This window comes from Acinonyx jubatus, chromosome X (genome assembly GCF_027475565.1).
Source record: "Acinonyx jubatus isolate Ajub_Pintada_27869175 chromosome X, VMU_Ajub_asm_v1.0, whole genome shotgun sequence".
Classification (NCBI taxonomy): Eukaryota; Metazoa; Chordata; class Mammalia; order Carnivora; family Felidae; genus Acinonyx; species Acinonyx jubatus.
Window position 1 is genome coordinate 118024114 of NC_069389.1, and position 144179 is coordinate 118168292.

Below are 144179 nucleotides of genomic sequence, written 5' to 3' on the forward strand. Positions count from 1 at the left end.
CATTGTGGTCAGAAAAAAATGCATGATTTCCATCTTCTTGAATTTGTTGAGGCTTGTTTTATGGACTAATATGTGATGTATTCTGAAGAATGTTCCATGTGCACTTGAATGTGTATTCTGCTGTTTTAAGATGGAATGTTCTGAATATATCTGTTAAATCCATCTGGCCCAGTGTGTCCTTCAAAGCCATGGTTTATTTGTTGATATTTTGTTTAGAGCATCTGTCCATCAATGAATGAGGGGTATTAAAGTCCCCTAGTATCATATTATTATGGATTAGTTCCTTTATGTTTGTTACTAACTGTTTTATGTATCTGGGTGCTTCTCTGTTTCATGCATAAATATTTACAATTGTTATATCTTGTTGTTGGATTGTCCCCTTTATTATAAAACAGCGCCCTTCTGTGTCTCTTAATACACTCTTTGTTTTAAAGTCTAGTTTGCCCAATATAAATATCGCTACTCTGGCTTTCTTTTGACATCCATTTGCATGACAGATGTTTCTCCATCCCCTCACTTTTGATCTGCAGGTGTCTTTAGGTCTAAAATGAGACTCTGACATCTTTCACCTTGGCTGACTCTGGCTGTACCTGTAGGAGGAGCTCACTGTGACCTGGGAAGGTGGGGAATGGGAGTTCTAAGATGTCTTGCTGGATCTCCTCCTACTCTTTTCTTGTGTGCTCAATGCAGAACTATTATTGTACTGTGAATACAACAGATTTCCATTTTGTCTGACAGTGCCCATTTAAATACCCCTGCCATCTTTCAAACCTACACTTCCCCAGCTTTTATTAAAGGGATCATACAAATTCTGTATGTGTCAGCTCTCATACCTCAGGCTCAACCTGATATTGTAAAACATTCTAAGGGGAAGAAAACAAAAGCAAACAAACTAGTCTTTCCCCAAGTCTTGTCACCGAGAAGAGGGACTATTCAATAACAACAGTCTGGATTTATTGATATCTGCTCCCTTGTCCCCAATCTCAGCTCTATCACAGTCCAGCAAGATCATCTTCCCTCATACAGAAAATTATGTCTGAAGTAAAGTAAGGTGCTTAATTTGTTAAAATTACAGTCATTTTAATCCTTTACATAAAGTACTTCAAGGCCATTTCAGTGCAGTACACTTAGAGAGCACAGAACATCATGGAAATGTCAAAACTTAAGGCATCAATTGCTCAGACCCATTAAAAGTTGCAACATTTTCTGATTTACCTGCCCAAAATGCACGCATATACAGTCATCTTTTGAACGAAATGTCAGATAGAACATTGTTTTTTGGGCTATTAACCAATGGACATTTTATGTCATATTTACATATACATTTCTGGGAGGAGGGTCAAATTCCGTGTAGAAAATGATTTCTGAATCCTGGTCCTTTAACCATCACTTAAGAGCAAAAGAATTCACTTTCATAAATCACAGAGGTCAAAGATTCCAGCTGCCTTTTAAGGGGAAGGGTTTGGTACACATTTTACAAGAGTTACTTTTAACAACAACAAGAAGTTTTTTTTACTTGAAGCCCATTTCCTCCTTAGGCAGTTTTCAGGGAAGGTTAATAAAAACAGGGCTTTTTAAACTTCACTGGTATCACAATTATCCATTCCCACATTTATTTAAATCCCCTGGTTTTGTAGTCTCTGAATTTCAGGCCATTTCTACAAGGAGAGCAAAGTCCAGGAAAGTTGAAGTGTTTTCATCACTGCTGTCACCACTTCCCACTTCTGAAAGCCCTGGGTACTATCAAATCCCTGCTGAAAAGTTAGCAACTGCTCATCTGTTGGGGGTCTCAAGCTGGTCTTCAAGACACCCCTAATTTCCTATGTTAACCATCTGTAGTAACAGGACCTGGAGCATCCATTTGATATACTTCACCAGGCCCCTGCTTGAATGTCTAATCCCCCCTCCATTCAGGGTTCCAACTCCCTTGTTATTAAAAAATACAAACAAGAAATAAAATAGGCTAAAACAAAACAAAAAAGACCACATAACCCTTAAGATACTACCAGTTTCCTCGAATGGGAGAGAACTAGAAATTTTTGGTAAACAGCACTAATGGCTCTCATAGTATGGGAGTATATGCAGTATAATTTTCCATGGCTTTTCTTTGGCTTCTAAGTTCAACCTGGGGGTGCAGCTTCCAGTGGCACTTTCCATGCAGGCAGGGTACTCCCAGATCAGAGAAAGCAGCCAAATTACTGCACACTGCTGCCCCTTTATTCTCCAACTCACATCACATTCTGGACAATTTGAATAATCTAGGTGCTTTCCTTTAAGGCAAGGTTTACGAACACTGAGCTCTGCTGATTCTCAAGTGGGACTTGACCTCAGCCAGGGCAGGGAGCAGACTCTGTGCTGTAGTGCTCCTGGGCAGTACTTCATCTCCCCACCCCCACCCCATACTTTCCAGTGTCCTAGAAAGCCCATTTCTCTTCAGCAACTTTTCCCACCACCCCGGTTGGGAACCTGGTGACCTCCTTCAACCCATAGACACCGGTCTTTCTTCTCTCATGTCTTGACAGGTCAAGAATATGGAAGCAGAGAGAGTGCCAGTCCGTGGCAAGAAGGCACTGAAAGTGTCTCCGTTTTGCTTTGACCACCAAGCTTTTCCTGGGATATTTAGCATTCTCCCCCTAAGCCCAGGGCTCCTGAATGCTGGTCACCACGTGTTGCTGTAGCCCATGGAAGAGACAGTACCATAGCGGTTCCCTCCACTGGAGCTCATGCAGAGTCCAAGGCTTCACCTATACTCAATAGCTGCAAGTATCAGGATCCGTCTCAAGAGAGGGAGAGAGGTTGGAGTTGGAATCTACATGCTCAGTGTCTCCCTCTCCACTCACAAGACATTGTAACTCGACTAAAATGAGGAAATCTTTTATTCCAAGCTATAAGTTGAGGTTCAATTTTAAACCTCTACCTGATTTTCCTCTAGGTTTATGCAAGCATTGTCAGAAATTCATTATGGTAAAGAAGTTTCCGATTTAAAAAATTACATTTGTAACATTTTTTTGGTGGTCTTCATACAGTGTTCTTATGAGAAGACTTAACTGCCAGTGATTAGACCGACACCAGCCCCAAACCCTGAATTAAGAATTAATTTCTCCTGAATATTATTATTCATTGAAACTGACCAATTAATTAATCTGTTTGAAATGTAGCTTATTTTCTTTCTTACAAGACAAGATCTTGAGGAAAGTAGCATTTTCAAATACACATCCTTTAAGCCAAACTGATTTTCATTTCCTTTTTTATCATTCTGTATTTTGGTCAGCATCCATGAGTCAGATTTCATGTACTAAAAGAACCCAGCAAGTAGCAATCAGTTCTAAAGTGAGGTCTTGCAAAATGCATTCTCATATAAACTGTGATTCTCAGGTCATATCAACCTCTATGTAAAAGGAAAGTCACAACGGCAGTTACGTGTTAGTATTTCTCTGCCCCTGCTCCTATACAGTGCCGAGGAAATGTTGGCCTCTTCAGTTTCTCAAGCATACTTCTGGTGAGTACCCTGGTCCTCCTAGAACCAGCCTTCTTGGCTCCTGTGGCATTTTATATTTCTCTCTTTCCCAATACTGATATGTCTTATCACTAAAACTATGCTACCACTGCCAACGAGAAGCATCCCTCCTGATACCTCTGCCCGCCCATGAGACCACTGATGCTTGGGTCCATTGCTAAAGGTCCTGCAATGAAAACATTAATGATGCACACTCCCATGACTGCCAAAACAGCTGGTGTCATGTCTATTGCTTGCAGAAAATCATGGGCCTAATGCAGCTGACACCTTACATCCTCTGGAGGCAAGCTTTATGAGCTCTTCCACTGCTTCTCTTACATCTAGAACTCGGACATGATGCCAGGGATTCTAGAACTAGGATACAATCTGAATGACTGATAGCACACTATGCTTAAAATTGGTCATCCTGTCTGATGGTGGTCTCAGTTCTTGAACCACGTTTGCTTGATCTCTCCACTCCAAACGTAAGTTCTGTCATAATAGGCTTTTCATCCCTCATGAAAACCAGACTCACCGTGGGCCTTTGTCTCATCAATTTTCTGGACATGTCCAAATTCCAGCTGTGAAAATACCTTACGCTCATACTAGTACACATGGATCCCATTCACTCTAATTACAGTTGCTGGTAATTAAATGGAAACAGTTTGCCATGTTAACAGTTTTTCCTCCAACACTGACTTAATTTTTTAATAAAATTTTTACGTTGGAATCAGTTTCAGCCCATAGAAAAGTTACAAAGGATAATACAGAGTTCCTATAAGCCCTCACTCAGTTTCCCCTAGTGTTAACGTACACATTACTTTGTTACATTTGTTGCAACCAAGAAACCAACTTCTGTGCGCTACTAACTAAACTATAGATTTTATTTGGATTTCACTAGTTTTTCTGCTTTCTTTCATCTCTTCCAGGATCCAATCTTGGATATCAAACGGCATTTTGTCATCATGTCTTTTTAGTCACCTTTAGTCTATTACTATTCCTCAGTCTGTCCTTGTGCCGTTAATTTAAAAAAAAAAATTTAATGTTTATTTTTTGAGAGAGAGAGAGAGAGAGAGAGACAGAGAGAGAGACAGAGTGTGAGCGGGGGAGGGGCAGAAAAAGAGGGAGACACAGAATCCGAAACAGGCTCCAGGCTCCTAGCTGTCAGCACAGAGCCCGATGCGGGGCTTGAACTCACAAGCTGTGAGATCATGACCTGAGCTGAAGTCAGACGCTTAACCAACTGAGCCATCCAGCCATCCCTCCTTGTCCCGTTAATTTTTAAATGGTTGAAATATTTTTATGTCAGTTCTCCAGGAAGAGTCTGAGCCCTGCTCTGCCTGGATTCTAAAGATTATGGAAAATACTTTTTCCTATTAATTCTGAAAAGGCAGGTTTTCCAATTAAGAGAGAACCAAGAAAGCTCTAGCACGCAGCTTTACAATATAATAATTACATATTTCTGAGGTTGGGCTTTCCTTTACTCCTTCCAAACAGGCAACCTTTTCATAGAGGCCAGGCACAAACATCTCTACATTTCACTGATACCCTCTGCTCTGTCAACTAGTTTGCAATTGTCAGCTCCTCAGCTATTATTGTTCCACAGTTGACACAGTGGATGCAGAGTGTGGCACTCACAGCCAGCTGCATACCCAATACCATTCTCATCTTCTTCCAAAAAAAACCCCTCCAGTTTTGTTTAGGGCCGCAGTGTGTCTGGCTAAAAGACGGCAATCCTCAGGCTTCCTTGCAGCTATGTGTGGCCATGTAACATCAACCTGGCCAGTGAGAGGTAAGCAGACGTCTATTGGAGGAGCTTTGGAAAAGCTAGTATTTGTCTGATTTTTGTTTTTAAAAGGAGCAGCTGGCATGTGCATGAAATGTAAACTCAAGGCCTGGAGAAGAAGCAGCCACCCTGCAAGCATGGGGACATCACAAACAGTAAGTGGAAAGCAGAAGGAGGCCCCATACCAAGTCCACAGTGCCTGCCTCCAGGCTTCTTATTACATGAGAATAATACGTCAAATAATATTGTTAAAACCCTTTCATTAAGTCAATATTTGTCAGGTTTAAGCGATATGTAATCAAATGTAACCGTATTGATAAATGGAGCCACACGTGCGACATGTACCGTGCCAGTACTACTGTAGACGGTGACAGTTGGTAACCTCTTCAAATAACCTCTTAGGAATCACAGGCATGAGAAAAATACCAGGAGATAGAAGATGGACGATATTTCACACTTCAGTAAGGATGTACAGACCTCCAAGCTTAGTCAATTCCTGAAGGAACTCTAAACACGATTCTTACTAAACAATCGTATGCTTCTGAAGGACTTTACTTACTGGTCTCCAGGTTAAAGTTCACTTAATTTTGCCAGCTCAGTGAGCCCAACTAAATGATCAAATCAATGTCTACTGTAATTTAGAAACATTTCCCTGGCATTAACAGCCCTTCTTGGAATACTCCTTGACGTGTGAAGAACAAGCCAGTTATGTGTGTTGCTCTCCAGAGTGAGACAACGTTCTGTGTGAGTTTGTGACTGGTGATGGCAATATAGGCAGAGGACTACGTCCACAGCCTAGTCCTAACATTGTTGATACAATACTTATGGTATGCACACACTAGTTAAGCTTTTCACATAGGTTATCTCATTTAATGCTCACAATGCCCCCAGTGAGGTACACACTATTATTATCCCCATTTTACAGATAAGGAAACTGAAGCACAGAGAGATCAAATAACTTGCCCAAGAAGACTGGCTAAGGAAAGTTCTCTTACCCCTAATTCAAATAGTTTGAGAAATCTATCCTTTGGTTAATTTCATCTGTGCATCACTGGGACACTACCATAGCCCCACCTCCTTGAAAGTTACCCTTTTCTCATGCTACTGGTCACTGGCACTTTGAAGTTACACAGAATCAACATTCCCTCCACATCTCCCACAACATATATGTATAACGAATGGCAATCGATATTTCAACATTAAGACTAATCCTTGCTTGGGATGCCTGGGTGGCTCAGTCAGTTAAGCATCCGACTCTTGATTTTGGCTCAGGTCACGATCTCATGGTTTATGAGTTCAAGCCCTGTGTCAGGCTCTGTGCTGACAGCATGGAGCCTGGTTGAGATTCTCTCTCCTCTCTCTCTGCCCCTCCCCCACTCACGGTCTCCCTCTCTCTCTCAAATAGACATTAAAAAAAAAAAGACTAATCCTTGCTTTAGTTCTTTGAATACATGGGTGTCAGCATTACTCTTTCATTGTAGCCAAACTTACTCATTCTCTTCCTAGTGCTTATCTATTAAATGGCTCATTTCTTAGTTTTGTACCTCAGACTTCATATAGGTTAGGTGCTCCATGAGTTAGAAGTTCATATCTCTATAGGTTATAGAAAAGCCACCTTAAGAAGGCTCAACCAAATAGAGGTTTATTTTCCTAACACAAGAAATCTGGTGGTAGGTGGCTCCTGGCATTGGTTCACTGATGCTATTTGGCCCTCCCCTCATGGTTTCCCTAGCTTTAGGTAGCAAATCCACAATCAAGGCAGATATTATGGAAGAGTCCACACCAGCCAAATGTGTCCCCTTTTCTCAAAAAAGCTAATACTTTCTCAGAAACTTTCCAATAGTCTCATGTTTGCATCTTACTAAAAAAAAACAAATGTCATGTGGCCATTTTAGTCCTGGGGTGGCTGGAAACATGCATATGTAGGTTTTCTGGCCTCTGAGGTAGGGCAGACAAGGGAGAATAAGGCTGGGAATGGAAGTGGAGTTAGCCAACCCGGTGCCCGCCACACATTGCACGCTTATTTGTTCTTAATGGATAAGAAGAAAATAATATAATTATCTCATAATGAAGTAGATACTGAACTGACCTTGAAAACTAATAGTTGTACTTGTGCAGGCTTATTGGTGATGTTTGGGCTATGAATAGCGCTCCTGACATTCAGCCTCAAGGTGTAAGAGAAATCCCAACTCAAATGTCTAATATTGAGCTCTGACATATACAGACCTTATAAGTTGTCACTCCCAGCCTCACAACAAGAAAGATGCTAAGCAAAAAGAGAAGCATTGACTTTTATTAGACCCAGAGAACTCAGGTCACAGGGCAAACCACCAGCCCAAAATGTGGAGAGGCAGGTGAATACGGAGAATCACAGCAGAGATTACCTAAGGCAGAAGCTGCTGGAGCCAATTATTGGTAGGAGCACTGAAAAGGTGGTTTAGATGAATTGCTTGAGGCTGGGTGTAGACTTGGTTGAGAGTTAAAAACTCCTGAGGGACCAATCTTGGGGGGGGGGCGCCTATATTTTCATGGGCTTTGCCTCCAGGAACCCACCAGGTTCTCACAGTGAAGATCAGAGAAAAATTCCCTCCTGTTTCCTGCAGAAGGTGGGGAAAAGCAATCATTCTAAAATACAGTCTGTGTTCTCCACAACAAAAGCCTGCCCTCCGAAGGAAATTACTTACCAGAGCCTGTCCTGACCTGAGAGAGGGGCTATATGCCAGTACAAGTCCCCTCTAGCCTTCCTGTATCACCTAAAGGGAGAAAAAAACTAAGAAGTGCTTCTGAAGAAGACACCCCAGGGACTCAGGCCCTACTAAAATTTTGGGAGGTAATGATAAGATGATATAATGCTTCCCCTCCCTAACACCTTGCCACCATACCAACAGGGCTCCAGTGTAACAGTGCAGAACTGAGAGAGCTGAGAGACAGACTATGTAAGAAGGAGTTCTTAGGGAAACCCAAAGATAACAAAGGTCACACATACAAAAAACAAGGACACTAGAGGAAACTAAAGCATCTGCCACCCACAGCTGGAAGAAATAGTAAGCACAGCTCAGCTCCTACCCAAATTAACATAAAACCTCAACCTAAAATCCTAATTAACTCAGTTCCTATTACCCAATACATCATGCCTGAATTCCAACGAAAAGTTGAGAGGCATGGTAAAAGGCAAGAAAAAGTCACGGTGTGAACAGTTAAAGCAAACACAGGAGTAAGACTTAAATATGACACTGGTTTTACAATTATCAGATAGGGAATTTAAAGTAACTATGATTAGTATGTTAAATATTTAATGGGAAAAAGGAGACAACATGCAAGAACAAATCAGTGGTCAAAATCAGATACCATATGCTCAACTGGTTTCCAGCTTACAATTATTGCAATTGTCTCTAATCCTGTTTTTCCTGCCCTTATACGTTAAAAGTTCCAGCATTACAGTTTTAGTGTAAATTTGAGGAGCAAAAATATTTTCACGAGCATCAACAGTAATGTAACAAGCAGGAACGGAATGCAGTAAGAAAAACACAGCATCAGGGGGGCCTGGGTGGCTCAGTCAATTAAGCATCTGACTCTTGATTTTGGATCAGGCCATGGTCTCACCGTTGAGATTGAGCCCCATATTGGGCTCTGTGCTGGGCATGGAGTCTGCTTAAGATTCTCTCTCTCTCCCTCTCCCTCCCCTTCTCTCTCTCCCTCTGCCCCTGCTCCTGCCCCTGCTCAGTGTGCGCACACTCTTTCTCAAAAAAACATTTTTTAAAGGAAGAAAATATTGCAGTCACTTCAATATTACTACCAAAAATGTATAAAACTAAATCTAATATTGGCAACATATAACATAAACTCAATTTGAGTAACACTGTACAAAACAAGTATCCTATAATCTTGAAATGTGTTAAAGGCATGAAAATCAAGGCAAAACCAAGTAACTATTGTAGATACACAGCAATTGAACGTAAACATATTATTGTAGAACTGGACCCTTTGGCTATAAATAGCTTTACTGAGATAACTGGCCAAACTTGAAAAGAATACCAGGATTAGACAGTAGTATTTTTATTGTAGCATTTTATTCATATTTTATTATCAATGCTAATTCCTGATTTTGATGGTGGTATTCTCTATGTAAGTATTTGGAAGTAATGACCATCAGCTCAGCAGCTTACCTCCTAATAGCTCAGGGAAAAAAGGACTCTGTATTGTACTCAGCGTTTTTCTGTAAGTTTGATACTGCTTGATAATAGAAATAACTAAAAATGTGTATGTATGAAGTATGAAAAAGAATGAATCAGTAGTGCAGAGGGATGAAATCTCTAAGCAAAAGAAAGAACCAAAAAAATGATAGAAATGAATAAAAACATATTGTCACAGAAATGAAGAATGCCTTTGATCGGCTCATTGGTAGACTGGGCGTGGCTGAGGAAACAGTCAGTGAGCTTGAAGATATGTAAACAAAAACTTCCCAAAAAGAAATGCAAAAATAAAAAAAAAACTTCTGGAAGAAGAAAAAAAACGAAAAGAGACTATCCAAGAACGGGGAACAACTGCAAAAGGTGTAACACTAGCATAATGTGAATAACAGGACAAAAAGGAGAAAAAAATATTTGAAGTAATAAAGGCTGAGAATTTTCCAAAATCAATGACAGACCATAAACGACAGCCCTGGAAAGCTCAGAGGACATCAAGCTTAATAAATACCAACAAAATCCACATGTAGGCACATCCTGTTCAAACTGAAGAAAACTAAAGACAATACTTGGAAGAAGTCAGTGGGGGGTTACCTATGGAGGTGTAAGGAGAGTTACCTCAGATTCCTCATCAGAAGCCATGCAAACAAAAATAGAGTGCAGCAAAATACTTAAATTGTTGAAAGGGGAAAAAAAAACTGGAATTCTGCATACAGTGAAATTATCCTTCAAAAGTGAAGAAGAAATAAAAACGTTCTCAGCTAAAGACAGAGAATTTGTAACCAGTAGGTTTACCTTGCAAAAAACATTAAAACTTCTTTGGAGAAAAGGAAAGTGATGCAGGTCAGAAACTCAAATCTACATAAAGACAGGAAGAGCTTTTGAGAAGGAAAAAATGAAAGTAAAAAAAGAAACCCTTGTTTTTCTTAGTCTTAATTGATCTAATACATGTAACTGTTTTTTTCAAACCAATAATAGCAACAGTGCACTACTGATTTTAGTATATGAATAAGTGAAATTAAATGACAAGGGAGAGAGAAGAAAGGAATTGGAAATACTGTATAACAAGGTACCTGAACTACCCATGAAGCTATTTGGTGTCATTCGAAAGTAAACTTAAATTAGCTGTAAATATATATTGCAAATTCTAGGGAAACCACTAAAAAATGTTAAATAAGCATAATTGATATACTAAGAGAGGAGAGAACATAGAATCATATAAAATGCTCAATTAAACTCAGAGAAGGTGGAAAAAGAGGAAGATAAAAAAAAGAAACAAAAAACAAGTACAATGGATAGAAAACAGTTACAAACATGGTAATTAACCAAATTATATCAGGGGTGCCTGGGTGGCTCAGTCAGTTGAGTGTCTGACTTCGGTTCAGGTCATGATCTCACAGCTCATGGGTTCGAGCCTCACGTCGGGCTCTGTGCTGACAGCTCAGAGCCTGGAGCCTGCTTTGGATTCTGTGTCTCCCTCTCTCTCTGCCCCTAACCCACTTGCATTCTGTCTCTGTCTCTCTCAAAAATAAATAAACATTTAAAAAAATTTAACCAAATTATATCAATAATCACCTTAAATGTGAATAATCTACAAAAATGAATTAAAAGATGGAGACTGTCAGGCCACCTGCATGACTCAGTTAAACGTCTGACTCTTAATTGCAGCTCAGGTCATGATCTCATGGTCATGGGATGGAGCCCCGCATAGGATCTCCTGCATGGGATTCTCTCTTCCTCTCTCTCTACCCCTCCCCATCTTGCATATGCACGTGCTCTTCCTCAAAATAAATAAACATTTTTTAAATAACTAAAGAATGGAGACCATCAAAGATATAACCTCATGTTTTCTACACAATAGCCACTTTAAATATAAATACAAATCAATTAAAAGTAAAGGGATGGAGAGAGATATACTAGACTAACACTAATCAAAAGAAACGTGGAGTAGCTATATTAATTTCAGATAAAGCAGACTTCAGAGCAAGGAACACTATCAAGGATAAAGAAGGGTATTATATAATGATAAAGAGGTCAATTCTCTGAGAAGACATGAAATTTCTCAAGGTCTGTGCAGCCAACAACAGAGTGTCAAAATATATGAGGCAAAAGCTGATAGAACTACAAGGAGAAATAGACCAATGTATTGTTATATTTGAAGACTTTAACACCCTTCTGTCAGTAATTGATAGATTGAGCAGGCAGAAAATCAGTAGGGATATAGCTGAACTGAACAGCTCCATCAATCAACTCAATGTAATTGACATCGACAGACTACTTCATCCAACAGCAGGAGGATACACTTTCTTCTCAGGTTCACATGGAACATTTACCATGACAGTCCACCTTCTGGTCCATAAAACATACCTTGACAGATTTGAAAGAATAGAAATCATACAATGTCTGCTCTCAGATCACAATGCAATTAAAATAGCAATCAATAACAGAAAGATAACTGGAAAATCCCCAAATATTTGGAAATTAAACAACACACTTCTAAATAACACATGGGTAAAAGGAGAAGTTTAAGAGAAATTTAAAAATATTTTGAGCTAAATAAAAATATAGGACTTATCAAGATTTATGGGTTGTGGCAAAAGCAGTGATTGGAAGAAGATTTATATATGAGCAATGGACAACTGAAATTTGAAAACACAATACTATTTACTTCAGCACCAAAAAATGAGATACTTAGGCATAAATGTCACAAAATATATATAGTATCTATATGAGAAACACTACAAAACCTTGACGAAAGAAGTCAAAGAAGATCTAAATGGAGAGATATTCCATGTTCATGGACAGGAAGACTCAATATTGTTATCATTTCTTTCCAACTCGATCTATAAATAACACAATTGCTATCAAAATCCCACCAAGTGGGGCGCCTGGGTGGCTCAGTGGGTTGGGCGTCTGACTTCAGCTCAGGTCACGATCTCATAGTCTGTGGGTTCAAGCCCTGAGTCGGGCTCTGTGCTGACAGCTCAGAGCCTGGAGCCTGCTTCAGATTCAGAGTCTCCCTCTGTCTCTTTCTGCCCCTCCCCTGCTCGTGCTGTCTCCCTCTGTCTCAAAAATAAATTTAAAAACATTAAAAAAATGTTTTTAAATCCCAGCAAGTTATTTTGTGGATATTGATAGATTGATTCTAGAATTTATATGGAAAGGCAAAAGACTCATACTAGCAAACAGAATATTGAAGGAGAATAAAGTTGCTGGACTGACAACACCCAACTGTGAAACTTAAAGCTATAGTAATACCATACAGTGAGTATGGCATTATTAATGAAAAAAAATAGACAAATCAATGAATGCAAGAGAGAGACCAGAATTAGACCCATACAAATATAGCCAACTGATCTTTTCCAATGGAGCAAAGGCAATTCAATGGAGAAACAGTAGTGTTTTCAAAAAATGGTACTAGGGGCGCCTGGGTGGCGCAGTCGGTTAAGCATCCGACTTCAGCCAGGTCACGATCTCGCGGTCCGTGAGTTCGGGCCCCGCGTCGGGCTCTGGGCTGATGGCTCAGAGCCTGGAGCCTGTTTCCAATTCTCTGTCTCCCTCTCTCTCTGCCCCTCCCCCGTTCATGCTCTGTCTCTCTCTGCCCCAAAAATAAAAATAAAAAAAAAATTAAAAAAAATGGTACTAGAAGAATTGAACATCCATATGCAAAAAAAAAAAAAAAATCTACACACAGACCTAACACCTTTCACAAAAATTAAGTCAAAATATATCATAGGCCTAAATGGAAACTGTAACACTATAAACATCTAAAAGATAACATGGGAAAAAATCTAGGTGAACTGAGCTTTGGCGATGACTTTTAGGATACAATGCCAAAAGCATGATCCATGAAGAAAAAAAACTGCTAAGTTAGTTGTTTTTAAAATTAAAAACCTCTGCTCTGTGAAAGACACTGTTAAGTGAATGAAGAGAAGCCTCAGACTGGGAGAAAATATTTGCAAAACACAATCTGATAAAGGGCTGGTATCGAAAATATACAAAGAACTATTAAAATTCATCCATAAGAAAACAACCCAATTAAAAAATGGGCAAAAGATCTGAACAGAGATCTTATCAGTGAAGATATACAGATGGCAAATACAGATATAAAAAGTTGCTCAACACCATATGTCATTAGGGGATTGCAATAAAACAAGATTCCTCTAGACACCTATCAGAATGGACAAAATTCAAAACACCGATAATACCAAAAGCCTGTGAGGTTGTGTAGCAACAGAAACTCTCTTTCGTTTGTGGTGGCAATACAAAATGACACAGTGCTTTTGGAAGACACTTAGCAGTTTCTCACAAAGCCCAACATAGTCACCATACAATCCAGCTATTGCACACGTAGGTATTTACCAAAATGAGTTGAACACTTACATCCACACAAACCTGCACATGAATGTTTAAGGCCGTATTTTTCATCATCAGCAAAAACTGGAAGCAACCAAAATGTCCTTCGACAGGTGGATAAACAATCATGTACATCAGAGGATAGAATATTATTCCTCAATAAAATGAAACATGCTATGAAGTCATGAAACGAGGTGCAGCAATCTTAACTGCATGTTGTCAAGTGAAAGAAGCCAATCTGAAAAGGCCCCATACTGTGTGACTCCAAGCACGTGACATTCTGGAAAAAGCAAATCTATGGACACAGTAAAAAGATCAGTAGTTGCCAAGGGTTAGGGGGTTGAGCTGATGAATAAACAAGTGGAGCACAGGGATTTTTAGGGTGGTGGAATTATTCTATATGATACTGTAATGGTGGAGGCATGACATCATGCATTTGTCAAAACTCATACACTGTACAACACAAAGAGTGAACCTTAATGTCAACTATGGACTTCAGTTAACAACCATGTGTCAGTATTGGCTCATCAGTGACAACAAATGTATCACAATAATACAAGATATTAATAACAGAGGAAACTGGGAGGGGGTGTCAGGAAACTGATACGGGAACTCTCTCCTATTGCTTCAATTTTCCTGTAAATCTAAAACTGTTCTAAAACACAAAGATTATTAATTTTTTAAAAAAAACATTTTGTTTCTAATATCTAGTTCGAAGGAGAGGTCAAAGTGAGGTGAAATTGTCAGAGAAAGCGTCATGAAAGAAGGGAAGCTTTAGCTGGGTCCTAGAGGATACATAGGATTTCTAGAATTAGAAAGGACAAAGGGCATTTCAGCTGGGATTGAGGCATGAAAAAGACTCAGAGGGCTCAAATTGCGAAGGAGCAGGAAATAACACAGAATAAATCAATGCAAAGACAACAGGCAGCAATTTAATGGAAACTAGGGGCTAAGGCAAGGCTAGAAGTGCTGAAGCATCAATTCCAATATCAGATAAACACGGGCATGGGAGCAGACTTGATCTGAGCTGAGTCCTCAACACGTATTCATTCATTCATTCATTCATGCATTCATATGCATTCATTCATGCAGTCAATATTTAGTAAGCACCTCCTATGTTCCAAACACTGTAGTGTTTAGGCACTGGGGACAAGCCGTGAATAAAAGAAACAAAAATCTCTGTTCTCACCGAGCTTACATTCTAGTGAGAGGAGACAGAACTCACCTGGTGTTTTGAAGAAACAGCAAAGAAGCCAGTATGGCTGGAATGGAGTGAAGGAGGAGGTAGAAGGTGAGACAGATAAGATGCCAGAGTATGTAATGCACTGACTCCAGAATAAATAAGCACTTTAGCTTTTACCCTGAGACACTTAGGGAACAACTTGGAGGGGTCTTAAGTGGCAGAGTGGCTTGACAGACACCTGAATAGGGTCACGGTCTCTTCTGTGTTCAGAATAGACAAGAGGGTAAGAGTGGCTGCAGGGAGACCAGAGAAGCTGTTACCCTCATCCAGGTAAGAGAAGATGGGGGCTTGGAACATGGTCTTAGTGGCACAAGTGGTGACAAATGGATTGTAGACTCCGAAAGGATTTGCTGATGGGACTAGGTGTGTGTGAGAAAGGGACAAAATGATTTGGCTTTAGGCCTGGGAAACTAACTTGAAGAAAGGGTTGCCAGTGACTGAGAGAGAGAGAATATGAGAGGAGCAGGCTCACAAACAGAACTGAGTCCGTGTCTGAATTCAGCTAAGCTGTCTTGAAACGGGGCGTTTCAAGAGCTAGAGATCAGAACAGGCTAAGACGGAGTTAAGCGGGCAAGACTAAGAGCACGTACAGGAAGTGAGGCTAGGCAGGTACTCAGTCATCAAACATTTCCTAAAATCAACCACTTCGTGTCAGGAATACAAAGAAAACTAAGACATCTTCCCTTCCTGGAAGGAACTCACAGTCCAGTGAGGGAAACTGAAATACAAATAAGTGATCATAGTACATCAAGCATCCCAGGAGAGGTATTTCAACATTTACCGAATCCCTGCAATGTGCCAAGCAGTGTGGTGAGGAAGCAGGAGATATGTACAAAGTTCTGCGAGAGCAAAGACACACACAAATTCTTGCAAAGGTTCGTACCCACATTCACAAGGGTTTTCACCACAGTGTGACAGCAGGGAGTCGGCAGTAACCAAGATGCCCGGCACTAGGGAAATGTATCAGTAAAATCTATGGAATACTCAGCAGCAGGAAGAAGCAAAAAACTAGGTGTACACACAGCAATGTGGATATAATTCGAGAACACAGGGTTGAGCGAAAGCAGTAAGAAAAACGTTTCCAGTCCAATACCATCTCTGTAAATGTAAAAGCATACACAAAACACTGCAGGTCTTAAACTATCAAGGAACTATACCAACACATTGCAGTTGGTATCTAGAGGAAGAATGAAAGTGGGTATTAAGATGAGGGAAAATAATAATATAAAATAATGTAAATGGGACAGGGGCCTGGCAGGAACTGATGATGATAATGTGCTGCGAATTGAGGAGCAGAGTTAACTGAATTCCCTGCACCTGAGGTAAAATAACTGGCTAATAGGAATCCATCTGATAACCCTAAGGAGAAGGGTGGTTCTGGGAAAGCAGAAGTGTGTGAGTAGAGACATGGAGGCATGAGAGTGAATCATAGGTTCAGGGAACAGCACCAGGTTTAGCATGGCTTGTAGAGGTTGTGAAGAGCCGGTAGCATTTGAAACTCCTGGGTGAACTGAATAACACCCTACACGTGCAGGGTATGACCATTCTAATCAATCTGTCCCCTTTCACTACATCGGGGTGAAAGACCATATGCTCTGCCCCCGTCCAGCCGTCCTGCGGTCTTCACATCTTGTGACTATTCCAATGGGTCACTCCTGCGTACTGTGGCCTCAAGGAATGTGGCCCTTGATCTGCTGCTGTAAAACTGGAGCTCCACCCCAGTGACACTGCTGCTCTGGCTAGGAGTGGGGTGGGAAGGGAACCGGAGGCCCAAGCATGCCTCTAATTCTGGGGCATCTGCCTGGGGGCCGTTCACCCCACCTCCACCAGCTCAGGGCTGCCAGTTAACTCTCTCTGGTCACATTCTAGCTGGAGTCATTTCCCAGCCTTGACCACCCCTCCCCCACCCCAGACTGGGTCCTGTTCCACTATTCTAGGGGTATCTAGTTCTTCATAGCCCTTATCACAGTTGCAACTCGACATTTACTTTTCTGATAATTTAGTTATGTCCACCTATGCCTCTGGATTCCCAGTTAAATGCTGGCAATCTTTTTTTTTTTCTCTTCACCAATTTCTCACTAGTACTTATCACAATGCCCGGTATGTGGTAGGGGCTCAATAAACTTCTCAGTTGGATAAAAGCCTTCCAAAAGAAACCTAGGTCAAAGTGGATACAAGGACAGGGCAGAAACAGGAATGAGAAAAAGCTGGGGTTTGTTGTACTGTAGGGTGGGGGGGGCGGGTAAAAGGGGGAGAGCTGCAAGGAAACAGGTGCGCTGTCCCTGGTAGACAGGTCACCTGACTGCTGTACAAACGCCCACCCCGACGCCCTGTACAGGGTGGGTATACAGTAGGGGCAAAATAATAGGAAAATAAACTGTAAAGGAATTAACAAGTGCTTAAGACATTCTTTTTTTTTTTTTTTTTGTAAACGTATGTCAAGTAAAAGTATGAAAGTGAATTGACAGAAGGGAAGCACTTGGGTCAGTGCCGGGTCTGAGGGAGGACTAACATTTGCAGAGGTCCTGACACAATCCGCTGTGTCTCAGAGGACACAGGATGTATCAATAGGACAGACCAAAATCTGTTGGGGGAGGGGGCGGCGTTATTCTCACCTTCTGCCTCTAAGGGCCACACAAGCCTGGGTCACCGTGGTTGCCACTGTAACTAGTTCAAAGTCGTCTTCGATCTAATTCTTCACCTTTAGGCTTGACCCGTACTCCACCTCCAGCTCAATTAGATGTGCCCCACTTAAAAAAAAAAAAAAGCCTCCAACCCAAGCCAGCCCAGACTTCGAATAAGTGAATACACTTGATCACTACAGGAGGATCTTTCCCACGCCTCCACCTGACCCTCTACAGGAATAGGCGCTCTGGCCCTCGCCAGGCGCCACGAAGCGGCGCGACCTCAGCCCACGGTGCGACCTGTCACCGCCCTTCCCGCCTTCCCGCCTCCAACGAGCCCGCGCACGCCTAGCCCGCGCGCAGTACGTGTGGCCCGGCCCCCAGCCGGTTTCCAAGCAGCGCGCATGCGCGCGCTCCTGGGCCCGCGGGGAGAAAGAGGGCGGGGCCGAGGGGGGGCCCAAGCCCGCGGGGGGAGGGGCGGTGTCGGTCACGTGACGCTGTTTCACTGTTTACACGCGGAGCGGCCGGAGCTTTCGGCCTCAGTCAGGCGCTCGGCTCCGTTTCGGTTTCACTTCCGGTGAGGGGCCGCCTCCGAGCGGGCGGTGAGCCGACGGCTAGCGCGGGTGGCGGCGGTGACGGCGGCGCCGCTGCCGGGGGGCGTGCGGGAGCGCGGCGGCGGCGGCGGCGGCGGCGGCGGCGGCGGCGGCGGCTGGGCCTCTTGCGCCCGCAGCCCACCTCTCGGGGGCGGGCTCCCGGCGCGAGCAGGGCTTTCGAGAAGATGGAGGAGCTGGTGGTGGAAGTGCGGGGCTCCAATGGCGCTTTCTACAAGGTACTTGGCTCCAGGGCAGGCCCCATCTTCGTCCTTCTTTCCCTCCCTTTTCTTCTCGGCCTTGGCGGGAGGCAGGCCTGGGGCCCTCTTCCCGAGCGCGGCGCCCGGGGGTCACGGTGCGCTCGTTGGGATGTTTGGGAGAGAAGAACCGGACTTGGGGCCTGTAGGAAGCCCCTCGAGCCCCGCTGCCTCTTCTATAAGAGGCCCCGGCGCCTATCGGAATGAGAGCGGGCAAGGAGAAGAGCGTATCCTCTCGGGGGCCGAGGGAGAGCTGGGGATGGGCCAGGGCCGGCGGCAGGTACAAGATCCCGGCGGGAAGGGCCGGTATCCGCGCGAAGTGACGGCGACGGCTTATTTCCCTTTCCTAAATATCCTCTCACCGTGGGATCCGGGCCTGACGTGTGGGTAGTTGCTGAGTAGCTGGGGGCGCTTCCGTCGAGCCGCCTCCTGCCTCTCATAGAGGGTTTGAGATCTCTTTTGGCTTCTCTTTTCCGGTGGTCCAGCGTTGGGACTTCGGAGAGCTCCACTGTTCTGGGCAAGGGGTGTGAAGAAAGAGGAGTAAGAAGCTGTAGTCGGTACCGAATCACAATGGCAACTGATTTTTAGTGACCTCGCTTTGTGGATTTCAGAAGAGATTTTTGAGATCCAAAAGTTTCAGGAAGACCCTGACATATCCGAGTAATGCATTAGAGAAGTTTGTAATCTTGAATATTGGCGGCCCCCTCCCTTGTTATAAATGCGGCCAGATTCAGGAATACAGATGCTTCAGCGTCTGAAAACATTATTAGCAACTCTGCTACTTAAGGAAGCAATTTTTAACCCTCCAAAGGCCTGAATAATGCCATGAAACTTCAGGAAATTAACTGAGAGTACATTATTACTAGAGAATTTCAAATCGCGAATAGAAATAATTGTTTTGTGCTCCAAATACTTGACTATCTTTTCTCAATGTGTAATGTTGCAGTGGACAGTATTGTTGAGGTTTTAAATAGGCGTGCATAGTAGTAATGTGGGGTTTTCTCTTTTAAGTTACATCATTGCAGATCTAATATCTTACATTTTCAAAAGGAGGATTTAAAACATTCTTAATGTATCAGTAGGGCATCTGTTGGTAGTAGTCACTGTAGATCTAGTAGATCGTCACTGTAGATCTAGTAGATCTACACTGTAGATCTATAAATTCTTGTTTTCTCTTGAATGTTTCTCTATAACTCCTGTAAGTAAAATTCTACTTTAGTATTTTGGCAATAGAAGGTACATATGGAAGGAAGTGTGGAAATTAGCTATTGTCATTGTCCAACACATTTCTTAAATTTATTATAGCATAACTGAAACATTTCAGAGAAGACTCAATTGGCTATGGGAAAATTAACAAGTGACTTCATACGTGTGTATTTACCAATTCTGTGGAGATATTTGGGATCAACGTATTTCATAAGTGCATAAAGTATGTAAACACTTTTAGCCAAAAGATAAAACCTGTACCTATGAAAGGAAGAACCCAACATTTATATTGTTAGTCTCACCAATATAAAATTGTTCATGTTGACTCTGTAGTCAATGTTGGTTTGCATTTATTTTAGTGATCCATAATAATTTCTGCTAGTTAGTGTGGAATCATTCTGGTTCCTAGATGGGTAGTTTTGCTCACTAGATTTGTGGTGCTGACTGTAGTCAATATAAACCAGGGGTTAATGGTTGGGCAGTGTTCTAATAGATCTCTGATATTAGCTTAGATTGGACACCACTCTTACCGTCTTTCAGTGGAGTTTGCCTGCTATGAGAAGGCAAGTAGCACATCCTGGTCTTGAAGGATTTATTGTTCCCTTCCAGCAACCTATCATTTGCTGCAGTGATTTTGCTTGCAAGCTGATTGGACTATAATAAGAAATGCCCTCTATCTTTGCTCTTAATCCTCCGTTTTAGTTGTGTGTGTGTGTGTGTGTGTGTGTGTGTGTGTTTAACGAATTTGCTTAATATGAAGGTAAATAAAAAGAATGGATTGTCCCTTAGTTTCTTGAAAGGAAATGTGAAACATCAAATACGTGTAGAGAAATTGCTATTACGTTTACTTAATTAAAGTTTATTTTTAAGAAAACTTCAAATGGTCTGTGCTGGTACAAAAATAGTTTCTATAATGAAGAGGTTTAACTTTTCATAGGACTCAAAATATTGTCAAGAATTGTAAAGCAAAAAGTAAATCGAGTTGCTTGTCCAGTGAGATAGAAAAGATGGGAAATAAAACACCAATAAAAAATGAACTATTACGGAGAAACGTTACATTTATGAAAAAGATAGGAACCTGGTTCATCAAGAAAAGCCTTTAAAAACTGAACAACTCCAACAACTTCAGTGTAAGTGAATTCACACTTCTATTTGCCTAACACAACCACCATATTGCAAGGGATGATTCTCCATCTTCTGAGCACATGGTCCAAGTTTACAATATAAACTGGATAGAGTATAGCTGCAAATATTTGGATTCTTTTCTCTGCAAAACAACTAAAGTTCAAGATTCACAATTAACAGAATCATGAAACCAAAACTCTAAGATTGGAGAATTCATTTCTATTTTTCCCTCTAGTGTTTATTCTTAAAAACTTGAAAGTTACATTTAGTAGTTGTCAGAGCCACTACTTTTATACTTACTTATTCCTTTGACTTGGAAAAAGTCTCATGTACAACTTAGACCCTTATGTTATTTAAGACATGAGGACACATGAACAAATGTCACAAAATCTTTCCAAAGTATCTCCTAAACAAATAATTTTGAAATAGGTTCTTTATTCTAGGGGCATCTACCTAAAATAGTGTAGTGGTGGCTTTTGTTTTGTTTTGGTGTTAAGGGTTTCTTTGGGGGGGGGGAATGAGAGTTCTAATGTATTGAGAATATAGAACGTATGTCATTCTGATATGAATGTACTAGTATATCCTAAAGTTCTTAGGTTTTGGATACTAGTATGAATATTACTAAAGATGGATAAATCATGTGTTTGAAACATAAGATAGTTTTCTGAAACTATAGTGACATCTGATTCAATATTGTAATACGGTGTGAATATGCTAAATTGTATTCTTATTTTTAGATTTTAATTTAATACATCTTATGTTTTTAAGTTTGGTATCTGAGGACAGACTTTAATGTGGTAAGTAATATTGTTGAACTAGCAGCTATCTTATGACAAAATGTACAATCAGGAAGAGGTATTTTTAATGAAGACATTAGTGGCCCAACATGTCATGTTAGCTACATACATAGCCTGCTAGAAATCAGTGTTTTACTACAAATAAACTTGCAGAAGGCATTATTCATGTTTATTCTGAAGTCTCTACATCTAACTTTGCATTATAGGTGTTCTATACTTCAAGGAAGTGGGTTATTCAGGTCAACCACATTTTTTTTTCTTCCCCGAGTCTAGCCTTTTTAGGGTTTGATGTCTTTGTGGAAGCACCATTTTTCCCCTTTCGAAGTGTGCATTTTCCAACTTCATGCTCACACATTCTAGAAACCTCCAAATTATTACTTAAATACAAAACTCAGTAGTATAATAATTGGGTTTCTGGTTCCTGTCCACTGTGGGAATGTGTTTTCTGAGATGGCTGTGATCATGATCATGACTGTTGAGAGGTACTGAGAGCTTTCTAGGTGCCAGGCACTATTCTAGACACTTTACATCTGTGAATAATTTATTTAATCCTCTCCCACAATCCTGAGGTGCTATTGTTATTCCCATTTTGTAGATGAGGACAGAGATGTACAAAGAGAGTAGGTAAGTGGTTTACTACTGAGCCTCATAGCTAGCAAGTGTTCTCAGATTCGTGATTTGAGATCAGATAGCATCATTTCTGAAATGATGAAATTTAGCTTGAAGAAATGAACTGGACTTGATTTCCTGCCCTTTTTAAAATTTCATTATAACCTTCCGATTGTATCTTGTTAGCGTAACACCTCCTTAGTACCATTGTAAGAGTTGCAAGGTGATGTTACCACTTTTTACTGTTCATACAAAGATGCCATGACATATGCAGCTTCTGTATCACCTTTTTATTAAATTACCTCTTGCATCTTGATATTTTACTATGTAATTCTTCCTGTGAATTCCTACTAAGGAAAGAGAAAGTTGGAAATCTTTGACCTCACTATGAAATTGCTTTTGTCATATGGAGCATATAAGAACTGAAGCATTAAAAAGTTTGAATACATACACACACAGGAAAGTTAATACTATTCTCTCTACCTGTGTGCTATCTTAGAGTCAAGATGAATCAGAAAGAATGCATTTTTCTCAGAATTTGTGTTAAGTGCCCAAGTAAAGTCAAGTAATCCTGGACATGTGCTGTGGTTGGAGAAGGGATGTTGATGAAGTTAATTGTGATTTTCCCTTTCCATTCATTCCTTTGTGTTGTTAGGGCCCACATTCAAAGGGTGACAAATGATAACCCCACTCTATATGTGAAGCCTTGGGTTTGAATTCTATATCCCTATGCTCTGGTCCTGTGGGCTTTCTTTAGGAGGGACATTTTGCCGTGCTCTACATTTTCTCTAACGAGAATTACCATCGCACTACATGTGTTGTCTTCAGTGATGGTGTAGTAGCTGTGTTCTGTGGGGGTCAGGGGCTAACACTGAAGTACTTACAGGTTGTCTCTATGATAACCACTCTTCTGACTAGTGACTAGTGAGTTTACCAAGCGAAGACGTGTGAGTTGGAGGGTAAGAGTTCACCCAAATAGGGATGGACTTCTTAGCTTCATCAGTCCTGGTAGTGTAATGTTTGAATTGTCATTGCACACTTTGGTAAGTATGATTTCTGCTACTGCTTCTTTGATCTAGTTGCCAGTTAAGTTGGGGATCCCATAATGACTTTTTGATTTCTTGTTTCTTCTCCTGAGGAGGAGCCTGTATCTGTCTTTAGCACTGCACTTTAGCATCTTTCTCAAACCCTAAAGGTTTTCATTACATCTTTTCTTCTCAGAGTCTAAATAACCTTTCAGTATTTAGTATCTTTGAGGAAATAGTCTTTTCTTTTTGTATCCCAATTTTTAAATCTTTTTTCTTTAGTGTGCTTTTGTTGAGATGTAACTTTCTGAACTGCAAGAGTATTTATGGTTCTGCATCTTTTTTTTTAATTTTTTTAACGTTTTATTTATTATTATTTTTTTTTTGAAAGAGAGCACGAGCAGGGGAGGGGCAGAGAGAGAGGGAGACACAGAATCCGAAGCGGGCTCCAGGCTCCGAACTGTCAGCACAGAGCCCGACGTGGGGCTTGAACCCACAAACCGTGAGATCATGACCGGAGTAGAAGTTGGACGCTTAACCGACTGAGCTACCCAGGCGCCCCTATGGTTCTGCATCTTTCATAAAATACACCCCTCTCTGCTTTACCTCTCATTTATTTAGTGCCAACTGTGTGCCAGGCAGGCATTGTGGTAGGCAGTAGACATGTGTGATTTCATTACAACACCCTTATAAGGCAGATCCAGTTCCCCTGTATCCATTTGTTACTAGCAGTTGAGGAGTCTGAGGCACAGAGACTACTTGGAGACTTTCACAGCTTATCTGGTAGAACCAAAATTTGGAGCCTAGGTCTCCTTCACAGCAAAACTTTTTTTTTTAATGTTGTATTTAATTTTGAGAGAGAGAGAGAGAGAGAACACAGGAGGGACAGAGAGAGAGAGGGAGACACAGAATCCGAAGCAGGCTCCAGGCTCCAAGCTGTCAGCACAGAGCCCGATGCGGGGCTCGAACTCATGAGCTGTGACTGTGAGATCATGACCTGAGCCGAAGTCGGATGCCCAACCCACTGAGCCACCCAGGTGCGCCCCCTTCACGGCAAAACTCTTAACCACTAAGTTTCCTGAGTCCTGTAAGAGCCCTGGCTCTCAGTACAGTGCAGCTCCCTTTGTGCATTCTATTCAAACCCCTTCCGTCTGTCGTCTTTGTAACCTCAGGGATCCCCCTGAACCTATCTTCTCCCCTGATACCAACTTTGTTTGGTGTAGATAGGTGGGGATTACTAGTTTTCCAGGTTGGTGGTGGGTAGGGTGGTAATGCTCTGGTCGTGTCCACGGAACGAGGGTGTATGAGTGTTGGGGTAAGGGAAGGGTGGCCAAAAGAACGGTTACTGGAGAATGTTGAGCCGCAGGAAGATGGGACCCTGGTTGGACGTGAACAGGTTAGTAAAAGGCCTCAGAAGTCAAGGAGATGTTTCTCCTGGGTGTGAGAGCAGGCCAGATGCAACCAATAGTTTCTTCTATTCAGCTTGTTACAGCAGCAACAAGAAGGTATTCTGTGCCTTCTGTGTTTACTTAATATGCAAACAATGACTAAAAATGACTGATTTTGGAATAGTCCTACAAACATCCACATACAAATAAGCCTCATTAACTAGAAAGCCAAGGGCTAGTAGGCTGTGATGATTATTCAAATCATTTCTGACACTCTACATCCAGAATTGCTTTCAAAGCCTTTGAAAGCCTTTGGTTGTTAATAGTCACAACAGTTGCAGATCTTCCTGCTTTGAGGGAACGTTTGATTTTTAGGAACTAGGCACATGTGGTGAATGAGTATGATTAAACTGTGCAATAACTTTTTGGCAAAGAGAAAAATAAAAATAACAGCAATAAAGCAATGAGGCTGACCTTTAGAGTCAGTAAGGTGGATTTGAAAACAGTCCCCAACATTTGTAAAATGCTTTTAAATCCGTGCCATCCAGTGGAATTTTCTGCGATGTCGGAACTGATCTCTACCTGTGCTGCTCACTACAACAGACACTAAGGCATGTGTGGCAATTGAGCATTTGAAATGTGGGAAGTATGACTGGGAGACTGATTTATTTTATTTAATTGTAATTAATTTAAATATAAATAGTCACATATGGCCTGTGCTGCTATGGTAGACAGCATAGTTTTAGAATAGAGCAATGGTATTGGAAAGATGCCTAATTAAGTGAGAACAGTTTTTCATTCAGCTGTAACAAGGTTCTCTTGACTGACTAATGGACTTAACATTTTCTGCATAGTATACAGTAAGGAACTAATGTTAATTGCTGCGGCGACATGCAAACATAAAACTTGAGACAAGAATGAAAACAGAAGCAGGACACCTGGGTGGCTCAGTCAGTTGAATGTCTGAGTCTTTTTTTCTTTTTTTAAGTTTATTTATTTGAGAGAATGAGTGAGCAGGAGAGGAGCAGAGAGAGGGAAAGAGGAATCCCAAGCAGGCCCCGTGCTGTCTGCGCAGAGCCGGAATCGGGGCTTGATCCCACGAACCACAGGATCATGACCTGAAACGAAATCAGTAGTCATAGGCTTAACGGACTGAGCCACCCAGGTGCCTGGAGCATCCTACTCCTACTTTCGGCTCAGCTTATGATCCCAGGGTCATAGAATTGAGCCCCATATCGGGCTCCGCATGGAGCATCAAGCCTGTTTAAGAATCTCTTACTGTCCCTTTGCCCCTCTCCCCCAGCTCATGTGTGCTCGTGCTCGCTTGTGCATTCTGTCACAAATAAAAAAAAACATTTTTTGTAAATGAAAACAAATCATGCCCCTTCTTGGTGAATAAGGGATCACCTCATAATAGGAATCTTGATTTTAGTCTTTGATGGATTCCCTCCCCTCAAAAGTGGATTGTATTGACTATCAGGTAAAGAGAAAGCAGGAATGGGGGGTGGGGGTCTGCTATTCCCATTCTAAACTAAAACATCGTGGTTAGTATTAAACTAGAGTTTTCAAAAGATGCTGTAGAAAGTGCTCATGATTTAAATATAGCTGAGGAAACATGATGGGAAGAAAATATGGATTCCTCCCCACCTTTAAATCAGCATCTATAGAAATATATGTGCATGCTGAATTTAGAAATAATAACTTAGCCATGTTGGGTATAGCAGAACACTTGGATTCCATTTTATAGTCCCTCTTGATCTTATAAGGGAACTTTTTTTTTGCATAGCTTTGCTTTTATTCTTTTCAACATAATTGCAGAAGACTGGTGTCTCTGTTTATGTAGCTTCCATATAAAAGTTTTTTAGGGCCCTGCTTCACCTGCCATTGTTTTTAAGAGCAACTAATTGATACTTGACTGATGCATTTTAATTTTGTATCTGGAGAAGTGTAAGTTTTTGATTAAGCCTTTAGCTTCAAGCCTTGGAAGACTTTTACCAAGACATTTGCCTTGGATCACTTGTTTGTTTATAGTTTTAGGTCTTACATTTTGGTCTCATACATTTTTAGTTTTTTGTATGTGGTCTGAGAGTCAAAAACTTACTCTTCTGCACATGGATATCCAGTTGTCCTGGCAGCATTTGTTGAAAACGCTATTCTTTTTCCCTATTAAGTTGTGTTTGCTTCCATGTTCACAGAGGATTTCTTTCTATCACACCCCACGCTGTTTCTCCAGCTCAGAGTCTTCGTTCCTATTTTCCCTTAGGCCTGGCATGCTTCTTCCATCTTCCGCTCCCTTTTGTGTTGCGGAGTCTTCCTCAGTCTTCCAAGTTTGATAAGAAAACTCACCTTTACTTTGTCTTCCCTGATGAACACAACACACACACACACACACACACACACACACACACAATCTTTTCTCTATGGGTAGGATAGGAACACCTTGAGTAATGATCCATTTCATTGAGTTCTTAGTAGGTCCTCTGAAGTCTGAGAGTAAATAAAGTAAGACCTTAGGAAGCTTACCGTTAGTGGGGAGACGAGCAATAGTAATATAGTGGGGTGAGTTTATAGTAGGGGTGAGCATAGGATATGCTGTAAGAATGCAAGGACGGAATGTAACCTAGTCTGGGTTTGCGCATAAGCGGTGGCACCTGAACCAAGACCTAAGAGGCTAATAGAGGTAGCTAGATGAAAAGAGGGGAAGGACAGTGGGTAAGAAGGAACAGCATTTACTGAGAAGCCCAAGTAGTTTCGCACTGCTGGATCCGCAGCCTCCAGGGATGTGAAAGATGAAGCTTGGAGAGGTGAGGGGTGGGGCCAGGTCACGCAGGGCCTTTTACAGCCAAAAAAGGAGTTTGGCCATAATCCCATAGGCAGGGAGAAAGCATGGAAGGAGAGAAACGTGTACAGAACAAATTTGAGTAAGAAGCTTAAATCTCTCAAGCCATTATAAAATGAATTAAGATATAAAGCCCCTGTGGGTTTCTTTATGCTTTATCCTACTCCTCTAATTGTCAAAACAAAAACAAAAACCTTTCCTGCACCTATTAAAAACTTAATTTTATAGAATTACGGACAGCATGCTGCTTAAAGAATTCTTGATAATTAGTTATTACTTTAGTTATGTCATTTTATAGAATTAAAGAATAGGCATGCTGATTAAAGAATTCTTGATAATTAGTTAGCTATTACTTTTGTTATGTCTTTCTGCAGATTACTAGCAATTGCGTCATCAGATTTAAAAGATTTAAACCTCTACTTTATATTACTGTTTTTTCCTCCAAGTGCCTATGAGATTGAGAATTTAATTAAACTCTGGTAATTGGACTTTTTAGTGGCATTAGCAGCATATTGCCGTTCAGGAAAATTTAGTGTGCTTGTATATACCTAGATTTGAGATTATACTTAGTCATTTACTATTGTAGTCTCCTAAAATTGTATTAAAGAGAAGAAGATAGGTTACAAGAGATCTATACTGGCTGGCATGTGGTGCTGGATCAAATTTCTTAGTTTTCAATAATTTTAGCCTAAAGTGCACCTCGAGGTACATACTCAATACCTGCATTGTAATTTCCAATTACTTCACTCCTTAGATGCTGACTTCTGGAACAAGCAGTTTTGTTTTCATGTTTTGTTTTAACTAATCCATATTCCTAGGACCTAGCACATAGTAGGTGGCCAGCTAATAGATGTGATCCATGAATGAGTCATCCTCACAAACTGAAGCTTTCATTTGAAGCTCCATTTTATTCTTAAACAGAAAATGTTTGGTATCTCTATAAAATTTAACTAAAACCAAATGATCTTTAAGCTTACAAGTTAATGTAACTGGTGTCTTTCTTACAGGCTTTTGTAAAGGATGTTCATGAGGATTCAATAACCGTTGCATTTGAAAACAAGTAAGTGTCTTATTTTAAGGTTCAGGTTCCTTAATATTTCATACTAATTATTCTTTTTGCTCCTCATTTTAAAAAATTTGAGTCTAGTTTGAGTGTTTTTCAGGAATGGATCTTCATGTTACTCACCAGGAAGATCCTGAACAACTCAATATTAAAACCAATGGAATGACTGTTCCTGCTGTTAACCTCAAAGGTCCCTTTTGTTTAACCTTGATCCCTACATCCCAGTCCCCTTGAATGTAAGGAAAGAAACCAGATTCTTCTGTATTAGTAACTTTGAGTTTGTGATTGTTACAACATGAAAATGGATTCATGGGTATTGGTAAAATTGATGAGGGTTTTATAATGTTAAATGTAAAATCGATGGTCTAATTGTCTAGTATATGTTATGAGGAATAATCATGTTTACTCATGAACTTATATCTGTTTCATCATGTATTTATAATCAATAATATCAGTGACCAATCTTTTCTGCTAGAAGAGTAAACAGAAATACTTAGGGGCCTAGGAACATTAGCTATACGAAGGTACCTGTGGTATAGATGTTGGCATTTTATAGGAAGAGACAAGTCTCTTGACTGAGTTTTTTTTAATACTAATAAAGGGTATTTTCAAAGTAGCCATTCAAGATTCTAAAGTACATATGAACTCTGTAGCCAGAGTGTAGATGTGGTCATGATTTTAGGATTATGTTGAACTCTGAAGAATGGTCCACAATTACAACATTTTGGCTTCTGTGTGCCAAAGAGAGTTGATAGCATGTCAAAAGCAGTTTGTAGATCCATAGAGAAAAAGATGAGTGGTTGCTTAGGGCTGGAGGGGATGGGGAGTCCTAACTAAAGGGCATGGGATTACCTTTTGATGTGAAGAAAATATTGTAATATTGACTGGTAATGGTTGCACACACGTGAATATACTGAAAACCGTTGAATTGTACATACACTTAAGTGGATGGATAATTTGGTATGTGAGTTATATCGGTAAATCTGTTAAAATGTAGTATCTGACCCAGACATACTGCAATTTTATCATTAGCAGATTCTTTGAGCTACCAACAGGACAAAGTAGTAGTAGTCTCAGATGCCTGCAACACATTTAGGGGGACAGGGATAAAAGGATTTAGAATATTGAACCCTATTCTCAGCTCTAGACACTAACCTCAGTCCAGAATATAAATTTGAATAACAGAGTAACTTTTTCTGAAGGCATAGAGCCAAAAGCTCCAGAATTTGCCTCTGCTGCTTCAAGTATCCATGGATTTGCATGGTTATACACTAGACAGCAGCATCACACTTTTAACAGAAGAATCTTTGATAACATGAGAGTAATTTTTTTGTAATTATACTCTTATCTGCTTGCTCCCATCACTAGACAAACACTGTTTCCCATAAAGGAAGAGTTATCTTTATTTGCCACTCTTTTAATTTCTCCTGTAGTCTTTAATCTAAGTGTTAAGCAAACACTCGTTTCCTCTCTGCATTCAAGAATGTGTCTGGTTAATGCACTGTCTTATTAGATCAGTTCTCTTTTGTTTTTAATCAGATTTCTATTATAAATCTAAAATTACTCTACATTTGGACCTCCTTATTTTCTTCTATACTATATAGCTGCATAAAAGTTTTTCTTCAAACTATCATTCTGGGGATTTGAAATAAATCAGCTGTATTCTTTGTGTTCATGGAATATGTTTGAGATTCACCGCTGGGTTTGAGCACATCACTAGGGTTTGATAGGTCCCTACCAAAGTAGTCTCTGCCCATCCTTGGGTGTTTCCTTTTTGTTTTTCTGTTTAAGAAAAACTAATGTTTTATAGAACTTCAGACTATATCTACTCTTTCTTTCCTTTCAATCATAAAGAAAGTCGTATTGCCATAATACCAGCTTATTTTAGATGTTATGTTTTTACTTTCCATATTTCACGTTTTTGGATAAAGAATTTGAATTTTTATCTCGGTACATTTAGGATTTAAGATAATTCTTCCTTCTTTGGAACCAAGAAAACTATATTTTGTATTATATGTTTTTGAAAACATACTTAGCAATGAATTTGTGACATGTTAAAAGTCATTAATTTTCAGTATATATAAAAAGGCTTTTCTGAAGTAAAGACAGCGTTTTCTAAAGTGTCATAATTTTCAAATGTGTATAATTCAGAGAAAGGGTTCAGTCTAATATACACCTAATCAGATTTCCATAAATTCTAACTTAATTACCTACCCTCCTATCTTCTATATGGCTCTTCTTTTTTTTTTTTTTTAAATTAGCACTTTTCTCAGTAGGATTTTACTAAGAAAGTTTAACAACAACAACAACAACAAAAAAAACAAATGACTGCAGCAATTGAATCCTTCCAGTGTTTCTGCAAAGTTTGTCTTTTAATATTTTATATCATTTTGGATATAAAAGAATAACCTGGTGTTTTTCAAAATTGTTCCATATCATCTTAAATTTAAAGACATAGGCAACTTACCAAACTCCTGTAGGCTGTCTTCATCGGGTTTCTGTGGTTTAGCAGACCTTCCAGGCCATGCTGATCAGCAGCCAGCTATCCATGGCAAGAATTGACCACCTCGTGGGATCTAAAATTTAAAGGGGGAAAAGTGAGTTGTGAATTGCTAATGTGCTGACTGCCCCATTTTGCTTGGGAATTAGAGGGCATTTAGGACCAGTTCCTGTGGTCCTTAGAATGTGGTTAAAATTCCTTTGCAAGTAGAAGTATGGTGATGATGTTACTAACACATATACTAACATTTAATTTAAGCATCAAAAGAAATTGCTGTTGTGGCCTTGCATTTAGCACTCTTAGAGGTTGAAATTACTGGAAGAAAGACTTGTTTGGAAAATTGTAATGTTGATCTGTTGTGTTTAGAGGAGTATTCCAAGTAGAACTACGAGGCTGCTGTGCTGCATGCAGACTTTGTTGAAATGTCTCTACGTTGCCATTAGGCCCTACTCAGCAGAATACTGACTATTTTAAAAGCATTTGCTTCTTTACACTAGAAAAACAGAGGTTCACGTTTGGCCAAGAGTTGATGGCAGTGTGGTGGTCATTGTTTCCATTAAACCAGAAAGCGTGTAAAATAATTATGTGTTTGCTTATTTGCAGCTGGCAGCCAGAGAGGCAGATTCCATTCCATGATGTGAGATTCCCACCACCCGTAGGTTATAATAAAGATATAAATGAAAGTGACGAAGTTGAGGTAAGTTTCCCCTGCCTTTGAGGAGTGGGAGCATTTAATTTGCCGGAGCCTTTTGCACCCCTTCTCTTTAACACTGTTTAAAACTACCTTGAAAATTACAGCTGCAATGGACATGTGCTTTTGACAGCCGAGTTGAAACACTATGTGATGCTTAACTGGCTGCTTGAGCAGCATTCGGGGCGCATCTTTAGAAGTCACCACTAATTTCCTTTGCCTGCTAGTACTTCTTTTGCCCCTTCCTTCAATCTCTGAATCTTTATTAAAATAATACATTGTTAGCTGACAACTTTGTCTCCATTTTAAGCAAAATGGATTAGGAAAATTAGTATTACAGAGGAAAAAAAGTCATGCCTTGTAGTAGAGCAGCATTCTAGAATTTCTTTAAGTAGCAGCGAATCCTCCCAGTGTATTATTAAAAGCCCATCTATGAGTTTTAGTATAAACACATATAGGGAAAAAATCTTTTCACTGAGCATGCTGTGAACCACGTGTTCATGTGCCATTCATGTCTTTGACTAAAATGTGCTCTGGAGATACACCACGTTAACAAAAACATTGTGTTTATAATTTCTCTAGCCACTGAAAATGCTTTTGGGACTTACAGCACTTGGAGTCTGCTTTATGTTGTAGTTAGTCTGTGTTGTTTCCTTCCTCCCTCTCACACCATTTTAAGCTGCTTCTCTTCGTTCTCTACAATGCCTTGTTAATACTTGCAACTTCGTGAATATTTGTGGTATGAAGGCAGCAGCTAAATAGACATTTATATACAGGTAAGGTAAAGTGTACTAGGTCCTTGAATTCTTATTTCCTGTGCCAGGTACAGGTGGTACACGAAAACTGAAGAGTCTCCTGCCTTTGAGGTTGCATTCTAGTCAGAGTAGCTAATAATTATGGCAGATTAAGTTCTAGAGAAAAAAATTAAGAGGATGGAAGGTGATATGGGGCAGTAATTTTAATTTACAGAATATTCAGGGAAGGTCTCTGGATGTCTAGGCCCGTGTTCTTTTCTCCTTCTAAAGTGGAAATACAATCAAGTACTATTTATTTGCCAAAAATGTACTCAGTACCTACCAGGTATAAGGAGCTGAGCTTGGTTTTGTGAGGTGTCCTAGTAGGAAACACTAACACCATCAGTACCTGAGGACCTTTAGCTGTCCACTTCCCCAGGAGATTACAAGCTTCCTGAAGGCTAGGACATTTGGTCTCTCTGTGTCAGAAGTGTTCTAATAAAGTTTAGAGGGACAAAGGAGACTTTTTTTTTTTCCAACTGAGTCACATGACAGGTGGTGACCAATGAGATACTGTAGCCTCATCGTGTTGCCCAACAGTGATACATACCTGACTATATTGTATAACCATTAACTTAGGTTGTAAAAAGGACACAAGACCACTGGGTCTTTTGGTGTGTGTATATAAGGAATGCTTGAAATAGTGATGGATTAAGGGAACTTTTCCCCCCAACTTAGTCACATGGCTCGTGGGGACCAATGAGGTACTGTTCTCAGGATGACCTCACTGCATTATATAACAATTAACTGAGGTTATTCCTCTGGCTAGAGCAGAACTGTGAAGAAGTGATGGGGGCAAAAGAGAAAGGTAGGTTGAGTTAACTTGTCACTGCATTGTGTCACTGTTAAATTCAGTTGCAAAAGGGACACGAGTTGGAGCCTTGAGTTACTCATTAGCCTTAGGCTCTATACCTCTCCTCACCTGTCCTCTCCTTCCTATCCCCCTCATCCTCCCTGTTTGTTCCTTCTGCCTCTGAGTATTTGTCTTTCTCTCTTTTCATGTATACTGTGCTGTCTCTTTTCCTGTTAACCTTGATTTGCTAGTGTCATCACCAAAGCTTTCATGCTGCACATTGTAAGTGAACTTTGAGATCACTAGAGAGATGGGTTAGAAGAGCTATCTGGTATGTGAGAGCAGGAAAATGGTATCCAGAGGATTGCCAGCATGGAGTTGTCCAATTTTTGGAGTTGAGGGAGAGGGAGGGGACAGGAGACCAGAGAGTGACCCAGGTTCTGTTTGCTTAAGCCTCAGGAGACATGACTGCCAGGGTGGTATCCTTAGCGGGCTGAGTGGTCAGAGGCCTCATTCATTTAGTGACCGTGCAGCCGGCAGCAGGCCAGGGCCAATAACTTCAATCACTTAGGTACTTATTAGACTAAAACAAAAACAAGTTTGTACATTTTTAGATACGTTTTTGTAGCTCACAAAGTATCCAAGGAAAGCATGCCCAGGTTTATGAACAGCCAGCTTTTCTTGAGTATTCATATGCAGAGAACTGATGATTACTGCCATAGAACAAAGAAAATAGGAAGGCGCTTTGTACAGGGCTTTCCCAGTTAATCAAGTAGTTTCTGATTATGTATCTATGTCTAGATGTAAGGTTGCAGTCTACTTTGAGGCATAAAACATACGGGTTTGAAAGACACCTGGCTCATTTTAATAATTTTTTTCATTGTCTGATAATCTGTAGATTTCTGAATGATGTTAATTATGAAATAATCTATGTTGTAATTTTTGTGTAGGTTTATTCCAGAGCAAATGAAAAAGAGCCTTGCTGTTGGTGGTTAGCTAAAGTGAGGATGATAAAGGGTGAGGTAGGAAAATGCATATTTAAAATTTTTTATACTATTTTCCTTTTCTCAACTCATGTATTCTATTTCAGTGTGGATTTCTATTTTAAAGTAATATGTAACTTGTCATTTCATTAAAATGTTTTCTCCACATGTTCAGTATGTTTCATGTGTGTTAGTTGATCAATTTTTTCCCTCTAGAGAGCTTAAAGATAACTGAATTAGGTATAGCCTATTGTTCTTACTTCAAACATTATGACCAAGCATGACTTTATCTATTTCTCTCAGTTTTATGTAATAGAATATGCAGCATGTGATGCCACATATAATGAAATTGTCACAATCGAACGTCTACGATCAGTTAATCCCAACAAACCTGCCACAAAAGATACTTTTCATAAAATCAAACTGGACGTGCCAGAAGACTTACGACAAATGTAAGTTAGTATGCAAGAAATGCTGAGGACTTACAGGTGATATGCAATTAATTTAAAGGAATATAAAGTTTAAAATAATAGAATTCAAGTTTTAAATTCAGTGAACTTGGGGAAAAAATGGCTTGCGTTTGTGTGTAAATTTTTGTGCTTTCCGATTCATATACATTTCCTTCTCGCCTGTAAGTTGGTCAGCAGTTTTTCTTACAGAAAAGAAGCAACCAAACAAAATTGGGTACCCTGCAGCTATCCTCAAAAGTTTTCAACAGTTAACTCAAGAAAATTACTGACTAATCCTACATAACTGAAATAAGAAAGCTCGGCAGAGGAGCGTACCTCCCCTAAATAATGTCACCTTTCGTAATCTAAGACCACAATTAATCTCTTAAGAGCATAACTGGTGTTTTCCTTTCTCTAATCTCAAATGCTTGATTGCGCTGAGTATTACAGAGATGTACAGCAAAGGAACCTTTCTCTTTAATTTCAATTATTGGAGTGGACTAAGTATTTCAGAGATGTACGACAAAGGGACTAAACTTCTAAATGGATATAGCATATTTTGCATGAATTATGTTTACCATGATTTCACAGTTGTACTAGGTGCAAATCTCTGCTCATACTTATGCCAGTAGTTGCTAATCCTACATCTTAGCTTCACAGTGGATATTTTTATTTCTAGGTGTGCCAAAGAATCGGCACATAAGGACTTTAAAAAGGCAGTTGGTGCCTTTTCTGTAACTTACGATCCAGAGAATTATCAGCTTGTCATTTTGGTGAGTGTTTTTGACTTGGCTATTTTGGTATATTTCATTTGGAGTATTTGCTTTGATAATAATGGTATTGATTTATATCCGTTAGTCTATCAATGAAGTCACCTCAAAACGAGCACACATGCTAATTGACATGCACTTTCGGAGTCTGCGCACTAAGCTGTCTCTGATACTGAGGAATGAAGAAGCCAGTAAGCAGCTAGAGGTATGTGGCTTTCCCTAGCGCTGCTTGTAAGGCTATCTAGAAATGATAACTGTGGAGTCATAAAACTTGAATATGGGCAGGTTGTCCTTTATTTACTGTTTCTTAGCAATTCCCTATATTTTATATTTGGAAAAATTAAATTCTACAAAGCCTAATCATACTAAAGTTTTTCATGCCTGAGGCTTCAGAGTTAAGTAGCCGTTGATGTATATTAAGGAACTTCTGGTCAACTCACTTTGTCTAGAAGTTCATCAAAGCTGCTAATAAAATGAGGCAATGCTTCTTCCATATAACATGTTATCATATAAGTACTAGAGAGTATTTAAATATCTAATCATATTCCTTTCATTATGTATGTTTATCTCTGTTTAAAAGGGTGTAGAACTTCTTCATTCTAATTGGTTGTCACTCTTTAAAACTCCTGTCTTCAGATTCCTGCCAGAGGCTATTTCCCTAACTTACTATTGCGTCTCTTCAGGTGCATTTTATCTACTTTTATTAATCCTCCAGTAATTTCCATCACCATACATTTATTTTCATTGATAACTATCTAGTATTTCCATTCATTACCATAGAAACTAAATGGATTTTAATGTCCCAATTCGAGGTATTGTCAGATTCCAGAGTTGCTCATCATTATTCATTTCATTAGACGGAAAACACCATGCAGTTAAAACAATAAAGAAAAAGAGTTCCAAATTGCATTTTAAGAGAGAAGGTAGTTAAGGCTGTATTCTTGTAAATAGCCTGTGAAACTTGCCACCTTCCCACTTGATGTGTGATTGCTGAACTCTTACAGGAGAGGAGACATTCCTGTCTCCTCTTGCTACTTTGTTGTCCTTACGGCCATGGAGGTCTGTTTAATTGGTTTTTACTCTCATTCTTTATTAATGTCCCTGTGTTCACCCATTTGTGGTTTCTTTAGCAATTCTCTCATAACTTTTAGGCAAGAAAAGCCTCCTTATTTTCATTGTGAGTATTATGGAAAACATACTCCTGCCTCTTCTTAAACATCTAATTCTTCTTAAATGATCTGTTACGATACCTTTGGCTTACCATTTATCAGAAAATTATCAGTGAAAAGAATGAACCAGGTGAATGAACCAGGACTCACAAACAAGACTTCTTGAAAAGCCCTAGGAATATTTGATACATTTTGTTACTTTAATCTACAAAATGGATATTATACTTTTAAAATTGTTTACAGTAGTCACACTCATACATTCAAGTTAGCAGGTACGTTGAATCCTGAGAAATTCGTGTGCATGCCTATCTTTCCTCACTACTAATATTAAAGAGATCCACATATTCAGATACGAAATTTCCATTTTTCAACATGAGCCACTAATATGTTTGGTTTTCATTAATGGCATGCTAGAACTAAACATTAAATTTTGATAATGCTGTTTAAAGAGAGCAATTATCCACAAGTTTGGGGTCTCCGTGTAACTAAGTTCAGTCATGACTGAAGATTTGAAAGAATTCATCATACTTGTGGATCCAGATCACAAGGTCTTACAGACTCTGATCTCTTTTTAGGTTGCACGTGCATATTGCAAGATAAGTTGTAAATCTTTGACATTCTACAATCATTTGATACAATTTTTTATGATTCTTTTCCTCAGGTTGGGGAGGTGGGGGTAGGAGAGTATTGTTTTAATGTCATCGCTTCATCAGAGGGATATCTAGACCACAGTATTTAATGATAAGTTACAGAAATGGTGCAGTTTCCAGGGAAAAAAAGAACAAAAAAATATGTATATGTACTGATATCCTTCAATAAAAATGAAGTGAATACAATTTTCTGAAAAGATGTTAAAACATCTTTTTTTACTTAAATAACATTGAGTCTGTCAGATCCAGTGAGCTGGTTTTTATTTGGGAACATTTGATCTGCTTCTTAAGTATAACATGGTTGATGTCATTGGTTAACTAAGGCAGCCCTGCAAAAGGTTTTCAAAAGTTACCTTGGAAACTTGTCAACAAGCCCTTTGCTATTAACAAAAATCTCTCAGATGGCATTGACCTTCAGTAACCCAAAAAGTATTTATGCTGTTGCGGGGAGGGCGGGGTGGTTCTCAAACCTTGAAAGTTTACAACTGAAAGTAATTTATAGGCCCCTGATACGTAGAGTCAAGATAATTTACATGGCTGACCTAAATACAGTTGTCTTCATAGTTGATAAAGCATATTAATCAAATGTGCATTTCTCTTCAGAGTTCAAGGCAACTTGCCTCGAGGTTTCATGAGCAGTTTATCGTACGAGAAGATTTGATGGGTCTGGCTATTGGTACTCATGGTGCTAATATTCAGCAAGCTAGAAAGGTACCCGGGGTCACTGCTATCGATTTAGATGAAGATACCTGCACATTTCACATTTATGGAGAGGTAAAATTTTACTAAGTAGCTTTTTTTCTAAAATAAACAATATTTCATGTGGCTCATCTTTTGTCTTAAATCTGTTCCCCTTTGCTGTTAGGATCAGGATGCAGTGAAAAAGGCTAGAAGCTTTCTGGAATTTGCTGAAGATGTAATACAGGTTCCAAGGAACTTAGTTGGTGAGTCAGAAATTACGTTGACATACACTACAAAAGCAACAGTTAAACGATTTAGTTATACCGATAGAATTCCATGTTCACCCACTTGGAGAGTCATTTAATTGAAGCTGTATCTTTGAAGTATGATCTGTTGTTACAGTGTACAGAAAATATTTGATAAATATGCTCAAAACTGAGAAGGTGTATAAAAGATACTGCTTTGCTAGTTCAAACCTACTAGTGCCTGGAAGGGTAAATTTTGCACAGCCTCTTCGGTGTGTATCTTCTATATCTTAAAATTAAATATATTTCCTTAAAACAAATGATATTTGAGGACTTTACAATTTGGAGGAGATTGGTATTTGATCTCTGATAGGCTATGAAATGATGGCATTCTTAATTATCTCTGAGTTGAAGATATGAATGTAGGTTACTTAAATCTAGTAAGTTGCAAAGCTAAAAGTAACTCCGAAGGTTTCCGGGGCTTTTTGCAACATTAACAGTAATTCTCCATTTTGAGTTTGAGTGCTATTGTTTCATTACTATCACCATCACAAGTACCAGCAAATACCAGAAACTCTTCACCAGTGCTCTCAAATGCTGCAGATGTCTTTAGCAGAACATAATCAAAATAAGGTGCAGTTTTTATCAAGAGCACTACCTACGTTTTAATTTATACATAAAATTGGGACATACTGCCTATACATTTTTTATTTTCCGAACTTGATATCACAACCGATTACAAAAAGTAATGCCAGGTCTTTGGAAAGTTTAAAAAAGAAGAAAATAAGGATTTCCTATGCATTTTGTTCTCATAGTTTCAGTCCTGCTTAGCCTGCTTTTATTTTTTGTCAGCATAGAATTATAAACATTTTCCTATGCCATTAAAAACACTGGGAATAATATTCTCCTGAAGAAAATTTGTTAAAGGATAAAGACTGGTAAAATTAATGCAGAATTATTAATTCAACTGTGTTGGACAGACAGCTAAAGAATGTGATGTTATCGAGATAACTTGGACACCAGTTTTATGGATAGCACTGTCCTGATTTCCTAAGAATAAATAGGGTTTTTAATGATACTTCTTTTCCTTTTGTTTACAATTTTTCAAGCAATTGCATACATTCTGTAATTAGAAAAGTTCTCTTAAATTTAGGAATTCTTATAAAATATAGCCAATAGACTGCTTTTTCAATAATTACCAAACAAAAACTTCGGCGTCAGATTCATTGAAGTTCATTTGGGGAATGGCATGATGCCTGTAGGGGAAAGTTGTCGGGTGTTGGATTTAGATTTCGGTCCCTCCTTCACTTTTTGGTACCTATTTAACCTTATAACTAATTCAGCCCCCTTGACTCTTATTTTCCTTACCTCTAAAAATGTCATAATAGTGTCCACCTCACAGGGTTGCTTTGATAACTAAACAGGAAGTTGTAGGAAGAAAGCTAGAGATAGATATACATTACCTTATAAGGTCTGCACGTAGTAGGGAACTCTGTAAATATTACCTCTCATTGAAAACAATTCCATCCAGTTCAGTAGAGCAGAATTGTAGTAAGCTGTCAGTTGGTATTTGGAAATAACTGTGTGATGCAGAATTGCATTATCTGCTATTAAAAGTAGGTTCTACCTGTGGTCTTACATAAAGAGAAGAGGGTCCCAGAACTGACCTTTCAACAGAAAGAAAGCCTGCTGAAGTATGATCAGCCTGGGTTTTGTTTAGTTTCTAGTGAGTACAATAAGACAGTTCTGTTTTAGAGATTGTCTACTACAATACTGGGAATGTTTGAGAGTTTTCAGAAAGCATTTTTGTAAAAGATTTGGCAAGGCAGATCTTTAGGGAGATGTCTAATTAGTATTGAATGAGTTTTCTTGGAGTCACACTGTATATGATTTATGATCTCTATTTTTCACAAACTCTACTATGTACACAGATTGTCAATTCTTTTCTGAAAATTTGCTTGTTTTTCACCCCACTTTGACAGTGAATTCGTTTAATTATTTTGTTAGCTATAGTTAACACACAATACTCAGGATGGTTAAGATATTAATAGCAACATGTGACAAACTCATTTTTCTTTCCTAACTCGTTTAGATATTTATTAAAATCAGCATTCATTCACGAAAATCCAAATTTTCTAGATTAAAAATGAACTGTGGGATGACTCCATACAACTTCTCTCTCCCCCCCCACCCACCTCTTTCATTTGAAGAGAAGAGAAGCAGAAATAATTGATGAAAAGACCTACCTATGTCAGGAATCCTGATTTAGTGTCAGTTTTGTTCCCTGACCACTGACCAGTCAAAAGAGGTTATGAGGGTGAGTGAGGCTGCAAGATATGCCTAGAGGGCCAAGGTTATGCTGATTAGATGAACCACAAGATCCTATTGTGAGGCCTTTTCCCTAGGTTCTGATATCTAGGATTAACTCCAAGCAAATTTGGGCTTCCAGTTTTTCCCCTATTCCTGCCTTTGCTAAGGTGGTAGAGCAAGCACATGATGGACCTGGCCAGTGCAGGGGTGCCTTAGGTGCCTTGGGAGGGCTCTGGCTCTTAGAATCCCAGGTAATTCACATGTCAAATTCTAAAACCAGTACTTCTTTCATTTGTAGTGTCTTGCTTTACACTAATGCATGCTGATGGCTATGAAAGCAGTCATTTCCCAGTTAAGGCTATGATTGATTCAGTTTTACAAATGAGGGGAAGAGTGCCTGTTAATTACTGATATTTGACGTCTTTGGAGTTTTAACAGATGTTATTGAACAATAGTTAATCTCAAACTGGTTTAAGTTTTCTCATTGTGATTTTGAGTTATCTTAAAGTGTGACTTCCTAATCTTTCATTTTGTGACTAATAAAAGATTAAGAAATTGTACCTCACCTTTTAATATACTGATAAAATCTATGAGCGATGCACAGAAGTAATATCATGTTAACACATTGGCCTCAAGAATGTGCACTTCTTGTAGGTGTTTGTATAGCTGCTTAAATCACTTTGAGACTTGGAGTATCTTTTATAAATGTGCCATATGAAATTCTAAAAATATTTACCATGGGCAGAAAAGCAGATTTAAATCAGGTACAGATAGAACTGAAATTGTTGAATGAATAAGCAAATGTATTTTCTAGTATGTGTCCTTCCCCTTAATTCCTTTCACAGAATTTTGCACAGTGATACATGCCACTGTAGCAAGTTTCAAGTATACCCTTTTATGCAAAATAAGACCCTATCTTTGAACTTCCTTAAAGATTCAAAATTACCCCATCAGTTCATGAGATGTAAATACCTCTGACACTTTACCAAAATAGTTTAAACAGTGACAAGTTAGCGAAACAAACCAGTTGAACTCTTTTTAAAAAGAGTTTCTGTTTTGGTTCGGTTTTGAAATCTTACACTTTTTAAAGTTTATTTATTTAGAGAGAGCCGACATGGGGCTTGGACCCACGAGCCGGGAGATCGTGACCTGAACCAAAATCCAGAGTTGGATGTTCAACTGACTGAGCCACCCAGGCGCCCTGAAATCTTACAGTTTTATATATAATGTGATAGTTTACAGTGGAGAGTGCTTACTGGTTTGAGATCTATTGTAAAACCAAACATGAATTATTCACTTCTTCATTTAGGCAAAGTAATAGGAAAAAATGGAAAACTGATTCAGGAAATTGTGGACAAGTCAGGAGTCGTGAGGGTGAGAATTGAGGCTGAAAATGAGAAAAGTGTTCCCCAAGAAGAGGTATGTTGTAGTGCATGTGTTTCTAGTCTGTCTGATAAAAGGTTTCTTTTTAAGTGCATTTACTTAGAGAGAGAGAGAGAGAGAGAGAGAGAGAGAATGAGCAGGGGAGGGGTAGAGAGAGAGTGAGAGTGAGAGAGAGAATCCCAAGCAGGCTTCTCGCTGTCAGTACGGAGATCGACTCGGGGACTCGATCTCACAAACCACAAGACTATGACCTGAGCCAAAAGCAGGATGCTTAACCAACTGAGCCACCTAGGAGCGCTGTCTGATAAAAGTTTCTTAATGTTTTATTCAACATGTAAATTTGAGGCCTCTGTAATATGCACATACTGGGAATGTAAGAATTCTGACAATTAACCATGCCAGTCATTGTCATAGTTGGACAGTGACTTGGGACTAGTTACTTGAATCCCTTGAAATCTTCTTAATCTTTAAAATGGATGGTCATAAAATATGAAAAAAAAAGAATATGAGGCACTTTTCAAATATTACTTAATGTTGCTGACAGAGACCAAGCTGGGTCACTGGTTAGGTTTTCTGGCTTTCATCCTTTGGCTTTTTGAGTTTGTGTGTATGTGTGTTTATTTTGTGTGCTTCAAATTTTTATCTGGGTGTAGCATCTCTTCCCAGTCTTTAAATGTTATAATCTTCACTTTTATCTTCATGAATATATGCTTTTTGGTAAAAGTACTTGTGTGGGTTGGGGGAGGCAAGGACATACTCTTCTGTACAACAGTACTGTTTGAAATCCCCCCAGATTGCCATAATTTTCACATATTGTCGAATCTTCTTTTGTGAAAGGTTCTTTTAGCTGATGCTAAATCTTTTGGGCGTTTTACTGCATAATACTTGCATTCTGTAATTTTTTCTGCCAAAAATGTTTATGATAATTTATATTTGTAAAACATGGTCATTGATACAAAAATGGAGCTAAATACAGTCTTTTAAATTGGTCATTTTTTCCTTTTGTGTTTTTTACCAAGGAAATTATGCCACCAAATTCCCTACCTTCCAGTAACTCAAGGGTTGGACCTACTCCCTCAGAAGAAAAAAAACATATAGATATAAAGGAAAACAGCACTCATTTTTCTCAACCTAACAGTACAAAAGTCCAGAGGGTAAGAAATAATTATCACTTTGAATTATACTCAAAGTAATTTCTTTGACCCAGATGTCACAATTGGTGTTTTAGGTGTTTTCTCTGGTTAGGCTTATAAGGCTACGCCTGTTTTTTTTTTTTTGTTTTCTGTTTTTTGTTTCTTGTTTTGTTTTTGAAATCCGATTGCCAGCTTATATGAGAGATTACAAACCAAAGTGTTACCTACTTCTCAGTTTATTCACAGTGACAAATGTGATGCTATAAACATAAAATATGGGGTTACATTTAGTGATCACATTTTTCTTTTGAGGGTGGTCTTTCATTTTTTCATGCTGTATCTCTTGAGATTTTACAGGTTGTGGTAGCTCAAAATGTACCTTCTGTTAGATGCATTAGTTACTACTTAGAGCCATATTTTAGAAACTGGTTTTCAATATTTGAACTAACCTAACTGTTTAGAAATGGGTTTAGAAGTCCTACAGTGAAAGTCCTGCGTTCAGGCTTCTGTGTATCATTTGTTATAGTTAATGACATCACTTGCATTCCTTATACTGCTTTAGGTGTTAGTGGTTTCATCAATTGTAGCAGGGGAATCCCAGAAACCTGAACTCAAGGCTTGGCAGGTAGGAAAACATTCCTTGAAAAATACATTTTAATTTTATATTTCAATGTTTATGCCCCTTGTTAAGAGAGACTACAAATGATCATCAGGGTTGGGGGATGGTGGAAGAGTGTTTGGGGGTATGTTCATCCATTGCCCTGGGGTGAGAGCTCAAATTCCTTCCTGTTGCTTGTAAGGCCTTGCTTTGACGCCCACCTGTCCACTGTCACCTCTGATCGTTCCTCCCTTTTGCCCTCCAGAGCGGCTTGGGCCATACTGAAGTAGAGTTCTCTGAACACTGTTCTGTCTCTCTATGCACTTGTTTCCTCTGCCAGAGCGCTCTTTCCCCTTCCAACTCGCCACCTTGCTTTGACCTTTTTCCTTGTGCAGCTTTCTTTTGTGTACTTGCCACAGGTCCCCTCCCTCCAGAGCCTTGCCCCCTTCTGTGTTCCAGTGTGCTCATCCCTCTCGCAGCGCATACTACATAGACATTGACTGGTGGATCTCTTTGGCCACATCATGAGTTCCTTGAGGACAGGGCTCCCTAAGTGGCCAGAGAGACCTGTTTATGGGGAAAATGTTATGACTTACCAGAGATTAAAAGCAAAAATGCCATTTTATAAAGGGACATATAACCACAAGTGGATCGGATATTCCTCTCTGCTGGGGAGCCTAGTTCTTACACCAGTCAGGGAGTCCCTTTCTCCGGGTGTCTATATTGAAGGCCACCATTGTGTCTTGCCCATCTTTGTTTTAATTTACTATTCTGGTCCACTAGTGATGTGCTCAAATTAGAGTGGCACTTGGGTACAACAGTTTGGACATGGGGAAAAGGGAAAACGTTGTAAAATTATTTGCTGCAAAGTTGATCAGACTAAATCTGTGACATAAGGTTTTAAGGTTTATTTTGGTCATACATGATCCAGAGGGAAGAGTGTAGCATTTCATTATATGACATTTTGGAAAATAATAAGATTTAACTGCTTCTGTAACGACATCAGTTGGGGAAAAAAACAGTCAAAGGTGTTTTTGAGGAAAGGAGATCTGATTCATAGTCCTGATTATTTCAGTAGTCTATGTGTTACTCAATGCAAACAAAAACCCATATGAAGCCCATGGGTCTTCTGTGGCACCTGACTCTTAGGTGATCATTGCTACTAGGAAGCGGTGCCTTGCCTACCAAATGAAGGTCATTCTACAAGCAGTATTTCCTAATTGTTCAGTTTTGTTCCCCGTCAACAGCCAGGTTCATGTGGAAGGGAAAAGAAAAAAACCTGTTCCAGCCTCACATACATTTAAGATGCTGTCTACTGAGCAGGCAAGCAAAAGCAGTCACACCTATCAAATGAATGCTCTTTTTCAAAGAGTGATACTTACTAAAGAGACAGCGTCTTGGCTTTTCATACTTAGAAACTTTGCCTAGAAAATTATATCCTCGTCAAAGCCACCATATGGTTTACTATAGTCATATGTGAATATCAGCAATCATGTATTTCTTCAGTAATAAAATGAAGTATCTTCAAACTTTGAATGTCATAATTGCCAGGTATTAGTTTGCACGACACCTATAACTTGTGACTAGAAAAAATTTTTTTCTCATTTGTACTGATGGGCTAGAAGTATAAAATTTTAATATACTCCTTTTTAAAAACATCTCTATATGAAAGTAGTACCATTGAGAAAAGATCATATTTTCCATATGATTCTACCTTTTACTATTTTTAGAGTACAGTATTAAAATGTATTGAAATGCTAAATTTTGTGCTCATCAATCTGCCTCTGCCCCTCCCCATCCCGCACAGAATAATTAGTTCCTTTTAATTTATTCTAATTCTTTTTGTTTGTGTTTTGTTTGTACTCTTGACTTGGTTAGCAAAATTGATTTAGTTTTTACTTCTGTGCCCTAGTATTTAACTTAGAATTTCTCTTTAAAGAATTTGATATAGATAAAACCTGTAGTATATTAATTATTTTATTTTATTTTATTTTAAAGTATTTGTTTTGTTTATGCATCTTCTGTCAGAGCTTGTATACTTTGGAATTACATAATTTGTGATTTTGCCAACATTTAATAGTCTTTAAAACACAATAATCTGTTGCACTCAAGAGGTTGCCATATTGATTTATCATTACAGTAGATGTGTAAAATGTACCAACTACTTTTGTTTCTAGATGTTGCTTTATATTTTCAACAAACATTTGCGTGCCTACTGTTTGTCAGGCCCTGTGCTAGGAATTTAGTCATTATTTGCATTTTTTCAGATTAATCCATTATTAATATTATAGGATCATTGTTGCCATTTATTTTTCAGGGTATGGTACCATTTGTTTTTGTGGGAACAAAGGACAGCATTGCTAATGCCACTGTTCTTCTGGATTATCACCTGAACTATTTAAAGGTGAGAACAAGAAGAATTTTAACTTGTGATCCTTTTGTGCTAACATATAAAAACTCCACAGTCTATCTTTCATCAGTGAAGGTTCATTCTAGCCTGTACATTACGATGAATGACCTGTAAAAGGTAATAGAGAAAATACTCGCTTTGTTTTGCTTATTATATTATATTCTTTCTGAAAACAAAAGTCAGTTTTCTGCCATCATAAATCTAAGGACCGGTATCCCAGTTCTCAATGAATTCCCTTATTTCCCATTATTCTTCTGTTTAACCCTTACATTCAATTTAGATACTCCTGTACATAGCCTTTTCATTCAGTTGATCCTTTCTAGCCTTTGTGACTTTTTTCCAGGCCAAATTTTGTGTCTGTAACACTTGGCTTTGTTTGTCCCTTTTATGTCATTTATCAAGGAAATCCCAGTGTTTTATGAAGTCCTATGTTTAAATGTTTACCCCTTGTATTTTTCTCTATGCTCCGTTATACAGAATGTAAACAATTTGTGTCTTGTAGATGCTCGTTGTAGTTAGTATTTGTACAGTTATGCCTCCTAGATTGCCAACTGGAAATCAGGAAGTAGGAGGCCACAAGGTATAGTGGAAAGAGCACTTTAATTGGCAGTGTAGTGATTTGCTTCTAGTCTGGCTTCTGCCATGAACTAGCTTATGTGACTTTAGGCAAGTCACTTCTCCCTATACCTGATGGTTTTTAAAATTTCTTTTGGCCTGAATGTTCTATAGTTCAATGAAATGGAGTCTTACCCATGTCACTGTTCTAATTTCTTCTTTATATCCATATACATCAAAATTACAAGTGACTGGTACTAAATAGTATTTTACAAATAATCTAACATCCTATTTTATTTATGATGCTATCCTAACATTTTTGCTGATTTCTTGAAAGAAAGAAACAGTTTTGACTTGGATGCAAATAAGGAAGGAAAAAGTGCAATAGCTAGGCATTGCATTCCTCCTTCTGGTGGTCAGTTACTAATTGAAAATGGGAAGGTTTCATCCAGCAAGGTTTGCATGGGTAGGGTACCCCGTTGGTTTGCTTCTTTGTTTTTGTTTTAAAGTGTGTTTTATTTGTAATCTGTTGTATGTGTTTCTTCATATTCTTAGCTTACAGAATTCCAATGACCTGGAGAGTTAGGGTTGCATTGTAACCAATCCCTTGTTCTTTTGACTAATGTTCTTTTTTAGATCTTTTCACTTACTCTTCACAATTGAATATCTTTGGTTATCAGCAGCTGTCCTGTTGCCATTCTTTCCATCACCAGATCTTCCCTTGATTGGGCCTGGCATCTCTCACCAAAAGGTGACTGCTTTGCCCCAGTGGGATAACCTGGACCACCATTCTGTTTTGCAAGATACACCCACCCATTCCATGAGCTATAACTATACTCTTGGAGTAAGCCACTCACGCAGTCTCTCCTTTGCTCAGGTCCCTCGTAAAACAGAAATTCTGGTTCAGAGCACAGATCAAACTATCTGCCCTTTCCTTTCCAGAAGCTTCCACAAGCAAGATTAAGAACTTAGCTTAACACAGGGGCTTATCCAGTGACTGTCCACATAGACAGTCCGTGTGATGGCCTGTGCTTTACTCAGACACCCGGTACCACTAGAGTTATGGATCCAGTTCCCTAAAGCCAGTAAAGGAGATGTGTATGGGTAGATTGAAGGACAAGGGTTAGAATTGGGACTTTATCTGGATATGACAGAACCCAGCATATCCGAAGCACTGTGTGTAATGGTCTGTCAGTGGACCCCGGGTGTATATTTTGATCAACATCAATACTGTTCATTGTACTCGTTCTAGCAGAGCTGCAGTCTTTAAGAGGTTTCAAGGCATGATGTTAAGACCTAACTTGTTTGGTCAGCTCTTAAATAGCCGTCCCCCCGCCCACCATATAAGGCATGTGAGCATTTTTCAGTTCATTGGAAATAACTTTTCCTTAATTGTACAATTGCATCCAAAAGATGTACCATAGGATATTTTCTTTGAAAGCAGACGATAGCTCAAACTCAGTGCTTCATAAATTAAGATATTAACTGGCAAATATATTTCAATTAAGATTATTTACAGTGTGTGATTTTTAAGGTTAGCTGGGTAAGCCTTAACTGTCATTTGCCTGTATTTTAGAGTTGCTTTATTCGATATCCTGTCATCAAGAAGTCCCCAAACTAGCGTATCTGTGCCTTAAGAGATTCTATTGGATTATAGCGCCAAATCAAACAACGTCAAATTCTATTCAGTAGAATTTTAATGCTGAGTATTTTTGTTGTATCTCTAATCATGGTCATCAATAATCTGTTATCTATAGTAATTTTTCTTTGTAAGGAGACCATTCAATTTCCTGATAATTCTGTGTAACAGTGTTTACTATAAATTTAGAGCTGAAATTGAAATATTTCCAGTATATTTTTTTTATCTGATGAAAAGGAGAAAGGTATTATTAAGTAAAATGTCAAATTATTTTTACTGTTATCTTGTATATTTTAAATAGGAAGTAGACCAGTTGCGTTTGGAGAGATTACAAATTGATGAGCAGTTGCGACAGATTGGAGCTAGTTCTAGACCACCACCAAATCGTACAGATAAGGAAAAAGGCTATGTGACTGATGATGGTCAAGGAATGGGTCGAGGTAGTAGACCTTACAGAAATAGGGGGCACGGCAGACGCGGTCCTGGATATACTTCAGGTACAAACTAAGCATTTTACTCAGTAACTTTATCTGTTCCTAGACTTAATAGCTGCTAATCTCTAATATTCATTAGAACCCCATTATAACGGTTTCTCACTACATGGTTTCCAATTCACAGTGGGTCAAATTGTGTTGCAAGAGACCTAGACTTAAAAACTGATGATACCACACACAGTTTACAGGGCAGGTGTGAGTTCTGTCCACGTTCTGACCGGGGATAAATCTGCTTTAAGCCCTTGTGTGTTGATGACTTTCTTAAGGCCTTTCCTGATTTTATTACTGTATAGCCAAAATTTTTTTCATTTGTGTACTGTGGCTCATTTTTTGTCAGGCATGTGCTGGTCATACTTGCTGGATGGACTGTGTAAATCAGGGCTCTGCATCCTATGGCTCATAAGGTGATTTTGAGTGTCATGGCCAAAGTCAGCCCTAGGCACAGTCAAGAAGCAGGCAAAGTTTCTCTTTGCCTTCCCAGCTCTTCTGTCAGTGCTTCTTTCTTCTCTCCCAGTACCTTTCACTGAACAACACTGTCCCCACCTGCCAGTGCCTACTGTCTTTCTTGCTCAACTGTGTATCTACTATGTAACTTGCTAATAATGGTATAAGGTATAATCCATCTCACAAATATTTGCATTTCAAAAAGGAACTCTTTAAGATGGAAAAGCCTTCAAGATCCACAGGAAAGAAGCTATAATGGTGAAGCTATAATTGGTCATTAGCTCCAACAGAGGAAGAGAGAGAGGTAGTAGAGTTGATATTCTGGAGTGGGGGAGAGAGACACCTACTCCTAAGGCCAACCTTGAACCTAACCCCTAACCCCTCTCCCAACAGTGTGTTCTTTTTGCTGTTGGAGTCCCACCTCACCGTGGAGCTCTTTTCCCCCACTCCCATCCCCTATATCATTAACCCACCCCTCATGCATAATGAGTTTATCTTAATAATGCCTTTATTAATGATAAATTATTCCAGTGGGAGTGGGAGGGAAGGTTGTGGACCAGGTGAGCACATCCCCCTTGAGCTAAGTTCAATCCCTGATTCCACAAAAGACCCTTCCCTGAGACAGTTGCCATGGTGGTCTTTGCCACCCTCTCAGAGGTGAGCAAAATGTATGCATTCCCCTCTGTCCCTGGGCCAAACCTTGTTAAAAGGAACTCTCTTTATAGAGGTTTTGTTTATCATTTAACTGTTGTAGACAACTTTTCCTCCAGAGAGCGCAGATGTTTAAAGGAGCACAGCTGTTTAATGATGTGGCATACTCAGGTTTGAACTTAGATGGTTAATAAAATACCTTTTATTCTTCTTAACGAGAACCAAAAATGTTTAAAACCAAAATTATGTCAAACATTGTGAAACCCTTCATTTTGAATTTAAGATAATTTGTTTTACAAAATGGAAGGTGATAATACTCTTTGGGCTTATAAATTTGGGAAGAGTATTGGATTACCCCTGAAACGTCTCTGGAAGCTTCTGTTAACCTAACTTTTTTTTTAAGTCGGACAACGGTATATAACTTTTAACTCTCGATAGGAACTAATTCTGAAGCATCAAATGCTTCTGAAACAGAATCTGACCACAGAGATGAACTCAGTGATTGGTCATTAGCTCCAACAGAGGAAGAGAGGGAGAACTTTCTGCGCAGAGGAGACGGTCGACGGCGTGGTGGTGGAGGAAGAGGACAGGGAGGAAGAGGACGCGGAGGTGGCTTCAAAGGTACAGAGGTTTCCATTTCCTGTCTTGTAATTTTTTTTCATTTATTTATTTTGAGAGGGAGACGCGGCCAGGGTGGGGCAGAGAGAAAGAGGGAGAAAGGATCCCAAGCAGGCTCCACGCTGTCAGCATAGAGCCTGATGCGGAGCTCAACCCACGAACTACAAGATCATGACCTGAGCTGAAACCAAGTCAGACGCTCAACTGATGGAGCCACCCAGACTCCTCAGTTTTCATTTCTTAATAAATAAAGGTGAATTGTCACAACTGTCTGAAGTTCTGTGAGAAATCTTGCTGATTCAAGGACATGTTACTGAAACCCCATTTCTCCTGTTTTGTACTGGTCACCTGACGAAAGGCTCAGCAGTGATCGACAGAACATTAGACAGCCTTCCTATGGCTTGTGTGGAATAAATATATGAACAAACACTGGTAACTAGTTCAGCTTCTTTGGGGATTCTACACATAACATCTGATCGTTAGCACAGGTTGACCAATAACACAGTGGATGCAGAATTGTAATGCCTTTGAAATATCGTCTCCTGGGTAGCATGCTAGATTTCTAAGCATTGTGTGGCTGGAATCACTAGGTTGTTGATTATATATTTTCGATTCCGGGGTCTGAATAAGTTGAGAACATAGGGATAAAGAACTTCCAATAAGCATGCCAAAGTCAGTAACTGTTGATCCTTTTGAAAATGACCCTATAGGAAACGACGATCACTCCCGAACCGATAATCGCCCGCGTAATCCAAGAGAGGCTAAAGGAAGAACAGGAGATGGATCCCTCCAGGTAAAGCTGTGCGTCTCTTTACCTCTAAATTATTTGAATTGCTGCGGTTTGACATGTAGAAGTTGGTTTTGCTTGATTTTTAAATATGTTCAAAAGTTGCAATACTGGTATACGTGAAGTATTTTCCTTTCAACATCACAACTGTGGGCAATCTTAGATCTTTGTGACAAGTGTTCAGAGAAGATTTCTCTAGAGAATATGCAGTCTTAAGCATTTGTGAAGACTTTGAGAGCTCATTAGGACCACATTACCACATTGGTGGTTCCTCCCAATTCCCCTGAGCAAAGGAACATCCTGGAATGTAATGAGAGAGAAACCTGAGCAAGCCCTGTGGATCCCTCCTCCCCTGAGGTGCAGGGCTAGGGGGTCCTCTCTAGAAAGTGAGGAATAATAATCGTGACAGACAGGGCTGATCATGTTCAGCTAGTACATGCTGAATCTGTCAGCTGCTTGTTCATAGCCAGCCTCTATCCTGAGAATCCCACCTCAGTGGGTCATCACCTACACTGAACCCATTGTTAAATTTTTAAAATTACCCGAGCTTGTCTGGCACCGTTCCTGAGTGCTTTGTGTGCATGTTATCTCCTTTAATCTTACAGCAGCCCCCTGAGGTAGTTTCATTTGTCTATTCTATAGGCGAGTAAACTTGAAGCTTAGAAAGATTCAGTCCTTTGCCAAGAGGTCCCATAGTTAGCGTACAGTGGAGTGATACTTGAACCCTGGTGTCTGATTTCCAGAACCCATATTCTCCTCTACTTCTTTAACTCCTAATTCATCTTTTTTTTTTTTTAAGTTTGTTTATTTATTTTGAGAGAGACTGAGACAGCACCCAGCAGGGTAAGGGCAGAGAGAGAGGGAGAGAGAAAACCCCAAGCAGGCTCTGCACTGTCAGCACAGAACCTGACGTCAGGCACGAACTCAACGAACCGTGGGATCATGACCTGAGCCGAAACTGAGAGTCGGATGCTCAACTGACTGAGCCACTCAGTTGCCCACTTTAACTCTTAATTCTTAATCCAAGTAGTTACGGTTCCTTATTAACTACGGATTGGTTTGGGACCAACACCCAAAATTAGTGAGATGCTTTTTAACAGCAGAAACTTCATGACAGAATAAGACCTAAGTAGGTGTTAACTATTGGCAAGTACTTAAGGAGCAGCGTAGAAAAGACCTTAGGCCTAGATAAAGAGGTTGCTGGAATAGTGTACATACATGGGCTTTACAAAGATGTAAGGCATTTATGTGCCAGTCTTGTCATTACCCACTTAAAGTGACATGTTGGATGAAGTTGGCAATGTGATCATACTAGTTAAAAAGGGTGCATATTCATAATTATACTTCAGAGTAAAACAGAGCATCAAATAAAAAGGTTGCATTTTTGTGTAGGGGAATAGATCCAAATCAAAGTAAACCCTTGACAACCAAACACTTCAAAATATACACTGAGGGACGCCTGGGTGGCTCAGTCGGTTAAGCGTCTGACTTCGGCTCGGGTCATGATCTCACGGTTTGTGGGTTCGAGCCCGGAGTTGGGCTCTCTGCTGTCAGCACAGAGCCTGCTTGGGATGCTCTGTCTTCCTCTCTCTGCCCCTCCACCAATGCTCGAGTGTGCGCGTGTGCTCGCTCGCTCACGTGCACGCGCTCTCTCTTTCTCTCTCATAAATAAACATTAAAAAAATACACACCGTAACCAACAGTGAAATGCACTTTGAAATTACGGCAAGCCATTCTGACATATGTAGCATTTGCACTTGAAACAGATCGATATTTCTAGTATTTTAAGCCCATTGGTCAATATTATCTTCTTTTTATACAGCATCTGGAATTCTGTTAGCAGTGTTTTAAGTGTTCCGTGTTGCTACTTAAACTGTTATATAAATCTTATTACCTTCCTCTTTACACGCATGTTGGGAGTCCAGTCCTTCCACGCGTTAGTGTTATCAGATTTCCCTGTACCGTTACTATTCTTCAGACAGAGTTCAAATTGTACGATCATCTGCCCTGCCTTACTGAACAAGCTATAAGAAACCAACACAGATTTTTCTACTGTAAGACAGTGGGAGCCTCAGTAGAGAAAGTTGATCAGACCCATGGTAGATAATTAAGGTGTAAACCAAGGCTAGTTACCACCTTTGTCGAGTTCTGTCCTTGGTAAAGGTGAAATAGGAAGGCATCAATTTGTGTCCCTCTTGGGTTCCACAAACCCATTCTTTTGAACTCTGGTATTATAAGTATGTATTATCGTAATTGGTAATAGTAATTCATTTTAATTATTTCTTTCTCACTGTTTTCTTCTGCTTAGAAGAAGACACGGTAGGATTGTGAGTTTTTGTCTAACTTTGGACGCAGTGAGATGACGAGTGTGTTCCAGTTAAAGAAGAAGAGTGTTTTAAAATCATAAACTAAATAAAGCTCCTACCTGACCTTAATTTCTTGCACTTCTATTCTCACCCACATTTCCCCTTTTAACACATGGAACTTACACTTCAGGCTTAAATTTCTTGTCAGGCCAATTACAGATTACAATAGGATATGGTTTGTGTATATAACAACTATAACTTGTTTTAGATCAGAGTTGACTGCAATAATGAAAGGAGTGTCCACACTAAAACATTACAGAATACCTCCAGTGAAGGTAATCGGCTGCGCACGGGTAAAGACCGTAACCAGAAGAAGGAAAAGCCAGACAACGTGGATGGTCAGCAACCGCTTGTGAATGGAGTACCCTAAACTGCATCATTCTGAAGTTACATTTCCTATACCATTTCCATAACTCTTATTCCATATTAGAAAACTTTGTTAGGCCAAAGACAAATAGTAGGCAAGATGGCACAGGGCATGAAATGAACACAAATTCTGTTAAGAATCTTATTATTTTTTTTTTTTGGTATTGGCCATAAGTAACAATTTCCAGATTTGCACAAAAAGATACCTTGAAATTTTGAAACGTTGCTTTTAAGTATACTTCAGCACTTCAGGTCAGGATTTTAGTTTGGTTTATTTTTTAAAGTATTGAGCAGTGATTTTTTTTGTTAATTTGGACCATTTTCCTGCATTGGGTGAGAACTCGCCAGTACATTTCAGTTTTTCAGAATAAATAGCTTTTTTGGTAATCACTTCCGTTTTCAATCTCCTATAGAAGTCCATGAAATACTATGTCATTTCATGTCCTGTGTCAGTTTATGTTTGGTCCACTTTTCCAGTATTTTAGTGGACCCTGAGATGTGTGTGTGATGTGACGTTTGTCATTTTCATTAGCAAAAAAAAAAAAAAAAAAAAAAAAAGTTGTATGATCTGTGCCTTTTTTATATCTTGGCAGGTAGGAATATTATATTTGGATGCAGAGTTCAGGGAAGATAAGTTGGAAACACTAAATGTTAAAGATGTAGCAAACCCTGTCAAACATTAGTACTTTATAGAAGAATGCATGCTTTCCATATTTTTTTCCTTACAGAAACATCAGGTTAGGCAGTATAAAGAATAGAACTTGTTTCTGTTTTTGTTTTGTTGCACTGAAGTTTGACAAATAGTGTTATTGAGAGGGATGTGTAATTTTTCTGTATAGACAGGAGAAGAAATAACTATCTTTTCATTTGAGAGGCTAAAATGTTTTCAGCTAGGAACAAATCTTCCTGGTCGAAAGGTAGTAGGATATGCCTGCTCTTTGGCCTGATGACCAATTTTACCTTAGCCTTTTTTATTTTGTCCTCCCCAAGTTTTGTGAAGTTTTTCATATTTTAATTTCAAGCTTATTTGGGGGAGATAGGAAGGTCATTTTCATGTGTGCATAATAATCCTGTGAAGTACAGGTACTTTGTCTAAGAAACATTGGAAGCAGGTTAAATGTTTGTAAACTTTGAGATATTAGGTCTAATGTATAAGAGGATTTGGAAAGCTGACTAGAATTGGTTAACAAATACTTTTCTTTAGTTTTTTTTTTCTTTTGTTTTTTGATGTGTTGGGTTTTGGTTGTTTTTGAGTCATTTTTATGAATGAAATTTACTGAGGAAAAATACGTGAAGGACCTTCACTCTTAAGATGTTATATTTTTCTTAAAAAATAACTCCAAGTAGGGGTACCACTGAATCTGTACAGAGCCGTGCAAACCGAAGTTCTGCCTCTGATGTCTTTTGTGAGTTTGTTTCTTTGAATTTTCATTTTACAGTTACTTTTCCTTGCATACAAATAAGCATATAAAATGGCAACAAACTGCACATGAGTTCAAGAATATTAAAAAGTCTTTTAAAAGTATTGCCAAACATTAATGTTGATTTTTAGTTATTTATTCTGGGAATGTATAGTATTTGAAAACAGAAATTGGTACCTTGCACACATCATCTGTAAGCTGTTTGGTTTAAAATACTGTAGATAATTAACCAAGGTAGAATGACCTTGTAATGTAACTGCTCTTGGGCAATATTCTCTGTACATATTAGCGACAACAGATTGGATTTTATGTTGACATTTGTTTGGTTATAGTGCAATATATTTTGTATGCAAGCAGTTTCAATAAAGTTTGATCTTCCTCTGCTAAATTGATGTTGATGCAATCCTTACAAATGATTGCTTTTAAAATTTTAAGATAGGAAAAGAAATCTATAGAAAGTGTTGTTACAAAATGTAACTGTTACCACTGGAAGTTTCACATGTCATAGGAAGTTAGCTGTTCTCTACCAACATTCAAGAACTTGATCTTGTTCAATAAGGTGGAAAAAAAATCAAAATGGTACAAAAGCACATTGTGCCATTACAATATGCACTAAGTCTCTTTTTTTACAAAGGCTGAATTCAGCAAGGCGCTAACTTGCTTAAATGTGAATTAACTAACTTCTATAACTGTAATTTGATTCACATGTTTTCAAATGGAGTTGGAGTTGATTCGTATTACAATATTTGTGTGCTAAACGTGTATGTTTTTCAGTTCTAAGTCCTGATGTTTTTAAAATCTTATTAAAGTTTCAAAAATCTGAAGATTGTTTATCTAGATGTAAATTTTTATTAAAAAGTTGCACTTATGAAAAAGCAAAAAATTAGTCTGACAGATGTTTGCTCCTGGTCTTAAATTTCTAAATATAACAAAACTTAGCACTGTCGGGGCGGGGGGAGTTATTTATCATGCAAAGCATATATGCCTTGCAAATAATGTTTTATGTGCCCTTAAAAGGCAGAAGCATGGCTATTGGAAAATGGTTCTCCATATTCCCAGTTAAAGATTTCAACACATTAATTACATAGGGTACCACCAAACCATGTTAAACACATACTCCTGTCTGTGCACGCATAAATATATCCTTCCATTTGGGAAATACTAAATGTGTCTTTGTCGTTTCAGAAAGAGAGCAAAACTTTGGATGTCAGTATCTCCATAATAAATGACAGGTTTGTAGGTAGAATGTGCCTGAATTGGCTATTATGGTCACTTCAAAAAACTGGCACAGCCTAGAAAATAGGGTAGAAATGGAGAGGTGATAGAGTCAAATCCAAAAATGATTTAATAATGCAGGACAGTGCCTACAGTGATGTCCTGCCTCTCCCCCTCACCCCCCGCTCCCCTCTGAAAAATCTTGGTTTTCTGCCTCTCTGGTTCTCTGCTACCTGTGCTGCCGAGTTCTGGGCTCTTCCGGGGCCAGAAGAGCTGAACACAGTACATTAGATGTGGTGTAGGCATAAACAATCCATGAGTGATTTCGTTGGGATTTTCTGGTTTCACCGTGGTTTTCAGTGCTACCTTATGAATAGCCTGTTTATGGCATCAGCCTTGAGACTCAACTTGGCTCACTCAGGCATTTCTCTCATCTGGTCATGATCTTAGAGCCCCTGGTGGGTAGCAGTACAGTGCCCTTTAGAGTCAGTATATTGACTTGATCCCTGTTGAGTCCATTTGTCCCTCATGCCTCCGGTAACCAGTTATTTTGAAATCGCCATTAGCAGATGCTAGTCTTAATTGCTCAGAAGGCTTAACAGGTACCAGTATTTAAATCTTGAACATCTTTTCCACTGTATGTTTGTTTTGGACTGTTTAAAAATTTTATTTGGGGCTATTTAGAAATTTTCTCTGCCATTTCTTTCTGAGAACTTGCCATGAAGAAATGGGGAAATCCTGTTTTTTTATGCTAAGGAATTTTGTTCATGGGAGAGGCATTAAAACTTTGCAAGTTGCACCTGCTAAATGATTAAAGCGTAAGCTTCAAAATTTAGTGCTTGAAGGTTTTCCCACCAATTTGTGTATACCATACACTGGATTGCAGGGATAGGTTGAAAATTGGGAGGAAGACTGAGTGTCAACAGAATATGATTACACAGAATCCTGGGAATTGGGGCGTGTGATGATCATTCAGTGTAGTTTGGAACTTGGATGGCTTATGTGGAGAGGAAAAAAATTCCAGTGTTACTTCTTCAGGTATAAAGTCCCTTTGGTAAATACTCAGGGCGTCTTTGTCAGATTTCCCTGGAAATCAAAACCTGTAAGATACTGCATCAAAGAACAGAGTATGTGTACATGATAGAAATGGACATAGGCAGTTATTCTGTGGAAAAGGGAATTGCTGGATAGATTCCACATTTAAGCAGGTCATAGACTAACTCTGTGATAACTGAGTAAGCCATTTCATCTTCATGTTTTCAGTTTTTCCGTGGGTTAAATAAATGGTTGCTAAGGTATCCCAGCAGCAAAGTTGTACATGCATTAATAAGTATTCGTGTTTTATATGGAGAAAGCTACAGAGAGTCAGTGGTAATGAACCACCCACCAGATTTCATCTGGTTCTCATTAAATAGTTCCTGAGTAATTACTATATAGCAGGCATTTCACAGGCTTCTTGGGGATACAGGAATAATTTCTCGGACCTTCAAGAAGCTCACTGTCAAGTGGGAGAGCTTGAATGAATGGGCAGTTTCAGCATATGGTACATTAAGTGCTAAAATGCACAGCCCGAGGTGGGAGCACATAGGGGGACCTGCCCAAATTGGGGTGGTGTGGAGCCTTAGTAAAGAGCTTCTCAGGTGAAGTGAAATCTTTTTATTTTTATTTTTATTTTTTTTAATTTACATCCAAGTTAGCATATAGTGCAACAATGATTTCAGGAGCAGATTCCTTAATGCCCCTTACCCATTTAGCCCATCCCCCCTCCCACAACCCCTCCAGTATATATACTACATCTTCTTTCTCCATTCATCCATCCATGGACATTTGGGCTCTTTCCATACTTCGGCTATTGTTGATAGTGCTGCATAAACATGGGGGTGCATGTGTCCCTTCGAAACGGCACACCTGTATCCCTTGGATAAATACCTAGTAGTGTAATTGCTGGGTCATAGGGTAGTTCTGTTTTTATTTTCTGAGGAACCTCCATACTGTTTTCCAGAGTGGCTGCACCAGCTTGCATTCCCAGCAACAATGCAAAAGAGATCCTCTTTCTCCGCATCCTCGCCACATCTGTCGTTGCCTGAGTTGTTCACGTTAGCCATTCTGACAGGGGTGAGGTGGTATCTCATTGTGGTTTTGATTTGTATTTCCCTGATGATGAGTGATGTGGAGCATTTTGAAGTGAAATCTTCCTTAAAACAGATTGGAGGAGGAGTTAGCCAGATATAAGGGTGCTGTGGGCATTAATCTAGGCATGAGAAAGTCTGTGTTCGGAAAGCTTCCAAGAGTTCTGTGTGGCTAGGACACAGAATTTGAGGGAGAGAGAGGTGAGACGAGGTATTGTCAGGGACGCTTGTGATGCCACGTTAGAGGTTGGACTTTAGGGAGCCTTGGAAGAGTCTTAAATGTTCAGATTTCCACTTGAAGTGTGGGACAGACAGGATTGCCCCATGACTCCGGAAGCCCCTGCCAAGTTACCTTGTAACCGGCTAGTGGGAGGGACTGGGCCCAAATAACTTCCAGGAGGCTCCTCTGCCCCACAGCCCAAATCCAGCTTCCCACAAGGTCACGGGCGCTAGTGGTGTGTGTTCCCAGACACCTCCCCTGACAGCTGGCAGTTTTAAGCCCCGATTTGATCCTCTGCGGACAAAGCCATTATCAGGCTTGCCCTGTGAAAAGGTAGACTCCCAGAGAAGAAATAACCTTCCCCCGGAGTACAGCCCCAAGGTGCAGCCAGCAATGCCGTGACCTTTACATGTCACTGCAACAGAAAATGGGCATCCGTGTGCCTCTTCTGGCTGGTAATTTTCCCTTCGTAAAACTTCTTCCTTCTGCGTGGTGTTGTGCCGTGTGCCTTCACCCGCTGTTTCACAGATGGTGCCCGGCATGAGGCAAACACCACTTACTCCAGCTCTGGCTTTTTGGAAACTGCAAAAGGGATCATCTCAGCCATACCTGGATAGAGACAACCTTCCCAGGGCTAGCAGTGGGAAGCCTGGCTGAGCAAAAAGCACTGGTGAATGTGGTATTGCCGTGCTCACTTACGGCCGTTCCGTGTGCCTCACGGGCCCTGGAAAGTCCTCCGTGCAAGGCGGGTTGAAACCATTTGGTCCCTCTGCACCCCCAAGGCCGCCAGCCCCGTGAGCCGGAAGAAGAAAGAAATCGGGGGGAAAGAGCCCTTGGCTCCATATGCCATTAGAATAGTTGGTGAGGCATCTGACTCTGGTTTGCACTCAGGTCGTGATCTCGCGGATCGTGGGTTTCAGCCCCATGTCCCGCTCCGTGCTGACAGTGCAGAACCTGCTTCGGGTTCTCTGTCTGCCCCTCCCCTGTGCATTCTCGTTTCTCTCTCTTCCTCTTATACTATTTTAACAAAAAGAATAGCAGATGCAATCTGACCTCCTAGATGTGACACCTGTCACTGTGCAGTGTACCACCCAGGGGCTTGTGGGGGGTGGGCCTGAGGTACACTGACAGGCAAATGGACTTGTGCCAACAGTCATCCCTTGAGGCTTGTGCCGCTTACATGGTGAAGAAGCTGCACCCATGCGGTAAGTGACACTGAGTGGCCAGCATTTGGGGTTTACCGCAGGATTCCCTTTTGCCGAGTGAATTGGCTGGTCTGACCGATGGGGAGAGAGCAAGCGTGCCTGCCCTGTGCTTGAATCGGATGCTCATAGAAATCAGTTTCACACAGCCACAAGGAGGAGACATTCCTGAGGCGCTAAATGCAAAGTGAGACCCCTGCTGAGGTCACAGGGCTTTGAGGCGCTTTGCTACCCTAGCATGGTTATATGAAAACCCTGGGCACCAGGGGTAACTGGTGACCAAATGACTTTAATTCAGGGAGTGCTGGAAAAGCTGGTGGCGTCTTACCCCAGGAAGACCTCCCTAATTTTACTCCTGCCAGGGATAGTCCTCTGGGGTCTGAAGTAGGCCCCATCCAAAGCGGGGGAGATGAGATAAGGGGCCCTGCAGGGGCCCCGGGTCTCAGCACACGTGGAAAGGCAGGAGAAGAGCACTCTCTTCGGAGGCTCCCTCAGGCCGCTGGTGATGGCTCTGGGTCTGGATCAAAGGGGTCCCTAGATAAGGACATAGACGACAAAAGCAGGGGCTAGTGGGCTCATAAGTAACCCACATCACTCTGAGGAGGTTGCAGAGAGAACCTGGGAGGCGTGCAGCAAGCAGTAACTGATCTGAGATCGGGCATTAAAGAGGACCCTATGGAGTAGAGAGCTGATGCAAGGAGCTCCTGGGTGGGGGGATTCCTCCTGGAGATGCAGGCCATTCGTTTTCCCCACTGGCTGGCTAGCAAATCTGCAAAGCCTCTCATGCGTGTCCTTGGAGAAGCCTCCAGAGGACGACGCTAAGTGGTGAGTCCCATCTTCATGCTGCTGAAAGAGACTTTCAAAGACTCCCCATCTCCCACAGGCCTCCGTGCCACCCCAGAAACTGATTTCCTAGTCCAACTGCTCGAGGACCCTTCAATTCAGATTTGAGTTCATTCAAAAGCAAACTTGGTCCCGGGCCTGGTCCTCTGCCCTCTTCAAGGGGATTGTTGAATTTCTGTCCTGGTCCAGGTGGCGCAGAGCAGAGGTATGGGGAGCATTCAGCAGACAGGGACCTACCAGACACTGGAGGCCGAGGATAATTGTTTTGGGACCGGATAAGGGCACGGTAAATGAATTTCCCCGGCAGGATTTAAGATGGGTTGCACTTACAGCCAAGAGACTCAGCACAATCCCTGCAGATGCCACCGGTCCCTTTGTCGCCCTGCATAATAGGTATGGGTATGCTGGTGCGCCGACCCGCGGAGTGGGTGTGAGTACTGCCATCTTTCCGCGTGAAGGCAGGGCCTCTCGTATCCCAAAGCCTGCCAGGATCGTGCAGTTGAAAGAGTATCACATATCACTAGGTGAGAAAGAAAACACGAGGTTTCTCCATTGCCAGGAGGGAGCAGGAGGCCACACTGTCTTCCAATTCCCAGCCCTCTCTAGCCAGTGAGGAAATCCAGTGTCGGTGGCCGCTGATTGCAGATCGTTGTGGTCTTAATAGCGGCCACCGTGGCACTCAAAGCATCTGATATGCCAACGGGTGGCTGAACTGAGTGTGCCCATTGCTGACAATCGGTGTGTGGCCTTAGAGCTGCACTGTCCAGGTCTCTGGCCACTAGCCACATGTGGCAGCTTCGTTGAGTGCTTGAAACATTGCTGCTCTGAATTGAGAGGTTCTGTTCAGTGTAAAATATACAATGGATTTTGAAGACTTAGTCTGAAAATTATCTTACTAATTTTTTATATTTAAATCCTGAATTGTTAATATTTTGGATCTATTGGGCTAACTAAACTATCTCCCTAACATTAGTTATACCTGTCTCTTTTTATTTTTATTTTTATTTTTTTGAGTTTATTGATTTATTTTGAGAGAGAGAGCAAATGGCGTAGGGGTAGAGAGAGGAGAGAGAATCCCAAGCAGGCTCCGCACTGGCAGCACAGAGCCCGACTCTGGGCTCCCAACTCACCAACTGTGAGATTATGACCTGAGCCGAAATCAAGAGTCCAGTGCTTAACCAACTGAGCCACCCAGGCACCCTTCTTTTTATTTTTAAAAATAGGACTACTAGAGGGGCGCCTGGGTGGCTCGGTTGGGTGTCCAACTTGTGATTTCAGTTCAGGTCATGATCTCACAGTTCATGGATTGGAGCCCCACATCAGACTCTCCCCTGGCAGTGCAAAGCCTGCTTGGGATTCTCCGTCTCCCTCTCTCTCTGCCCCTCCCCCACTTGTGTGCACATGCTCTCTCTCTCTCTCTCTCTCAAAATAAATATATAAACATTTCAAAAATAAATAAATAAAAATTAAAATAGGACTACTAGAAAACTTTAAATTACATATGTGGCTCATTATTTTTGGACGGGATGCCTCAGACATTGCGAATATCCTCTTCTCCAGATCTCTCTAGGAAGAAGGGAAGTTATTTTGCTTTTACCTGGCAGAGCATGAAGTTTACCTTTACTGTCCTGCCTCAGGTATTTTGAACTTCCCCAGTAATACTTAAAAATTGCAATATATCAGTAATGAGTTGGGCAGGTCCGTTCCATTATATTGATGAGTTTTTTACGGTGGCCCTCACAGCTCTCTATGCATGCTCTCTAAGCACAGCTGTTCACAGGTGGCAAGGCCTTAAGTGAGGACGGAGACCGGGACCAGGCCACTTGAGTGAGCAGCTTGGGGGCTTGAGCGGCTTTCCAAAGAGCTATTCCACAGCCTAATAAGGAACAACTGTTGGCCTTGCAAACACTAGCAACGCAAAAGGAGCCCTTATCACCTGTTTGGCCCCTTTGGGTATTAGAAACAGCACATCCTGCACCCAGGAATGTTATTTCAGAACCTGTACTAAGCCATCATACTGGGAGCCAAATTACATTGGAGACCCCTTGCAGTAAAGCCACAGAAGCAATACAGGCAGCACTAAAACAGTACCTGCCCCTACCCCACCCCCAACTCATTCTGATTCCATAGAGTTTTAAGTATCTGTGGCCTGTCTTACATCTGATGCCCCTGGCAGTAAGACTCTGCCAATATATATAGATGGGTCATCTCTCCACTACTGAATGGTCTGTGCCTTTTGAATGACAGTTATTGGGTCTGGTGGAGACAAATTGTCTCACTGAAGAAAAAAAGTGTGCTTCTAAGCTCCAACATTCCCATCCTGTGATGGGCTGTCACTACACCAAATTCCATCAGATTAGGGGCATCAGCGAAGGTCCAGTGGGGAAAATACAAATCACAGCAGTGCTTTTAACAGAAAATTTAATATAGAGCATGGTTAAGCAGACATTAAAGGACTGAAAATTCAAAACAGTACCATTAAGGTGACACAGAGGCGGGGTCTGTAGGCCTGGGGGAAGGAGATGAGGCTCAAAGGAAAGGCCCACAGAATTGAAACCCAGACCTCTAGGAATGGGTGCTGTTGGTTGGTTCTGGTACCTTGGTAACTCACCGGAAGACCCCCATGGGGCTGGGACCTAGAGCACTGAGGAGGGAGTGCCAGCCAACTGGTTGACGCTGGTGTCTCTGAGGAGACGTGATGATACCGGTTCTGAGAGAGGAGGGAAATCTGGAAACGGAATTCAGCTGCTGCTAGTGGAGCAAGCCGTTCCTGCCAGAGGGAAGACCCATGAACCGTGGGCTTCCAGTCTCCCTCTAGAGCCTCTTATCGGCCGACCCTAATAGGCAGTACTGGCAACAGAGAAATGTGGTGTGCAGGGCCCCGGCCCCGGCCCCAGCCCCAGGCTCACGGAGCAGAGCAGAGCAGAGGACGGAAGGATAGTTTGGAACTGAAAGACAGTAGCTCAATGATCGCTAAAGTACAACAAGCTGAAAAAATGTGAAATGGAAATGATACATCTGATTGGGGGCTAAACCAACTCAAGAATAGGTGGCCACCCACTCGATAGGTACTGACATGCCCCCATTATCTGCTTTGCCCGAGTTACTGGCTTCATAGAGGCCTCCGTTTTGAGACTTGGTACCATCCAAGGAGACGTGTTTCACTGATGGCTGAACAAGTTCAGGAAAATACTAAGCCATCGGTTATAGTGACGGTAAGTGTGGACCACCCATGGCATTAGTTGCTCTGCACAATGGGTGGACCTGGAAAGCACTGCTTTCAATGAATGGAATATACCTTTTCATAGACTTACAGGCTGTGGCTCATGGCCTCACTCTAGTCAGGCCATTAGGCGACCCAGGATGAGACTGGTAAAGTCATACCCGATGAAAAATACAAATCACCCACAAGCTCAATAAGTCACATATGTATTTGTCTCCTAGGAAGGGCCACATCCCGAGAAAAGCAAAGCATCTGCATGAAGTACGTCAACTGAGCCCGTGAGACATCAGTCAAATCCGTGATGACCTACCAGATCTATGTCCAGACCCACCACAGTAACAAAACCACCATGAAGGGCTTTCATTTGCCTTACAAAGAAGCTACAGACACTCCCAGAGCCTGCACACCCTGGCAGCTTCGTAAGCATTTAATTCAGGGTGAACTCGGTCATACTGCAGAAGACAGGACTGACTCGTGCTGGAAGATACATCCCATAGGCCTCCTGCCCTTACATCGTTTGAACATGCTCTCTAGGTATAAGGTTGCATTTCACATCCTCCAGTCAGATAGCCCTCATGGATTTAAGGCTGTGACAGACTACCTTTGCCACATGCCAGAGAAGGTCAAGAGAGACTTCAGACCATGATGCAGATCTTACATTTAAGATAGAAGAGGAAGGAAGGAGGATTGGGTAGGAAGGATCTTAGACTGTAATACAGCTCCACACAAGCTTCAACCAGGCTGATCGGAAGTTCTTGAGCCAGAGTCACCTGTTCCGGGGATTCTTCCACTCGTAGGAATGGATCTGCATTAGTACCTCCACCGTGCTCAATTATTGGCTGGAAATTGTCTACAGGAACCATGACCTTGGCACAAACAGCAGTGGCTCCAGAAGGGTAGCAACTGGGGCTGTCAGGCAATTAAGCTCGCCACAACAGATTGAAGTGGCATACTTGTGGTGGCACCACACTACATAATAATAACCGCCCCCCTTTTTTTAGACCTGCATTGACCGTAGTGAGTAGCTGGAAAGTTTTTACTGAAGAGATCCTGGAAATGTCGATGAATACAAATTTGAAATGGGATCCGGTATCCTCTCCCACTGGGGAGACAGCTTTGACACTGGGTTTGTCACATACCTCTTCAAGCTCAGGATACTCCTGTGGTTCTTATCCTCATGCAATAAGTCCCCTTTGCACTGTAGCCATCTTCCTTGATTTCAAGCGATCGCCTTTGGTAAGGGAATCGTTAGCCCTGGGTCTGTCTGGAGCTTTTCACTCCAGGATGTAAAATAAGGCCTGGTTCTTTCCTGAGGGGAGTTCATGGACCCCAACTGGTTGGGCGTGGACAGGTCCAACCCTGGGAAGCAAGTAGAAGATCGAGGGGCAAAGCACTTCTCTTTTCCTAGTCCAGATATGGACAGACTACACCTGTCTGGGGCAGTGATCACAGCGCCAACTATCACAACCCTAGATATGTCACCCCCAATTTGATTTGGCTATGAGGGATCTTACCAGCCCCTCACTATCAAGCAAGGCCTCTGCTATTACTTCTACCGGGCAAGGGGATTCAGCCACTCTTTGCCTCAGCTTTCTATACACATGTGTCCATGGCCTGTGATGTCCGTGCTAAATGGGTGCAGAGATTCACCTTGGACCCAACTCAAAGCAGCATTTGTGTTCTTCTCACCCACTGTCGGGACTACTTTTTCTGTGTAGTAAGACAGCCTCCCTTTCTCTCCCCTGCCTCCTGTTTGGATCCAGGGTTACCTGCTTCCTGAGAATAGCCATGCAACCCTTCAGTAATCAAAGATCCACTGGGCACAGACTATATATGCCCAGCTTCTGGTGCCATTAGCAGGATCTACCTGGGGGCTTTGGGGGCACAGTTTATCACCACCTTACATGGGTTGTCCTCCCACCAAGAGGTGTTTCTAAGGCTCACCTGAGGAGATTACCAATGAGTTAGCTGGGGTTTCGCTCCTAAAGATATTCTTGATTCCCTACCTCTGCTTGTGTTGGATACCTGCATAACTTTGTGTTATTTACTGACTAGGCAGTGTGCACTGTGGCCGCCAGCTCCTGCTGTTTCTGGCTGAATACCTCACTGCAAGTGAAGCTGTCCAACATTAACTATAGGAGCTAGCCACAGGGCTCTAAACCACCGCCTCCCATCTAAGGCCTCCAGTTCTCATGCTGAACTTTGTATTATTATTTAGGACCCTCTTCATTTTACAACGTCTTCTTTGCCACTGTCACCAACTCCAGAAACCCCACTGACAAATCCAATTGGTTTCTGGGCCCAATGGGAAGGCAGGTTTCACTGTGGGATAATGACAACATGAGATCGCGTGCTCATCTTGCTAACACTTAGGCTCGTAAGTTATCCCAATCAAACCTATGCTTGTGCCCGTTGTACATGACTCGTGCTTTCTTTCACTCACCTTCCAAAGATGGATTAAAGGGAGCACGACTAGGGGCAGGGAGGCCAGGCTGTTGGAATAATGAGCCAATGCAGTGACAGTGAGAATGGAGATGGTAGGATCCCTAGCATAGTTGGGAGGTAGGATCAGTGAGACTTGGTGTTATCATGTGTGGGGAAAGAGAAAGGGAGGAAACTAGGGTTATGATTCACACAGTTTGGGCTTAATAGTTTTCTTTTAGAGGAATGAGGATTTATTCATTCAACTAATGTTGTTTAAACATACGCCATGAGTCAAGCCGTGTATTTGATGCAGGAGATGCAGAAGAAAAAGACACTGGGCAAAGAAAAATTAGCATAAAATAATAGATAATTACAGGAACAAATGGATATCGTGCCTCCTCATATGATGGACTGAGAAGGGCACCATTCACTCGGTGGTGTTCCTATTTACAAAATTACTAAGCTTCATCTAATAATGTGGAAACATCAGACAAGCTCAAACTGATGGACACGTTACAAAATAAAAGGCTCGTACTTGTCACCATTATTGAGGTCACAAAGGACAAAGAAATACTGAGGCACTGTTTCCAATCAAAGCATACTAAAAAGACATGACAGTTAAGCGCAACATGTGGTCCTGCACTGGATCTTGAACCAGAAAATACTGTCATCTTCTGTTACAAAGGACATTATTGGGAAACTGGGCTATGAATAGGGTCTGCAGATTACATAATAGGACAATGCTACTTTCCCATTTCTTATCATTGTACTGTGATTGTATAAGAGAGTGTTCTTGTTTTTAGGAAATACAGGAAGTATTTAGAAGCAAAGGGGTAAGGTATGAACTGAAAGAAGTTTCAAGCAGCAGCACAGCGGCTAAGCACGCTTGGACTCTGAGGTTAGACTGCGGGAGTTCTAATTCCAGCACCGTTGTTTCCTACCCATGAGGCTTTGGGCAAGTTACTGAACATTCCTAGAGATGGCGTGAGAGTGGAAGGAGCACATGTAAAGCACTCAGACCTGTGTCTGGCACGTATGCATAATCAATGCTGGCTGCATTTAAGCTATTTTGCCTCTGTCCTGTAACTACAGAGAGAAATGGGGCCTGGCTCCCTAGTTCAAGGAGCCACGGTCTAGTGGAAGAAATAAGAAGGTTAACAGATAAAAACAAATGCATGCAGTGCGTGTTCTGCTAGGGATTTGAGTGGAGGGTAACTGAGGCTGAGCAACGAATTCTGCAAGAGGAAGTCAGGAGAAGTTTCACAGGGGGGCTTGTGGTTTGAAACGGATCACCAGGGACGAACAAAGAGTTTGGCAAGGATGCACTTTTCCCACTTTTGTCAGGCCAAGGGCCTCATCAGTGCAAAAGCAGAGGGTTGTGGAAAGGGCCTTATGTACTAGGGTGTGGTGTGGGTGATGCGGAAGGGCCAGCACTGACTGCCAGTCAGTTGACACAGGTTCAGATCCCAGCTGCAATAGCACCTGCAGCCTCGCACAAATCACACAATCTCTCCGAGCCTCAGTTTCCCCGAAATAGGGAGATAGTAACATTCACCTTGGGCCTGTTAGGAGGATTAATGTCATGTGCTTAGCACAGTACCCCCGTCCGTAAAGGATAGCTGTTAGTATTAATGCTAGTGTTAGGCATTTCTAGGGTTCACCACCTTTCCTGATTCCTCCTTCCCTCCGGGCACAGGCCTCCTCTGAGTGAAGGCCGGCCCTGTTACTTCCTTTGGCCGCTGAGGTGAAAGCAGAAAGGCACGTGTCCTTTCTGGGCTGAAGCGTTGAAGAGCCAGGATGCTGTGATTCTCCACGCTCTGTTCCCCTGACGCACTGGTACCCGTGTTGGGCACGTAGTGTGAGCAGGCAATAAACCTTTGTTCTTTAAGGTACCACAACTTTGGCATCTTGTTATCTTTAGCCACCCTCATAAACCTTGAAGAATCAGACTTTTCGAGACCCTTTGGTGCTCCATGCCAATTCCAGTTAGGGGAAAATGGGCATTCTTGGTGCACCACCTTGGTGCCGGGATGATAAAAATGGATAGAAGAGCCAGAAGCATGTGTGTTTAACAGAAGAACTGAAACTCAGTGTAAACAAAGAAAACTCATCCTATCTTGCAAAAGCTCAAACAGTGAGTGGAGGAGGTGTTTCACATTCACGCGCCATACGATTAATGGTGTTGTGACCTGATCTTATAGGAAAGTTTCAGAAGGGGATATAAGCTGGTCCGTCAGGAAAAGTCTCATGAAGAAGTGATGTTGAAGCCGAGGCGCAAAGGAAGAAGAGCACAGGACGGAAAAGCATGTGCAAAGGCGGCAGACAGCATCGGGCGTCTGGGCAAGTTAGGTGTGGTCCTAACGTGAAGGAAAAAGTACAAGAGCTGAGGCCGGGGTGGCCAGCGAGGTGCGGAGCAGGTGAGCGCTCAGGAACCATGAACCCAGGAAAGGAATTTGGGTTGTCAGACAATAAGCAGCTGTTGAAAGGTTTACGAAGCAGGAGAGTGACACGATCCGCTTTCTGTCTCTACAAGTACACAGTGGTCACAGTGTGGCGAATGGATCGGCGCGGGCAAGACTACAGGTAAGAGAGACGAGTTGAGACTATCCAGGAGTCCAGAGGTGACGAGGGGGAAGCGGTGGAAACAAGAGCATTGTGGATCTGTCAGGGTCCCCAGAGAAACAAAAGCCATGAAAAATACGTACAAGGTACAGATTTATTTTAAGGAATTGACTCCTGTGATCACGGGAGCCGGCCAGTTCAAAATTCATAGGGAAAGGCCAGCAGGGTGAAAATTCAGGCCGGAGTTGATGTTGCCATCTTGAGGCAGAATTTCTTCTTCAGAGACACTTCAAATTCGCTCTCAGTGTCTTCCAACTAACTGAATAAGGCTCACCCAGATTATTGAGGGTAATGTCCTTGACCAAAAGCCAATTGACTGTAGATGTTAACCCACAGTTATGAAGTACGTCCACAGTGACACCTAGACTAGCGCTTGATGGAATAACTGGGTTCTATAGCCTGTGGCCAAGTTGACACAGAAAACTAACCGTCACACATAGTTTCAGAGTTAGAGGAGAGAGCTTTTCTGGATCGAATGAATGGGGATTGAAAAATATGGAGGACTCAAAGAAGACTCCCAGATTTCCCACTTAAGCAACTGGATAGAAGGCAGTACTGCTGACTGAGACAGCACATAGCGGAGAAACTGCAAGTTCGTGATGGATAATCATTCAGTTTTGGATGTGAGAAGTTTTAAGTGCTGTATGTTAGCCAGACAGAGATGCCTAAGTGGGATTCAGAGGAGAGATCTAAACTGTAGTTTTGTAAGTAATCAGGACATGATGGCAAGTCAGTTGTAGGAGTGTATGTGATCATTGGGGGTGGGGTGGGGGGGGCAGTGTAGAGCGAGGAAGGAAAGAGAAGGCTTAGCAGAGGGCTCTGAGGAGGGCCCAGAAGAGAAGGATCCAGCATAGTAAAGGAAAAACAGCAGTCAGACAGGTAGGAAAATGAGGAGGCAGAAATCTGGGAGCTCCAGAGCTCCAGAGCCTGCTTCCTGAAGGAGGGAACCGACATATGGCCATCATTTATACTGTAGCCAGGTATCTCAGTAGGAAGAATCATTTGACTGCAGTGAGTTGTGGGTTAGAACCATGAGACCGTATTGGTTGAGAGAACTCTTAGGAAACTTTTGCTGGTTAAGGGAAGAAGTCATGCGGGTCAAAGCTAGGACTGTTTAAGTAGAAATAGAAGGGAGGAAAGGGACTGAGCAGTATTTTGAAGCAAAATCAACAGGCCTCTCATCAGGACATGAGGAATAAAGAATCCAAGATAACCCAGAGGCTGTAAATCGAAGGAATCGGAAGAAGGATGAGAACGTGCACAGGCAAAAGGAAGTCAGGTGGAGGCTTTGGTTTAGGAGAAAAAGATCTAAAGGTCAGGTTTGTACATACTTCTAGGTGTGGCAGGATATTTATCCCGGACTCGCAACATACCGTATCTCTCATATTCGTCCATTCCTCGGAGCCTCTGTTTGGGCTCCTCCACGAAAACAATCTTTCACATCTTGTTTGCCTGAACATTTTCTATTCAATCTTCAAAACCTAAATTAAATGTCACTTTTCAGTTGCTTTCACTGACAACTTTAGGCGGAATTACTTGCCCTCTCTTCTGTGTTCCTATAACACTCTGTTCACACTTTGGTTTTTAAGAGCATTCATCGCATTGTGTTATACTTGTATTTTACATGCCTGCTTCCCATGCTAGAGTGGGGCTCCCAGAGCCCAGGGCCTCTGACTTACCCCCTCTGGTTCTCCTAGAAGCAACAACATTGAACTTGCTTTGTTGATCTCCAGTTTGGAGCTTAGGACAGAGGTGAGGCTGGATATATAAAAGTTAAAACATCACTGACACAGAGTGATCACCAAAGAAATGAGAAGAAGTATATCACTCAGGAAAAAAACCAGCACAAACAGGTAGCAGTGGGCTAAATCTCAGGGAATGCCTACATTTAGCCAATGGGATAAGGATTAGGACATGAGAATTGTGCTTTGTCATAGCAATTATCCAGGAAAATATATTTATTCAGTGGATAGTATGTGCCATGCACTGTTTAGGCACTAAAAATACATCAATAGACAAAATAAGCGAGATTCCTGCTCCCATAGAGCTTATAGTACCATAGGGACACATGGCTTCCCTCAGAGAAGGAGGAAATTTAACAGTTTCAAATGTTGCAAAGTGTTTGAGGAAGACAAATACTTCAATGGCCTTCGGAAGGCGAAGGAGCCATGTAGCCAGTTCCATTCCAAGGGTAATGGCCAAGAGTTGTGATGGAATGGAAGTCAGAGAAGTAGAAGTAGAGGATAGAATTTTCTGAAATTTCGTAGGCCCCTGAGATGCAGAAAGTGAAACAGGTGGTATAATCAGAAGATGGGCGCTCCAAAACAGAGGAGATTGACCACAGGCATTGAAACCGAGGTCTGAGGTAGCACAGGGATCTGAGGAGTTTACTGGCTCCTTCTCTTCACCCGGAAATGGAAGGAACAGTACCTACCACAGAGGGTTTCCAGGCCAGCGATGCACCCAGGAAGGCTTAATCAGTAGGAAGCTGAACCTCAGCTAATTCAAGGGGAAGGAAAGCAGAGAAAAGGAAAAGTGGGAGGATTCAGAGTAGTTTCTCTGTGTCAGGACGGAGGTTAGTGGAGAGGCGCAGAAGGGCCTACATGCCGACGCACAGCGGAAGGAGCTGGTAGCGTGCCGGTCGGCGGTGGGAAGTGCCTGGGTGCCGGTAGCCCCGATCGGCTGGGTGTGAGGCCGTTGAAGGTGGTAGTGCCTTGATCAACATCCAACGTGTGCGGATGTGCCTTCCCACACGACAGAAACCAGAAAGCTAAAAACCACATTTCCCAGATTCCCTTGTAGACGGGGTTTTGGATGTGATTTAGGTATGACCCATTAGACAAAATTATGTTGTGCTTGAATTCCAGACTGAGCCGGATGGGGAGCAAAGTGGCATGCAGGGCACTCATTTTGCTGGTGAGGGTCTGGAGTCAACAGTTGTGGCAGCAAGTTCCCGATCCCCAGATCCCACCTAAAGTAGTGTTTTCCTAGAACCAACAGTTCTGGAAGAGACTTCCTGAGGCCCAATGTCTCAACTAGAGGAAAGGTAGCATTTCCTTTCATTGGATGACAAACATATCTCACACCAGATATGCTGGAGTAGGTCACTTTTTTTTCCCCCTAACACTTCTCTCCTCTTTATTTTTTAAAAATGTTTCTTTATTTATTTTGAGAGAGAGAGAGAGAGAGAGCAGAGCAGGGGAGGGGCAGAGAGAGAGGGAGAGAAAGAGAATGCCAAGCAGGCTCCATGCTGTCAGTGCAGACCCCAATGTGGGGCTCGATCCCAGGAACTGTGAGATCACGACCTGAGCCAAAATCAAGAGTAGGACCGTTAACTGACTGAGCCCCCGAGGTGCCCCAACACTTCTCTCTTCTATATGACACAATTACTTTCAGTAATAATCATTAAATGAAATGAAAAACCATAAATGGCCAGGAAAGAAATGCAGGAAGTGTGAAAAATTTCTTTTATTGAACTTCATATCTATAATCAGGCCAGAAAAATTAATAAATTATAAACTAAATATTAGAATTAAAGTGCAAAAAAGAGAGAAGAAAAACAATAGGTTAATACTTCTTAATTACATTAATAACTTTTTTGGAGAAAAAGGGGAACAATCTTACATATATATATTGGCCTGTTGCAGTAAGGAATAATAGCATTCTAGTTTAACAAAAATTGAGTAACGAGGAACAGCAATGCACAAAAAAGGATGCATGTCAATTGTAAAGATTTTCAAATTCAGTAAAATCGTTCACGAATAAGTGTTATTTCATTTATGAGCTAACATTTCCACCTACTAAACAACCCCATTGTATCTCCCAGTTGATATTCTATTTCAGTATTATAAATTTTAAATACACTTAAAAATTCCAAGTAGTAGGGGCATCTGGGTGACTCAGTCTGTTAAGCGTCACACTCTTGATTTCCACTCGGGTCATGATCTGACGGTTCCTGGGATTGAGCCCTGCGCTGAGCTCTGCTCTGGCAGTGAAGAGCCTGCTTGGGATTCTCTCTCCCTCTCTCTTTCTCTATCCCTCCCCAGCTTTCTCTCTCTCTCAGAATAAATAAACATGAAAAAAAAAAAAAAACCCACCTCCGAGTGGTATCACAAATAACAGAAACAAAAGAAACTCAACTTCTGTGTTCCTGAAACTTTTTTTAAAAAATGTTTTATTTACTTTTGAGAGAGTGCAAGTGGGGGAGGGGCAGAGAGAGAGGGACAGAGGATCTGAAGCAGACTCAGGGCTGACAGTGGGGAGCCCTATTTGGGGCTTGAACGCAGGAACCACAAGATCATGACCTGAGCCAAAGTCAAACGCTCAACTGACCGAGCCACCCAGGCGCCCCTGTGTCTTTGTGTTTACAGTCACTGGGCTATCATTGCTTAAACACACAAGTATTGGAGACATGAACTGTACCTGAAATGAACTTGAATGATTTTAACTGTGATGAACTCCTTCTCAAAAATGAGCATATGTTGTTGGGTCCAAGAGGTGTTAGGGATTGCCTAACTGAAAGTTCTCCAAATTAACTTCCATGTAAATACAATGTTGATTAAAGGATACGTAATGAAAATGCACCCAATTGAAGCTTACATATTCATTATTACAACTCAACAGTAGTCACAACAATTTGTTTAGAACATAGTCCAATAAGTGATTTTTTTTTTTTTTCAGAAAATAAGCCAGACAGAGAAAGCAAATACTTTGTGGTATCATTGATATATGGAATCTCAAATTTCTAAAAAAAAAAAAAAAAAAAAGTCAAACTCATAGAAACAGAAACAGAGAGAGAAAAGTTATTGGCAGGAGCTGGGAGGCGGGGGAATTAGGGAGAGGTTGGTAAAAGGATATAAACTTTCAGCCATAAGATGAATAAAGTCTGAGGATCTAATGTAAAACATGGCAACTATAGTTGATAACACTGTATCATCTAATTGAAATTTGCCAGGCGAGTAGAACTTAAATGTTCTCACCAAAAAAGAAGAGGAAAGAGAAGAGAAATATATAAGGTAATAGGTGTCTTAATTAACTAGATAGAGGGAATCCTCACAGAGTATATCAAATCACCATGTGTACATTTTAAATATCTTAAGTTTTATCAATTGTACCTTAATACAGCTGAAAAAGAAGAAGTTTGGCCTAATAGAACAATGAAATCATTTCCTGAAAACCCAGTATGACACCAGCTAGGAGAAAGCGCCCTGAAAGTTTGAGGTACTTACTGCCTTGAAGGATGTGTTGTGCACTCTGAACTAGGGCCAGTAAGCAACATACAGTGTGGTTTCACCCGTAACCAGACGCGGGGGGCTAACAACTAAGGGGTGGTGGCGAAACGTACCTAACGACCCACTTGCAAAAATTTTGCGCTTTGCTTTTCATTCCCACAATTCTGGTTTCAGCTCTTTTAGAAACTCGTTATCTAAGCGAGGGCTATTTCTTCCAGGGAACGCAATCGTGGTTCCACTGAACTAGAAGGTGGGGCTGCCACTTCATGCCGCTAGGCAAAGCAGCAGAACAGGAGAAAGACTATGTTGGCTCAGGTGATTTATCCTGACCATCGGTAAGTACTATATACTAGTATACTATATACGAGTATACTCCATGCATAGTGTACAATGTATACTACGTTATAGGAATGAACCGCCCCGTGTTTCCATTTCCCTAGCGAGACGTCGTTTACGTTGCTTTCACCGTAACAATGAACGTCTTTGTACATGTCTCCTTCTCCTTTTACACGTGGATGGCGGGACAGATACCTCAAAGAGGAATTTCCGCATCACAGACTATGCGGATATTTAACTGTACAAAGTGTGGTCAAATTGCACTCCAGTGTGGTTGTAACCCACTTACATCTCCGCCAGCAATGACCGAGTTTCTATTTCTGCATATTCTTATGAATATTTATTAATTTTGCCAATCTGACGGGCGTAAAAGGATACCTCATTGTTGATTCGTTTGCATTCCCCTGATTGCCCGAGGTTGAGCATCTTTTCGTGTCTGTGGTGGTATTTAAAAAATAGTGTCAATTCTCAATTTTCCGCAAGAACAGTGGCCACATTCTGAGCAGTGCTATGTACCATCTCATGAAGCAGTTCTTGTATTCATGCCCATGCAACAGATTTTCCTCCCTAATTAGGTCTGGGTTGACTAGTATCAAATTTAGCTCCCTTGAGATTATAGAATGAAAAAGGAAAGCCAGTGCAGAATTTTAAGTCTCCATCTGATAATCTTCAAAATGGACACTTCACATGGCTTTTTGTGTCCCCAATCTTGAATTAGTGTTATGTAATCCAGGGATCGCTCAGGCATAATCTTAGGGATTTTGTCCCTCTGAGTTCTTGTTAGTAATTTGGGTTCCTTTTTTTTTTTTTTTAATGTTTCTTTCTTTTTGAAGGGGGGAGGGGCAGAGAGAGGGAGAGACAGAGGATCTGAAGCAAGCTCTGTGCTGACAGCAGAGAGCCCCACGCGGGGCTCAAACTCACCAACCGTGAGATCATGACATAAGCCTAAATTAGATGCTTAACCGACTGGGCCACCCAGGCACCCCAGTAATTTGGGTTTCTAATGGTATAATGTGGCATGCTTAGGAGTATTGCCCTGTTGTAGAACTGCCACGTCTCCCCAAATGCTACTGTCAAGGACGAGTCACAGTAAGCCAGAGCCGGAAGGAATCTTCACGATCAGGCTGCCCATAGCCCATAATTTGCAGCCGGGGAAACCAAGGCACAACCTGTGAAGTGGTCAAGAGCTGAGTGCCCAACCCATATGCTCTAACTGAATCCCCTGAGCCCTCCGGGTGGCTGCGTGGTGCCCGGTCACATGGTCACTTTCCACATGTGCTATGACATGAACAGGGGTGCTGTGGGAAGCAACTGTTCATGGGTCTCTCAAGTTTCTGCATCTCAGGGAAGCCTTCGTCTTTTGTCTCTGACCCAGTTGTCTTGCACCTTCTGCCAGCATCTATGAAACTGCAGCAGGCTACCTCGTTACTCCCAAGTAGGGTAAAAGCTCAGATACTTCACAGTTTCTCAGAGTTGCAAGCAGTAGTTTCAGAAGCTCTTCATAGTGTTGTGGGGGACAGGTGTCTTCTGGTTAAATTAGTTTGGGAAAAGCTGAGGCCAAAAAAAAAAAAAAATATATATATATATATAAGAAATACAAGGAAGGAAAAGCAGGTTCTTTTCCTGTCAGATCCTTTAATAAACTAAAGAGCCTTAGAAGTCGCTCGTGGATGTGGGGGTGGGGTGGAGCAGGCTAAGTTTCAAGAATTATTTGCATAGAAACGTTCCTCCCTCTTTCCCCGTATGGAATGCCTATTAACATTGGAGAGAACAGTAAGAACAATAGAATAAAATCCGTAGAAAACCATTTGGAAAGCCCAAGTAAAATATTGTAAGAATAAGGGTGGAAATGCAGTTGAGAGGGGCAGTTTTCACATCCCTTGAAAACTCGAATGAGGTAAGCTAACAGGTACCAGCCTCAGCTACATGGTCCTTTTTGCAGGGGGACCGAAACCTTGCAAGCCACTGGGATTTTGCCTGAGGGTGAGATTTTAGCGTCAGAGGGGGGCTTAGAGACCATGCTAACTCTCTCATTTGCACATTGCAGCACCGAGGCCCGGCAGGAAGGCACTGAGGGCCGCCCAATTCATTGGTGGCAAATGATGGGAATAAAATCTAAGTGCTCTGAGGCACTCTTTAGTGTTCCTCACACAGTCTTTGTTCTCATTTTGTCCTGTTCCATTTATTTGTAACTAAACCTTCAAGTCTCTGAAGGCAAATATCATTTTGTCCCACCTAAAAGCTCCTACTACAATGCAACAGCCTATGGAATGTCTACCATGTTCCCTATAGTCACTATGCACAGCCCGCTCTGCCAGTCCAGCTTTCTGCCTTGAAAGGAATGCTCCATATTGGCGCTGTCCAATATGGTCACTAGAAGCTACGCGTGGTTACTGAGCACTTGATACGTGTGTGACTGAGGAACTGGTTTCTTAATTCCATTTTTATTTTTTTTTAATTTTTTTAATGTTTACTTTTGAGACACAGAGAGACAGAGCATGAACGGGGGAGGGTCAGAGAGAGACGGAGACGCAGAACCCGAAGCAGGCTCCAGGCTCTGAGCCGTCAGCCCAGAGCCTGATGCGGGGCTTGAACTCACGGACCGCGAGATCACGACGTGAGCTGAAGTCGGACGCTTCACCGACTGAACCATCCAGGCGCCCCTATTCCACTTTTCTTAAAGAAATTTTATTTTGGGGGGGAGCCTGGGTGGTTCAGTTAAGCGCCGGACTTCAGTTCAGGTCATGATCTCACAGTTCGTGAGTTCGAGTCCCACGTCTGGCTCTGGGCTAACAGCACAGAGCCTGCTTCGGATCCTCTCTCTCTCTCTCTCTCTCTCTCTCTCAGAAATAAACACTAACAAGTTATAAAAAGTTAAAGCAAAAACAAAAAAAATTTATTTTTTAAAAGGTTTAGTGCACACACGCATGGGGGAGGGACAGAGAGGGAGGGGAGAGAGCATCCCAAGCAGGCTCCCCGCTGTCAGTGCAGAGGCAGGGCTCGAGCTCACCAACCTGTGAGATCAGGACCTGAGCTACCCCGGCCCCCTTGTTCGGTTTAATGTTAATGAATTAGAATTTACATTTAAACGGCCACATGTGGCTAGTGGCTACCGTCTTGAGCCCCGCGGGGACTAACTGTAGGGATCGCAGAGCCCACAGCGCGTCACAGGGACTGAACCTGAGGGACAATCAGCAGCCAAAGCTGGAGTCGGATTCTCGCGAGGCGTTGTGCCGTCTGGGACGAGCGGACGCGCCCGCTGCGCGGGCCTCGGGCCCCATTCGTTCGTTCCTTCGACGACGTTCCACAAGCGCTAGCGGCCCGGGGCCTTGATTGGGGGAGGGCCCCAGGCACCACCCCCGCCCCGCCCATAGCCCTTAGAAAGGGGCGGGGCCTGGGGACGACGGTTGGCACGCGCGGCCGAGGGGGTGCCGCGCAAGCGCCACCGCCCAGGGGCTTGTGGGAGACGGGCCTGCCGTCCTGAGGCGTCGTCTCGGCGAGGCTGCCGTCCGGAGCCATGCCTTCCGACAGGAGGTCGTTGCGGAAGAGGACCAGGTCTAAGATCGGCTCGCTGAAGAGGCCTCACTCCAGGGTGATAAGCTGCGACCCGGGGTGCACCGGGGAGACCCCGGCCGACAAGTCGCACCCGGGAGGCAGCGTCCCCAGGCGCGAGGGTGGCGCGACGGCCAAGCCTCAGGCGGGCTGGCGGGCGTCCCTGCGCGCCTTGGGGGCCGAGACGCGCCGTTGTCTGCTGAAGATTTGGGTCCACCGGTGCCTCCGGCTGCTCTTGCTCGCCCTGCTGCTCGGGCTGTGCTACTACGCGAGCACCTGTGAGTCCCCCCCGGCCCCCCGGCCCCCCGGCCGCCGCCCTGGCTGGCCGCGTCTGCGCGTGTACCTTCGGTGGGACGGGTCGTACCCACGGAACACGGAACCTGTGTCCTGGACCCAGCTCATCCCACTTCGCGTCGCGTTCTCGAGATTTACGCCCGTGCGAGCAGGCGTCGCCCCTTCTTTCTGTTCAGTGGCCGAATGATATTCTGTTGTGTGAATATTTCGCATTTCGTGTCTCCGTTTCTCACTTGGTGGGCGTTTGGCTCACTTCCAGGTGTTGGCTGTGGTGGCTAACAGTGCCGCGGATGTCCCCGTACAAGGTTTCGCGGTACCAGTTCTCTTGGGCCTGCCCCTGGGAGTAAAATTGCCGGGGCATATGGGAATCCCGTGTTGAATTCTTTGAGGGAGTCCTAAACTGTTCTACAAAGCGATTGAACCGTTTTTACGTGCCCACGAACGATGTGCGAGGGTCCCAAGTTCACCAGCATTTGTTATCCTCCCCCTCTTTGGTTATCACCGTCCTGGTCTGTATAAGTGATATCTTACTATGGATTTCGTTAGTATTCCTGTAAAGACTAATGATACTGAGCATCTTTTCATGTGCTTTTAGACATTTGTATGTTTGGAGAAATGTCTGTTCGTGTTCTTTGGCCATTTTTAACTGGATTGTTTGTGGTTTTGTTATTGAGTTGTAAGAGTTCTTTATATATTCCGGATATGTGAATTGGAAATATTTTCTCCCACTCTGTAGGTTGGCTTTTTAGTTTCTTGTTAATGTGTTTGTTTGTTTGTTTGTTTGTTTGTTTTGGTGGACAAAAGTTTCTAATTTTGAGGAAGTCCAATTTATTTGTTTTTTTAAATTATTTTGTCACTTGTGCTTTTGGTGTCATATCTAAGAATCCATTGCCAAATCGAAAGTCATAAAGATTTATTTCTATGATTTCTTTAAAGAGTTTTGTGGTTCTAGCCCTTCTATGTAGGTTGTGGATCCATTTTGAATTAATTTTTGTATATGGTGTGTGTTAGGGGGCCCAGCATCATTCTTTCTATATGTGGATATCCAGCTGTCTTGGCACCATTTGTTGAAGAGACTAGTCATTCCCCGTTGAATGGTCTTGCCACCCTTGTTGAAAATCAGTTGACCATAGATTTATGGGTTTATTTCTGGACTCTTAAGTTTTATTCTACTGGTCTGTGTTTTTGTCCCTATGCCAGTATCATCCTCTTTTGATTACTATAGCTTTGTAGCAAGTTGAGAAATTGGGACATGTGAGTTCCCCAATTCTGTCTTTTATTCATAATGTTTTGAGCATTCAAGGCCCCTTGTAATTCCATGTGACTTTAAGGATCAGCTTTTCCATTTATGCAAAAAAGCCACTGAAGTTTGTTTTTCTTTTAATTTTTTTTATACATCCAAATTAGTTAGCATCTAGTGCAACAATGATTTCAGGAGTAGATTCCTTAATGCCCCTTCCCCATTTAGCCCATCCCCCCTCCCACACCCCCTCCAGGAACCCTCTGTTTGTTCTCCATATTTAAGAGTCTGTTATGTGTTGTCCCCCTCCCTGTTTTTAGATTATTTTTGTTTCCCTTCCCTTATGTTCATCTGTTTTGGATCTTAAAGTCCTCATGAGTGAAGTCATACAGTATTTGTCTTTCTCTGACTGAATAATTTCGCTTAGCATAATACCCTCCAGTTCCATCCATGTAGTTGCAAATGGCAAGATTTCATTCTTTTTGATTGCCGAGTAGTACTCCATTGTATGTATATATATATATATATATATATATATGTGTGTGTGTGTGTGTGTGTATGTGTGTGTATATATATATATATATATATATATATATATATATATATATATACCACATCTTCTTTATCCATTCATCCATCCATGGACATTTGGGCTCTTTCCATACTTTGGCTATTGTTGGTAGTGCTGCCATAAACATGGGGGTGCATGTATCCCTTTGAAACAGCACACCTGTATCCATTGGATAAATACCTAGTAGTGCAATTGCTGGGTCGTAGGGTAGTTCTATTTTTAGTTTTTTGAGGAACCTCCATACTGTTTTCCAGAGTGGCTGCACCAGCTTGCATTCCCAAGGCCACTGAAGTTTTGATAGGGATTGCTACGAATCTGTAGATCACTTTGGGCAGTCTTGCCATCTTAACAATATTAAGTGTTTCAACCCATAAAAATGAGATGTCTTCAGCGATGTTTTGTCGTTTTCAGGGTACAAGTCTTTAACCTCATTGGGTACATTTTATTCCTAGATATTTTGTTCTTTTGAATGCTGCTGTAAACGGAATTGTTTTCTTAATTTCCTTTTTGGATTGTTCATTGCTGGTGTATAGAAGCACAATTGATTTTTTCATGTTGATCTTGCAAATTCAGCGGAGCTGCAGGGTACAAGATCAACATGCAAAAATCAAAGTACTAGCCTCCATTTTACCCTCCCTTAAAGCTCTTCCACCTCTAACCTCATCTTACTAACCCCCCTTACCTCACCTCTCAAATTCCTTTCTCCATCACCTCCCTTCACAGAGACCTTTCCTTGCTCACTTCCCCATACCAAGGCCTTCCCTTCTTTTATGGTGGCCTCCTCTGCCTCCTTTACTCTCATAATTGACTTCCCTCTTTCACCCTTTTCCTTAAGGAAGTTCTTTTCTTTCCTTACACTCCTAAAAGCTTTCTCTTCATCACCGCAGTTCACAAATGTCTTCCCTCCATCATTATAGCTCAAAAATTCTTCTCAACTTTCAGTCAAGGTCCTTTCATTCTTCACCTCCCCACAGACTTTTCTTGGCTCACCTTACAGGCCTCCTCTTCCCTCATTCAAAAACTGGTCTTCTTTATCTCACAGAGCCCTTTACTTCTCTCACACAAGGTCTTCCCTCCCTCCCCTCCCTTTGAAAATACCTTCATTCACATTGTCCTCTCTCTAACGTACCTTCACAAAGCCCTTCCTTCCCTCAGTCAAAATCCTTCTTTTACCTCCTCATTTACCCTCCTCCAGGCCTTCTTCACTCACTGTCCTCTTAGATGCCTCTTTCAGCCCTCCAAAGCCTCCCCCCACATCTCCCCACTCACAGGTTTCTCCTCCTTCTCCACTCAAAGGCACTGTCTGCCTCTTCCCCAAAGTCTTATTTTCCTTCATTTTACTCCATGGTCTTGCTGCCTCACTCTCCTCGCTGAAAGTCTTTCTCAGTTCCTTCTCCAAATATTTCTTGCCCCCACTCAAATACTTTTCCTTTCCCCACAGCCTCTCTCCTTAGCTCCAAGTCGGCCTTCTCAAAAGGGCCTTCTCTACCTTACCTCCTGTGGCCTGCCCTCCCTCCCAACTCCCTCACAGTGGTATTCTGTCTCCTCATCTGTACAAAGGCCTTGGCTTTTCCACAGTCTTTCTCCCTCTCTCAAGCCCCAGCCTCAAGCCCAAAGCCCTTCTACTATCCCCACCTCTAATCTCAATGACTTCTCTCTCCCTGCCTGCTCCAGTGCCTTCCATCCCCCCAGCCAATGTTCTCCCACAGTCAAAGAAGGAGGCAAAAATTGGGCAGGGGCATTGTAAGTAAATGGAACAAAGGCTTCTGTATACTATGTCATAAAGTTGTGGGTTTATAACTTTTGGTGAAGGATGAAATTCAAAGTTAAATAATGTATATCCTGTGCATTCTTTTTATCAGCTATTTTACATAAGTTAGGAAAATATGATTTCTGTTCTTTGACAGATATCTTTTTTTTTTTTAATTTTTTTTTCAACGTTTATTTATTTTTGGGACAGAGAGAGACAGAGCATGAACGGGGGAGGGGCAGAGAGAGAGGGAGACACAGAATCGGAAGCAGGCTCCAGGCTCTGAGCCATCAGCCCAGAGCCCGACGCGGGGCTCGAACTCACGGACCGCGAGATCGTGACCTGGCTGAAGTCAGACGCTTAACCCACTGCGCCACCCAGGCGCCCCATGACAGATATCTTAAGATACTTTTTAAATGATTGCTTGCAAGTCATATTACTTCAAATTATTCATTTTTCCTACTATTCATCTAAAATACCAAAGTATTTCTGAATTACTTTTACTGTATTTGTAAATGTTAGTTACAAATACATTTGAGAGCCTTACAAACTGAGGGCTTTTTCATTCTCTGAAAAAGAAAGTTAAAAAACAAAACTATAAATTGTACATCATTTTTTTCTTAGTCCATGAGTTCTTCATTTTCTGTTTCTATTTTGAGTAGAACTCTTACAAAAAAAGAATACTGTTATTCAGTGTGATTTCTTTATTTCCATGGGGACTTTTTCCAATATAGGTTTAACATGTTTTCTCCTAAAATAATCCATGATTCATTCTTTATATTGTCAGATTTCCCAGATTCTGAGGAGGTGATCTATGACTAGATGGATTAAGTATCATTTTGCATTTTAAATGATTTAACTTAATTAATGTAACTAAATGCACTGTGTTATGGGTGGAATTGTGTCCCTTCCTTCCATAAAAAAAAGTTGGAATTTTAACCCCAAGTACCTGAGAATGTGACCTTTTTAGAGAAGAGGTCTTTATAGAGTTAATCAAGTTAAAATGAAGTGAGCACTAATCCAATAGGACTGTAGGTATCCTTATGAAAAAGGGGAAATCTGGACACAGAGTTAGACATTCATAGAGGGAAAGACCAAATGAATAAACACAGGAAGAAGATAGGCATCTACACGCCAAGGAGAGAGGCTTTTTCTTCCATGCCTCAGAAGTAACCAGTCCTATTGACATCTTAATTTTGGACTTTTAGCCACCAGAACCGTGAGATAATAAGTTTCTGTTGTTTTAAGCCACCTAGTTTATGGTGCTTTGTTTCAACAACCCTAGCAAACTAATAAACACAGAAGGGTAAAATAATTTGGCCACAGGCTGGAGTTTAATGGTGAAAGCAGGGCATATGATCCTAGAGCTAAAATTTCCCTTCTCCTTTCTAGACAGACCCTTGTGAGTTCTCTTAGATTTAATGCCACAAATGGAAATTGAAGTCGAGGGACTTGAGGTAGCTCAAGTCTGGGATACCTCCAGTTTTGTATTGTCATTTGGGCTCCCAAGCCACTTTGCTTTTCAGGTTATATTTATGTAGAAGGCATATAGGCTAGTGGCATACAGGATGAGGAGACTAGCGGATTCAGGACTGGGAGTTTGATCCCCTCCTCCCCCACCAACTCTCTGTAACCTATTGGATCAGTCCTCACTGCACATATTTTTCAGGGAGATTTAAAAAAAAAAAAGATTGACTAATAGTTGGTATTTACAGAATGCTTTAGCTCCATGGACAAAACCATGGGACTGGTTTCTGTATTATATTAGAATACTTCATTTATCTGCTATCCTTGGGGAGTGAATGAGGCAGTGCACATTGAGAGAGGGTCTGGCTACTGGCCATGTACCTCATTAAGCACCAAGCTTGCTCGTGCCTTAACCATTTGTGTATGTGGTGTGGTTGGAGGAGCTCTGAACTAAGAGCTAGGAGACCCAAGTGGTCTTGATTATGACGTTGACTTGCTGTGTGACCTTTGATGAATCACTTTTCCTCTTTAGGTTTCATTTACCCTGTCTAAAAACTGAGATTTCACTAGATCAATGTTTCTCCTGCCTCAGTCATTTGTATAACACCTGCACAGCTCTTGGTTATCTTAACGTTACCAGTTTTTCATATTTTTTTTAAACTGCCTCACTTTTTTACATAAATATATTTTATTTATTTATTTATTTTTATTTTTAAATATATTTATTGTAAAAGGACACACTAACTGTGTAGCACAATTATAATGGAAAGCTGGTCATATTTGCTATTAAGAGAATTATTTATAAAAATAAATATCCTGAAAACAAGATAATGTTATTAAATTTAAAATTATAAACAATAAAAATAAACAAAGGCATATAACAACATATTTACTCATTTTACATTGTACTAAGCACTTTATTTATGACTTCATTTAATCCTTCTAATCCTTCAAAATAAATAGTATCCCCATTTTGCAGATGAATAAACTGAAGCATAGAGAGGTTTACTGACTTGAAGCTCACCAGCTAGTATGTGGCAGTGCCAGAATGCAAATTCAGGTCGAGGCCAAAGCCCAGAAAGACTGCAACATAGGTAGACCCTCTACTTACTAAAGTCCCAGCAGAATCTTCTCCAGTGTGATACCATTAGCCATCAATATGCCATTAGCCACTGCTCCCATTCTGTCTCCTCACCATTTAATCCAGTTCCTCATCTGAGAGACCTCCCTGCAGAGCAGAGCTGGCAACATAATCTGCATAATGAAAAGGTGGGATCCCTTGTTCAAAATGTATTACACATTTCAAGAACATCGAACCAAGAGTAGGGTCCTTCTAAGAGCCAGACTGTAGATTACACAGGTCTCATAGCCATAGAGCCTGCAGCTTTGAGTTTGTTTGTTTTCTGAAATGTAGTTAGATTTTCAGTCTTTTATTTTTTAACAGGAAAATTAAAAATAAAATTCTTTGCGACTGGGAAACATAATTGGTTATTTACCATTTCTTGCTGCCATTGAAGGAAGCGGGCTCCTAATCTTTTGTTTGCTGAGCATGTTAGTGAATGTACAGATGCAAATTAGAGGCAGAGAGGATGGAATTATTCTGCATATGAAAAGCAATTCAGGATGGGGAAAGAGTCTGGAGCCTAATAGGGTGGAAAGGAAGATCTGAGAAGACTTGGGTGAGGGCTGATGGGAGATTTTGGAGAGAGAAAAGGACAGTTGAGTTGCTCCCAGGGATGAAAGAAAGAGATGTTAAGGGGGATTTTATAAAGGTTTACCATGCAGTGAGTTATGTCAACCTTGTTTGGTGTCATGGTAGTTTTGATATGCTAGTCATATGGAAAGACAGAGAGAGACACACACACAATCTTATGTATTTCTTTCTACACTTTTAAAATAAATACATAAATAGTAAAAATAAATACATCCTAAATATACAACTGTGTTCCTCCTAAAATCAACTCATGTAATGCTGTTGGTACGGGATATACTGCTCAAAGCAACTTGTAAATAATTGTCTTTCAGAGTAGGGAAGAAACCAGTGGTAGAGGGCAGGTTAAACATGCTGCAGAATCTTGGTTCAGGCTGCCACTGATGGTGCCTACCTGCGTAAATGTTTAATTGCTTCCTCTATTTCAAATGCCCGTTGAAATGACTAAGAGATCTATAATGGTTGAAAACCAAGGGAACCAAGAAGGATGCCATCTGCCATCAATATGCCAGAAATTTGGAGGGATTTTTGAAAGATAGAGAGGAGACCAGGCCAAATACTACTGAGAAAAGTTGCAGCGTCCTTCGTTTCACGTCAGGCTAAGGCCAAGCTTGTCTGGTAGGAGCTGGAGGCTAGGGTACTTTGAGTTGGGTATAATCTCTGTCCTGGAGGGACTCCAGAAAACACACCACCTGTAGAAGATAACCTAGAGTGGAGACTCAGGCCACAGTATGCTATTACTGCCAGCCAACACTTTCTTCAGATGATGCCGGGACAGTCAGTTGGGGAAGGGGAGCGCCAAGTGAACAAATGGAGGTGTCTGGTCCTGTCAGAGCCACTTGCGATTGTAGTTCCTTTCCTATATGGTGTAGGACAATGAGCCCTCTACTCTGTTGAAGTATGCCTGGCAATACTAATCTCATTTTTTGTACCCTGTGCTGGAAGCACTCTTCCAAGACCTTTGTGTGCCCAGCTTCTTCTAATCCTTTTTTTAAGCTTAAATATTATCTCAGCTAGGCCATCCTCTAGTTAAAGTAGGTCCCCTACCTTATACTGTATTGATACGACTTTCTTTGTAGCACTCACTGCAATTTGTAATTATTTAATTTGTTAGTTTACTTATTTTTTGCCTGTTTTCTCCACGGTACTTTAGGCCCCATGAGGGCAAGGTTCTTTTTTTTTCTTAATATGAAATTTATTGTCAAATTGGTTTCCATACAACACCCAGTACTCATCCCAACAGGTGCCCTCCTCAATACCCATCACCCCCCCACCCCTCCCTCCCCCCCATCCCTCCCTCCCCCCCCCACCCCCCCCGGTCAACCCTCAGATTGTTCTCAGTTTTTCAGAGTCTCTTATGGTTTGGCTCCCTCCCTAACTTTTTTTTTCCATCCCCTCCCCCATGGTTTTCTGTTAAGTTTCAAGGGCAGGGATCTTATCTGATTTGTTCACTAATGTATCCTCCAAACCTAGAATATAGTAGGCATTAAATGTGTATCTATTGAATGAGTAGGAGTTAGGAAAAACAAACAGAACAAAATCGGTTATTTTACATATTGTTAAGATGTGTAATATACAGTGAAGATAAAACTGTCATGAATGAACGTTTATGCATAGTGTTAAAATACATAAAACAGATGGTTTTAGAAATTCAAGTAGAAATGGACAGAACCACAATTGTGGTGGGAGACTGTAATACATAACTTTTAGTCCTAGAAAAAAAAATAAGGATATTGAGCATTTGAATAATACACTGTAACTTGATTTAACATGTATAATAAAGCTCATATTCATATAATAAGGTTCATATCATAAGAAAGTACCCTACAGGCTGAGAATACTTACTCAAGTGTATGTGTATGGAAATTGCTCTCATTAAAATGAGAAAGAGAATATTATCATTGATGTAAAGGAGATTTAAAAATTATAAGTGAATATTCCTATAATTCCATCCTAATAATAATTTTGTAAGTGGATGATTTCCTAGGAAAATAAAAATCTAAATTGGCTCATGAGCACAAAGAAGTGAAATGTTATTAAGGCACCATTCCCTCCACAAAATACAGTCAGACTAAACTAAAGTTTTCACAAACTTTTAGTGGATCAAATATTTCCTATGCTGTTTAAATAATTTCAGTATAGAAAAAAGATGGGAAGCTTCCCATATTATTTTATGAAGTAAATATAAACCCCATGCCAAATCCTACATAGATAGCACAAAAGGAAAGGCAGACACACTTTACTTAGGAATGTTGATCCACAAATCCTACATAAAGCATTAGCATTTGTGGGCTTTATTTTAGGAATGCAAGAATATTTTTTTTTGTCCAGAATTTTTAATTTAATTTTTTTAAATTTACATCCAAATTAGTTAGCATCTAGTGCAACAATGATTTCAGGAGTAGATTCCTTAATGCCCCTTCCCCATTTAGCCCATTCCCCCTCCCACACCCCCTCCAGGAACCCTCTGTTTGTTCTCCATATTTAAGAGTCTGTTATGTGTTGTCCCCCTCCCTGTTTTTAGATTATTTTTGTTTCCCTTCCCTTATGTTCATCTGTTTTGGATCTTAAAGTCCTCATATGAGTGAAGTCATACAATATTTGTCTTTCTCTGACTGAATAATTTCGCTTAGCATAATACCCTCCAGTTCCATCCATGTAGTTGCAAATGGCAAGATTTCATTCTTTTTGATTGCCGAGTAGTACTCCATTGTGTGTGTGTGTGTGTGTGTGTGTGTGTGTGTGTGTGTGTATATGTGTGTGTGTATGTATATATATATATATATATATATATATATATATATATATACCACATCTTCTTTATCCATTCATCCATCCATGGACATTTGGGCTCTTTCCATACTTTGGCTATTGTTGGTAGTGCTGCCATAAACATGGGGGTGCATGTGTCCCTTCGAAACAGCACACCTGTATCCATTGGATAAATACCTAGTAGTGCAATTGCTGGGTCGTAGGGTAGTTCTATTTTTAGTTTTTTGAGGAACCTCCATACTGTTTTCCAGAGTGGCTGCACCAGCTTGCATTCCCACCAACAACGCAAAAGAGATCCTCTTTCTCCACATCCTCGCCAACATCTGTTGTTGCCTGATTTGTTAATGTTAGCCATTCTGTCAGGTGTAAGGTGGCATCTCATTGTGGTTATGATTTGTATTTCCCTGATGATGAGTGATGTGGAGCATTTTTTCATGTGTCGGTTGGCCACCTGGATGTCTTCTTTGGAGAAGTGTCTATTCATGTCTTTTGCCCATTCCTTCACTGGATTATTTGTTTTTTGGGTGTTGAGTTTGATAAGTTCTTTATAGATTTTGGATACTAACCCTTTATTGGATATGTCATTTGCAAATACATTCTCCCATTCTGTCAGTTGCCTTTTAGTTTTGTTGATTGTTCCCTTCAGCGTGTAGAAGATTTTTGTTTTGATGAGGTCCCAATAGTTCATTTTTGCTTTTGTTTCCCTTGCCTCCAGAGACGTGTTGAGTAAGGAGTTGCAGCAGCTGAGGTCTAAGAGGTTTTTGTCTGCTTTCTTCTCTAGGATTTTGATGGCTTCCTGTCTTATGTTTAGGTCTTTCATCGATTTTGAGTTTATTTTTGTGTATGGTGTAAGACAGTGGTCCAGGTTCATTCTTCTGCATGTCACTGTCCACTTTTCCCAGCACCACTTGCTGAAGAGACTGTCTTTATTCCAATGGATATTCTTTCCTGCTTTGTCAAAGATTAGTTGGCCATACGTTTGTGGGTCCATTTCTGGGTTCTCTATTCTGTTCCATTGATCTGAGTGTCTGTTCTTGTGCCAGTACCATACAGCTTGATGGTCTTGATGATTACAGCTTTGTAGTATAGCTTGACGTCCCGGATTGTGATACCTCCTGCTTTGGTTTTCTTTTTCAAGATTGCTTTGGCTATTCGGGGTCTTTTCTGGTCCCATACAAATTTTAGGATTATTTGTTCTAGTTCTGTGAAGAATGCTGGTGTTATTTTGATAGGGATTGCATTGAATATGTAGACTGCTTTGGGTAGTATCGACATTTTAACAATATTTGTTCTTCCTGTCCAAGACCATGGAATCTTTTCCCATTTTTTTGTGTCTTCTTCAATTTCTTTCATAAGCTTTCTATAGTTTTCAGTGTATAGATTTTTCACCTCTTTGGTTAGATTTATTCCTAGGTATTTTATGGTTTTTGGTGCAATTGCAAATTGGATCGATTCCTTGATTTCTCTTTCTGTTGCTTCATTATTGGTGAATAGGAATGCAACTGATTTCTGTGCATTGATTTTATATCCTGCAACTTTGCTGAATTCATGAATCTAGCAGTTTTTTGGTGGAATATTTTGGGTTTTCCATATAGAGTATCATGTCATCTGTGAAGAGTGAAAGTTTGACCCCTCCTGGCCGATTTGGATGCCTTTTATTTCTTTGTGTTGTCTGATTGTGGAGGCTAAGACTTCCAATACTGTGGTGAGTAACAGTGGCGAGAGTGGACATCCCTGTCTTGTTCCTGACCTTAGGCGGAAAGCTCTCAGTTTTTCCCCATTGAGGATGATATTAGCATTGGGTCATTCATATGTGGCTTTTATGATCTTGAGGTATGATCCTTCAATCCCTACTTTCTTGAGGGTTTTTATCAAGAAAGAATGTTGTATTTTGTCAAATGCTTTCTCTGCATCTATTGAGAGGATCATATGGTTCTTGTCCTTTCTTTTATTGATGTGATGAATCATGTTAATTGTTTTGCACATATTGAACCAGCCCTGCATCCCGTATAAATGCCATTTGGTCGTGGTGAATAATTTTTTTAATGTATTGTTTGATCCTGTTGGCTAATGTCTTGTTGAGGATTTTTGCATCTGTGTTCATCAGGGAAATTGGTCTATACTTCTCCTTTTTAGTGGGGTCTCTGTCTGGTTTTGGAAGGAATGCAAGAATATTTTAATATTGGGAGATATATTAATATTTAACAATTAATAGTCAGGGGGAAATATAGTGGCAGTAAGTATTAAAAACATTTGATAAAATCCCACTTCCATTCTTAATTTTTTTTTTTAACATTTATTTATTTTTGAGAGAGAGAGAGAGAGACAGAGCGTAAGCAGGGGAGGAGCAGAGAGAGAGGGAGACACAGAATCCAAAGCAGGCTCCAGGCTGTGAGCTGTCAGCACAGACCCTGACGCGGGGCTTGAAATCATGGACCTTGAGATCATGACCTGAGCCAAAGTCGAACCCTTAACTGACTGAGCCACCCTGGCACCCCACCCCCGCCGCCTTTTAAAAAAAATTTTGTTTTACATTAAAAAAATTTTTCCCCACTTCCGTTCTTGAATAAAAATGAAAAAAAATGAGAAAATTTGTAGTAAACTAGGACTAGAGCAATGTACCCTTAATTTAATAAAAAATATCTATCCTAAGCCAGCAGCCAAAATTATACTTAATGATGAAACATTAGTGCTTTCACATTAAAGTCAGGATCAACTGTAGTATGCCCATTATCATAGCGTTTTTTTTCTCACCATGGTTTCAGAAGTTCTAGGCAATGCAGTGAGAGAAAAAAAAGAAATGAGCTGTTAGTATTGGAAAGAAAGGAGGCAAAACCATCTATATTTAGTGATAATATGATTATGAAGAAATGAAATGAACTTTCATTTTGAGAGAGAAGGAGAAGAGAGAGAGTGTGTGTGCACATGCAAGAGCAGAGGAATGGCAGAGAGAGAGGGAGAGAGAGAATCCCAAGCAGGCTCTGTGCTGTCACATTTGACATGGGGCTCAGTCTCACGAATGTGAGGTCATGGGCTTATCCAAAATCAAGAGTTAGAGGCTTACCTGACTGAGCCACCCAGGCACCTTGGAAATCTTAGAATTTAGAATGTTTTTCTAAACATGACCTGAAAGGCAGAAATGGTAAAGGAAGAGACTGATAGATTTGATTACATAAAATATTTAAAAATTTTGAACTTCCCAAAACATCATAAAAAATATAAATGTAGCTGATTACCTTGAAAAATATTTTTAACATATGTGGCAGACTGAAGGTAAATTTCTCTACCATACAACCAATTTATGGAAGATGTAAGCTCACCGATAACTTAAAGGTGCAAATTAAACCAAAGGAATACCATTATTTTGGCCATCAAACTGGCAAAGAACAACAAAAAGTCTAGAGTGCAAGAATATTGGTACTTGCCTGCACTACTGGTAGAAGTGTACCTTGGGGCAGCCTTGCTGGAGGGTAGTGTGGCCAAGATCAAGAGCCATTCCCTACCAATTTATCCTAAGGAAATTTTCATAGCTGTTTGCAAATATATGGTTCCAATGATAATCATTGCAGTTTTCTTTCTGTTTTTTGTTTTGATTCTTGAAGTATAATTGACATACATTATATTAGTTTTAGGTGTACAAGATAATGATGAGATATTTGTGTATATTGCAGAATGATCACGGTAACTATAGTTAGCATCTATCATCAGACATAGTTATAAAATGTTTTTTTCTTGTGATGAAAACTTTTAAGATCTACTTTCTTAGCAACTTTATGAAATACAGTTTTATTAACTGTAATAAGCATGCTGTACATTTCATCCCCAGGACTTATTTATTTTGTAACTGGAAGTTTGTGCCTTTAATTCCCTTAATCCATTTCACCTACCCCCACTGCCTGCCTCTGGCAACCGCCAGTCTCTTCTTTGTATCTAGGAGTTCTATGCAGTGTTCTTTATAATATGAATATCTTGTGAATAACAAATGTCTTTCTATGGGGAGATGGTTAATTCAGTTGTAATAGAGCCACATAATGGAATACTGTGAAATTATTAAAGATAGTGTTGACAAATACTGAATAATATGGACAGATCCATGCTATGTGAACAAAGATAGATATACTTTCCTCTTATATAGGAAGGAATCGTGCAAAGAAAACTAAATGCAGTTTCTTTGAGGTATTGAGGAAGAAGGAAAGGAAAGTTTTACATTGTCCAAGGCCTTGATTTTTATCAGTAAATAAAGAAGGCAACATATATGCCAAGAGTTTCTGTGATGGGGTCTGATTTAGTTGGGATACATACTGTTTCCAAGTTGTTAATTGATAGGGCCTCTGAATATCAGTGCTGTTTGTCAGAGGCAACTTCACTATTGTAATTTAGTTTACAGCACAGCAATGGGATGTGTTGGTAGATGGCTTAAGAATGTTAAAATTAATTAATTTTTTAATTAATTTTTTAAATTTAATACTTAGTTTTTCAGTTTCGCAGCAGAATCACATTCTGATTATTAATAGTACCTAAGCTGTTATGAGATTTAAGTATAATATCTTAGCTCTTAGGCTTTCCATAGTTAATTTAAGCAAAGGATAGTTACTGTTAAAGGACCATAGAGAGTGATCAATGCTTTATATATGTTGGGATTAATAATTTCACTTTTTCTTAAGGGTCCTCAAATTCTGTGTCTTCAAGTGAATATAATGTGTGGAGCAGTGAAAATGCTGATGGACAAACTCCAGAAAAAACTTCTGCATGGGAAGCTCTGTTCAATTTTTTCTTTCCAACAAGTAAGTTCTTTTTTTTCCCCCTCCCAGTGTCCTCATTTTGTAAAGAGTAGTTAAATGGTTAGGAGGCAGTGTGGTCTATTGGCAATGGAGTGAGATAGACCTGGGTTTTAATCCTGACTCAACCCTTTGCCGTAGGCAAGATAGCATCTGTGAACCTCAGTGTCCTCAGCTTTAATGAAAATATTTACCACAAAGAATTGTGAGGATGACCTGAGACAGTATTTTTAAGACATTTCATAAATGCAGGTTACTCTTTATAGAAATACTTTTCCTTCATAAATATCTAAACCTTACACAACTTACCTTAATGGCATTGCCTGAAATTTAGTCACTGACCCAGTATTGTGAAATTAATGCCTTCTGTATCATTAATCAGGGTACTGTGTGGCTCTGATGTTACGGAATATACCAGATGTTTTCCCATCTGTTTTAATGATAAAGAGTTCAGGTTTCAAGTCACATCATCTTTTTGTGATTCTGTATATAATGTGTTTATCAAGCACATGATGACCCCTGAGAATTATTAACCACAAATAAACATGTTTCATTTTCTGCAGCATGTGGTACCCTTTCAAGGAGAAGCTTCAAATAAATTGACATATGTGAATTACAAAGATGAAGCTTTTATTAACAATCATGTGGAATTTATTCTAGCAGAATTTGATGTACATATGTAAGCACAAAATTATATCCGTTTGTTTAATTTCAGATTCTGCCACTGAATTCTTCTGTGATCTTGCAGAAGTCTCCTCATTTTTCTCTATACTGGTTTCATCAAGTACAAAACAGGCATTATAACACCTAATACTAATGAGAATAGCAAAATAAATGAGCCCCTTAAGTAAATTTTAAAAACCACCCTGTTCAAGTTGAGTGAAGAAAGAGAAATTTGAGGGCTGCCTAGCTGGCTCAGTCAGTAGAGCATGTGACTGTTGATTTTGGGTCGTAAGTTTGAGCCCTACGTTGGCCATAGAGTTTACTTAAAAAACATAAAAATAATGAAATCTTTAAAAAAAGGAATTTGAGAAGGTGTTATGTTGTGAAGCTAAATGAATGGCTTAGTGAGAGTGCCAAAGTTGGTCATAAACAACAAATGATGATTTAAGTTTTTTTTTTTTTTTAGAAATGTTTATTTATTTATTTTTGAGGAAGAGAGAGCACAAGCAGGGGAAGGGCAGAGAGAGAGAGGGAGACAGAATCTGAAGCAGACTCCAGGCTCTGAGCTGTCAGTGCAGAGCCTGACACAGGGCTCAAACTTACAAACTGTGAGATCATGACCTGAGCCAAAGTCGGATGCTTAATCAGCTGAGCCACCCAGGTGCCCTGATGATTTAAGCTTTAGAGCTAATGAAGATAACAGACATAAACTGTTCCATAATTACCTCTAATAACAACATTATACAAACACTGAAGCCACCTTTTCACTCTTATGTGTATCCTGAGAAGCTTAACAGAAGACCATGGGGGAGGGGAAGAAAAAAAAAGAAAGAAGAGGTTAGAGAGGGAGGGAGCCAAAACATAAGAGAGTCTTAAAAACAGAACAAACTGAAGGTTGATGGGGGGTGGGAGGGAGGGGAGGGTGGGTGATGGGTATTGAGGAGGGCGCCTGTTGGGATGAACACTGGGTGTTGTATGGAAACCAATTTGACAATAAATTTCATATTTAAAAAAATCAAAATTAAAAAAGTAAATAAATAAAAACAGTCTAAATAAGAATATCTGCATTTCCAAAATATTCCTTCAACCTGGCACAGTAAATTGAGTCAAAATCAATTGTATGAGATACTCAACAAAATCAGACGGTTCCATTTTAAGAGAAACATCTGACCCAGGTTGATTCAAATCTTTAAAAAACAGTGATTAATTATTTATAAAATGTATATGCTGTTTCTTTGAAAAGAATAACTACAAGTTCATAAAATGGGAAATACTTTTAACCAATTTATTTCCTCTCCTGTATAATTGAAAAGGAACACTCTTCCCACTTAAGCACTAAAAAAAAGTCTGCTGTTTTGTCATTAGGCTGTTGTTCGTAAAAGATTTATCTCTTGCACATTAAAGTGATAACCTTGAGACCGATTGACAGGGAAGCTTGAGAGGTCACACAGTCCTTCTCTCTTTGGACAAAATTATATACTTAACACCTGGTAAAAATTTTCTACCCTTTTTGTTCTTCAAAATACAATGTCTCAGTAATTTAAGTCTGAAAGTTAATTTTAGTATCTGGCATAAAGTCCATCAGATCCAACTGCAGTATAAAATAACAGAAGCTCAGGGGCACCTGGGTGACTCAGTCAGTTAAGCACCCAACTTTGGCTCAGGTGTTGATCTCACGGTTCATGGGTTCGAGGCCCGTGTTGGGCTCTGCGCTGACAGCTCAAAGCCTGGAGCCTTCTTCAGATTCTGTGTCTCATCTCTCTCTGCCCCTCCCCTGCTCACACTCTGTCTCTCTCTCAGAAATGAATAAACATTAAAAAAAATTTTAACATTTATTATTTTTTTGAGACAGAGAGAGACAGAGCATGAACAGGGTGAACAGGGGAGGGTCAGAGAGAGAGAGGGAGACACAGAATCTGAAACAGGCTCCAGGCTCTGTCAGCACAGAGCCCGATGCGGGACTCGAACTCATGGACCGCAAGATCATGACCTGAGCCGAAGTTGGACACTCAACCGACTGAGCCACCCAGGTGCCCCCCCATTAAAAAAATTTTTAAATAACAGAAGCTCAGCATTAGATGAGATCTTAATCATCCAGTCCAGTCTCTTTTGTGATTTAAAATCTCTTCTATGATTTCCATTCCTGGAAAGTGATCTTTGAATGATGCCAATAGCAAAGAATTCTGCACATAGTAAGTCCATACCATCTCTAACCGGGCCCTGATCATGGTATTCCAGATGCACTCCAGCCTGGGAAGGGAAGTCACTGTGGGCTGGGTAGAATTGAGAATAGATTGCCTAGTGTATATAACAACAAAGTAGACCAAACTCTTATATGTCTAAAATGTTTGGGAAATGAATATGCAGGGCAACTGATAATGCATTAAATTTGTGGCCTTGCACAGGTTACTTTGATCCTTCATTTCTTTATTTCTAGAATGGGGGTTGTAAAACTCATTTTGAGAGTTTGTTATAAAGATTAGAAATAACGTGTGTAAATCAAGGTACCTGGCCCAAGTAGGTGCCTAGTGAATGGTAGCTAGTATTATTTTTACCTTAGTTTTGGGAACTGCAAATCTTTAAAAAAGAGGAATATAATAAACTATACCAAGAGATAAAAATATGCTTGTAAACATCATACTGTTCTTTGCTGATGTTCAAGTGCTTGAGAGTGATTATAAAACATCAGTTATTACTTTTCTAAGTCTGTAGTTGTTGACAGTATTGAAGATTGAACTGAATCTATGCTGGCCGTAAGCCATACTGTAGAAGTTTTCTTTTTGAATAAAAATCTGGTATCTGCCGTTTTGGTTGTCATTTGTTTCTCTTACAAAGCAGGATGTTTAAAAGAATCAGCTGTTTGAGCTTGCAAGTCTTTATTTATTTATTTATTTATTTATTTATTTATTTATGAGCTTGCAAGTCTTATAGATTCTGATATGTATGAATTTATTGCAGTTGCATGAATCTTCTTGTTCATGCCATAAATCATTGCCTGTTCAGAATTATAGAGTCATAACTTAAGGTCAAAAGGAAGAATCTTAAAACATACCGTAGTGCCAATATGGTAAGTGTTCACAGAAAGTAGGTCAATACCAATAGTATCATTTACCTTACACTCTAACAGTAAACTGAATTTTACTTACATTCATTTTCATTGACACATTCAGTGAGTTTCTGTAGCTTAGTAGAATTGAGTGAGAGGATATTCATGGTATTATGTTATTAACAAGGCATTAGTTTTAAGGACATTTGGTATGTTCTTGTTACTTAGCTCCTTCTGTGTTATATTTGTATTACTACTACTCAGCTTATGATCTATAGTCCTTTTAAAACTACCTTACCAATGACCTGTTAACAATTTACATTTTTCTGCCATTTATCTAGAATTGAAAATGTGATGTTAAATAACTTTGTGGTAATTTTTAGCTTAACTCTTTTTTTTCAACATTCATCACCATTTGTACATGTCATTCAGTCTTTAAATGTACCAGTTTGAGGGGCGCCTGGGTAGCTCAGTCAGTTAAGTGTCCAACTTTGGCTCAGGTCATGATCTTGCAGTTCAAGCCCTGTGTCAGGCTCTGTGCTGACAGCTCAGAGACTGCAGCCCACTTCGGATTCTATGTCTCCCTCTCTCTCTGCCCCTCCCCAGCTCATGCTCTGTCTCTGTGTTTCTCTCTCTCTCTCTCTCAAAAATAAATAATAAAACATTGAAAAACATTTAAACGCACCAGTTTGAATACTTTTCTTTTTTTGTCTTGCAGTAATTATTTAATTAAGGAAAGTGCTTATTAACCATACTGAATTATTTTTCTTGGATTTTGTTGGTAAAAGCATGCACTCCAAAGCAGAATCAGGTGGTGAAGGCTTGCAACGAGCAGCAAGATTACAAGAAGACTGAATGTTTGGGATATAAATGCTGTTACTCATCCTTCAAGATCAGTAACATCAACTGTTTTGTCCCATTAAAGGATAGTAAGTTCATCCTCTTACATTTATTATATTTATGTTTTTAAAAATTGAAGAAATAGGTCACAATGGCATAAGTTTAAATTTGGATCTCTCAGCTTAACACCGAAAGGGGGATCCCAGCCCTCGAGCAACACTGTCTGTAAAAGTCCAGAGGTGGGCAGGCCTCAATTCATCAACAGTTTCGGCTTAGCCTTTGATATGACTTTGGCAGTTCAAAATTAGTCTCCTCTTTTCTTTTGCTTTAGTCGATCTCTGTCTTGTTCCAGAGATTCCAGGCTCTGTGAGATCTAACCTTCAGTGCTTGGAAGAAGATACCAGTTGAGCATGCCTTAGCTTATTTTTCTCTTCTCACCTTTTCTTCCTACTTGAGTAGAATTCTTCCCGTTTATCTTGTCTTCAAACATAACGTTCAAAGTATGTAACAATAGACTTGCATGTTCCTTGTTAAGGTTTGTTTATTAGTTTCTCTTTGTTCTATTGTTTTTGAATCAGGTTCTTAAGATTTGTTTTTTCTTTAAAAAGTTTTGAGAACTAGACCATCTGTTTTTGCTCCTGCATTTGGATTGTGGGGACATATTACCAGTTGGTCCCATGATGGACATATTAGATATGATTAAACACTAACAAATACTACAAAAAGGGTGCATGCAAAACAATGTCTTAGGTTAATATAGTCCCTATTCAATTTACAGGTCTTTGTTGAACATCTAGTATTAATAATGGAAACTGAAACCTGATCATGAATACAGTATTACAGTTTCAGCACTGTCACACGGTGTTTATAATTCATTCATCAGTTTAGTCTTTATATTATGTGTCAAGAAACATTCAGCCTTTGTGGAGGGAAAAATTGTACCGTGACTTATAATTCCCCAATCATATTAGAATGCATTTCCAAATGAATATAAGAATAAAATATGCTTATTCACCTGCAAAGTCTTGATTTCTTATTTAATGTTTTATAATTTGAAGTAAACATTTAAGAAGCCATTCCTTTAACAAGTCAACTATTCGTAGTTTAATTCCCTCCTTGAGTGCTCTAGGATGTATAACATATGGCCAAGAAAAAAAACACACTTCGGCCATAGGAAGAAATATATAGTATGAGTCATAATAGTCTGTTAAGAAAAACAGTAGGATCATTTTGTTAAGGTTTCCTTAGGGAGGCATGTATTTCAAGTGTAGCTTTTAGTTGTATTTCAAGATTTCATAAACTCCTGCTACTGATAGAGTAGCAAAGATATTTACCTGTCATATAAGAATACTTCTCTTTTTTGCTTCATTCACTGATAGTTGCTTATAAAGGCTTTATGAAAGAGCTCAGATTTTCTTCTCTTGCTTAAGTCATAAAAGTAACAGAATATAATTAAACCAACAGAGCCTACACAGATGTTCCGGATGTTTGGACTTGGTGTGATCGGCATGATCATCCTGGGATGTGTGCCCATTTTTTGCTGCTCTCTTTGGCGGAGGAGGTAGGCAAACATAAACTTTTATTTGCTGATTGCTGAGTGTATTTGGATATTTCTGTGTAGACACATTTATTCATATGCACTAGAAACACGGGGATTATGTTTGGGTCCCTTTTGTTTAAAAGAAGGTAGCTTAGGAAAAACATAAAATAGAGTTACCATAATATTTTTTAAATTTTTAAAAAATGTTTATTTATTATTCTGAGAGAGAGAAAGAGTGAGTGAGCGCAAGCGAGCAGGGAAGGGGAAGAGAGAGAGGAGATACAGAATCCAAAACAGACTCCAGGTTCTGGGTTGTCAGCACAGAGCCCGATGCGTGGCTCGATCCCACGAGCTGTGAGATCGTGACCTGAGGTGAAGTCGGACACTTAACTGACTGAGCCACTCAGGCGCCCCAAGTTACCATAATATTTTCAAATACATGTTATTTTCTTTTTCCATAAATTTAGACGTCCTCTTGGAAGGAAAAATACATTAGTGATCTGGGAGCCTGTGAGTGGAAGTGGTTATTAACTGCAAATCAGAAAGGTTCCTAGAAGTGTTATCACCATCTAGTAAATGGTCATCTACCATTGGGTCTTAAAAGCCTTGGTCTCTCTTCAAACCAGTTTGCATCATGTTTCTTCTTAGCATCTTATATAAAATCCCTGTGGCCTATCAGCGTGATACCTCTAAGGTTTTTTTTTTTAATTTTTAAAAAATTTAATGTTTATTTTTATTTTGAGAGAGAGAGACAGAGCGTGAGTAGGGGAGGGGCAGAGAGAGAGGGAGACACAGAATCTGAGGCAGGCTCCAGGCTCCAAGCTGTCAGCGCAGAGCCTGACACGGGGCTCGAACCCACGAGCCGTGAGATCGTGACCTGAGCTGAAGTTGGACGTTCAACTGACTGAGCCACCCAGGTGCCCCTATACATCTACAGTTTTTTTTTAAAAAAATAGCTCACTACCTCCTGGAACGGTGGGTGTGGAGACAGAGCAGGGCCAGGAGCAGGGTGGTGTGAGTGAGGCAATTAGAGCACAAAATTTAAGGAGACACTCACTCTGAAGTTTGTGCAAGTGGAGGGTCGGCACTAGCATGACCCTGAGAGTATTTCCTTCAGTTCTCTGGTAAAGAAAAGCTACCAGTTGAAGAGTAAGCATCTTTGATGTTTTTATTTGAGTTAATAAGAAAGTAGTGGTATTTGAGTTACCAAAACATTGGTTAGATTTCACAGGAAGATTGAGACTGTACACAAGTTACCTTATTTCCCATAAAGATCATTAAGTCTTTTTTTTTCTTTTTTGTACCTTTTCCTTGAGTTTGATGAATGTGTTACATTCATCACTGTATTTTCAATCCATAGCACAGTGCGTCATGTGTTAAGGTACTTAATACATTTTTGTTGAATAAATTAATGGTTGAGCGAATGCAGAAATATAGTGGATGGCATTGACTAGCCTGGAAGGCAGTCCTGTAGTAATTTAAACTTCTCATCACTCACATCATTTTGTCAGACCATTTTGAAGATACAGTAGAGTCCTAGCCTTTCAACTCCTCCCATTTGCTATATGACAGTTCTCCTGTTAGTTTTCACTTCGTTTTGTATACTGAGTGTGTAATCCCTGTTCTTAGGCCTCTCCCATTTTCTTTGTTCCCACAAGTAATTGAGAATAGGAGTGGAGTTTTTTACCCTTCCTTCTTCAGAGTCTGATTTCAGAAAAAAGATAACCATGAACAAAAATGAAATAATATTTGCTAGCAAATGGTGGCTAGGATTATGCCATGCAGTCTAGATGTCTGGTATAATAGGCCGGTGTAATAATTTCATTATGGCTCCTCCACTGTGTCTCTGCCAAGGAGTTTTAGAGGGATGTTCAGGTACGTTGGATTTTTCTTTAAAATTAATTTCAAAGAATTCTTCCCTGATAATAGATTTTCTTCTTTATATATAGTAAAAACTGTTCGAGAGATTTGAACAGTGTGAATTGTGTATTTATTGAACACCAAAAATTTGGTTTTCTATAGGTTATTTATTTATTTCTAAAATTTATTTGTTTCTTCAGACATCCTGGGTTGTTCTTTGCAACCCCAGAGTATGTGCTTAGTGCTTGCTGCTTAGCTTAATTTCCGGTAACAATGGGTGTGTGCAGGTGGATGGGGCACTGTCAAGATTTTCCTGGTAAGCTGATTTTAGAGGCAAGGAGAATAATTGTGTTCGAATAAAGATCCTATCCTTGATACCAAACAAGGAGCTTAAATGGAAGCCGAAGCCTGCTAACCACTCCTTTCTTTTTGGGGTCAAGATATCCCTTTAGAACTATCCCCTTAACTTGTTTCCTGTTCTTCATTTCCAAGAATAAAGAGATAGATAAAATATTACAGTAGGTAGAATAAATGACCCATAAAAGGGAAATAGATGCAGCGGTAAAATCAATATGTAGTGGTTTAAAAAAGAAAAGGAGGTAGCCAAACACAGTTGTTTATCTAAATCAACTAACTAGGGGCTAAAAGCCAGAAGCAGATCTGCAGTAACATGATCTGGGCCTATTTGTTGGAAGAACTCTTGAGGCATTGGAAGAAACTATTAAGCTCCTCCTCCTGCTGGGTCCTGTCCTTTACATTAACTATACCTTCCTTCAGATGTTGTAGCTCTCCCCTCTCGGCCTCCAGTTGTAAGCCAAAACAAGTGATGTTTTGATGTTCCGTAGCTCCTACAATTTGGACGATGTGTTTTATTCACAGAACGCCTCAGGAGCTAACAACTGGCAAGGGTTAGAGGGATGAAACATGAGAAGTAATATGAGCAGGTGGGAGAAATGAAAGCAGTTTGGGGGAAGAGGATAATCACTTTCCAGAGCCAAATGTATTTTATTCTTTTGGTGTCTAATTCGTGCTTTCTACAGTTGAGCATATTTAGTTATTGCTTGTGCTAGGCATTGTGGATGACACAGAAATGTCTGAGACATAGGCCCTACTTTCAAAGAGCTTAAACCTACCTTAAAATAGGCCCCAAGCATGACATGTTAAATAATAACATATGATGGAATATAATTAAGGATTAAGATGGTGGTGGCAATAACTTACCAAAGTTTTGAGGCAGTGGGGATCAGGATGAATGGGAGAGGGCACAGTGGGCTCTGTGGTGGAGGTACTATTTGAGCTGAGTTTTGAAGGGAGGACAAGATTTGGAGGGGGGGCTCCCGCATAATTCATTACATCCAGATGGAATCTCCTCACTATAGACCCCTTAACTGCTTGTCATTTCTAAGCAGAAGTGGCAGAATTTTGCCCCTGGAATAATCTGTAACGTAATCTCTAGTTTGCTTCTACTTGACTCAAGTTCAGGTGAGGTATGAACCAGGTACACCGAGAACTCAAGCCAGCTTGAATTGGTTGCACATGTACAGAAGAGAGCAGACAGCACTAGTGAAAGAAAGGCTTTCTAAGAATTTTCTACTAATAGCCTTATTAAACTTGCATATAAGATGCGTTTTGAAATTCATTACGTCTTCAAGGTTATGTAAGATCTATTTTTATTCTCATTAATAGGGATCAGAAACCTCGTTAGGTTTAAGTGTCACTGGCAGGCTTAAGACTTACATAGAGATGAAGGAAGGAGGAGATCAGGTGGATGAGGATGAAAGGAAGCAGGGGAGGGGGCTCTAGTGGGAGAGAAGAGAAGAGTGGTGGCTGAATTGTTCCCGTTACAGTAATAGAGTGCCAATAGTTATAGTCTCAAGTGCCATATTTAGTTTCTAATCTTTATCTGTTTTTAGATGAAGTTTAATCTTTATACATAGACCAGTTAAACATCTGTGTATTATATAGTGATATGATACTTGAGTGTGTACATAGCTTTGGTAAGGTGGAAAATTCAAATATTATAATACCATGCCTATTAAACTCAGATGGAGTGCATTTTCTTGTGTTTCTTTCTTCCTCAGATTGGATTTGCAACTTTGAATTAAGAAAAAATCCAGAACTCAGTCTGAAAATGACAAAACTATGTTTTCTTTCAACTAATAAAAAGCCATGTTTTTTTAAGATTGTAGATCATCTGATACACAGATGATGTAAATAGCACATCCCCCATACACTTTCAACGTTGCTACTTGCCAGATGGCTGTTACTGAAAATTTCTACATTTAGACAAATCCTGCTGCGTGATTCTCTGTATTATAATGTGGTTTTCATTATGCAGATAGTCTTAATACCACTTACTTTTTAGAATGGGAGGTAAAGAATTGGGAATAAATGTGTCAAAGATTGCCTAAAAATCATCACCCATTGAATTTTAAAAATAGGCATTTACATTTTCAAATCTCCATGTTTGTGTGTTTCATTATACTGTACAACATAATTAGTAATGTTATTTTGAAAAGCTTTATGCAGTAATTAGCCAACTGCTGAAAGGTTTGAAGTTCCTAGGATTATATACATGTGAATTCAGAGAAAGGAAATAAAGTCTGTAAATTTTAAAAGTATGGCTAGTCTGTAAGAACTTTGATAAAATATGATCAGATGAGAATGTGAGCAAACTGGAACCCTGCTCTAACATGACTCACTATAGATTTGAAACTCACATAAAGCCAGTTCTTCTTGGACCCTGTTCAAGGTAATTTAGTTACTGAAATAATAAGAGAATCTCATTATATGCAGATTATATGTCTGAAATGTTCCCATAAGAGAAGTCTGGAGTAGTAGGTACTATTAAAAAGAACATTTTGTTGCCAAGTAACTAATAACCTCAATGCAAAATGCAGTGGCCTTTTCTCAGTTCCCATCCAACTTGACCTTTTGGTCACATAGAACACTGTTGATTGCTCCCTTCTTGAAACTTTCGTTCCTTGGATTTCATTGTTCCCTTTCCCATTCTGATTCTTCTCGGTTTGTTTTTCTTTGTTGTCTCAGCTGTGGTTGTTTCCCAAAGTCTTATTCTCATCTACCAAAGAATATTACAGGTATGTAGCAGAAAGAACATGTAAAAAGATCTATGTTCTAGTTCTGCCTTTTTTACCAGTTTTATACTGAAGTTAACTTCTTTTGGTATTGGTTTTCTCATAAAATTAGGATAGAGAATTGAGTTAGATAATTTCTAAGGTTCTTTCTTTTTGGCGTTTAAAAAAAATTATGGGTGGGGGGGGAGAGAGAGAGAGAGAGAGAGAGAGAGAGAGAGAGAGAGAGAATCTTAAGCAGGATCCATGCTCAGCACAGAGCCCTATGCAGGGCTTGATCCCACGACCCTGGGATCATGACCTGAGCCAAAATCAGAAGTCAGACGCTCAACTGACAGAGCCACCCAGGCGCCCCTAAGGTCCTTTCTGATCATAATATTCTGGGCTTCTCTGAGTGAATGAGTCTTTCAAATCTGAATCCTGAAATCCTTACCTCTACCTATTCCATATTTCCAAATGCCCTCATGAATTAGATGTTCTGTTAGCACCTTAAATGCAACATGTACAAAAGCAAATTTATCTTTTTTTTTCTCTCAAACCATCTCCCCTTGATAGCTGTCCATTTCTTTCAGTGATTTTTTTAGTCTCCCAGGCTAGAAACCTTTGAGTCATCTGTGACTATTTCCTTTTCGTTATTTTTAATATGTAATCTATTCTCTTAGTCTACCTGTAATTTTTTGGTTTCCTTTGGAATGAGTCTGAGATTTGCCTCTTCTCAAATTTATTTATTGTTACATTTATTGTTACCTTAGTCCAGGTCTTATGGTGTCAATTTCTGTCCTGGGTAAGTGGTTTTAGGAGAGGAGCAAAAACAAACAAACAACAACAACAACCCCCCCCCCCCACCAAGGTGTATTATTCTTCTAGGGTTGCCATAACAGAATTTCAGAGACCAGGCAACTTGAACAATAGACATTTATTTTCTCACTGTGAGAAATCATGTGTCCATGATCACAGTGCCAGCTGATTTGGTTTCTGGTGGGGGCTCTCTTCCTGGTTTGCAGTTGGCCATCTTCTCACTGTGTACTCACATTGCCTTTCCTTGATGCATGTGAGAAGGGGAGAGAGAAAGAGTAAACTTTCTTGTTTTTAATTTAAAAAACTGAAAAATCAGTTTTTATAATGACATTAATTGTACTGATTGGGGCCCCACCCTTATGACCTCATTTAAACTTAATTACTTCCTTAGAGCCCCCTATCTGCAAATTTAAACACACTGGAAGTTCGGCCTTAAATATGTGAGTTTTAGGGACACAGGCATTCAGTCCTATAACACAAGGCTAGTTGGCATCCAAGGGCATAGAAAGGATTGAGAACTGCAGAGGACATTGGAATGAGGTGTTCAATCCAAAGAATTTATACAAGAGAGACTGTAAGTAACTAGGATGGGACTGCAAGTAGGGTTTGGAAGATGGCTAGGAGCTGAGTCCTGGAGAAGGTTCCTGGTACTTTGATAGGAATATATGACTTTGCCCTTAAGAAGGAGGGAATTTGTAAGGGTACTTGCCAAGCCAATTTGAACATATGCCTGGACTCCTAATCTACTCTCCTTCTAATCTATTATGTAATATCCTGCCAGATTCATCTTCAAAAGATAGTATATTATTTCATTTCATTATATTATTCAGGAACTTCTAATCCATTCAAGAATATCTGGATTCCAGACCTTGTGTTAGGTGGTGTGAAGGACAAAATGGTAATTCAGATCATACTCTGCTCTCAAGGAGCACATAGTCTCATAAGGACTATATACAAATCCCCAAAGTAAAAAGTCACACTCCATAAAAAAATTAAAGGTAAAAACAATTAGCATGTTGGCCTTTTCTGGTTTATGTAAATTTTTCAAATACATTGTCTTATATGACCTTCAAAACAGAGGTGCAGGGAAGTTTGGTCTCTTGCTCAAGACTACATGATAGAGCAAGGATTACAATCTATCTTCTGAGTTACTTGCTTTTTCTAGTATAGAAAACAGGAAGAAAAGAAATGCAGATAAAAACACAATGGCATTTTGTTGCTTCAAGCGCACTCAAAGGGCTGTGGCTTTCAAAGTTTTCTATTTTAGACTCATTCTATAATTCCAATACCATTTCTTATAACACTACATGTATCTTTTGTTCCATCCAGGTAGCTATGTTTGTTTTTCTTGGTATACCCCAGGCTTTATTCTTGCCTCTGTTCTTTTGCCCACGTTGCTCCCAAATCTTAGGATTGTTCTTCTTCATCCTCTTCATTCATTTGAATTCTTTCTTTACCTTCATATTGCAGTTGCCGCAACTCGTCCATGAAGTGTTCTGCAAAGGCTCCTGACCCCAACTTTTCTCTTTTCTCCCAGCCTCCTTCTGGACTTGTGTTCTTAACCACATAGTCTAACACATAATTATCCTTTGTTTCCTGTTATTAGTTTTCTTTCTCTGGCTAAATTGTAACTTCTGTGAGGACAAGGGGCTAAGCTTCATACTTCTTTGAGTCTAGAGCTGTGGTTCCCCAAATGAGGTCCCTGTACTAGTCTCACCATCATCCCCTGGGAGCATGTCAGAAATACATGTTCTCAGGCCCTACCCCAGACCTACTGAATCAGAACTCTGGGGTTAAAGCCCCAAGATTTGGGTTTTAACAAGCCCATGTATACTCAGGTCTGAGAACCATAGGTCTCTAAGACTGTTTGGTAGGCAACTCAGTAAATAATGATTGGAGTAATCTAGGCAGTCGTTTGGGTGGATTTTCTATCTTTTTGATGTTGCAAATGATAAATTTTTTGTCTATAAAATTGATGTTACGTTCTTTAACTGTCTTAAAGAATTTGTATTTATATCAATGAATTAGAGTTTGTTAAGAAACATGGAAAAGCCAGCCTATTACCAGTATTTATCATATTCTAGTCTGTAGATGGGTTCTATGGAAGTAACCTTGGGAATATTTAATAATATAGATTCCTAGGCTGTACTCAAGAGAATCTGATATAATAAGTGGGGGATTTGGACCTGAAATGTGTATTTTCTAAAGCACCCCAAATGAATCTGATACATACTCCATTTAGAACTACACTAGACTCTCCACTTCAATCCTTTTTACATTCATTCTTTCTGCAAACATTTATTGAGCTCCTACTTTGGTCTGGGAACTTGCTAGGTGTTGTGTTCTTCTTCTCTATCTGATCATCTCCCTGGGCAGCCTCGCTGTCCATGTTATGAGCCATCTAAGCCCATAGCTTCAGAGTTCTCTGATGTACTCAATTCTGAGTAATCTTTCCTGTATTCTGTATTGGCCAGCCACTTTCATGCCCATATCCTGAATCTTGTCATTCATAAAAAATTGAACCTCTGAGGAGGGCCTGGGTGGCAGTCGGTTAAGCTTCTGACTCTTGATTTTGGCTCAGGTCATGATCTCACGAGTTCGTGGGTTTGAGCACCACATTGGGCTCCTTGCACTGACAGTGTGGAGCCTGCTTGTAATTCTCTCTCTCTTCCTCTCTCTCTGCCCCTCCTGACATGCTCTTTCTCACAAAATTGGTAAATTCCACAAAAAAAATTAAAAAATTGAACCTCAGTGTCTGAAATTTTAAACTTCAAATCTCAAACTATTCTTTGACCATAGGTGCTTTGTCTTCTAGGTTTTTCCCTTCTTTTACTCTTGCTACACCTGTTCTCATTGAGACATCCAGGTTCTTTAATTCTCTGTTTTCCCCTGGTTTTCTGTCTTTTAGCATCGTCTGATTTCTTTATCCAGCCTGGATTCTATTGTCTGATGCATGAATCCATTGTTTCCAGTTCCTTTGTTTCATTAAAATTGAATCCACACCATTTTTCTGTTTCTAGATGTAGGTTCCTGGGAATTCTTAGAGAAAAAAATCTCACAACTATATAGATATGCATCACAAGAAATTCCCATTGTTTCCACTTAGTGTTTCCAGCCACACCACTCTGCTTGATGTTTACAAAGAACATGCTTCTTCACCACTCTGATATTTTCACACAATGTACCACCCACTGATTGAAATGCTCTTATATTATCTTCCCATCTCCACTCTTCTTTATCTGGCTCACCCCACTCTGAATGCAGGCCTAAGCTTAAAGTTCATCTCCTCTAGGAAGCTTACCCCAAACCTCCGCCCCAGACTGGGTTGATCTCTTTCTTGTCTGTTTCCTGTTTGTTTCCTACCAATCTCTGCTTACCTCTGTTTAGATTATCTCGATGTGATAGAATTATCAGTTTATATATCTCTCTTCCATTCTAAATTTTAAGCTCCTTGAGGGCAGGACCCATATATTATTCATTTTTATGTCTCTAGTATTTAGAATGGTGTTTGTTTCAGGAATGAGCAAGTGTGTTAATGAGTGAATGCATATGAGATAAGTCGATCTGTACACTTCAAGTGTGAGTATGCTGGCCACAGTATGACATTTTATATAAAAAGAAGAAAATCACCTCTAGGACTCTGGACAAATCATTTCAACCCTACTTTCCCCCTTGGGCATTCTCATTAGATATTGAGTAGAATATCTAACTTTGGATCTCAGTAATAAATGTTAGAAGGCTGAACCTAAAACCTAGTTCTCTGCAACCTAGACTAGTACAGTACATTTTGAAATAATAAGGTCATGTTGCATTTTTCTTTGTCAGTTAAGGTGAAATTTAGGCCATTAAATTTAAAATAAAATCTTTGTATAAAGAAAACATAGTCATTTTATTTATGTGAAATAAAATATATTGAAGTCACAACATTAGAAAAAAGTGTTAAGTCCCCAATTTCTTATCTAAAATTCTGAAATCCAAAAGGTCTGCAAACCTAAAGCTTTTTTCGTCTTTTGGCAGCAAAACCTGAGCTGACCTGACCTGAGACATTTTTAGTCCTTGCTTGATACTTAAAATGAATATTCATATATTTTGTTGTAGAAATATTACTCTGTTTGATCATGAGATGTTGCCCCGGACTTCATGGGAGTATCATGTAATATTCAGTATGTTATGTCATACTGCCTTTCTAAAACCCCAAATATTCTGCATTCTGAAACACATCTGGCCCCAAGAGACTGAGAACTACAGAGTTGTTTCAGCTATTATTATTTTTTTGATACTGAAGCTAATAGCTCTACCAAGAGGCCATAGGTAAATCATAAATACATTTTTGGCCTTCACCCACTATTTCATTTATGCCTGGATATTTTTTTATGATTGAGAAAAAAGTATTTATTTGCTCCATATCTATTCTTACCTAGTAGAGCTCAGTGACAACCTAGTAATGCAATTTGAGGGGAGAAAAGTGAATACTACCTTCAAAGTCATCATTTCAGGGGCAGGCTTAGCAAGCTCTGGGCCCCACATGCTAAGAACCTGGTTGCTCTTTATAGCTAAGTAGCACCACCTGGAGCCAGGTGTCCTCTTCTGTACACTACCTAGCTTTGAGCTGAGGATAGGACTATGTATCTGTCATTCCCTGTTGGTAATATCATATGCAAATGTTTCTTTCTCTTTTGGGTTTCCATCCATACTTTTGCTTTGAGCATTTTCTAGTTTTTCTCCTTGGCTTGTGCTTAGGTCTTTAGAAAGTGAAAGCTCTTGGGGCACCTGGCTGGCTCAGTCAATACAGCATGCACCTCTTGATATTGTGGTTGTAAGTTCGAGTCCCACATTGGGTGTAGAGATTACTTGAAAATAAAATCTTTTAAAAAAAGAAAGTGGAAGCTCTTATAAATATCAACTAACATTTCCAGAACCCTCATTGGGTACCAGGCTCTCTGGGATATATAAAGTTACAAGGTAAAGCTCTAGCCTGAAGTTATTTCCAAGCTCTGAGGGGGGAAAGGGAGAGGTTTGCATAGTGAATGAGAGATTGCTTTTTAGATTTAGGAAGGTCTGGATTTGAATCCTGGCACCACCAAAGAGTATTCTGATGACCTCATGCAAGTTACTTCCCTTCTCAGTGCCTCCGTTTCCCCACCTGAAAAATGGAAATGCCTCATCAGGTCATCATGAAGATTAAATAAGATCCTGCACATGAAGTGCTTATACACAGGTCTTGGCACATGGAGAAGTCTATCACACTTGTTGTTATTAGTCATTATCTGCTAATGCTGTAGTGGTCTAATGGAAAGAGTGCATTTTAGAGTCAAACAGACCTTAGTTCAAATGCTAGCATCTCCATTTACTATCTGTGTGTGACCTTGGGTGAGTTATCTTACTTCTCCAAGCCTCAGCTTAATTATTTGGAAAGCAGGAAACACAATTTCCATCTTATAGGGTTGTTGTGAGGATTAAGTGAGATCAAGTATGTAAAACACCTGGCCAAGTTCTTAGCCTGTGATATATCGGCTCTCTGGCACCCCCAACCCTGACTGTGCAAATTCAAGGAAGTACAAGATTGAATTCCAAATGATCGCAATAGTGAGTAAAAGTGCAAACTTGTAAAGTTGTAGAAGACAATATAATATGAGCTATTACTATTTAGTTTTGATATTCGTAGGAGGGAAGAATCCCTATAAGCTAGGAATAAAAGGGAAGGCTACCTAGGCAAATAACATAGAGGCTAGGTCTTGAAGGGTGAGTAACATTGATGTCAGCAGAGGGAAGGTAGGAGAGCATTCCTGTTGTGGAGGATCAAATGATCAAAATGACGCTATACAGAGTGATAGTAATGGTGACAATGATAAATATGAGTGAGCCAGGTACAATGTTTTCTATCAGATTTGCCGAATATGGTGAGTTAAGCGGTCAGGTGGGAATGTGTAAAAAGAGTTATGTGGGTAACTAGCCTTTTCCCTGTACCCCATCATTGTTTTCTTTTATAACCCACCATTGTTATTGTTCTATCACGGTTGAGGAACAAGGTTTCACTTTGAACTTTTAATTTTACAGCAAATGGGCCAATCCTTTAGGAAGGAAAGTCAACAAAATTGGAAAGGGTGTGAAGAAACAAAAAAAGAAACTAAAGAAGGATGCTGAGATGTTAGGGACAGCAGCAGAAGATGAGTAAAGTTTAGGTGGTGGAAAGCAGTGAGAGAACAAAGGTAACTGGTGGTAGGATATAAAATTGAAGTGTTTAATATTTGATTATTGTTACCACCATCTTGGTTCAATGATGTATGTATTTTTTTACCCTACAAATGTTTAGACCACAGGATTATCAGGTTCTGAAACCATATTGTCACTAGGGATATTTGGATGCAGGAAGGTGGGCAAGAAGTGTGCCAAGTTGTTTGGGTACAACATTATTTGGTTTAGCCCTTCAGAAGAAACAAATGGAATCTTCTTGCTTTGACTCTGAGGATCCATGAAAGATACCTTTGCTAAATAACAATGGTTATAGTTCCCCATATGTATTGGCCATGGTACATATCCGGGGGAAGGAGGTTCAGGAATCTGACAGATCTGCAATTGAATCCTGGATTCTAGCTGTTAGTTTCAGCTCCCTGTTTCTCAAACTTAAATAATTCAGTATCATAAGCAATTGAGAGAGTGGATCCCAGAATCATACGCCAGGGACTGACTACCTGGCCCTCAGGCTTACAGATCCCCCAGGCTTGGCCTGTGTTTCCACCTCCCAAAGTAATTTTGAAGATCCAACTAAAAATAAAATGGTTGGTAAGAAAAGAGGTATACTTTGGGGAATAGAATATTGGAATGGGGGTCAGGAGACTCAGGCCACTAACTAGTGGCATTTTCACGGGCAAGTAAGTTAACCTATCAGCAACTTGATACCATCAGCTGAAATTTTTGGTGTAGCTTAAACAATATAATGTATGTGAAGATGCTTTGAAAATTATAATACAATACTCAAATTTAAATTGTTAATTTCTAGCCTCAGTTGCAGAGGAGAGGAGTGGAATAATAGTCTGTTGATCTTAGTGTCAGGAGACTCTCGTTTTACTCTCAATTCTGTCATTTTGTACCATGGGAGCTTGGGCAACTCCATTAGCTTTCCTGGGCTTCAGTTCACCAAGCTGCAAAATGAGAAGTTTGGACTAGATGAATAGGAAATGTGACTTATCTAAAAAGAATTGAAATCCTTACAACAAGGCAGTTTATATTTATATATATGTGTGTATATACATATATATATATATATAAAATGATTTATGTAATACATAAGTATATATAATAATAATCATACGTGTATATGATTATACATACCTATATATTACTGCTTTGTATAAGTTTAATGCAGCACATGCATGTGTGTATGTATGCACACACAGACACACATATATGACATAAATAGACAAAACAATCTCTGTGTGCCATTTACTGGGGCATGGAAGTTCACTTTGTTATTCAGAAATTTTCATTGTATTTGCCACAGTGTATTTTGTCTTTACACCTCACAGATAGTACACTGGCAAACTGAAAATACATAAGTTAAAGATAACATTGAATACAGTTTGAGAACTCTGTTGCAGTCATTTCCTGTTCTAACAAAGTGTGATGTATGTATACTAGTCCTTTCGAGTTGTTTAACTCTACTTTACTTTTCTCCTGTAGCATTATTTTCCCACTGAGAAGAATACAAACCATTCCAAGCAGAAGAGACTGCCCCAGTCATCTCAACCTGATGGAGCATTTTAGAAAGACAAAAATTTGTTCTTATTTTTGTCATGTTTACTTACAAATATGAAATAAAGTTGATAGTTCTGTTTTTGTGCATCAAACCAGGATCTGAATTCTTCTTATTAAAACTAGTTTCTACAGAATTAAAAAAAAAATGTATGAAAAGCACCGGTGGCATTTCAGGTCCTATGTAGTGATTTTTGCAACTTGGGTTATGTTATCAATATATACTTCTGTTGGTGTTAAATAAGGCAGAGATTTCATGTTGTTATTCACCTTCTATTCAATGAGGTGGGGCAATGAGAGGAAGGGCAGGTTTGGCAGGGGAAGATGAATCATTTGGGGATAGGCTGTTTGAAGTGCTTATGGACCATCAAGGTACAGATGACTAGTAGGCAATTGTATATAGTTTATATATAACTAGTAGCCAGTTATATATAAATCTATGGGTCTGGAGCTCAGGGAAAAGGTCTGGCTGGATATAAAAGGTTAGGAACCATCAATATAGAGATGATAATTGAAATCATGATTTCAACCAGGAAGAATAAAAAAAGAAGGGACTGGAATAAACTGTAGAGGACCACAAGCATTTAAAAGATTATCAGAGAGACCTGAGAAGTATGAAGAAAAGCAGGAGAGTGCTGTTGGGGAGGAAAAGTTTTTCTATACTTTTCAAAATTCTTTTGGCTGGTCTAAGAATTAAATTGACACGAGACAAATTAACAGGAGAAATAAAATTTAATTATATACATACAGAGGCTCCATAAAGAATTTGAGGCCTATAGATAGTCAGACAATTGAGGCTTATATGCCATTCAGAGCTACAGAGAAATGTGGTAGGAGTCTGGGACTTCAAAGGGAAGAAGACAATTGACAGGTAGATGAAAAAGAATAAATGTTGGGTCAACAAATGTTTTCTGGGCCATACAAAAACAATGGGATATGGAGAGAAATTTTAACAAACAGATTTTGCTAGGATCCTCCCTGGCTGCCACACCTAGTTCATATTATACTATAGTTATCTATGGTAATAGCTCCCTTTCTGGAGCAGGTCCTCTATCTAAATTCTTTTAGGCAGTTAGCAGGAAGGCAAAAAAAAAAAAAACAAAAAACAACAACAACAAAAAAAACGAGCCTTCTGTTTCTTAAAAATAATCAGCCTAAAATAATCTGCATGCCAAAGAGACACATTTTGGGGTGCCAAATTGTGCTCCCCTACAGAGCAGTGTAATGAATTCCAAGAGTCTGGCATGTTTCAAGGAAGAGGGAATGATCAACAGTATCAAAATTCTGATTCATTTCCACTGGATTGGGCAACATGGAAATCATTGGTGACTTTGGCAATAGCAGTTTCAGTGAAGAGGTAGGTAGGAGCAGAAACTAGATAAGTTTGAGTTGCATAGTGACTGGGAAGTGAGAAAGTGAAAGTGTGGACAGCTTGTTGAAGAAATTTGGCTGTGAAGGGAGTCAGAGAAACAGTGGTATAGTAATTGATTGGTAGTTTAGGATAGGGAGAAAATCTTCAAGATAGGGGAGTAGAAGAACATGGAATGTAAAGGCTGGGGGTGTGGGGAAGTTTCAACCTGTCCTTCTGACCCCCAATTTATCCTGTTCTGTTTTTTCCATTGCGTTTATCACCTGTGAACACACCATATAATTTAGTTATTTATTATCCTTCTCATTTATTATGCTTCCCCTGCCAGAATATAAGCTCTCCTAGGGCAGGGAGTTTTATGTGTTCAGTTCAGGGATACATCCCAAGTGCCTAGGACAGTGTCTGGCACATATTAGGTGCTCAAGAAATAAAATACCTATTGTATGATTGGATTGGAAACAAAATATTTTTGTGGTATTCTTCACTTTTGCTATGATTATGGGTGCTTCCAAGGCAAACGGAAGTCTTAGGAAAAAAGCCAAGCTAAACTGTACAACAAATGATGACTAGAGTTTAGTAAACAAGTGGTTGCTTTTAAAGCCATTCCCCAAGAATCCGGTACTGCTGCTCTAAAATTTAAGAGCTGCATTTAGGGAAAACTAAATGAAAAAGACCAACCAAAGAAGTTCTCTGGGTAGAAATAGGAAGTAATAAAACAACTCATAAGGAAACAAATAATTTAGAATGTAAGATTGAAATTTTAGTAAAAGCAGGGGCAATCTGTGAATACAAACATAGTCTGATGCAGTACTTTGAAAGCTATAGATAGGAATGTCTGCAACTATGACAGATTAGAAACTGGGTTGCAGGGGACACTGACAGAGATTACCATTAGGCGGTAATGTGAGGGGAAAGAATGTGAGCTTAGAGTGGCGGTCAAACAACTAGATATGCAGAATAAATGCTGGCCCTGAGATGAGAAGTTGAAGCGATTGTGGGTTGTTGTTATTAAAGATTAAAAGCCAAAAGGATCCTCACAAGAGTAGGAAGGATATAAGGTTGTTCAGAATGCTATCTTCAACACCAGTGCCTGATACACTACTAAATCATGTCTGACATGGGTGACCAGGTCCTATAAGAGGTAGATTGGTAGGTCATAAGCGTGTGACTAACATGCAGACTTTAATAGTCATAGAGTCATTTCCCTGAAGCCATTACCGTATCTGTTCCAAATGAAAAGACACTAGCTACAGAAGAAGTACTTCTGATACAGAGCCTAAACTTAAACTGATTAGGGTGACTGCTTTAAAATCAGAGGTGATACACTTTCTCCCCAACTCCACAGAGACATTGAGACTTTAAACCAAGAATGACCAAATGGTCAAAAACAAAGCTCTTTCTCCTTAGCCCGTGGCCAACCAGACATTGGTAGAGATCTGGATAGATGTAAAGTTCAGTAGTTTGCAAAATGAGGAAAAGATCTCTCTTAGATATCAACATCATGGACAATGGAAGACATAAAATGTCTTCTTTAAAGTATAAGAATACATGTTTTATTCATTATGGACTTTTGTAAATATTTCTTGACTATGGTCTAAATGATGCACAACTTTCCCTTGGGAGGAGTAGGAAAACTGATAATACTTACTATGGGATTGCCAGGCTGAATTTAAAGCCTCACACCAAGCTGTAATATGTGGGTTAGCTCCTGCCTGCCTCAGATTTCAGCCAGAGGGCTTGCCAAAAAAATGTAGCTGTACATGGGTTGTAACTTCAGGGTAGAAAGAGCAGAGGGAGGTGAAACTTACTTGGAAAATATTTAGGACTTAATGGAAAATTGTTTAGGAATAGCAAGACTAGCTCTAAAATGTATGGGGCCTAGTACAAAATGAAAATACAAGGCTTCATGTTTACAGTTCTTAAGAATTTCAAGAAGGTGGGATGCCTGGCTGGCTCAGTCTGAAGAGCACCAGCTTTTTTTTGCAATTATTATTTTTTAATTTTTTAAAATGTTTATTTTTGAGAGACGGAGAGAGAGAGTGTGAGTGAGGAAGGGGCAGAGAGAGAGGGAGGCAGAGAATCTGAGGCAGGCTCTGTCTGCACTGACAGCAGAGAGCCCAGTGCGGGGCTCGAACCCACAAACTGTGAGATCGTGACCTGAGCCAAAATCAAGAGTCAGACGCTTTTAACCAACTGAGCCACCCAGGTGCCTCAGAAAAGCACCAACTCTTGATCTTGGGGTCATGAGTTCAAGCCCCACATTGGGTGTAGAGATTAATAATAATAATAATAATAATAATATATAATAATAAATAATTTCAAAATGGTGACAGCAGAACATTAACCAAGCACAGGGCCTTTTTAAGAGCTGGGCCTGTGTATGACTGCACAGGTTGTATGCCCATGAAACCAGCCTTCAGGAATAGTTGTCATATATGGCAAATTGAGTTATCATATATGGATCCTTCCCCAACCTTCACCCCTACCAATGCCCAAAAAGTGATAGAGAAGTTAATGGAACTCAGTGTCAAACTTAGCAACTAAAAATCTACCTTTAAAAGCTTTATGGCAAGGTCAGTACCTGAAGGGAAATGTAGGCAATGGCCAGGGCCTACAGATGGCAGAATGATTAGGGTAAGGGTTTGCACTTTTTAGTTTCCCCTCATTGTTCCCAGAGTCAACAATGGGGAGTCAACAACTTTTAAAGATTAATATTTTAAAGATGAATATTACTGAAATTTCAAGAACACATAATCCCAATCGTACACAAATTGATCCATAAAGTAGAATAACAGAAAAAGCTGCTCATCACTTTTATGAAGCTAGTACGCTATGGATACCATGACCAGAAGAAGATAGTGCAAGAATATATTAGAGAATACAAGAGACCAATTTAACTTAAGGACATAGATACAAAAATCCTACAAGTTGTGTGTGTGTGTGTGTGTGTGTGTGTGTGTGTGTTTGTGTGTGCGCCCGCGCACGCGTATACAAACCAATGGTGTATTTGTTCCAGGAGTACAAGGATGTTCCAATCCTCAAATGCATAAGAATATAATTACATTAATGAACTGAAGGAGAAAAATTACATGATTTTCTGAAAAGGTACAGAAGAAAGCAATTGACAAATACCAACACCCATTTATGATTTAAAGAAACCTTAGAAAACTAGAAATAGAAGGAAACTCCCTTAACCTTTTAAAAGTAAATACAATGAACAGTAAGTATTGATGAAGACAACTTAAAGGTGTTCCCTTTAAGGTCAGGAACAGGGCAACGAAGCCTGGTGTCACAGTCACTATTTTGTTTTGTTTTTGTTTTGCTTAAGTAAACTCTACCCCCTACATGAGGCTTAAACCCATGACCCCAAGATCAAGAGTCGTACCACACGCTCCACGAACTGAGCCAGCCTGCCCCCCACCCCATAAAGCTGCTATTTAATATAATACTAGAGGATCTAGCCAAAGAAATCATTTAATAGAAACAAATCTCTTTTAGGGGGAGCTTAGGTGGCTCAGTCAGTTAAGCCATTCGGCTCTTCATTTCAGCTCAGGTCATGATCTCCTGGTCATCAGATGGAACCCCCTACATCAGGCTTCAGGCTGAGTGTGGAGCCTGCTTGGGATTCTGTCTCTCCTTCTCTCTCTCTCTCTCTTTCAAAATAAGTAAATAAATATTAAAACATTTTCTTTAATAAAAAAAGAAACATATCTTTTAAAGACTAGATGAGGAAATCTGTCATTTGCATACAGTGTCATCATTTACGTAGAAAATACAAGAGAATTAACAAACAATTGGGACTAGTAAAACAGTTAAGAGTGCTATATCCAGCACCTAGAGTCCATAACAAGTCCATTGCATATCAGTTTCCCTTTACTTATTGCTCCGAGCAAGGATAACCACTGTTCTGATTGTCCAGAACTGAGGGGTTTTCTTGGATGCAAGACTTTCCATGCTAAACCCAAGACAGTCACCTTAGCTATGGCTCTGATTTCTTCTTTCCCCTTATAACCCCTGGAAATTTACTTTGCTTTCAAGCTAGTCTATGTACTAAAATTTGTTTGGGTATTATATTTTATCCAATATTCCTAGATATTTTTAGCATAAGGTATGGATCTGCATCAGCTCAATCTGCTCTTTTGTCAGAATTCTCCTTATTGAACCTTTAAGAATAATGAAATGTTTAATGACATGGGAAAATGTTCACGTGTAGAGTGAAAAAGATTACATAACTGTATAGTTGAGTACTGTTTTTATTACAAAATATGTCATGTATTCATGTCTTTGAAAATTTTGAGACAGCTAATAGAATTTCTACAGACATAAATGACTTCAGTGTCTTTTGAAGGTGGATTATTCTGGGGTGGGTAGGGGAGAAAAATCTGAGGTTGAGCAGTTTGGAAAAGGGGAAGGATGGTAGAGTAGGAAAAGCAAATTGGTGAAGATTGGGACAAGTAGCACAGAGGGAATGTTTCCATTGTAGTGAGAGGGTTTGTATTTTAAACATTTATGACCCATATCTCTTTCTCTTTTTTCACGTTGTATGACTTCTCTCACACTGGAAAGAGAAAGTGATCAACTGTTATTCCTCAGAGCCTTGATCCAGATTGCATTGTCTTATTGAGCATGCAACTAGGTCCTTGGAGCAGGCATTTTAAACAATCGCTTACTAAGGGGATTTTGTAAAATCTATGCTTCAACCAGGACAAGTTAACTAAAATATATTTGAATGTTAAATATTCTTAGAAAGGCTCTGATATATGTCGGGGTTTTTTTTTTTTTCTTTTTATGGTAATAAAGCAAATAAATAGCTGTGAGTCCAGACTCAAAACAGCTTTGATGAGTTGTCAGGGATTTCTTGGTCATGAAAATGATGGAGATCTGCTCTTGGAATTTTTAGGTATATATGTGTCACAATAGGGAAATCCTGTCTGAGGCAGTTTAGTCTTTTAAGAGTTAAACACAGGTTACATAGAGAGGAGTGGGTGTGTATAAATATAAAGGAGTAGCACTAGGGAGATCTTTGAGGTGATGGAATAGTTCTGTATCTGAATTGCAGTGATGGTAACAGTGAACCAACACATGTGAAAAAATGAAAGAACTATGCACACACGTTGTACCAATGTTAATTTCCTGGTTTTGATATTGCACTGTAGCCATATGAGATGTACCTACTGGGGAAAACTAGGTGATGGATATGTGGGAATCCTCTGTTCTATCCTTGCAACTTCCTGTGAATCTATAATTATTTCAAAATAAAATTTTTTAAAATTAGGTCTTATAGACTAACATCACCCAGGAAAAGCCAACAGGACTCCCAGATATTCTGTCTACTTTGTCTTAGTTGAGCCCAATGGTTGGGAGAAGAGGTTTGGCTGACACATCTGTGTGTCTTCCTGAGTAATGTGTTAGACAATGAAAAGGTAAATATAGCCTGAAAAGCCTTGTTCATCTTCACTGTTATATAAGCCAAAGTGTCTTGCTGCAGTTAGAGAAATGACATTCCAAAACATTCTTCTACAACTGGTTTATTTTGACAGTTTAGTCAATGACCAGTTGACTCACTGAAGGGTGAAAAAAATCACCTAATGAACTGAATGATTGATCAGTCAGAATGTTAAGCCCTTCACTCTGTATAGACAGACACGGGATGCATATTCCTGATAAAATTGGTTACAGAACAGCTTTTAGACAATTTGACTTACAATTTTGTTAAAATAGAGGGTCATTCATACTTGGAATAAGCATTAAAAATGACTAGTTCATTGGAAAATGGACTTTAAGTGTCTAAGCTAAGTTTAAATGTAATAACATTTAGAATTAGAAAAGACGAAAAATTGTCCAATCCAACCACCTTATTTATTTATTTATTTATTTATTTATTTATTTATTTATTTAATTTTGAGAGAGAAAGAGTGTGTGAGCAGGGGAGGGGTGGAGAGAGAGAGAGGAAGAGAAAGAATCCCAAGCAGGCTCCACTCTCAGCATGGATCCTGATGCAGGGCTCAGTCCCATGACTGCAAGATCACGACCTGAGCCATTATCAAGGGTTGGATGCTTAACTGACTGAGCCACCTAAGCACCCCCAGTCACCTCATTTTATATGTAGCAGTTTTTATCTGAGTGAAAACTAAGATTTAGACATATCTAGACATCCATTTTCATTGGTTCCTTACGTCAGGACTGGGGCCTGGTTAGGTGTGTGTCTGGCCACTGGGGGCAGAATCTTAGTGACGGACCGGTGAGTAGAGTGTCTGTTCCTCTGATTGGCCCCATAGACTAGGCCAGAGTCCTATGGAGAGAAGAGCATTCTTTCCATTTCTCCTTGGAACATAGCATGTGTTAAAAAGAGAGGAAATAATAGGCATAATAAGTAAAATATGTGGTATGTTAGAATGTAATAAATACTATAGAAAAAAGTAAAAAGTAGAGCAGAAGAGGAGGGGTTCAGGGTGGCACTGACAGGAGGCACAGGTTGTGCTACTGAACAGTCAGGATAGAATCCATTAAGCAGGGACAATTTGAGGAAAGACTTGAAGGACTTAACTGACCTGGTATCTAATGGAAGTGGATTCCAGCAGAGGGACAGCTACAGCAAAGGCCACAAGACAGGAATGTGCCTGGCATGTTAGCGGAACAGCAAAAAGGCCTGTGTAGCTCATTCAGAGAGCAAGGCGAGGGGTATGAGGTGAGGAGGTGAGAGTGGTGGTCAGGGCCAGAAGATAGATGGGGTCTTGTTGGCCATGATGAGGACTTGGGTTCTCTCTGTATGAGATGGGAACTGGTGTGGGGCTTTGAGCAGAGGAGAGATGGGACATGGCTTGTGTTTTAGTAACATCACTTAGGCTGTTGTGTTGAGAATAGACTGTAGAATGGCAAGAGGGGAAGCAGGGATGCCAGTGGTGAGCCTGTTGGAGCCATTCAGGTAGCTCAAACCACAGTGAGAAGCAGGTGAGAAGTGGTGTTAAGAAGGTCTGATTCTGGGGATATTTTGAAGGAAGTGTTGATAGGATTTCCTGACAGATTGGATGTGAGGTGTAAGAGAAAGCGAGTAATCCAGGAAGAACTGAAAGGATGGAGTTGCTGTCAGTACTGATCTGGGGAAGGCTGCAGGAGGAGCAGGTTTGAGGGGGATGATCAGGGAATTAGCCATGTTGAATGTGAGGTGATTATTATATATTCAAGTGGAGATGTTGACTAGGTCATTCGATAATAGCAGTCAGGAATTCAGGGCTGCAAGATAACCATTTGGGAATTGTCAGCCTGTAGATGGTATCTAAAGCCACAGGAGAGAATGAATAAGATAAAGAAAAGGACCAAGGAGTAAGTCTTGGTACATATCACAGTTGATGTGGGGAAAAAGAGGAGAATCAGCAGACAGGGAGTATCAAGTGAGGTAAGAGGGAAACCCAGAGTGTATGGTGTTTTGGAAGTCAAGGGAGGGAAAAGAGGAAGATGTGATCCACGGCCAAATGCTGCGAATAGGTCGATAAGATGAGAGCTTACACTTGAAGGCTTGTCAATTCCGAGGTCATTGTAGAATTTGATGAGGGCAGTGTGGTGGAGTGGATGGAGTGAAAGCCTGCTTCAAATGAGTTTAAGAAAGACTAAGTAGAGGAATTAGAGATAGCAGATATAGGCAACTCTTTTGAGAGGTTTTGTTTCAGACAGCAACAAAGAAATCAAGCAGTGGTTGGTAGGTGGTGGGGACTGAGATAAAGAGAAGTGTGGTTTTCTTAAGGTAATGTATTTCATAATTGGAAAAAAGGTATTTCCCCATTTTAAGTTTATTGACAAAGGCACAATTAATGCAGATCGTGTTGAATGAAGACATGACGTGTCAAATGGAAAAAGAGGAAGTAAAGCAGAGGTTTTGAAAGTGAGGTTTTGAACAGCAAGATCAGTATCACTTGGGAGATATGTTAGAAATGCCAGTGTTAGCAACCCCCCCACCCCAAGACGTACAGAGTCAGAAATCTGTGCTTTAACAAGTCCTTCAGTGTGATTCTGCTGCGCACTAAAATTTGAGAGCCACTGGTGAAAGCATTATTATCAGGTGAATGTACTTCAAAGTCATTAACAGAGAATGTTTCCATTTCTTCATTAAGAGCAGAAGGTATACTTTTTGCCTCCCCCTTCCCATCTCTATGTTGTTCAAGTGTCTTTGCCCTAAAAGAAGTCTTTGTCTCTCATGGGAGAAATAAGAGCATATTTGTATGCTGAGGGGAATGATCCAGTACAGAGTAAAACATTGATGATGTAGGAGAGAGGTTGTAAAATTGTCAGGGTCATGTGCTTCAGCAGATGAGAGTGGAGGGACCTGATGCAGAAGTGGCATTAGACACGGGCAAGCAAGACTCATCTACAATAAAAGGCAAGGAGGCAGAGAGACAACAAAGGCTGTGGCAGTGGGAGTCTCTGGAAGTTCTTATTGCTCTGGTTTTCTCAGTTACGTAGGACGCAACATCATTAGTTGAGAGTGAGGACGGAGGAGTTTTGGCAAGCTTGGCATCATATTCTGTGAGCAGCACTCTGTAGAAACAGCTGCTCTCAAACATTGCTTGTGGGAGTATGGAATCATTATCAAATGACTCCTGTGGAGAAAGGTTTAGCAAGATTTTTATCCCTTGACACAGAAGTCTCACTTCTAGGAATTTAGCCTGAAGATATCCCTCCACAAATGCAAAACAACATAGGTAAGAGGTTATTTATTGCAGCGTTATTTGCAGTAGCAATATATTGGAAACAACCTCACTGACCATTCACAAGGGACCAGTCGATGCACTACCGTGCATCTGTAGAAAGAGTAAGGGAGATCCCTACAAGCTGATGTACAGTGATTTCCTGGCTATATTATTAAGTGAAAAATGCAAGGTACAAGAGAGTTTATATAATATGCTACCTTTTGTGTAAGAAAGAAAAGGGAATGAGAATATATACTTATTTTTACAAAAAGACACATAAGGATAAACTGGAAACTAAGAAAAATGATTACATAGAAGGGGTGGGTAGAAATAGGGTAAAGGCAACATGGATGAGGGTAAGAATTCTGAGTATCTCTTGGCATGGTATTCTTAAATAGCCTTGCTGAGATATAATTCAATACATAAAGTTCACCCTTTTAAAGTGTACAATTCAATGGTTTTTAGTACATTCACAAAGTTTTTCATAATAACCACCATCTAACCCAGAATATTTTCATCAACCCCAGAAGAAACCCCATACCTATTAACACTTACCCTCTTGACTTACCTTCCCCAGCCCCTGGCAACAACTGATATACTTTCCGTGTCTATGAATTTGCCTATCCTGGATACTTCCTATAAATGCAACCTTTTGTGTCTGGCTTCTTTCACTGAGTATATTCAAGGTTCATCCGGGTTGTAGCATGTGTCAGTACTTCATGCCTTTTAATAGTTCAATAATATTCCACTGTATGGATATACCACATTTTGTTTATCCATTCATTAGTTTCGTGGCCATTTGAGTTGCTTCCAATTTGGGGCTATTATGAACAATGAACTTACAAACTTTCATGTACAACTTTTTCATCTCTCTTGAGTATATATCTAGTATATACCTGGAATTGCTGAGTCATATGGTACTACTGTTGAAGAACTGCCAAACTAGCAATGCATAAGGGTTCCAGTGCCTCCAAATTCTCACCAACATTTGTCATTTTCTGTCTTTTTGACTGTAACCTTTCTAGTGCGTATGAAGTGGTGATGCACCGTGGTTTTGGTTTGCATTTCCCATGTGGTTGTTGAAGTTGAGCATCTTCTTAGGTGCTTTTGGTCAATGCTAGATCCTCTTTGGAGAAAAGCCTATTCAGATCCTTTGCCAAGTTTTTAATTGGGTTATTTGTCTTTTCACTCTTGACTTATAAGACTTCTTTATGTGTTCTGGATAAAAGTCTCTAATCAGGTACATGGTTTGCAAATATTTTCTCCTCTTAAGGAAAGGTTCCATAAGGTTGTCTTTTCACTGTCTTGATAGTATCCTTTGAGGCACAAAAGTTTTTCATTTTGACAATGTCTAATTTGTTGATTTTTATTTGGTTGCTTGTACTTTTGGTGTCATATTTAAGAATGCATTACCTAACCCAATGTCAAAAAATTTACTTGTAAGTTTTCTTGTAAGGCTTTTAGACTTTTACCCCTTACATTTAGGTATATGATCCATTTTGAGATTATTGTTCTATATGGTATGAGGCGGGGGTTCAATTCAAATTCATTGTTTTGCATGTGGGTATGCAGTTGTCCCAGCACCGTTCTTTGAAAAGACTATCCTTTCCCAATTTGACTGTCTTGTCACTCTTGTTGAAAATCAATTGACCATGAATGTATTTATTTCTAGACTCTCAATTCTATTCCATTAATCTTTTATTTCTATCCTTATGTCTATACCACACTGTCTTTTTAAAAAATATCAAAGTGGATGGAACTGGAGGGTATTATGCTAAGTGAAGTAAGTCAGTCAGAGAAAGGCAGATACCATGTTTTCACTCATATGTGGAACTTGAGAAATTTAACAGAAGACCATGGGGGAAGGGAAGGGGAAAAAATAGTTCCAAACAGAGAGGGAGGGAAGCAAACCATAAGAGACTCTTAAATACAGAGAACAAGCTGAGGGTTGATGGGGGGTGGGAGATAGGGGAAAATGGGTGATGGGCATTGAGGAGGGCACTTGTTAGGATGAGCCCTGGGTGTTGTATGTAAGCAATGAACCACGGGAATGTACCCCAAAAACCAAGAGCACACTGTACACACTGTAGGTTAGCCAATTTGACCATAAATTATATTTAAAAAAAATAATAAACTTAAAAAATTTTTTAATTAAAAAAATTTAAAAAATACTAATCAATTTATTTTTGAGAGAGAGAGAGAGAGAGAGAGAGAGAGAGAGAGGTAGCATGTGAGCATGAATGGGGGAGAGGAAAAGAGAGAGGAAGAGAGAGAATCCCAAGGAGGGCCTGCACTGTCAGTGCAGAGCCTGCCACAGCACTCAAACTCATGGAACCGTGAGATCATGACCAGAGGGAAAATCAAGAGTCAGAGGCTTAACTGACTGAGCCACTAAAGTGCCCCTGTACCACACTGTTTTGATTACTCTTGCTTTATAGTGAGTTTTGGTTAGGAAGTGTGAGTCTTCCAACTGTTTTTTTCCTTTTCAGATTGCTTTGACTTTTCCAGAACCCTTGTATTTCCATTTGAGCTATAGTGTCTGCTTATTAATTTTTGTAAAAATGGCAGCTTGGATTTGGGTAAGGATTTCATGGACTCTGAAGATCATTTTGGGGAGTACTGTCATATTAAAATATTAAGTCTTCCAATCCCAAGACAATCTCATTTATTTAGGTCTTTAATATCTTTCACAGTTATTTCCTTAAAGCTTTCAGTGAACTAGTCCTGTACCTCGTTGGTTAGTTTTATTCCTAAGGATTTTATTTTTTTGTTGCTATTGTAAATGAAATTGTTCTCTTAATTTCATTTTTTTATTTTTTATCGCTAGTGAATAAAAATACTGTTGATATTTGTATATTGATCTTGTCTCCTAAAACCTTGCTGAACTCTTTTATTAGTTCTAATAGTTATTTTTAGCAGATTACTTACTATTATATATATAAAAGATAATATCTTCTATGTATAGACAGAGATAGAAAATATGGTTTTGCTTCTTCCTTTCTAATATGAATGCTTTTTATTTCTTTTATTGGTTAATTGCCCCTTCTAGAACCTCCAGTATAACATTGAATAGAGGTGGAAAGAATGGGCAGCTTTGTCCTGTTCCTGATCTTTAGGAGAAACATCCAGTCTTTCATCTTTGAGTACAATGTGCAGTTTTTGTAGATGTCCTTTATCAGGTTGAGAAAGATTCCTTTTATTCCTAGTTTATTCCTAGTTTATTGTCGATGGGGTGTTAGATTTTGTCAAATGCTTTTTTCTGTGTCTATCAAGATTATCATGTGGTTTTTCACTTTGTTTTATTGATACGGCATATTACATTGATTGATCTTCGTATGTTGAACCAACCTTGCATTCTTGAGGTAAATCCCATTTAGTGAGGTGTATAATCCTTTTTATATACTGCTGGATTTGGTACTTTGACGAGGATTTTTGTGCCTATATTCATAATGGATATTGGTCTGTCGTCTTTTTTATTGTGATGTCTGTGTCTTTTTTTTATCATGAAAAAATTCAGATTTAGCCAACTGGACTCAGTTTAGATGATCCAGTTTTGTTGGCAACAGCCAAAGCATCATAGTCAAGAGCCAGTCAAACATATGCCTTCTTTTCTCCAATAATCCTGATCAAGGTGTTGACCTTGGCCACATCAATGCCATAGAGCTTCACAGCTTCACAGCCTGATACTTGTTGGTCTTGACATCCACCATGAACGTGTGTTGTTGCCTTCCATTTTCTTCATGGCTGACTCAGTAGTCAGGAGGAACTTGATGATGGCATAGTGGTCAAGCTGGTCTCTCCTGGGGGTGTTCTTTCAAGGATATCTGGGCTGCCTTCAGAGACACAGTGTCTTGGGTCATTGGAAGGTAAGTGACATGTGGATATATATTTTTTATGACTGTGGACACCTTTCAGCACCACTTTCTTGGCCTTCTAAACCTTTGCCTTGGCTTCAGCTTTGGTAAAAGGCGAAAGATTTATACGATCTGAAGAGAAACCAGAGTATTGGCTTCACCTTTGGGAGGGGCAGGGGCCTCCTTCTTCACTTTCGGTACCATCTTCATGAAAGGGCTATGTCTGCTTTTGATATCAGAGGAATAAAGGCCTCATAGAATGAGTTGAGAAGACTTCCCTCTTCTCCTGTTGTCTGGAAGAGATTATGAAACTCAGTGAAGCTATCTAGACCTGGGCTTTTGTTTGGGGATAGTGTTGAAATTACTAATTGAACCTCTGTTTTTTAAAGGTGTATTTGGATTTTTGTATTTCTTCTTGAGTTTCAGTAATTTGTACCTTTCTAGGAATTTATCCCTTTCATCTAAGTTATCTAAGTTTTTGGCATCTAATTGTTCATAGTATTCTTTTTATTTATGTATCCTTTTTTTTATTTCTATAAGGTTGATATTAATGTTCCTTCTTTCATTTATGATTTTAATAAGTTCAGTCTTCTCTCTTTTTGGTTGGTCAGTATAGTTAAAAATTTGTCAGTTCGGTTGACCTATTCAGAGAACCAACCTTTAGTGTCATTGATCACTATTTTCAACTTGCTATTTTATTCATTTCTGCTCTAATCTGTATTGTTTCCTTCCTTCTGCTTGCTTTAGGTTTAGTTTGCTCTTTCTCTTCTTGTTTCTTAAGTTGGAAGATGAGGTTATTGGTTTGAGATCTTCTTTTAATATAGGTATTCACAGCTATAAATTTTCATCTAAACACTGTTTTAGGTGTACTTTATAAGTTGGCTATGGTGTGTTTATTTTCATTCATCTCAAAGTATTTTGCAATTTTCTTTGTAATTTCTTCTTTTTAAATTAATTTTTTTAAGTTTATTTTTGAGAGAGAGAGAGAGTCAGAGAGAGAGAGAGAGAGAGAGAGAGAGAGAGAGAGAATGAGTAGGGGAGGGGCAGAGAGAAAGGGAGACACAGAATCCGAAGCAGGCTTCAGGCTCTGAGCTGACAGTACAGAGCCCAATGCAGGGTTCGAACCCATGAACCATGAGATCATGACCCCAGCTGAAGTTGGACGCTTAACCAACTGAGCCACCCAGGCGCCCCTGTGATTTCTTCTTTGACCTTATGGTTATGAAGGAGTGTATTGTTTAATTTGTACTCTTTTAATATAATTTTGACTTTTGAACCATGTAAATATCTAACATATCCAAAGGTAGAGTCAAAAGATATTGAAGAAAAGCAAATCTTAAGTTGAATGCATATAAAAACAAATGTTCCTAATTTTATCGGGTTGATAACTTAATCACAGAAGACAGAATTCAAGTAGATTTTGATTCTGACCAATCTCAGTTGGATATATCCTAAGGATATAAAAATCAGGTGATTATATAATTATGGTTTGTTTCCATACTTTTTTTTTTATAATTTAGTTTTTAATGTTTATTTTTGAGAAAGAGAAAGTGGGGGAGGGGCAGACAGAGAGGGAGACAGAGGAGCCAAAGCAGTCTCCATGCTGAGAGTGGAGAGCACGATGTGGGGCTTAAACTCACAAACAGTAAGATCATGACCTGAGCTGAAGTCAGATACTCAACTGAGCCACCCAGGTGCCCCTCCCATACTTTTAATTTTGTTTCATATATTTATCTATATATTTAATTTTGTTTCATATCTATTTGCTGTCCCCAATACCATACTATCTCATTATAGCTGAATAGTGGGTCTTGATATCTGATTGTGTAAGTTCCTCCAGCTTTGTTCTTTAAGGTTGCTTTGGACTTTTGCATTTCCATATAAATTTAAATATCAGCTTGTCAGTTTTCATAACAAACCTGCTGCAGTTATTTAAAAAATGTTTTAGTTTATTTATTTATTTTGAGAGAGAGAGAGCACGAGTGTGAGCAGGGGAGGGGGAGAGGCAGACAGAGAGAGGGAGAGAAAAAATCCCAAGCAGGCTCTGCACTGTCAGCACAGAGTCCAACATGGGGCTTTCCAAGAAGTGGGGCTTTACTAAGTTTAATATAGATGAATTTGAAGACATGGTGGCTGAAAAGTGTCTCATCCAAGATGGCTTTGGGGTCATATACATCCCTAATTGTGGCCCCTTGGACAAATGGTGGGCTCTACACTCATGAGAACCTCGGCACTGCCCCCCTCCCTGTTCATGCCACCAATAAATCCTTCTTCCTGTCAAAAAAAGTGTTAACAATATTGAGACTCTAACCTATGAATATAGTATATTTATACATTTACATAGGTTTCCTTTAATTTTCTGTCAACAATATTTTCTAGTTTTCAGTGTAAAGATCTTACATATCTTTTGTTAAATTTATTCTTAGGTATTTGATTGTTTTTAGGTGGTACTGTATATTAAACAATTTTTTTTACTTATCCTGATCTATATAAATTAAATTGGTTTTTAAACTTTGGCTTTATATCAACATTGTTAAATACACTTATTAATTCATTGTTTTAGATTCTTTTGGATTTCCTATGTAAACAATCATGCCTCATGTCAGTGATAGTTTTTTATTTCTTCATTTCGACTCCTTATGCCTTTTATATGTTTTCCTTGCTTGATTTAACTGTCTAGGACCTCCAGGACAGTGTTAAATAGAAGTGTTGCTAGCAGATATCGTTGTCTTATTCTTGATCTCAGGAAAAATTTAAAAAGTAACAATTCAAATAAAAAACAATTTTTTTGGTAGTTACTATTTATTCAGACTAAAAAAAGTTGCCTTTTCTTCCAAGTTTGCTGTGAGTTATTTTTAAAGTCAAGTGGGAGCACAATTTTATTAAATGCCTTTTCTGCATCTATTGAAATGATCATATAATTTTCTAGCTTTTTCTTGTTAATATGCTAAATTCCACTAATTGATTTTCTCATAAACTTCACATGGTACAGATGTATTATCATTGCTAAATATCACTGGATTAGATTTATACATATATATTATTGTTAACAATTTTCATTTCTTTCTTAAACCACTTTATTAAGTTATATTTGACATGTTGAAAGCTGTACATATTTAATGTATATGACTTGATGAGTTTGGGGATAAGTATATACCTGTGAAACCATCACCACCATTAAGACCATAGACATACCCATCACCTTCCAAAGTTCCTTCCTGCCCCCTTCATTATTATGGTTCTGTGATTTTCATTTCTTGTAATTTCCCCCAAGTTTTGGTTTATGCTGGCTTCATAAAACATGTTGGCAGATATCCCTTTTTTCTGATCTCTGGAAGTGTTTGTGTAAGATCAATGTTATTTCTTCTTTAAGTGTTTGAAAGAACTTATCAGTGAAGCCATTTAGGTATGAGGTTTAACTTTGTTAAGAGGTTTTTGGGGGGAGGATTTTTTTTTTAAGTTTTTGAAAATATAATTTATTGTCAAATTGGCTTACATACAACACCCAGTGCTCATCCCAACAAGTGCCCTCCTCAATACCCATCATCCATTTCCCCTCTCCCCCACCCCCCCATCCACCCTCAATTTGTTCTCTGTATTTAAGAGTCTCTTATGGTTTACTTCCCTCCCCTTCTGTTTGTAACTATTTTTCTCCCTTCCCTTCCCCCATGGACTTCTGTTAAGTTTCTCAAGATCCACATATGAGTGAAAATATATGATATCTGCCCTTCTCTGACTGACATATTTCACACAGCATAATACCTTCCAGTTCCATCCACGTTGCTGCAAATGGCAGGATTTCATTGTTTGGCGAGGGGATTTTAATAAGAAGTTTCATTTCTTACACACATATAGGAGTCTTTCTTCTTGTGTCACTTTTTTTATTTTTTTATTTTTTATTTTTTAAAATTTATATCCAAATTAGTTAGCATACAGTGCAACAGTGATTTCAGGTGTAGATTCCTTAGTGCCCCTTACCCATTTAGCCCATCCCCCCTCCCACAACCCCTCCAGTAACCCTCAATTTGTTCTCCATATTTAAGAGTCTCTTCTGTTTTGTCCCCCTCCCGGTTTTTATATTATTTTTGTTTCCCTTCCCTTACGTTCATCTGTTTTGTCTCTTCAAGTCCTCATATGAGTAAAGTCAAATGATTTTTGTCTTTCTCTGACTGACTAATTTCACTTAGCCTAATACCCTCCAGTTCCATCCACATAGTTACAAATGGCAAGATTTCCTTCTTTCTGATTGCTGAGTAATACTCCATTATATATATATATATATATATATATATATATATATATGTATATACATATATATATATATACACACACACACACACATTGTGTATATATATACATACATTGTGTGTGTGTGTGTGTGTATATACACATACATCGATGGATGAATGGATAAAGAAGACATGGTATATATATATATATATATATACACACACACACATTTGGGCTCTTCCCATACTTTGGCTATTGTTGACAGTGCTGTTATAAACATGGGGGTGCATGTGTCCCTCCGAAACAGCACACCTGCATCCCTTGGATAAATACCTAGTAGTGCAATTGCTCTACTGGTTGTAGGGTCGTAGGGTAGGTCTATTTTTAGTTTTTTGAGGAACCTCCATACTGTTTTCCAGAGTGGCTGCACCAGCTTGCATTCCCATTCTTGTGTCATTTTTTATTGAATTGTGTTTCTCAAGAAATTTGTCTGCTTCTGTGAGCACTGCTTCTGACCCCTTCTCTCACTTATGTTTTCCTGGGTCTCCCAAGTACACTTCCTACCATGTCTCATTTCCATCCTTTCTGCTCTCCATTCTTCTTTCTAGATATTATCTATCGACCTATCTTTTAATGCAGTAATCCTGTTTTCAACTTTGCCCAACCTGCTGTTAAATCCATCTGTTGAGGTCTTAGTTTTAGTTATTTTATTTTCTGTTACAGACTTCCCATTTGGCTTTTTATTATAGTTTCCAGTTCTCTGGGGAAAATTTCTCTCTTGCCATGTATTTTCTTGAACCTCTTCATCACAGTTCTTTCAGAGTGTGTGTGTGATGACTCCAGTATCACCCGTGTTTCTGTTTCTATCTTCTCTCTATTGCTCCTGGTCTTTATTTGTATGACAGTAAATTTTGATTGAGTGCCCAAAATTATGTATGAAAAATTGTAGAGGCTCCAGATCATGTTATCCTCCTCCAGGGAGGATTACCCCTCTCCTCTGGGCAGGAAACAGAGATTCAGATCGGCTTACTTCAACTAGAGACTTTGCTGACTCAAGGCTAGTTTGCAGTTTTTATATGTCCAGGTTTGCCTCTGGCTCACCCCCACTTCTAGGGTGTAGGCCTCTAGGAATTCCGCGTAAGAATCAGGGTTGTTTGCTACAGCTCTTTCTTCTTGACGGGTAATAACCTCCTCTTTTTCTCTCCCCAGCACTGTGAGCTTGTTATAAAAATGCTCTGCCTTGCCGATGTTTTCTGCCTGACTTCTTAGCCTCATTCTGTCTGCTCAACTTAAACTGCAAATGCCTCTAGAAGAAAACCGGTTCCAAGTGTTAGATTCTATTCTGAGACCTATCTCTCTAGGATCTTGGTCTCTCAACAGTCTTGGCAACTCCAAACTTTATTGTTGGTCTTCCTAACCCCATGAGTTAACCTAAAGTTGATCTGCCGGCTTCTTTGTTTCATGATCTCTGCCGAAAAGATCTTGAGGGAAAAGTAATGTGCAGAAAGTAAGGCTTATCTTAATGAGCCTCTGTTTTTTCTTGATCTGGTCTCTCAAGTCTTGGCTGCCTCAGTAGTCCCTTGATTCTTTCCCAAAAGATGTTTTTTAAAACCCAACTTTTCTAGCTTTTCTTATTGGAATATTGATCTGCTAGAAGGCTGCTCTATCACAGAAGTCTTCTGAACTCATGATTAAAATGTGTGTGTATGTGTATTCATGCATTTCCCTTTATCTCTGTACATTGATCAAAAGGATATAGGAGTGGGGCGCCTGGGTGGCTCAGTTGGTTGAGCGTCCGGCTTCGGCTCAGGTCATGGTCTCACAGTTTGTGAGTTCAAGCCCAGCTTCAGGCTCTGTGCTGACAGCTCAGAGCCTGGAGCCTGCTTCAGATTCTGTGTCTCCCTCTCGCTCTGCCCCTCCCCTGCTTGTGCTCTGTCTCTCTGTGTCTCTCAAAGATAAATAAACATTAAAAAAAAAAAAGGAGATAGGAGCAAAAACTCTCCAGTAGCAGTGAACACACCTACCACTCAGATTTTGGTTTCTATACATCATTTCCAACTAAGAAGAATCAGGTTTCCTTGAAAAAATAGCTAATTTCAAGGAAAGTACAAGATGAGCCTGAGTATCTTGCTGGACCAGAAATTAAGAAAAAGATCAGAGGGACGCCTGGGTGGTCTCAGTTGATTAAGTGTCCACCTCTTGATTTTGGCTCAGGTCATGATCTCACAGTTCATGAGTTCAAGCCCTGCATCAGGCTCTGTGTGGACAGTGTGGAGCCTTCTTGGGGTTCTCTCTCTCTCTCTCTCTCTGTTCCTCCCCCTGCTTGTGCTTTCTCTCTCTCAAGATAAAAAACTTAAAAACAAGAAAAAGAAAAAGATCAGAGAATGATGGGAACATGTCATAAGGACACAGAAGCCAAACTGAAGGGACACCAACTAGCTAAGCCTGGAATAATTTGAACATCAAAAATTATGATGGTAGGGGTACCTGACTGACTTAGTTGGAAGAGCATGCAACTCTTGATCCTGGAGTCATGGGTTCAGGCCCCATGTTGAGTGTAGAGATTACTTAAATAAATAAACTTAAAAAAATAATGATGGTAATACCTTATAATACATTGAGTTATGAAAATTCATGAATCCATGATAATATTTAAAATCAGAGAATAAAAGAGGAAAGCTCTGTTTTTGTTTTTATTTTTACAGAAGGATGCCAGCTATTAAATGTAAAAGGAATGGTTTAATTAGAAAATTGCTGTTGTCCGACTTCGACTCAGGTCGTGATCTCATGGATGGTGGGTTTGAGCCCCACGTCCGGCTCTGTGCTGACAGCTCAGAGCCTGGAGCCTGCTCCTGATTCTGTGTCTCCCTCTCTCTCCCTGCCCCTCCCCTGCTTGTTCTCTGTCTCTCTCTGTCTCTCAAAAATACACATTTAAAAACTGTAAAATAGATATATATTTAAAAAGTGAAAATTGCTGTTTTATAACCCTCAAAATATTGAGGGTTATAACCCTCAAAATAATTGGTTGAGGTAAAGATCATCAGATGATGCAAATATGACTGGGTAAAATGTTCCTGGGAAGTCTCAAATTATCACTCCACAGATTACTTTTAATAAAGGGGAGAATGTGCTCTTGCAATGGGAAATTCCAGTGGTCACCACCTTAACCAAGGAGTTAAGCCCGGCAGTGCCAGTAATGGTTTGGCCTGACACCGAGTGCCTTCAGTATGACCCAGTGGGAGGTACACGATGTCATTTGTGTGATGTTCCTGCTGGAAATGTTTTACCTGAATCTCATCATGAGGAAACAGACAATTCTGTAATGTGGGGAATGATGAAGGACAACTGAGCTGGAGTCTTCAAAGGATTTGATGTCATGAAGGACAGAAGGAGTCAGGGGGATTGTTCTGGATTGTAGGACCATAAAGAGATACAAACTAAATGCTCTGAACGTCTTGAGTGTATCCTGGATTGGAAAAACAGAAGCCACAAAGGGCGTTTTGGGGACAATAGAAGAAATTTTAGTAAAGCCTAAATGCTGAATACTGAATTTCTGCTGATTTTTTTGGAGTGTGCAAATGTAGTTAAATGAAGGGATCTTATTCTTGGGAAATGGATACTGAAATATTTCATGGGGAAGTGTCATGATGAAAGTAACCTACTTTTTTATGATTTGAAAAAAAAGGAAATGTGGGTGTGTAGCCAGATGGACTGGGTGTAGCAAGATGTTAACAGTTGGTGAACACAGGTGAGGGGTATTTGGGGTTGAAAATGAAGAAAAGAAAGCCCTTGTAGCTTTTTACTGTTTTTTTTTTTTTCCCAACAAAAATCCACAAGATGGCAGTAGAGGAACACTCTTAAAATGTGTTTCTCTGCAGCCTTCTATAAGGTGACCTTATCTGATTTGAAAAGCAAGATGTGAAATCCAACAAAGGATTGTTTTTGCTTTGTGAACACATTTATATGAAAAATTATACATAAGTATGAACACAAAATGCTATTTGGCTGTGTCATTCTATGAATTGTTTTTATTCAAATACCATTTTGTTAAATTTGGTCCAAACTGTATCTGAAATGCTGTGTGTATGGGCATTTCTTTCTGGTGAGAATATCCGCAACTTTCACCATGTCTCAGAGTAGTCCGTTATCACCCCCCAAACAGAGAAGGTTGAGGGGTTCAAGAAAGTGGCACTATGTCAATGCCTCAATGACATTAGAGTTGGTGGTAGTTTAAACCATTTTTTCTGTAATAAGTTCTCTGAAAGTGTTTGAGTTTAATGCAGTGCCTTGACAATGAGTATTTGTTAAATGGATTGATGTAGGAATGAACGGATATAGATGGATGCAAGTCAGAAGACCTAGGTGTGACAAAAATAAACTCAAAATGGATGAAAGACCTCAATGTAAGACAGAAAGCAATCAAAATCCTCGCGGGGAAAGCAGGCAAAAACCTCTTTGATCTTGGCCGCAGCAACTTCTTACTCAACACATCTCCAGAGGCAAGGAAAACAAAAGCAGAAATGATCTATTGGGACCTCGTCAAAATAAAAAGCTTCTGCACAGCAAAGGAAACAATCAGCAAAACTAAAGACAACTAATGGAATGGGAGAAGATATTTGCAAACGACATATCAGATAAAGGTTAGTATCCAAAATCTATAAAGAACTTATCAAACTCACCACCCAAAAACCAAATAATCCAGTGAAGAAATGGGCAAAAGACATGAATAGACACTTCTCCAAAGAAGACATCCAGATGGCCAACTGACACATGGAAAAATGCTCCACATCACTCATCATCAGGGAAATACAAATCAAAACCACCATGAGATACCACCTCACCCCTGTCAGAATGGCTAACATGAACAACTCAAGCAACAACAGATGTTGGTGAGGATGTAGAGAAAGAGGATCTCTTTTGCCCTGCTGGTGGGAATGCAAGCTGGTGCGGCCACTCCGGAAAACAGGATGGAGGTTCCTCAAAAAATTAAAAGTAGAACTACCTTATGACCCAGCAATTGCACTACTAAATATTTATCCAAGGGATACAGGTGTGCTGTTTTGAAGAGACACGTGCACCCCAATGTTTATAGCAGCCCTATCAACAACAGCCAAAGTATGGAAAGAGCCCAAATGTCCATCGATGGATGAATGGATAAAGAGGATGTGGTATACATATACAATGGAGTCTTACTCGGCAATCAAAAAGAACGAAATCTTGCCATTTGCAACTACATGGATGGAACTGGAGGGTATTATGCTAGGTGAAATTAGTCAGAGAAAGACAAACATCATATGACTTCACTCATATGAGGACTGTAAGACACAGAACAGATGAACACAAGGGAAGAGAAGCAAAGAAGCAAAAATCATATAAAAACAGGGAGGCACCAAAACATAAGAGAGTCTTAAATATGGAGAACAAACAGAGGGTTACTGGACGGGTTGTGGGAGGGGTGATGGGCTAAATGGGTAAGGGGCATTAAGGAATCTACTTCTGAAATCATTGTTGTACTATATGCTAACTAACTTGGATGTAAAATAAAGAAATAAAATTAAAAAATTAAAAAAAGAAGACCTAGGTGTGAATATGACACTACATGTCCCTCCACCCTACCCTACTCCCCAAACCGACATACCAAAATCAAATGTATTTAGCAAAATATTTGTGGTCACATAAAGCAATTCCATGCCAAACAGAATCTGTTGTTTGCATCTGTTTATTGTTTTACTTCCCAAAGAAAAATAGTTTATTGGTCAATGGAGATGCTAGCCATATAAAACTTTCTCTTTATAAACAATTATCAAAGGAGTTCATTTTTAATTTTTAAAATATTTATCCCCCCCCCCCACATATATATACATGAGAGGGGAGGGGCATGGAGAGAGAAAATCACAAGCCCGGTTCGTGCTGTCAGTGCAGAGCCCAATGGGGGGCTCGAACTCATACACGGAGAGATCATGACCTGAGCTGAAATCAAGAGTCAGATGCTTAACTGACTGAGCCACCCAGAGACCCTCAGGAGTTCACTTTTTCATGACAACATAAACCAAGCTTCTTGTGACTACAGAAAACTTCTACTGTCTGGTGAGTGTCACCTGTGCCTCTTGGTTTCCTTCTAAAGTTCCTGGTTTGGATCAGGACTAAGTTTCCACAGATTGCAATACGAGCCACATAACACTCTTCTTTTGATTAACTAACCAAAGAGCAGGCTTTGTTTTCAGTGGAATTGAAAAACAACCTGGCAGATAGCTGTCTTCAAAACTTGTGTATTGACTTGATTGTAGAAGAAAATCCCTGCTAAACATCTTGATCTGGCTATCTGGGTGGTATACAGTTTTTTTGTTTTGTTTTGTTTTTACTATCTGGGTGGTATGGATTTTTTTTTAAAGGCTCATGTATTAGAATCAACCAAAGGAAAATAAAATGCCCATTTGAGCTGTGTCGGCAGTGTGCAGTTGGTTTAAAGTATCATTTACTGAATTCTTATCATGTTTTTGCTCTCTCAACTTCATTAATGTTAGAGGATTCCTCGTTGAGGATTAGGAACTAACAGTAGTTAGCAATGTGACTGCAAGTGAGAGACGAAATAGTAAAATAGGTATATCTTTAGAAAGGAACTTTTAACTTCTTTCCCCCTGCACCTTCAAAGATGTTTTTTTTTTTTTTTTTATGAGAACATAGTCTGAATAACTAACGATATAAAGGGAGCATATGTTGGCACAATCCTCTGAGACCTACATATGCTGAATATAATTGTTGCTCAGTATAATCAATTCTGTCATTCATCTTGAACAGACCCCAAACCAAAGAATGCCAATTAATTAACTTATAAATTATATCCTTTCTACATTCAAAGCTATTTACGATATTAAAAGACCTGAAATGGAACACTAAAAATAAACGTATAAATTTAAAAAGACAAATTGTTTAGAAGGAATGAGATAACTGTACGAGGAATATGGAATGACTTCTCCACAGCAGAGAGCAGAGTTAGCTCTGAGCTTTCTGGTTCCCAAGCCAAAAAGGCAAGCAGGTTGGCTCTGTTGTTTGTATTTATGCTTGTATTTATACTAAAGGAAGAGTATTACAAGAAATTTATTGTATGGTATCTTGGGTAAGCAACGTTGAGTGACATATTGGACAATGTTATTGATTAGACGTTTACAAAAGACACAGAAACCTTTGACTATTTTCTCCATTTACCATCTCTAGAAACGCAGACAAAATATCCAGTTACAATTCAATCACTGAAGAACTTTCTTTGGAGAAACTGAGGGTATACAGTGCAGGAGCATATTTTCCTGAAGATCCAAACCAATTGTTTTCAAATTTGGCTGCACATCAGAATCAACGGGGAAGCTCTTAGAAATTCAGATTCCATGGTCCATCATGCATCTCCAAAGATTCTCATTCTGAAGGTCTGGGTTTGGGTCCAAGGGCCTATAGTTATTGACGTATCCACTCATGCACATCCTGGTTTGGGGACTACTGATCTATGATACACAATCGGCATAGTGTGTTTTCCTCTAGCATCTATTTTATTTGAAGGTACAAAATTAAAAAAAAAATGTCCTATGAAAACAAGCAGATGAATTATGAATCAGAATTCCAATTTTGCCTTCATTTCTGAAATTAAACATGAGCCTGAGACCTTTAATGCTTGCGACGGTCATTTGGGGCTGTGTTCCCAGACCCTGAGGAGATGGAGTTCATGCCTCAGTACTGTTGAAGTATTTACGGTGTTTAGAGCACCTAGGGAATTGCATCAGTCAGGGTTCAGTGCCTAGAAAATCCTTGGAAGGACTCAAAGATTGAGGATCCGGAGGCACCACTGTAACTGGGACCCAGAGGCCAGAAGATGCTGCTCCAGCCCCTGCCGACAGTGCTGCTGCCTCCACTACTTCTCAGTGACACTCGACCAGCAGTGACGACGGCAGCAGGAAGGTGGTCTTCGCCTCGCTTCCACCTTCCAAATCTTGTGCAAGTGCATCTCAGTGGCTGTATGGAATTCGCATCCAGAATCCTGGATGTAAGAGAGCCTGGGAAATTGACTTTTTTGTTTTTCCATCCCCGTGGTCTGTAGGCAGGTACACGGAAGAGGGCAGGAATGGAAACTGTCCAAGGACACTGTCAAACACAACCATGAGTCAAAAGTGCTTAGCGGCTGGATGTAACCGGCTAGGGAAGGCCCTGAGAGTTACAACAATGGAGATATTGCCGTCCATTTGTAAAGCCGAGTGAGATAGTCTTTTTAGACACTGGCTAAAATGGGAATTAATTTTTCACTTTTATGGAAGACATTCTATAGATGACTCTGTCCCCCAAATGGCATTTGTTATTGGCACTGGCATCTGAGCCAAATATCTTCAAGCGAGAATTTATAAATCACATTTTTTCCCCAAATAATAAGTTGTTTATGAAAAACTTTTCCTTGGGGGTGTCTGGGTGGCTCAGTCGGTTAAGCATCTGACTCTTGGTTTCGGCTCAGGTCATGATCTCACAGTTTGTGGGTTTGAGTGCCACATCAGGTTCTGCACTGATAGTGTGGAGCCTGCTTGGGATTTTCTTTCTCTCTCTCTCTCTCAAAACAAATAAACTTAAAAAAAAGAAAAGCTTTTTCCTTCAGTATGTATGTGATTGAATCTGAGTTATATGTGAATTGCTTTCCTGTTACTTTGCTTTGCGTGTGCGTGCTTCCTGGAAGGCTTTACTGAGGTGGGAGGTAGGCTGGCGATTCCCCTAGGATTGTCCAGACATGGGCTATTCCAGGCTGACTTTAGCCGGAGTGTATTTGTGTTGGTGTGGTGTCAGAAGGGAAACTTCTCTGAGAGGATGTGTTTAACAATAAATATTGAGCACTTGTTCTCTGCCTAGCATTGTGCTAAATGCTTGCCATATATTATTTCTCTAATCCTTACAGCTCCTCAAGGTATGTGTTACTACCCTCATTCTACAGATGAGAAGACAAGCACGAGGAGGTTAAATGACTTTCCAAGGTGACAGAGCTAGTAAATGGCAGAGCCAGAATTTGAACCCAGGTGTCTGAGGCCAAAGCGTCACTGCCCTACATGACCCTGAGGAGAAATGCTGAGATCTCTTTTCTATTTTACTCTTATTATCCCCTTAGTTCCTCCATTTTGGCCCAATGTATGAGCAGACTCTGCAATATTGAGGGTGATAGTGCATTTAAGGGGGGAAGGGAACATTTTTAGTATGAGTTAAGATACCCACCCAAGGATTCAGGCAGGCCAAAAGTCTCTGGTTTTTATTCTGATTATGGAATAATCGATTGTTCCAGCGCAGATGTAAGACAAGAATCCTCTTATTTCCCCCTCCTTTCGTGCAATTTGCAGTATCTGATTACGGGGTGAGGCTATATAGTACCTTCTGTGTACTCCTATAATGCTTGGGATTTAGTGAAATATATTGGGGAAAATAATAACAAGGTAGAGAAATAACATGCATTTGTCCAGTGTCTTGTCTGAACAAATTCTGAGTTAAAGAACTTTCTCTCAGAAAACCATGAGTATTGAGGAATGGCTATTTGTTGCTTGTCATTGGAGTGATGGCAACAGAATTGGAGTGATTTCTGCTCATTCTCTCACTTGTTATCCCATAATTTCACCATCCCAGTTTTGTTTGTGGCAAAGGACCATACATGGTCAAAGAGAGCAATTTCTATCCATGGTAACACATCCAACTCAACAATACAATAAGTACAGTTGCCCTTATCCCACAAGCATCTGGTAAAGTGCTTCTCAAATGAGGCACCGTTTGTTTGAGGAGAGATTTTTTTTAATGTTTTTTATTTATTTTTAAGACAGAGACAGAGCGTGAGTGGAGATGGGGCAGAGAGAGAGGGAGTCACAGAATCCGAAGCAGGCTCCAGGCTCCGAGCTGTCAGCACAGAGCCCGACGCGGGGCTCGAACTCACGCACTGAGAGATCATGACCTGAGCTGAAGTCGGACGCCCGACCTACTGAGCCACCCGGGTGCCCCCGAGGCACCATTTGTACTTTGGGAGGGACCGTTCTTCTTTGGGAAAGGCTACAAGTAGGTTGTTTAAGCGTTTCTGACTTCAGGGCACTAAGTGTCTAGTAGCCTGGAGTCCATTCTGGAGAGGCAGAATGGGCCAGGGCTCTGCCTCATCCATGCTGTGACTCAGAATAGGGAAGGCTGATCTTCTGTGGGACATTTCTCCAGGGAAAACTGCCTGAATCACAGAGAATTAGTTTGCTTAAAATAGAATCACCAGATAAAATATGGGATGCCCAGTAAAATATTAATTGCAGATAAACAATGAACAATTTTTTTGTATAAGTATGCCTGCTAAATTTAACTTGAGCGCCTTGTATTTTTATTTGCTGAAACTGGCAAATAATCAGGCCACCCAAACACAAGGTCAGTTGCAGATCCATTGACTCAATGAGTGGTAGATCTGTGACTTGAAGGCAGGCCTGTTTTTTTTTTTCTTTTAATTTTTTACAATGTCATCACTATGCCCAGCGTGGGGCCTGAACTCAGGACCCCAAGATCAAGAGCCCCACGCTCTACCCACTGAGCCAGCTGGGTGCCTCAAAGGCAGGCCTGTTTAGAGTAACTTCAGCTTGCATGTTTTCCACTGCTCTGTATTCCGTTATATCTTTATTAAGCAGCTTGTATGTGCAAAAACCATGCCCTGCAGGATGCAAAGATAGAGGCATCATTCCTGCCTTTAAAATATTTGGCTTCTCCATAATGCGAGAAGACAGCTGGGAAGAACTGTGTATCAGGGTTACCTTCTCTAGGGCCTACGGTGTGATAAAGCTGTATCAGTTTATGTTCTAGAAGAATTTTGAAAGCGTAAACAAGGAACTATTTCATGCCTGCCTCTGATGAATCTTGTAGAAACATTCAAGTTATTTTAGGAAGTGAGCTATCCGTAGAGGCAGTACCTTCCTGGGAGTGAGTTCCCGCTCTTCTTTGGTTCCAGGGACAGCTGATTACGAGGCTCAACCAAGGTCTGAAGCTTATGTTTGTTAATGGGTTACACATGTTGAGCAGGACGGTACTGCAGATGAGAATACAACCCATCCAAGTAGCTTTCTCAAGCTAACCAAGTCTTTGCTAACAATTCTCAGGAGTTCAAAAACTGAAGAAGCACTTTTTAACATTTAAGCCTTCATCTTCGCATTTGCCTTTTTTTTAATGAGGCTGTGTATATGAAAGTGCTTTGCAAATTGGGAAAGATATTTAAATGAAATAACTGTAAATACTATTTTGAGATCTGTATTTTTTTTTTAATTTTTTAAATGTTCATTTATTTATTCTTTTGAGAGAGAGACACACAGAGCACAAGCTAGGAGGGGCAGAGAGAGAGGGAGACACAGGATCCGAACAGGCTCCAGGCTCTGAGCTGTCGGCACAGAGCCCGACATGGGGCTCGAACTCACAAACTGTGAGATCGTGACCTGAGCTGAAGTCAGACGCTTAACCGACTGAGCCACCCAGGCGCCCCTGAGATCTGTATTTTTTTTTAATTTTTTTCTCTTTAATTATGTTTTTTTTTTTTTATTTTTTTATTTATTTTTTAATATATGAAATTTATTGTCAAATTGGTTTCCATACAACACCCAGTGCTCATCCCAAAAGGTGCCCTCCTCAATACCCATCACCCACCCCCCCTCCCTCCCACCCCCCATCAACCCTCAGTTTGTTCTCAGTTTTTAACAGTCTCTTATGCTTTGGCTCTCTCCCACTCTAACCTCTTTTAATTTTTTTTTTTAACATTTATTTATTTTTGAGACAGAGGGAGACAGAGCATGAATGGGGGAGGGTCAGAGAGAGAGGGAGACACAGAATCCAAAACAGGCTCCAGGCTCTGAGCGGTCAGCACAGAGCCCGATGCGGGGCTTGAACTCACGGACCGGACCGTGAGATCATGACCTGAGCTGAAGTCGGACGCTTAATGGACTGAGCCACCCAGGCGCCCCATGAGATCTGTATTTTAAATGTGAAGGGATAGGCATCACAAAAATTAAAGTTACAGAGGAGTTAAACAGGTGAGTAGTTGGTATCATTCTGCATGTATGATTTTGTAACTTGCTTTATTCACTCAGCATCATTTTTGAGATTTATTTGTGTTGATACATGTAGATCTAGTCCATTAATTTTAACTGTAGCATAGTATTCCACTGTATGCATAAAACACAGTTCTATTTATCTGTTCCCCTACTGGTGGATGATTAGGTTGTATTCACTTTCTGTTTTGCTGTTGCAAACAGTACTACAATGAATATACTATAATGTACATGTCTCCTAGTGCACGTGCATGAAAGGTTTCCTAGGACTGAAACCTACAAGTGGTCAGTTCGATGCTAGCTGTGCAAATTAAAAATCACACACATATAGAGACCAGAATGAGAACATTCATGGGGATATTTACTGTCGGACCCATTGCTTCAATAAACTGGAAGACAAGTAATTGTATATGGGTTAATAAAAAACATGAACTTAAAAAAAATAAAAAGAACATTCATGGGAAAAATACACACCAACTTCAAGAAAGTGGTTATGGGGCACTTGGCTGACTCAGTCGGTAGAGCATTTAGCTCTTGATCCCAGGGTTGTGAGTTCAAGCCCCATGTGGGGCGTGGAGCCTACTTATAAGAAAAAAAGAGAGAGAGAAAAGGGGCACGTGGATGGTTCCGTCAGTTAAGCGTCTGAGTCCTGATTTCGGTTCAGGTCATGATCTCACGGTCGTGAGATGAAGCCCCGCCATGGGCTGTGTGCTGGGCGTGGAACCTGCTTAAGATTCTCTCTCTCCCTCTGACTCTCCCCTACTCGTGCTCTCTCTCTCTCTGTCAACGACAACAACAACAACACAGAGTGGGTTACTTTGGAAAAGCAAAAGGAGGGAAGACATGGGAGGGGGTTGGAGCTTGAGCTATAACATTTTATATCTTAAAAAAGAGAAAGTTCAGAAGCATATGTGGCAAAATGTTAACTTCTGTTAAATCTGGGTGGCGAGTACCTGAATGATATATAATTTTGCTTAATATAAATATTTAATAAATGATAATGAGAAATGAAGTTATAAAACTAAAATGATAAGTTGAATGAATTCAGGACATCATCCTCCGTATCTGATGAAGAGTATAGAATTCTCCTTCCCTTTGCCCAGCATAGGGTCAATCCCTGACGTTCCACACTCCCAGAAACAGGGTCATGCTTGTTCAAACCGAAGCAAAATATACCAAAATAAAAAAGATGTGCAGAGCTTTCCTAAACACATCCCTGTTGAGTATAGTGACAAATCACACGGGGGAGCTCTGGGCAAAGGGAACGAGGAGAAGGTGCTAAGGGAGGAGGGCTAGTCTGCCCTAGAAACAGACAGAA

At 40.1% G+C, this 144179-nt stretch overlaps 2 protein-coding genes across 16 annotated transcripts; both read left to right on the forward strand.

The window, feature by feature from the left end:
• Positions 1-18211: 18211 nt before the first annotated feature.
• On the forward strand, positions 18212-68959 carry FMR1 (fragile X messenger ribonucleoprotein 1). 14 transcript variants are annotated; one of them, XM_027054831.2, is made up of 17 exons: positions 18216-18521; positions 28536-28588; positions 31695-31788; positions 34320-34391; positions 34656-34804; positions 35481-35574; positions 35660-35776; positions 37994-38164; positions 38256-38334; positions 41936-42045; positions 43029-43163; positions 43705-43767; positions 46058-46144; positions 48646-48841; positions 50372-50554; positions 51262-51344; positions 64545-68667. In XM_027054831.2, the coding sequence occupies exons 1-17, from the start codon at positions 18471-18473 to the stop codon at positions 64581-64583; spliced, it is 1776 nt and encodes a 591-aa protein (XP_026910632.1). In that variant the 5' UTR covers positions 18216-18470; the 3' UTR covers positions 64584-68667. The 14 variants fall into 14 exon arrangements, with proteins under 14 accessions (XP_026910626.1, XP_026910639.1, XP_026910632.1 ...); XM_027054823.2 differs by lacking the exon at positions 64545-68667 and adding an exon at positions 53913-56315 and having other exon boundaries at positions 18218-18521; XM_027054824.2 differs by lacking the exon at positions 64545-68667 and adding an exon at positions 53913-56315 and having other exon boundaries at positions 18218-18521; positions 50408-50554.
• A 9390-nt stretch (positions 68960-78349) lies between these two features.
• Positions 78350-112757, forward strand: FMR1NB (FMR1 neighbor). 2 transcript variants are annotated; one of them, XM_027054768.2, is made up of 6 exons: positions 78350-78766; positions 92958-93077; positions 97569-97709; positions 99085-99181; positions 110968-111119; positions 112591-112757. In XM_027054768.2, the coding sequence occupies exons 1-5, from the start codon at positions 78454-78456 to the stop codon at positions 111083-111085; spliced, it is 789 nt and encodes a 262-aa protein (XP_026910569.1). In that variant the 5' UTR covers positions 78350-78453; the 3' UTR covers positions 111086-111119; positions 112591-112757. The 2 variants fall into 2 exon arrangements, with proteins under 2 accessions (XP_026910569.1, XP_026910570.1); XM_027054769.2 differs by lacking the exon at positions 97569-97709 and having other exon boundaries at positions 78355-78766.
• The last annotated feature ends 31422 nt before the right edge of the window (positions 112758-144179 follow it).

Bases quoted from the DNA above. Each gene is read 5' to 3' on its own strand.
- FMR1 (XM_027054823.2), top strand. From the start codon at position 18,471: ATGGAGGAGCTGGTGGTGGAAGTGCGGGGCTCCAATGGCGCTTTCTAC. The intron at 38,335-41,935 runs GTGAGTCAGAAA...TTCTTCATTTAG, and splicing joins GGTTCCAAGGAACTTAGTTG to GCAAAGTAATAGGAAAAAAT. The intron at 43,164-43,704 runs GTAAGAAATAAT...ATACTGCTTTAG, and splicing joins ACAGTACAAAAGTCCAGAGG to GTGTTAGTGGTTTCATCAAT.
- FMR1NB (XM_027054768.2), top strand. From the start codon at position 78,454: ATGCCTTCCGACAGGAGGTCGTTGCGGAAGAGGACCAGGTCTAAGATC. The intron at 93,078-97,568 runs GTAAGTTCTTTT...TGTTGGTAAAAG, and splicing joins CAATTTTTTCTTTCCAACAA to CATGCACTCCAAAGCAGAAT. The intron at 99,182-110,967 runs GTAGGCAAACAT...TTAATTTTACAG, and splicing joins TGCTCTCTTTGGCGGAGGAG to CAAATGGGCCAATCCTTTAG.